Source organism: Takifugu rubripes, chromosome 22 (genome assembly GCF_901000725.2).
Source record: "Takifugu rubripes chromosome 22, fTakRub1.2, whole genome shotgun sequence".
Lineage (NCBI taxonomy): Eukaryota > Metazoa > Chordata > Actinopteri > Tetraodontiformes > Tetraodontidae > Takifugu > Takifugu rubripes.
The window spans coordinates 5,079,041-5,181,729 of NC_042306.1; the positions used below are offsets into that span (position 1 = coordinate 5,079,041).

At 41.9% G+C, this 102,689-nt stretch overlaps 5 protein-coding genes across 8 annotated transcripts in view; 2 read left to right on the forward strand and 3 right to left on the reverse strand.

The window, feature by feature from the left end:
- LOC101077892 (chemokine XC receptor 1-like) overlaps positions 1-1,201 on the forward strand; it is a 1,807-nt gene extending 606 nt beyond the window's left edge. Inside the window, exon 2 of the mRNA XM_029831441.1 lies at positions 1-1,201. This exon is cut by the window's left edge and continues 305 nt beyond it. Coding sequence (XP_029687301.1) covers positions 1-779 — 779 coding nt within the window. The 3' untranslated portion in view covers positions 780-1,201.
- A 293-nt stretch (positions 1,202-1,494) lies between these two features.
- LOC101077667 (chemokine XC receptor 1-like) lies at positions 1,495-3,602 on the forward strand. The gene has a single exon (XM_011616293.2). It carries the CDS (start codon positions 1,580-1,582, stop codon positions 2,573-2,575), a length of 996 nt encoding a protein of 331 aa, XP_011614595.1. The 5' UTR covers positions 1,495-1,579; the 3' UTR covers positions 2,576-3,602.
- Positions 3,603-12,970: 9,368 nt separating this feature from the next.
- neurod6b (neuronal differentiation 6b) lies at positions 12,971-16,003 on the reverse strand. The gene is made up of 2 exons (XM_029831604.1): positions 15,674-16,003; positions 12,971-15,473 (listed from the first exon to the last, which is right to left on the reverse strand). Exon 2 carries the CDS (start codon positions 15,466-15,468, stop codon positions 14,467-14,469), a length of 1,002 nt encoding a protein of 333 aa, XP_029687464.1. The 5' UTR covers positions 15,469-15,473; positions 15,674-16,003; the 3' UTR covers positions 12,971-14,466.
- Positions 16,004-34,626: 18,623 nt separating this feature from the next.
- pde1cb (phosphodiesterase 1C, calmodulin-dependent b) lies at positions 34,627-94,775 on the reverse strand. Of its 4 annotated transcripts, none has more exons than XM_029831378.1 (18): positions 94,213-94,775; positions 82,659-82,709; positions 82,125-82,290; positions 51,946-52,059; positions 50,690-50,872; positions 49,451-49,517; positions 49,245-49,361; positions 48,576-48,716; positions 47,102-47,202; positions 44,665-44,793; positions 44,289-44,390; positions 41,889-42,009; positions 40,923-41,004; positions 40,393-40,513; positions 39,251-39,426; positions 38,224-38,457; positions 38,017-38,079; positions 34,627-37,428 (listed from the first exon to the last, which is right to left on the reverse strand). In XM_029831378.1, the coding sequence occupies exons 1-18, from the start codon at positions 94,472-94,474 to the stop codon at positions 37,412-37,414; spliced, it is 2,247 nt and encodes a 748-aa protein (XP_029687238.1). In that variant the 5' UTR covers positions 94,475-94,775; the 3' UTR covers positions 34,627-37,411. The 4 variants fall into 4 exon arrangements, with proteins under 4 accessions (XP_029687238.1, XP_029687237.1, XP_029687239.1 ...); XM_029831377.1 differs by having other exon boundaries at positions 34,627-37,431; positions 94,213-94,773; XM_029831379.1 differs by lacking the exon at positions 94,213-94,775 and adding an exon at positions 86,703-87,064 and having other exon boundaries at positions 34,627-37,431.
- Positions 94,776-95,530: 755 nt separating this feature from the next.
- LOC101071240 (vimentin A2) lies at positions 95,531-100,660 on the reverse strand. Its single transcript, XM_003975449.3, has 9 exons — positions 100,063-100,660; positions 99,736-99,796; positions 97,876-97,971; positions 97,544-97,708; positions 96,823-96,948; positions 96,459-96,679; positions 96,331-96,374; positions 96,161-96,246; positions 95,531-96,054 (listed from the first exon to the last, which is right to left on the reverse strand). Exons 1-9 carry the CDS (start codon positions 100,578-100,580, stop codon positions 96,013-96,015), a joined length of 1,359 nt encoding a protein of 452 aa, XP_003975498.1. The 5' UTR covers positions 100,581-100,660; the 3' UTR covers positions 95,531-96,012.
- Positions 100,661-102,689: the final 2,029 nt, after the last annotated feature.

Genomic DNA, 102,689 nt, shown 5'->3' on the forward strand with positions numbered 1-102,689 from the left:
CACTCTGGATTCACTCCCACATGAATGAGTGGACTTTAGGGGAGCCTGCATGTAAAATGGTCATGTTTGTCTTCTTCGTCGGCTATTACAGCAGCAGCATCCTTCTCGTCCTCATGACGGCTCACCGTTACATTGCCGTCATGAGACCTCTGTCCAGCATCATGTCCAACAAAGGCTTCTGCAGTGCCCTGGCATCACCAGTCATCTGGGTAGTGAGTCTGATCTTCGCAGTGCCGGCTTTAATCTTCACCAGCGTGCTGCAAAACAACCGCTGTGTAACTGTCCGCTCCATCTGGAACCTATTTGGAATCTACCAGCAAAACTTCTTCTTTTTTCTGAATTCAGTGGTGTTCCTTTTTTGCTATCCTCAGATCATATGCAGGCTGTTGCGTCCCACCGCCCAGAGAAGAAAGAGCAAAACTCTGAAGCTGATTTTCATTCTCATGGTGGTTTTCTTAGTGACCTGGGCGCCGTACAACATAGTCATATTCCTAAAGTCATTCCAGTTTTACCCAAATTCACACGATGCGTCCACGCTCCAAGAAAAATGCAACTTCACAAAACGTCTGGAGTACGCCTTTTACATCAGCCGACTCTTTGCCTTCTCACAGTGCTGTCTCAATCCTGTGTTCTACGTGTTTGTGGGGGTTAAATTCAAAAAGCACTTGAAGAAAATGTTGAAAAGCTGGGGCCGCAAAAGCTCCAGCAACAGCTTACAGGGCAGACACAGCCGACTCACAGTCACCTCAGTAACAAGTGGTGAGGAATCCACAGTGTGAATTATCTCGAGTTTTTCCATGCATGTTACAGAGGGATACATGCATTCAGATCTATTGTTACACTGAACCCTGATCTCAATACTTTTCTGACTATTATTTTTCAAAATTTAGGATTTGGGTCATGCCAGTATTCCTGGTTGCAGATATGATATTTGTAAATGTATTTTTTGTCTGATGCTATTGCAGATGGAAACACCGCTTCTCCGTAGTTGTTAGTATTAGATCATGTTCTGCCTGCAGACTGAATCCCATTGGATCATGATTTAATGCCAAAGCTACTATTTATTTTCTGAATTATTATAGAAATGTATTGGGAAAAAATCTAGTGCTGGTTTTAAAAATTAGATGTTTTTTTTTTGTTTGTTTGTTTTTTTCGTGTATGTCTCCTTCAAATGCATAAATTAAATTAAATCTTGAATCAAGTTGTAATTTTTTTCCCCAGCTATGCTCTATTAAAAACTACTGTATCATGTGTTGTGCATGTATACACAATCAACACTCTGGATGATTTATTTGTGATGCCATCAGTTTGATTGGTTTAATATAACTATATTTTATTCTTATCCTTTTGGGTAACAAGTTCTCACTAAAAAGAGCAAGTCTGTACTTAGTAACAGTAATAAACAAAAACAAAAGTAATGGGAAGTTCATTTTAGAGTGACTCATTATGAAGCAAAAAGAGGAAGTTTAGTTGTTAAAAGAGACACTTCGAGAAGGAACGCCTTTCAATGCCGTTAGTGTGGTTAAAGGATTAAGTGCCATCTCTCTCTCTCTCCTACAAGAAGACTCCTGATAACACCATGAGTGTTGAGGATACAGACTTTAACAATGATTTGGCCATTCTTTGTGACATATCAGACTTGGAATCCATCACTGGCGCCATCTTCATCCTGATCTTCGTGTTCAGTGTCACAGGCAACCTCCTCGTCCTTGCCATTCTTCTGTTTGGTGAGAAGCTCAAAAATATCACCAGTCTGTTTATCCTGAACCTGGCCTGCTCTGACCTGGTCTTCACCCTCACCCTCCCATTCTGGGCCTACTATCAGCTGCACCACTGGGTGTTTGGTGAATATGCATGCAAACTCCTGACTGCCGCCTACATTGTTGGCGTGAACAGCAGTGTCATTTTGCTGACCGCCCTCACCGTGGACCGGTTCGTCACGGTGGTGCTGCAGTGGCCGAACGACCCTTCGAGGAGGAAAAGGTTTGCGGTGGTCTCCTGCACGGCTGCTTGGCTCATCAGTGCTGCAGCATCCGTGAACGATGCTATAACTGTCAAGGTGGAAACTCAGTGGAACAACTTGTCCTCATGCGAAGACACCTCTCCGGAATCTCATGTCAACCTAGGCTATTACCTCCATGTTTCGCTGCTCTTCTTCCTCCCTTTCACCATCATCGTGTTCTGCTACTCTTTCATCCTCAAGACTGTCCTGCAGGCTTCCAAAAGGAGAACCTACTGCACCGTGGTAATGATTTTATGTATTGTTGCAGCCTTCTTCATCTGCTGGGGTCCGTACAACATTTTGCTCATCGTCAAAATTTTTTATAAACCCCAAAGCTGTTACGCAGAGGATACACTGTACGTCGCCTACTCTGTCTGCCGTATCATTGCATACTCGCACTGCTGTATGAATCCGCTGCTGTATATGATTCCAAAGACATCCAGAAAACACATTTGGAGCATTTTGTGCTGCAGGAATTCAAAGAAGAAGGAGAGAGATAATGTTGCTGGACAGAGCACCACTACCATGCACAATGCAGCATTCACAGTCCAAAACTCTACTGTGTTTTTGTGAGATATTCAGTGTTTTGTGTGTTTGTTTGTTTTAAATACATCAGTCAAGCTTCATCAGTCTTATAAATGAAGTTAATCTAAAAATACAACAAAAGGGGAACCGAGTAAAGCTTTTCATGTTTGGAGAAGTTTTACTGCAGAAGAGGTTCTATCAACAGAGAAAGTGGAAGGAGAAACCAAGCTTCAAGTAAAACTAAAAATTCTGTTTTGATATCAAGCCTTTAAAAAAAAAAAAAAGAATCACCTCATTTCCACAGCAGAAGACAAGACAATAACATGATACAAGTGTTTTACAATTTTTTTTGTTTTTCCACTTACTATTTCTAATCAAATTAAATATTGTATTTTAAATTATGGCATCAACTTGTGCACACAAATACGACAAATTCTGCTGAAGGATTTTGTTCTTATGGGCTGCAAAAAGGCTCTTTAAGGCAAAAGAAATAGTGCTCTTTACACATTTTTTGCTCTTGCTTCTTTTGAACCTTTTAATTCTGTCAATGTACTTGAATGGTTGAGTAGTGCGACCCCAATGGCTCCACGGGGGGCCCCAGAGAAGAGAGTACAGGGACCGCTCAGCAGGCCACTGTAACAGCACTCGTATCTGTCTCTGGGGGTAGATTAAGCTTAATTAACTAAACCATCCAGCACGCTTGGATGAATGAGTACAAGTCAAGGGCAGAGCAGTCGCAGGCGTGCTCACACATTCTCTGGCAGCCACTACAGAAGATTTGGTTTGCAATTAGGTGATTTGCTGTGTTTGAAAACACCAAATGATGACCAAAATGATGATCCTTAATTTGATGCAGCCAAAATTAATAATCAATAATGCTGAATTAAAAGTCAAATTCTGTGGCTTTTCTTTTCTTTTTCTGTTTCGGGCCATGTAGGCAACCCTCACCTCGGTCTTGCATACACGTCAAGACAGAAACAATTACATTTGCCTCCTTGGACAAGCTCAGCTGATGAGAAGTGTGCTCAAAATATGCTTTTTGTAAATTAAACAATACGAGACAAGACTGTTTTAACGACATAAACCATTAAAAAAGAAGTACAAAACATTACTTTGCTGCTCTTCTCTCCCCCTCCCCTCCCCTCCTTTCCCTTTCCTTCATTTCCTTCCCCAGATCATTTTCTTAGCAAATGATGTTGTTGTTCCAGTCTGTTTTTAGCCACAAGCTACACAGCTGTTGCTGTTTTCTTGTGTCGTCTCTGTTACTAGCCCTCCCTGGCCTTGGCATTCACGCCCTGCTCCTCTTTTCTCCGGGGCAACACTGCCTCCTCTTTCACTTCGGCATCTCCCCCTTTAATTTCAGTTATCTATAACAATAATTATTCCGGCCATATGTGAATTTAATTGATGTTTTTTTTTCCTTTCTTTTTTTTGCCCAATGCACGCATGCATGTGTATGTGTGTGTGTGTGTGTGTGTGTGTGGGGGGGGGGGGGGGGGGGGGGGGGGGGGGGGGGTTGGTACTAATAAAGTCTTGTTATATGTTAATGTGGACTGTCAGCGTGTCAGCATCGTCATCATGACCAACTGTTTTAGTGAGCAAATACAGATGACTTAATCCTGGAACATCAAATACTGGCGTGGGTGACATTTTGCTAATGCAGCTCATCCTGATTAAATATGTCATGGGAATAAAATGTAAAAAAAATAAAATAAAATGATTAGATACATGGTTTAACACACAATCATAGTTGACATGGATCTATACATGGACGTTGAGGTGCACTTTGACCTTCATTTCACCACTAGAGAGCACACTAGCGCACTAGTTCACCATCACTGAGCCACATCACCTTTTTCCTCTCTATATGCGTAAATAAATCACTGCACTATTCTAAGCACATTCAAAAGTTTTCTCTTGTTATATAGTTATATTCTTTTGATGTACACTCGTCCCACATCATCACCATTATCTTTATATTTTAGGTTCACCCTCCTCCTTCACCTGCTGTTGTCAGATAGAGAAGAACGGAGATTAACTATCACGGCTTAATTAAAAAATCAAACATCTGGATATTCAGACTGGGCCTGCTGTAGAAATGCGGCCGCCTCTTATAAGAGTGGCCATTTGTTGTATCAAGCAGCGCGTCCTGATGTTTTTCTTGCTACATTTTCCCCCCATCTGTCCGATATGAAGTGTATTTTTAACTACTTAGATTCACTTTTCATATCAGATTTAAGGTTCTTTAAGTGGAGAAGAACCTATGTGCAGCATCTAGACTTGGAAATTGCCCGAAAAAGTTACCTGGTTGGGGGGGAAATGTGTGTTTTTATTCAAATATTTTTTCATGCAAAGGTTTAGGCCTCCCTGACAACTTGGTTTTTTAATTTGTCATACCCTAACAATGCCTCTCAGGGTGAAAAAGCACAAGTGTCTCATCCTGCTGTGAAAAAAGATCCTTTCTTGGATGGTCCTGTTCAGAACTGGACCCCCAGACCTAGCTGGCACCGTCTACCCAACACTCCACCCGCTGAGCTAATATCCTACAGACACCTCTTTTTGGCTTAGCCCTCTGTATCCTCAGGCAGCACCAGCTGCCGTCTACCTCCGATCGCACCCCACGCCCTGGATGTGTTGTCCTCTACCTGCTTCATTCCTTCTCCTCCTCCTCCTCTTCCTCCTCATTTCTAGGTGTTCTATCACCCCCATTGTGGCCTCAACTTTCCTAAAGGTGAACAGAAGTGATCCTCAATAGCACGGTGCATGACTAATGGTGGAAACATGTTAAAATCATCGTAGAAATGTCCTTGGGAAGACAAATGAATTTTCAGCAGAATAATTAACTTAATTAACAAATTTGCATGCATATTCATCAGGGCCATTGAAGTCTTTCCAGCTCAGCTTGATGAACGTTGCTGTGTAATAACCAGCTCATTTACATTCTGCCATCCAGCGCCATTTGTGTGGATTACAGAGAAAAGGCAATGTGTGTGTGCGCGCGTGTGCGCGTGTCATGGAGGAGTGTGCTGTATCGATTTGACACACCGTGTTATTGAATTTATACCCTTACACCTTATATGCACACTGATTCCGAGGAAGATTTCATGCATGCCCACATTGGTGCACACATATTTCGCAGGCGACTGTGCCTTACCCCCGTTTCTCCCCTTCTTCCCCGTTCCTTTTCCCTCCCCAAACCCCTTCCCTCTGGTGGGCAGTTCTTGGCACTGATCCTGAGTCGTAAACTCTCGCGGCTCGCCAGACTGTGCAGTGTTAAAAACGTGAGGCCCTCCGCGCAGCCTCCCCATATCTGCAGGGCAATCTTTAAAGTCAGCAAGGTGTGACGGCGCAGACTGGCAGCTTGGCAGCCATGCCCGAGGACACCAACACTCTGTCAGCCGTGAACGGGTACCGTCGCATGCACTCGCCTAACTAATACGCTCGCCGTACATGTGCCTTTCTCATGCCTCATCTGTGCCAGTCAAAGACAAAGGAATTCATTATTTATATATAAAAAATCATATGGTGTTGTTTTGTGATTTAACAGGATAGAGTTAATTGGGAATTTCACACATGCTAAGGTAACTAAGGGCGAGATGATCCAAATGAATTAGAATAGGTTAATTACACTCTTTTGCTGCATGTGACCTTGATGCGGCTGCACAGGGAAAAGGTGTTTTATTTGGATCAAATTTCTCAGAAAACTACACTGTCAACAAAACGAGAGAATGGTAACTTTTCAATAATGCTTTTACAAAGGAAAAGTGGAAAAATATGCCCTATGATTGTCACACATCTCACCAACATATCAATTTTATTTAGTTAAAAAAAAAAGAAAAAAATGCCCAGAAATCGCATTTGCGCCTTTACTATAAGCCGGCAGTGTCCTGCGATCTTGCAGGAGCAATTATCACATTCGTTCATTACATTTTTTAAAAGCTGCATCACCTGACATGTAAGAAAAAAAGTTGTGATATGCCACGTACCTAACTCCCTTTGCCTCTGTGATACTTTCTCCTACGCGTTTCGCTGCCAACATATGTTTGACACTTGAAGCTGCTATCATAGCTGGAAGTGTGAAAGAGAATAGTTGCAGTAATATGCTGTTCTTGAGTGTTGTGATGGGGGAAGATGATTTTCAGACACAGACCTGGCGTTTTTTCCAAGGCTTGTGTGTGTTTGACTGTAAACATAAGTGAAAATTGTGATTGAAAGTCACAATTGAAATTGAAAATTGAAATATATATATATAAAATCTTTTTCAGCCTCTTTACTGTGTTTCTGACGCTTCCACTGAAACGGGACAAATACAAACCCACGACTGAACTATACAACTGAACTTCAAAACAGGGCTCATCTAAACCAAAATGTGTCACGCCGATGGGGGAACATTTACAGAACCACAGCCACGATTTTATGATTCATAAGAAATATTCACTCTTGGAACATGAAAGCAGTTGATGGAAACAGCCAGATCCCCCACTGAAGACCCGTGTTGTTGTTTCTCTTCATGTTTGTTCCTACATCTGATCTCTGACTGCGCCTCTCGTACAGCCAGAGATATGGATGATAAAGGCGATCTGGCATTTATATATAGAAGAGAAATGTGGCTATAACACAAGCGTAAGGGCGTGTTTTTTTTGGCACGAGCAGAGTCTATCAGAAAACTAACTTGTATCTCCTTTGTGTCCCTTCTGAGGCAGAGGGGCCCGCGTTTGACGCCGGTGCTGTTTGATGGTGCAATTGATGAGAAAGTTCTGAAGAAAGTCCCAAAGCCTCAGAGGAATTTGATTACCTCCATCCATTATCTGCACAGTGAGCAATCGTGAGGCTCGCCATCTGTCATCCGTTTCATTTGCATCGTCAACACCTGCCCTGCCTGTTTATGCCTTCACGTTTTTTAGAAGCTGTCTATTATGGCGAGAGGGTGGTGGTTTGGGAGGAGGGTGACTTTTCCTTCTAAATGCATTAATTCCACAAGTTCAAAGAACATATTGAGTGGCAACCACTGGGTTGATGTCTAATAGCATTTGGAAACACACCTTTTACTGCAGCAGGTTGGAGGAAAAAAATTCAAGCACTATACTAAGGTAAACACACTTTTACTAGATAGGTAGGTAGGTAGGTAGGTAGGTAGGTAGGTAGGTAGGTAGGTAGGTAGGTAGATAGATAGATAGATAGATAGATAGATAGATAGATAGATAGATAGATAGATAGATAGATAGATAGATAGATAGATAGATAGATAGATAGATTATTACAAGAACACTGTGCTGCATACATTCACTCTCCTCCCTCCCTCCATCCTCCCCCATCCATCCACCCCATCTCCCATATCCCCAGGTGGTGCCGACGGCTGCGGGGCCCATTAGCGTCAGAATTCTTGCCTCCAGCAGGCCATGCGTGTCCCGAGTGACACATTTTTGGACCTACACCAAGAATCCAACCCTCACCAGACAGCTCACTTTCCCTAGTGTGTGTGTGTTTGCGTGTGTGTGTGTGTGTTTGCGTGTGTGTGTGTGTGTGTGTGTGCGTGTGCGTGCATGCATGCGTGTGTGTGTCAGGGAGAGAGGGGTCTTGTGAACGCAGCATGGGTCCCACAGCAAATGCTTGAAAGGCAGTATGGGACAGATTGGTGATGGCACAGAATTGCCCAGAATAATAAAAAGAAACACAAAGATATTTTACATAAAAAGATCATACGTCAACGGGACGACGCTCCTGCCAGTTGGGACATTTGTTACAGTCATAACCTCCCACAAAAATCCTCCTGTCATGTCTCAGTGCTGCGTAAATTGTGGAAAAGTCTCCCCGCGCGCGATAAATTAATTGGATTTTGCTGATGCGTGTTGTTGTTCCTTGATAATCTTTGCCAGCTGAGGCTTGTGTACCCAATTTCCTCGCCCGCTCGTGGAAAAACTACTTCAAACTGAGACTTTCAGATTGAGCTCCAGCGTTCCTTGCGCGCAAGGTGTCGCTCCAGTTTACCTGATCTGAATATATACCCGTATTTGAGGGTCAGTGAAAAGTCTTATCAGTGGTGATTATGATCCAATACGTTATGAGTTAAGAAAGAGCAGCAAATCTCACTACAGCTATTATGAATGGATTCTTTCTTCATACTAATAGATAGTTAATTATGAACCTAATGACTCCTCACAAAGCGCTATATAATTAGTCTAGATGAGCCGAGAAAGTTCCTACTTGTTCTTACATGTTTAATGTTGGCGATCTCTCATTTCAAAATGGGAATGCTGGGCGAGGGTGGTAAAACATTAGTGTCAGCGCTGCGGCAGAGAGATCTATCCATGGATCCATGCATCAGTGTGGCCTGTGTGTAATAATAAGAAGAACAGGATGGATTGGAATCTATTAACTACATGCTGTTTTCCTTCTAATTTTATAAAGATACAAAATGAAGTGCTGAAATGAATCTTGTCTCGAGGGTGTGACAAAAATATGGACATAAACAAATGAGTCACATAGTAGAAGCGGAGCAGAGAGCACCACACGGTGTTCATCGGTGAAACCCTTCAAATAGAAAAACTCTGCTGGCCATTATATTGTGAAAGAAATGGTTGTTTTTTTATCTGAAGCTTTTTAGTTTCTCATATCCTTGAGTGCTTCTTTGATGTATATGACCATCTTCACAAAACCATATGGTGTTTTGTAACGTACCCTGACAAACAACATGTCTGATGTGAGTAGTGTGATTCAACTGTTGTTGAGAAGGAACCTACATGGTGGAGCTCAAGAGTCTAACTCCTGGATCCAACCCTGACAGATACAATTAGGTATGGCTATTTTAGCAAATGTTGTACTGACCATTAACATCTGATAAACAAGCTGAGGTCCACCTGTAGGTGAGAGGCAGTGATGAAGTAGAGCTAAATCAAGCCAGATTAAGATCCTAGACGTATAACTTCTGCGAACTGGACTGCATCATCCCTTACAGGGTCATGGGGAGGGTGCTAGAGCCTATCCCAGCTGCATAAGGTAGAGTATGCCCCTGAATGAGTCGCCATCTCATCCAGGGCCCAATGTGAACATTTAGGTGTTCGCTACCCTGCCCGAAATGAGGCTCAAACAAGTAATTGACCATAAATCTAATTTTGATCGGGTACACCTTAATCTGGCGGGATTTACATCATTATGAGTCTTATTACATTCTGATAATTAGCACATTGCCATATTGACTCACATTGAAAGCGCTTGTGGCGATATGACAAGTGTCAGCCCATAAGACCAACTAAATCAGGCTGAAATGGTGTGGAACCCGGTCCAATGATGGTCTTGATTCAGCAAGATATTCCCTTCGGCCAACTGGTATCCCTGGAATACCACTTTCCTGAGTGAAAACAGTTGTCTCCCTGGTAGGAGGGAAATCTATCTATCTATCTATCTGTCCGTCCATCCATCCATCCATCCATCCATCCATCCATCCATCCATCCATCCATCCATCCATCCATCCATCCATCCATCCATCCATCCATCCATCCATCCATCCATCCATCCATCCATCCATCCATCCATCCATCCATCCATCTATCTATCTATCTATCTATCTATCTATCTATCTATCTATCTATCTATCTATCTATCTATCTATCTATCTATCTATCTATCTATCTATCTATCTATCTATCTATCTATGCAGTACCATACCTACCAGATGCTCTTGTTTGCAGTCAAAATAATCTCAACCTCTTCACCCAGTAGCACGTGTTTGTGAATGTGCCCTGAAATAGGGTGTTGCTGGGGTGTCAGCAGATCGCACCCCTGTATCCTTCCTCACCTGACCCAAAACCCACCCCCCGCACACGCTTCCCGTCACACGCACTCAGAATACCCATAGTCAAAGGGCACAAACCACAAAGGTGATGTAGCGACAGATGCTCCCGTCACATACTTAGCATATCTCCACCTCCAGAATAGTTCATCTGCAGGAGGCAGTCTGTTCTCTTTCGGCGCCACTATTCATCACTCGTTATTTCCAACTCCCAGGTGGGGGGGATCTTTCACCGCAAAACCGCAACCAATATTTTTCCAATCTCACCAAATATTGTAATTAATACCTCTCCTCTCTCCTTCAGGGCCGATGTATCCCCCTCACCCACCCCACTCCCGCCCCAACCCTTTGGTGCCAAGTTCACCAATAGAGAGAAAGTACTTCCTGTGAGAGGCCAGGCTGGCTGCCAGCAGGACTGATCCACCAATCTGACATGTTAATGAGATCCTGGCCCAGGGTACCAGGGTGTCAGTCCTCCTCTGCAGCAGCATCAGCCCTGGCCTGACCAGCATACACACAGAAATAAATATATATGTACCATATATATGCGTGCACAAATGAATCAGAGCCACACACAGGCGGTTTGAGATGGGGGGGGGGGGGGGGGGGGGGGGGGGGGGGTTCAGCTCCTTAAATCTGTCTAATTAAAACACAAATCCCTGCACTCCCCTCACCCACCAACCAAATCCTCTTTTCCCACATACACACACCATCACACCCCCACCCTGCCCCAGCCCCTCTGCCACCACCCTTGATTCCGCAGGAGAAATGATTATTAGGAATTTAATGGGGGAACGTTTCCCATCCCACACCATCTGGGGCCTGGGAATGGCGCAAAAACCCAGGATGCCTGCCGACGTGTTGGAGAGTGCCATTTTCATTTTTCTTGACTCCGGGTTTTCAGACAGGAAAAGGCTCCTAATTACAATAAATTAGCATATTAGAAAATAATACAATACACTTTCCAGAGGTGTAGATCTGGGAAACTTTTCGCTCAACTTGCATGAGGGTCGCTGGCATTCTGCAACTTGTCCCTATAGAAGCGTCGTGTTTGTTTTGTGCTAATTATGACACCTCGGCTCATTGCAAATTCACCTCTATACGATATATATCCCCCATTTCTGTCCTTCACCTCCCACACAGAGCTGGTCCATATGCTTCCTCTGTCTCCCTGCGTCTTCCACAGTCCCCTACCCTGCCAAACCCCCTAACCACCACAACCACCACCCCCTTCCCTCCGCACAGTGTAATGAGCTGCAGGGATGCAGGGGTACATGTACCAGATTGACCTGGTGCTAAACTGTGGCACGCCACCCATGCTGACCCTACGGGAGTTAAATAATGCCACTCCACCACCCCTCTCACAACCACCCCCCATCCCACACACACGCACACACATACTCTCCTCGACTTGCCTCTCATGAACACACACATGTACAGACTCCAAGCTGAAGTCAGCGAAGGAGATAAATGAGGCCTGGTGGTGAAGGGCAGTGGAGCTAAAGAGGTGATTTTTAGGGTCTCATGGGGATCTCTGGTAACCAGGTTTGGAGTGTTTCTAAGAGGAGGAGGAGGAGAGAGGGAGTAAGGGTAGAAAACTAATTTGTGATTTGTATTATTTTCAACACTGAGCTTTTTAAAATAAATAAATAAATAAATAAATTCTGCTCACCCACCGAATGTCCCACATCATTTTGACCTGCTAAAAATGATATATTTCTACCTTAAAAGACTGCTGGATCAAAATACACCAGAAGCCAGGGCATAAATGTCTCAAAAACAATACATTTTTAAAAACTTTTTAAATGTCCGGGTTTTTTTTTTTCATAAGCGGGCTTATTTAAGGTTTGTGCCAGTCACCTATTCTCCTCTTCATATATCATTTTGATAAACAGAAAATTTTAGAATTTATTTTTTCGTTGTTTGACCATTGCAAAGAGATCACTTTTACTTTTTGATGTTAAAAGCAACGCGAGTAACTAACGCCTGGTTGTGCTGCGGAAACTATGGGATTCAATTAAAACAATATATTCTAAGGTCGACCTTTAGGATAAAGTGTGTTTGCAGCTAAGCCTCAGGTCTAACAAAATAATATTTAGGGGACTTTCATAGAATTATAGATTTCAAAAGCAATAAAATAAATATTTTCATCGATGATAAACATAATTACTTTCCCTTTTCTCTTTTGATCGCGCGATTCTTCTTTTAAACTCCGTTTTAGAGGACCAATTCTAAAGTTGCCAGAATGTCAAATCAATTTTATTTTCGTTTCTTTGGAGCGCGACCAGCTTCTGCAGGCGCTGCGTCCCTGCGGGTCTTTCTCCCCAAACTGGGAGGACTGGGATCAGATGCGCATTCGGCTGCCATCCAACACCTTGTGGGCATTTTTGTCACAAATCAGCCCTGTGAGTGATTGGATTGACGTCCGCGATCGTAAGCCAGAAAAAAAGAGCCATATGTAGAGTTTCAGCTCGATCACATTATATAAAGATTCGCGCTTAGCACTTTAACTGATAAAAAAAAGAAAAAAGGATTTTAAAAACGTGAAAGTTGAGTTGATTCTGATACGCCTCGGCTGCTTTTCCAATCCAAACCTCAAAGAAGGAGTCCATGTCTGACATTAAAATATAATAATGAATGAACAACGTTACGAACTTGTAATTTATTTGTGTGTATTTTTTGTGCATTTTATTTTTCTGACAGTCAGTATTGTCAAATTGGTCATCTTCGTGCTGGCCATCATTTTCACATGAAAGCTGAGAATCTGTGCGACAACGTAAAAGCCTCGAACAGCATCTTTGTTTTATAACGACAAAACACATCACAAAAACATGAACACGTGACTTCACCAAGAGTTCGATCCATAATTTCTGGTCTGTGTGAGAGAGGGGTGTGTGGAGGGGGGTGGGGGGTGAGACCATGGTGGTAAAAACAAAACAAAAATGAAGTATATTCCAATGTTCGATCATCATTTTGGACAACTTACACAAGCAACAGAATCGATGAGCGCAGCCACCAACATTGGAGCGTCGCAGCCGCTATTCAGCGGGAACAGACGAGTGTAGAAAGTACACAGCGCTGTTCCCAAACTTCTGTTGCATATGTATGGTCAGCATCTCTGTTTTTAAGGCAGGTTTTCGTTCACTTCACACAGAGCGAGTCCGTCTCCCCTCGACCCTCAGCTGCATATACAAGGCAACATAAACCGACTTTAGCAGTTTGAAAATTCATATAAAATGCTGTTGGATTTTACAATAGGTGTACAATATAATATCCACATTCCAGTTGACAGACTTCTTAAATTAGCTTAAATAAATAAATAAATACGATCATCATTTACATACACCTGATCACATCGATTTACTCCAAACACCAAGTGCATCTACTCTGCCTCTGCGCATTTAGGACCGAATTAGACCACTCGTCCCCCAGATATAACACATGCACGCTTCAGCTGTGATCGTGTGATTTAGATATTAGATTATCCGAAACGGCCCGCTGAATGTGTCATTTAATAAATAAAGATTGCATTCGGCTGTCTTGCATAGATCGATTGACCTTTATTGCTGACAATTTCGAGATCTGTCCCTGCCAATACCTTCCTGCAACAGGGTTCCTTTCTTCTTTATTTAGCTGATTTTTATTATTTTTATGCGAAATCATGAGACGAATGTGTTGTAGCCCTGATTAATTAAAGACGTCCAATTACTTGTCCGTTCTGGGTTATCCATATCATGGCGGACATCCGCTGTTCTGCCTCTGAAATTGTAAACAGTCGGTGAGATTTGTTTTTAGAATTATGGAGACAAATGAGCTGCACTAAATCTGAGGCTAAATCTAACTTTTCGTCACATAAATTCGAACATCGGTCGTCTTTCTTTTACTGCATATCACCGATTTAAATTCAGCGGGACAAGAATTGAGCAAAAATGGAAATACTTAATCAGTTTCGCAGAATTTTAACTGTCAAAGAAACATAAATAAATAAGACTTGACATTAAACACATAATAAATCAGCGATTTTTTGTTTTTGTTTTTTTTGCAGCGCATCAGCGTATCTGCTGTCCATTTTGTTCTCCTGTCAACCTCTGCAAGAACAAATTGCCTCTTTTCTAAACTTGTTAAACTAGTTAAACTTTGTACAGGTGATTAATTGTGGAATGCGCCGTTAACCTCCCCTTGCGGTTGGAAGGACTGGCCGCGGACGTGCAGATCATAAGGGAAACGGGCCTCTGGGGAGACTCTGTACATGGAGTTGTGCGCAAGAGCCGTGCGCCCCGGCGCGCCACAGTAACGCATGTTGTAGTGACCACTTTTGGAGTACTCTGGATCATCGTGTTTTAAGGAAAAAATTCCGTTAAAGTTCATTGGGGGGCTCAGCTGGCCGTCAAAATGAGGGCTCCCGCCCTCCGGGGATGGGTTCTCGTAGTAGGGCTCGTACACGCCGCCGTAGCTGTAGTGCCTGAATGACTTGGCGCCGCTGTCCAAACCGCTCCCGCTGTGACCTGGGGGTGTGTTCATGTCTGAGCCAGGGTACGAGTATATGGCTTCGTAGGGCGATCGGCCAGAGAACATGACCTCTCCGTTGTGATCTGTGAGGAAATTTCTGGCGTTCAGCTGCAAACACCCGGCCACCAAATTGGTTGTTGGCTGCGATAATCCTTTGCACAAAGTCTGGACGAAGGTTAGCAGGTCCGGTCTTTTCCCCGCGCTCAAAGTCTCTGTGAGGGCCCAGATGTAATTTTTAGCCAGTCTTAGAGTTTCGATCTTGGATAGTTTTTGAGTTTTTGAGTAGCACGGCACAACTTTTCGGAGGCTCTCCAGCGCTGCGTTCAACCCGTGCATCCGGTTCCGCTCCCGGGCGTTGGCTTCCTGGCGCCGGACCCTGGATCTGTCCATCGGCTCCCTGGCGTGCTTCTTTTTCCGGGGCCCTCTTTTCTTTGGAAGGCCGTCGTCGTCGGGATCGTCCTCCCTGTCGTCCTCATCCCTGTCGGAGATGTCATCGTCGGCCTCCCGCATGGCTGAGTGCGACCTGTCCGGGTTGTGCTGTCGCTCCTGCTCCAGGCTCTCGGGCAAGCTGTCGCGGGAATAGCTGGCACCAAACCGCGCCTCGCACATCGCATGAGATTCCTCGAATGGCAATGTCAACATCTCTCCTGTGGAAACAAAGAAGAATTTATGGGAACGGAGCCCCACCAGCACCTTGCGTTCAGTTAATTGCCTTGTGAACGGGTCGTTCCCAGAGGAAGAGGAGCAAATTGTTATGCAGGGGCGGCGACACAGTTTTTGCAAAACCAAACTCAGTTACAAAATAATCATTAAACATAAACCCAAAATCAGACGCGGGGATACTCACCTCCTGTCAGAATGCAGTGCGCATTTTCTCAAGTATCTTCTCTGAATCTGCAGCTTCTTCTGTTCTGTGTCCCGCTCTCTTCTTCTTCTTCTCTCTTTCTCTCTCTCTCCACACACACGCTCCCTTCTCCCTCTCTTTGAGGAATGACACTCATGCCAGTAGCGGGTACCGATGCCATCTGCCGCTGACGTCTTGTGGCAGCCGGGACCACGTGTTCGGCGTCCCACGGGACCTCCGCGCCGCACCGATCATCTGGCAGCTCCTGTAATGGGCACCAGGAGGCCCGCGTTTACCGTCAGAAACACTGAGCAGAGAGGGATAATAACTAATATCCGCCTTTCCTGTTGTAAGAGAGACAAATGAAGGTGTTTCATGTCAGAGAAGCGAGTGTCGTGCGGGACAACCGCAACAGGTTAAACGGCGTCACGTGCGACTCAGGAATTAAAGGGACATTTCACTAGAATATTAAAAGCCTTAACAACGCTCACCACCATCAAAATAACGACTTGTCTTATTTGTTCTTTGCGTTTCATTCAAATAAGGCTCAAGTTGTAGCCTACAATGATCAGCACATGAGGAGGGTTACTGTAGTGACCTTTTACTTTCTGGATTTGGACTGACACAAGCGAGGCGCTCTTGGCTTGCGTCACGACCCTCACAGACGAGGCAAATGCTTGAGAAGCAGGAGCTCGAACTGCATATTTTTTATGCTTCATGAATTCAATCCAATCCTTCATTCCCGTCTCGTCATGAAAATTCATTGTAATTACGCGTAAATGCGCATCCACTCTAATTTTGAAAAAGCCACGATCTTCTAAGCCCATCATTGGGTTGCGCATCATCAAACATTTATTTATTTCGTTGACAGTAGTTAACATCTAAGTATGCGCGGAAAACAGAAATGGAACTTTTATCACATCTTGTGCGAAGAAAAATTGTGTTTTGTTCGTTTGTTAACGGAGTCAATGAGGAACACCAAAACCACTGAGTATGTTCGATCGGGATGATGATGAGAATGATGAAGAACTCTCAGAGTCAGGTTTAAGGATGTCAGATTTAAAAACAAGCGAAAAGGCACTGTTCAACGCTGTCCTCGATTATTTGGTTTTAAGAGAAAATCACAGCATCCACACAACAAACTGGGTTTGTTGAGTGACATAATGTTGGAAAGTCTGCAAAGGAATTCCAGCAGGCCTCTCACGTGCAGTGTGTGTGTGTGTGTGTGTGTGTGTGTGTGTGTGTGTGTGTGTGTGTGCGTGCGTGTGTAAATACCAGAGGAGTGTGTTTTGTGTTGGTACCTCAGGACCGCGGACATTAAGTACACCCTGTGGAAATGGCCCAGTGGCACACTGCCAGCTCCACAGTGGGGCACAGCTGGCACTCGATATGGCTATATGCACTCCTCAGTTATGTGGAACGCGCGCACACTCACACACACGCACACACACGGGTCTCACACACAGACACTTGCCTGCGAATGACCTTGTTGCAAGGAGAATCAATTAAAGAGATTTATCAATCTGTCTTTATTGGCTATTGTGGAAAACATCGATCAGCGACAATGAAAAGGTGAGTCGTCCCCGGGTCTGACTGAGCCGGCGTGGACCCTCCGAGGTGCGTGAGAGACGGTCACATGCGGGGGGTGGGGGGTGAGAGTGTGCGTGAGACATGGCCCTTAAAAAGCGGGTGACACAGCATCCAAAACCGCACTCATAGATCCATTCTAAATAATAATGATGATAATAATGGATGATATACTGCCGCTTCATCACTGATGTCCTCAGCTGGACTGCCGATCGTTCTGGTCCAGCGCGCGCGCGCACACACGCACACACACACGAGCATCCGATGAGTCAAACTCCCAATCTCAGTCTAATCAGTTGACTGCACTAATTGCAAATGCAAATATGCAAATTTATATTAATTAATTACTCCACTAATTAGTTCTCTTGTCTTTTCAGGTAATAAATCACGGTGTGGTTGGGCGAGGAAGAAAAAGGGACGCAGGCAGAGACGCTGCGGCGATCTTTTGTCTGCGGGAAAACCTGGTTTCAGAATTTTTTTACACACTTTTTCCGACCAACTTTCTTTGCACTCTCTCTCTGTCTCTCTCTGTCTCTCTCTCTCCACCCACTCAGTTTGAAGCTGGTTAATTATTTCAACTGGTATTTCATGTGTGGCGCATCAAGGGTGGAAGCATTTTAATTTGAGAGGTAAAACAAATAGCAAAGGATGGCAAATCAGTATGTCTCGCTGACAGCTCTTGCCTGTCATTTCTTTTAATTATCACATTATCAGTTTTTATAGGCGCGGCGCCGGATGCCGAGCTGCAAATGAAGGCGCACGATCGCACGCTGAGCTGCGAGCGTTTCTCAATTGCTGTCAGCAGTTAACGGGTGTGCGTGTGTGCGTGATGGGGAGGTTCGAGGGCGCATGAGCCCGTCTGAAGAGTTCCTATCTGCAGGTCATTTCATTTAGCGACACGGACGGATTTATTCTTAATGAGCTCCCGACTGATAATGGCCACTGTTTGGTTGGTAACGGTCGGTGCGCGTAACTGGAGCCAGACCCAGTGAAAAGTGTTTCACTTTGAAATAAAACGTGTTTGATTTGAAGGTCAAAAAAATCCTGACCTGGCTTTCAGAAACCTAAAAATAAAAATTGTTTCAGAAATAGAAATAAGCAGATTATTTGGTGGGTGAAGCCTGTCCAGAGTCACGTGATTCAAAAGCGGTTTTGAGCCCAAAGACAGAGAGCTCAAATGATTATTACAATTATTATAATTATTTCATAAAAGAGATCCCCTGTGACGTACTAAAACTGGATGTACAGTGCAATATGAACATTCACGACGTATAAGCTTTATTTCATCCTGTTTTATCATCAATATGTTTAAGGAGGCTTGAGGCTTTACGACTGTAAAACATGTAGGTGGAATATTGGAGACTTGTAAGTAAATATTTTGTAGATATTTTATATAAAAGAGGGACAGGAAGTTCAATATAACTAGATAAATCTGTTGAAATCTAATTAAAGCTTGACAAAAATGACATCTGAGCTTAATAAGTCCTAAAAGACGGATCAACAAAAGTTGGGGGAAAGCTGTTTTTTGTGTTTTTATTCTATTCCTGGGATTTCACACTCAACACATGATTCTGATGAGGCGTGTTTGACAGGTCGGCGGTGATACTTTTACTCTATTGCGTTTCCAAACACTCCATCCTGGATGGATATGAAGCGCATCCATGGATGCAGGTGAGGGTTGAGGATTGTGGGACTGATTACCGGGGGCCAGGTCCAGGACTGGTGTCCTCCAGCTGTGCTGTTCTACCCAATTAGAAGCTCCATATGCTGCATCACTCAGCTGCTGAGTGGCCGCACCTCCCACCCACACAGGTGTGTGTATGCATGTGTGTGCTCCACACTGTTGCTATTGTCTACACGCTAACAACACAAACAACCAGAATGATTTTTTTTTTTTTAAGTTTTCCTCAAAATACACTAATCACTTTAATTTAGACCCAGAGTTGCAGCCCCCCCCCCCCCCCCCCCACTCCCCCTAAACCAGCTCATTTACACCCAGATTTGAGTGTCACTGCTCCTTTGACTGGAAGCACGCAGGTATCTAGGTGGGTGGCACACCACCGCTAATAGCAATAAAATATGTGCCTATGAATAATGGATATGTTTTTGAAGATGTATAATGTAAAGATGTTGGTCCCGTTCTCACTCAGGGACGGGATGCAGACGTTGCTGGAGGCTCCTTTTTTCAAAGCACAATCTGTTCTCACACGTTCAAAGTGACTGTGACAATCTGCTGCGCTTCACTGTTACACTTCTATATTCAGAAAGGGATAAGACAAATAAATGTGTCAGATATTATGTTTCATTAACTGTTGCATCTTTAGTATAGGAGGAACTCCAGACTGACAGCACTATACAGCATGTGCATCAACAGCTGGGCCAATAGAACTGTAATGTATATTGGAATTACATAGGTTATTCCATTGTAGTGAATAAAAACATACATTTGGTGATTCGTTTTTTCTTTGACGTGTTCATTTTTAAGATCATCTCCCTTGTTTTAACCCCCCCCCCCCTTCCTCTGTGCTGGGAGCCATGTTGATTGACAGGGCAGCGATGTCGTCTTTCTCACCTAATCGACACTTTGGGTGTTGATATGATGTATGTCTTCCTCTGCTGTCATCAGCTGTCCTCCGCTTTCTGTCGCCTCGCTGTTTCTGAACCAGCTCCTGGGGGCGTCTGTTTACAACCAAGAGAGGTTCAATTCTCGGGTGTCTGGGAATGTCCCGCTTCTGGAGCATCGTTATGCTGTAAATGATCTGAAATGCACTTGTTCTGTTGCAACAACTGACTAGTCTGTTCGGTCTGGGGGAACAAATAGTGTTGTTTTTTTTGTGGGGGTAAAAAAGACAATCAAGACACATTAGCTCGCTAAATATGAGGACCCATCAACTACAAGGGTTGCAGCTTAGTTACAGCCTTGGCCTCGTCTGCTATTAACGATTGTTGCATATTAATTAGACTTGACTTTTCCTCCTGTATCCAGCGTGTATGCTAACAGATGCTAATAGCGTTCCAGATAGACCTGACACTGTCAATGACATTTTTATTTTTATGTAATGAATTGTGTCTGTCGAGAGCCATTAATGACACATGAATCCCTTTTACCAGAACATTTTCTATGGAGACCCTGATGAGACTCCATTTCTTTGTGGAATGAAAGAACAACTGCGTTTGCACTGATCGGCACAACACATTCTGGGCCGTGTTTACCATAGAGCATAATTTTTTCAATGTCTGGTGAAAAATGAAGCACTGACTTCATTCCCACCGCCGTCGCCACCGTTAAACGCAGCGGTGACATCGCTGGAAGTATCTCAACATGACACCATGCCATCTGTGTTTAACCGGTTTTAGTAGGAGCTAGCAACATGGTGCTGCGCTAAACTGGTTTGAAGATGACTTAAAGAGAAAGTGATGCATGACCAAAATAAAAAGCTGCTGTTATCCACAGAGTCGGATGTGACGTGTTCCACTTGAGGAGAACAAAATTATCTGGAGTCTTTTTAAGCCCAGACTTCCACAACGTGCCTTGACTTTCCTGAAATAGCACCAAGTGATACTAAAAGAACTTTTTTTCGCAAATGAATGCCGCCAGACTTTTCCAAGCTTGTGGTTTTAGCCCATAGCTAAACTTTGGAAAAGCTAGCAGCTAAAGCCTGACTGGAACTTGAAATGAGCTACCCGCTTTTATTGGTTGTTGTCTTTGAACCCTCAAAAGTCCAAAAAATAAAAATCACCAACTTTGAACGTCCAGCTTGTAGTTGCTGCTTAATTACTTCGAGTGATTTACCCCCCCCCCCCCAAACAACTAAACCAAAAAGTTTGCTTATTAAACACAATAAGCGAAAACAGCCTGGAAGGATGTGTGCAGCTAATGTATTAGCTCACAAACAAACATGACGTAAACAGGGTCTGCTGTGCCCCGGCTGCCCACCTGAGGGGCCTACAGTTGGCAGCCACTTCTCCTCACCTGACAGGGATCCAGAGAGGAAGCACTCGGCCGTCAGTAGAAATAGCGCCTTCCTCTTTATTTGCATGGAGGTGGGGGAGGTGGGCGGGGGTGTCGCCCCCCCGAGTTAAGCCGAGGGAATCTTGGCTCTTTAAGAGTTGGGCCAATTCCCAGACTCCACTCGCCGTACGTGTCAGAGGGGTCTTTGATTCTGGGCTCCCCATCAGTCGCTCAGAGGAGCTCTGCACTCCCTCCAGCCCCCAGATGAACTTTCATGCCTGTTAACCAGTCAGACGCGTTGTGCCGGCTTCACAGAGAACACGTCAGGCGTTTGTGGTGGGGTTAAAGGTCAGATTCCCACAAGGCCACGCCGGCATGGCAGCATCATCAAAAGTATTTCAAGACTTCAGAGCTGGAGAACAGAAATCAGACGACAGAGACAATCATATCGTTTCAAATGTGTGACATGATTTTTCTTACTTCGTTTTTGTTTTGCGCTGCATCAAAGTCCCTTGTATAATGACTACATGCCTCTATAAAACTAAATCACAGATTTAGAAAGACATTCTAGAGTAATTCTAATGAGAAGTGAGAGTTGACTGTGAACACTCAACATGACCACCAGAGACTGGTGGAGGGAGCATTTCACTAATCTGTACTCAGTTGGCTCAAATAACTAACTTGAAGACACGTGTTATACTATAACTGGTGATATAGGACAAAAAATCACCATCGCTAACCGGGCTAGCTTGCTATCTCATACAACACCCAATGTGAGTTTCTTAAACAACCCTAGTCAATTAACATCTGTCTGAATTTTTTACTGCAAGAAAACCAATAGATGTTTGGATCGGGGCGACTCCATGTTTGCACGTGTGCACGCGCACGTGCAAACATCACACTGGTGTTGCTGTTTGCCTCCTGATGAAAGAGAGGCAATCCTATTAGCAGGCCCAGACACAGAGTTCCCAGAGTTCCCACCCGTGGCTGGATGGTTGTATCACGCAGAGGCAGAGTCAGGGAGCCGAGAAAGAGGAGAGACAGATGAGCGGATGCCTTCACACCCACCTCCGTGTCCTCCTCCACCCCTCCTGCTTCTCCTCCCACTCCTCCTCCAACGGGTAGTACTGGAGTTGGGCCCAGGAACTGGGACAGGAGGTGGGGAGGAGCACAAATGCCACACGTGCGCATAAATACATGGCCAAACAGCATCTGTGTGTGTATGTGTGTGTGTTGGGGGGGGGGGGGGGGGGCATACACTCCTCATTTATGGTTTAATACACATCTTCAACATACACACAGAAAAACTGTTAATTAGCAGTTTGGTTGAATTACCTTCTGCATTACCCACATTTATCCATCCTCCATCCACCCTTTTTCCTTAAGTTTACACCGATTTGCATATTGAACTTGTATGCAGATTGACTTATAATGACCAAAAGCAAAAGCTCTATAAATCAGCAGTCAGGCAAAACCACAACAAATCTTAGTTTGCAACCTCACTTAATTCCTGACTTGTGTGTGAGTGTGTGTGTGTGTGTGTGTGCGTGTGTGTGTGCGTGTGTGTGTGTGTGTGTGTGTTAGGGAGAAGGTGGTGAGGGGAAGCATTAAACTCTCTTTACAATGGTGTTGATAGCTCGTGGTTACATGCAGACCCCATTCTCCTGCCTGGCATTGGCTCTTTTATGGCGCAGGAGCTAATACAAGATTTCTGTTCTAGTGCAAACACAGTGGCCATGGGCACCAAGGAACAGCTGCCGTATAATTGAATTAACATTCGCCTTCTGCTCCAGCACTCAGCCCCGCTCCGAGAACTCGTACAAGTCCCTCCACCAGCTCCATCAATGTGGCCATGAATATGCATGCCGCCGGTGATAAATATGCATTCTGTGTCTAATGTTTGTGGAGCTGCATATATGGTGGATAAACAGCTATACGTTAACTGTGCTGTCGTTGCGTAAATCAGGTCTGTTGATCATTTTTACTGCCCTGGGCCCTCAAAGGTGGTGCTGATGCTGCATCAGACTGAGGTGAGGTGTAATGGAAACATCTTGTGGGCTCTGGACGGCAAACACTCGTCTTTTTTCTAGTTTGTGTGGGGATGTAGGTTGCATGTTAAACTACTTTGTTCCTTTCTTCGTTGAGTATTTACATTTTTTTCCTCTGTTGTGTGAATGCTAACCAGGTTCCTCCCGGAGCATACACAAGCAAGCACATCAGGTTGACACTCTTTTTCTTGGGTGTTCTTCCTGTGTCGGACCGGCGAGGTTTCTATAGTACATGACTGCCCTCTGTTGGTAAAAACAAATATAGCATAACACTAATCTTGGTGGTATTTTCCCTGTACATTGTTCTTCTCCTTCAGTAGAAGTAGAGATGGAATAAACCCATCAGCCCTTCGTATCTGACCTGCTGTCATCCTTAACCTACATTTCCCCAAACTCCAGTTCTTGAAGTGATTCACCAAGTGTCGCCCTCTACAGGACACTGAGAGACTGACACCTTCCCCTCCGCCAGAGCTCGCAGCATCACCCATGCATTGTTGCTCCCCTCATGCTCACTGGCAGAGAAAACGATGAGGAGGACAAACTGATGACAAGAGTGGCTGGGATGGAGAGGACATGTCAAAGACTACCATAAAAAAAAAAATTAGAGGTGGTCAACTTGTGGTCCCCAGAGTCTCGTAGAATGGGATGGTAGAATGCTGTGGAACCATCTCCCTGTCCAGGTACGGGAGGCTGACTCCATCTCTACTTTTAAAATTAGGCTTAAAACCTACCTCTTTGAAAAAGCTTATTGTCATTAATTCTGTCGTCCAGTTACTATCACAGACAAATTCTCATACTTATGGGGTTGGTCTAATCATTAGGTTAACATCATTATGCTGCTATAGGCTGAGGCTGCCGGGGTCCAGACACATGATCACCTGACAGGCCTCCTCTCCTCTCCTCTCCTCTCCTCTCCTCTCCTCTCCTCTCCTCTCCTCTCCTCTCCTCTCCTCTCCTCTCCTCTCCTCTCCTCTCCTCTCCTCTCCTCTCCTCTCCTCTCCTCTCCTGCTATATAAATAAAAATTGATTGATTGATTGATTAAATTTTGTTTTCCATTCTCAACATTTGTTATACACTGTTGAACTAAGCCATAGAGCTGATATGAAGCCACTGACTTAGATTTAGTTTTGCGTCTGTGGATTAGATTTTCTTAGGCTGTAGAAATGTGTCATTTATATCTTGTTTGAAGATGTAGCGTTAAATTGATTGAGAGAGAATGAAAAATAGGTCCAGTCTACTGCAACCTAACCCTATTTCAGGTTTACAGTAAAGCCCTGGATTGGTTCCAGTATGTCCGCAATCCTGCAGCCAGATTGACCCACAATAAACTCTGGCAGCAAATCACCTCACCCCTCATCAACCTTCACTGGCACCAGTCAAGTCCACCATCTCCTTCAGACTCCTATCATCTTTCTGCATCATCCCATGGCCTTTCCTACTTGTAACCATTTAACCTATAAAGTGACCTTGGAAGGTGTTATTTAAGTTCACTCCTGCTCTCCATCCATCACACCCGGCTCCAAACTTTGGGAGACAGAGCTTTTGTGTCTTGGCCCTGACCCTCTGGAACTGTCTCCACCCCCCACTGGCCGAATCTGGACATGTTTAAGAGACATCAGGAACATCATCTTTTCACATCAGCCCACAACCTCTCCCATATTATAACCGATTAACTTATAAAGTGACCTTGCTATGTGACTTAAAGTTGTGATTATGTAATAATGCACAACTTCAGGATTGGCGAGAGGTGGTAATCACTCAGAACCTCAAGGAAACAGTGAGCACACATACATGATTCATGATATTCATGTAAGTTTAAAAGCAAAATTTATTTATAAAAATTCAAAAGACAATAAAAAGAACAACACCAATATCAAGAGTGGACTGATTGAGGTCCATTAATTGTCCATGTCCATTGTAATGCCCTGCTCTATTGTATTGCCCTGCTCTCTGGTCTTCCCAAAAAGACCATCTCTAACCTACAATTATTACAAAACTCAGCTGCACGGGTGCTGACGAGGACCAGAGGGTGGGAGCACATCACACCGGTTTTAGAATCGCTGCATTGGCTACCCGTGCGCTTCAGGATCGATTTTAAGGTTCTTTAATTAGTTTTTAAATGTCTTAATGGTCTTGGCCCGACTTATTTATCCGACCTGCTTTTATTCTATCAACCCTCGCGGACTCTGAAGTCCTCCGGCACCGGCCTTTTAACCATTCCACGAGTAAGCTCTAAAACGCACGGGGAAGCAGCCTTCAGTTATTATGGTCCCCGATTGTGGAACAGCCTGCCGGAGAACCTCAGGGCAGAGACTGTTGAGATTTTTAAAAAGAGGCTCAAGACACACCTTTTTAATCAGGCCTTTAATTGATTTTCTGATTTTTTTTAATTTATTTTATGTTCTCATGCTTTTTTATGTCTTATCCTTATTTTACTTGATACTTTTACTGTTTACAGTTTACAGTTCTTAGTTTCTCAGTTTTTTTCTCAGCTGGGAGATGTTTCTGGTCTACTGCTGGGGGTGCTGTCCCGTTGTTGACTCTGGCCTGGGTGGTTAGGGGGCTCTGTGCCTTGGTGTGGAGCCTCCGGTCTGTCCGGGTCGGGGTGGTCTTTGTGGCAGTACCACCTGTGGTCACGGACCGTGACCTCCATCTGCCTGGTGGGCCTCCATAGGTGGCGTCTCCTTCACCTCAGGTCTTGGTGCCCAGCCATGTCTCAGCTTGTCTCAGCTTGTTTGTGTGTGTGGGTGTGTGTGTGTAAGTGTGTGTATGCATGTGTGTGTGTGTATCTGTGTGTGTGTCCTTTTTCTTGATTCTCTTGTTTCTCTTTGTTGTTTTTATCCTTTGTGAGGCACTTTGTGCTACCCAGTGTATGAAAAGTGCCATATAAATAAAGATTGAATTGAATGTGAGCATCCAGCTGGCAGGGAGCTGAATGTGGTGAGATGAGTGTTATGTTAGCATGGTAGCCCTGAGCTAACAGGCCTCATACTCTGAGGTCTGAGCTGTGTCTCAGCACAACTCCAGGAGGAAGCAGAATCCTTTTTTCCAAAGTCTGCAGAACAAACATGAACCCTGTCTTTGGACAAAACAGTTTTCATGGCTGCAGTAAAAATGAATTATTTTGAGCTGTATACCACTATCACTATAGTAGCATCATATAACACTTGTTTACAATATAATGATAAACATCCAATAATTCCGCAAATATTCTCAAAATTGGGCGTTAAATATAACTATAAAGTTAATGTTGAGGTTAAAAAAAAACCTCGGCTATATTGTGTGGCTGCATGTGTGCGTTGATATTTGGGGGTTGTAAGTCATGAGTTTTAATCATTTCCTTTGTAGAATTGTAATATTTTTATAATGAGAATCGTGTTGTGTTGCATTTTTCATTTTCATTTTGATAATGATCATTTACAGCTAATGAAAACCATAAAAAAAGAAGAATGGCACACTGAAATCAGCTAATTGATTCCAATTGAATGTATTTGCCATCAGTCATTTGCATTCAGTCAAAAGGATTTAAATGATTACATATGTATATTTTTATTTCAGTTTTTCCAGTCATTGAAAGGTTCTGCCTGTCACCTGGTGCAAATAATATTTACCAGGATGCTACAGGGCCAGAAGTTGATGCAGAAATATTCAGCGGCATTGTTGGACAAAGCATGTTCCAGGCAGTTTTTCCTGATGATGGATGAGATAGCATCCAGGTATATTCAAGTATTCTGCTGTCACAGCTGCGGGCAATCATGCCCGTGAGCCGCCTCGCCCCGCACACCTGTTGTACATCAGGACTCTAATGAGCGCTCATCTTAAACCCCGGAGGCACACCTGCTCCCTGCCAGATCGTTATTCGTTCCCGATGACTTTCCAGCGTATTCCTGTTTGTCTGCCTGCCTGCCCGGTTCCGACCTTGCCTGTTCCTGACCCTTCTGTTTTGCCTGCTCCCCTGTAAACTCTGTCTGCCTTCTGCCCGATCTCGACCTTGCCTGTCCCCGACTATTCTGTTCTGCTCGCTCCCCGGTGAATCCTGTCTGTTGTCTGTGTCTGACAAACTCCTGTGTCGCATTTGGGTGCCTGACATTCTGCATTATATTTAGTTCCAGCATTGTGTTCAAGAATTCTCCAACTTGTCTTCTGTTTCTCATATTTGTGACTCGAGTTGCAGCGGAAGTTCTTCCACTCTGATCATGGCTGTTAAGAGGCTACGGGTTGTGGATGATGCACTAGCTGGTCAAAACGAGGCTTAATTCTTTTTTCAGTTTCAGCAAAGATCGTCCAAGGTTTATATTCAGTTCATTTTCTTTAATTTGTTTCTAGTTGGCTTATTGATGCTTTCATAAGAAGCAAGTCTGAACAACCGTAATGTGACAGATGCCACAGAGGCACAAAGTTTACACACTGGCAGCTGATATAATTGCTCTTGCATGAATGTAGTTGCCCAATACAACATATCTCAGTTAAGTGCTGTGAGAGAAGAGGATGCAGATAAAGGGGGGAGATGGAGGAGGATTAGTTGTGGCGAGCCCTGAAGGAAAAGGCCAAAAACAAGCTCCAGCATGCCAAAAACGGAGAGAAGATTGGTAAGTATGGAATTCTCTGTTCCAAATGTCTTTATTTGTAATAACTTGTCTAATTTCCTAAAGGTGGACCAACACTCTCCTGTTTGGAGATAAGACATCCTCCATGCTGCTTCAGAAGTGGGAAGTTGTCCTCAAAACAAATATAGAAGAGCCACAATGGATCGCTTCAAGCCCAGAGGTGTGATGCTTGGTGCAGTCAGCAGAATGTACCCCAGGAAGTGACAGTAGTGATGCAACAATGGCGTTTACTTGATTGATTTATGACAACTGACTTAGATTCGTATAGACTTTTGTTTTCATGAAACACCTTTTAAGGATTCTTAGTTTATTCAGTTGCATTTTCCTAAGTCTAATCCTAAACCCAATTTGTTGGTACAGCTCTTTTAATCAGTTTTCAACAAGTGAGAGGCTTGTAATCTTGTAGAGGTAATTATATTGGGGTATATCATGATAAATCTTTCTAAACCACGGAATCAGTGTTGAAATGGTTCAGCGTTTCAGAACATTTGATACACTTGATCATAGCGACATCTGCTGGCCAACCTTAAACATAGCCTGTACCTGGAATAATGGGTTGGGGACAGTAATAACCTAACAAAAGTCAAGGTTTCAAGAAGCAATAAGGTGTTATGTTTAACCATAAATGTTCTTTATGCTTCTTGAAATGTTTTGCTGTTTTCCTTTTAAAGAAATTGATGTACTTGGGTTTTAACGAGGTTGTACTTTTGTATAATACTGTAGACAACAGTAATATGCTTTCGTAAGATTAATAGAAATACAAAATACAGTATTTGGAAAATGCTTTCTTTTTCAAGCTTTGAATTAAATTTGAGGTAATTTTTCCCTCACTTCCATCTTCCACAGTGTTGTTAGCATTAGTCTTATCAGACTGTTAAATCACTGGTGCATTTAAAAGGTCAGCCATCCTGTTTTAACTATATGGACATATTAACCAAAACCATTTTATGTGTTCAACCAATGCTAGCATTTTTCTTTGTATATCATTACTAAATGGTAAATCTTATTGGGGGTTTTTGAACTCCATCAATGTATCTGTTGCTTTTGGTAATTACTACATCTGGCTAAGAGGGTTATATTTTATTGACAAATTCTGTAATCAAGATGCAAAACAGAACCTCTTCCGCTCTTGATGACAATTTCTTTGACACTAAATATATTTTGCTGTGCACCATCTTGCCAGTGTCCATAGTAAAACCCCTCACGACCAAGGCAAGACAGTGCAACAGTGTTTTATTTGACAATAGGAAGCCCTGCAGCACCCTCGACACCTTCCAGCACACATAACACAATGAGTTATGAGACAGTATGTAGAAGTAAAACTATTTTTATTTGCTACATTTCACTGTTATTACAATTGCAATGAAACAAGTGCTTTTGTATAAAATGAAAGCCATTAGCTTTGATCTTGTCTTTGACTGACATGTTATAGCCTTTAGTTCATCAAATGGTAAAAATAGCTGACCGTATCAATGATTTTGATGTATTGACTATAAAAAAAAAAAGACTTCTATTGAAATGTTGTTCGAAAGAGATATTCCAAAGATTGCCAAATTATTTAAAGAGATGGACAGAGGAAATGGTCTGAACCAGGAAGAGTTTTGTGGCATATTTAAAAAAATTTATGGAGATGCCGTAAGTGATGAAGAACTCATTGCCCTCCATATGAAAATCGATCCCGACTGTACTTCAACTGTAAACCTCTGTAGACTCATGGATTACCTCGTAGACAACATTGTTGCAAAGGAAGCAATGGAGTACAGGAAACAACCATTCCCAAAGCCTTTCCAATTTGTACCTACGGGTTGTCTGCAGCCAATAGTGCGGGTTTTGTTTATATCGAGGCAAGCTGACTTATTGTCCGATTACTCACGTTCTTATTCGAAGAAGCTCAAGTCTTACCAGTCCAGTCACTACATCACCATCACCAGTGTGGGCTTGTTCACCATCTGGACGGATGCCTTTGAAAAGAAAAAGACGACAAATTTAAAGCTGAACAAAGAATTGTTAAAGTCCAAGAACAGACTTTTCACTGACATGGTCTATATGAGAGAAATCAATCAGCTGGCGATGACGACATCCGGAGGAGACCTGTTATTCTACGATTACAGTAAGGATCTTCTCCTCAAGCACTGTTTCGTAAATAACAACGTCATCACCTCAATGAATTATTGGTCTGACGGATCTAAGGCAGTGTTTTTCACTGGTGACGTGTTCGGATATGTGACTGTCTTTATCTCCTACAACATCAAAGAAAATGGCCTTTTCTGCAGCGCCGCGTACATTCAAAATCGAAACATCCCAGAGTTTTCTACCATCGACGTTTCCGTCCTGTTGAAAAATCCATCGGAAAACTTTATGTGCTACAAGTTCATGAATTATTCGGGAAACAGTTGCAGGCACGTCCTGTACTGTGCGCCGATTGAGACGTTTGCCATCTGCAGCAGATCGTCGAAGATTCTGCTGCTCGCCGCTTTGTCCAAGTCACCAGACCAGCCCGCCTCTACCACCACCCTTAAGAGCGACAAGTTCTCCACGTTTTTCAAGAGTGTGGATTACTCCGTCTTGAGCGAGCGCCTGTTGACCGGCAGCGACGATGGCACCATCAGAGTGTGGATTCCTCACAAAACAACATGTGAAGAGATACTGAAAGGACACGGCAGTGCGATCACGCACATTAAGACCCACCCGCGGGTCAGGAGATTCGTCAGCTTATCAGAAGACGGGATCATTTACGTGTGGTCGGAATATACTTGGATGTGTTTGCAGAGTTTGCCAGTTCAGTACATGAATTTGGCCCCCATCTCCAGCATGTGTTATAACATCTTCAACAATGAGCTGGTAGTGGCTAATTCCAACATTGCAAAATGTTTGGGAAGAGGAACAGAGGCTTATGAAAGTGCCTCTACCTCCCATGACAGCCTCCTGTGTGGCCTTCTTTACCACAGCACTTATAAACAAGTGGTCTCTGCTTGCATAAATGGAACTGTGGCAGTGTGGGCGATCACAACTGGAGAACTTGTTATGGAGTTCAAGGTTACGCTAGATCACTTCAGGAGGCTGACGGCCATAGCCTTCGATGGTCCACAACGGAGACTTATCACTGCAGACAGGAAATTACGCCTGTGGAATTTTAACAACGGTGCACAGCTTAAAGTGCTGTCCGTTGCTATCCCGAACGAGGTGACCAGTATTGTCTGCGTAAGAAATCGAGTGTTTGTGTCTCAGATGGACTCCAACATCATATATAACCTGGATATTAATGGTGATGACAACATATTTTTGGAAAACCCCTATGCAAATGGGATCTCTTCCATTAACATACACAACAACAAACTTGCAACAGCCTTGACCAATGGAGAAATCATTGTCTGGAATATTGAGACATCCAAGGCCGTCTTTTCGCTCAATCCCAACACCAGTCCTCGGATACACATGATATACAATTCACACGAAGAAAAGATGAGGTCGGTGTCGGTATCAGAGGGTGTGGAGGGTGAAGGAAATGACGGAAGTTGTTATTCTAAAGGTTTACAGAGCACTAAAGGAAATATCAGAACGATTATCCTTTTTCTGAAAACCAGGGAGGTCAACGTGAACACAGCGACGCTGCTGATTTCTGCAGGGGGCCACCTCTATGCCTGTTCTGTTATCAGGCAGGGTGGCTTGTTAGGGCGGTTTAAAGCAGTTAATAACGAAGGTGCAGTAATCACCACCATGACAACTGACGCAAATGAGCAGATGTTGCTGACTGGAGATGATACCGGAATGATATATATGTGGAACATTCAGACATTTGGATTTAGGACCGCAGAAGACAAAGGGCCATTTGAGAAGATTGATGGTTGTTATGTCTCATTGCATCAACCCGACCTTCTGAGGTCCTGGCAGTGTCATCTCTTTGGGATCGTGAACGTTCAGTGTGACCCCGTTTGCAAATATATAATCACCACAGGGTTTGACTGTAATGTCCAGGTGTGGAGAAACAACGGCAACCCTTTAGGCATCTTGGGAAAAAATCAATGGGAAGATGAAAAAGCTCAAACGCAGATGGCTAAATCTTCATCCGGCAGATCACAGATACAGAATTTTCGGACAAAGGCAGTCAAGCCAAAAGCAAAAGCCCCCGTCCATCCATCCAGCTTCTACCCATTACCCGGGGTTGGGCTGCGGGGAAAGAAGCCTAAAGAGCGAAGCCCAGACATCCCTCCAATCCTTACCCCTGACCCAAATGCAGACCTGTCGAAAACAAGTGATGGGCAATTGGCTACAGACAAGAGGACTGGAAGATACAGCTCCTATGACATGCAGTCACCAATTTCTGACCTCCAAGAGTCTTCTCACAAAACAGAGCAGTTGAGTCCAGCTAGCGTGGGCAGCGCCATTGAACCACGTCTACCACAGAGGAATGAAGCGCAGCCACCGCTACCTCAGACCGCACCAATGAAAGGAAATGACAACCTTAATCAAATCTCTCTACAAAGGTGAAGTTTCTTCAAACCTCCTAAGACTTCTACCAAATGGGGCGGGACGTCCCGTGACCATAAACCAGCTCAGACCAAGAGTTAATGTGGCCTCCTGTCCAGAGGGATCAAACCAACTGAATTCAAGACCGCATTTGGCCCTGTTTCCAAAGAACATAAACCAACTGGGTCAAAGAGCAAATTTGGCCCCGTTTCCAAAGACAACACACCAACTGAGACCAAGACCACAGATGTCCCTGTTCTGAACTTTAGTGAGATGCAGTCTGAATGGTAGAAATCCTTTCACCTAATGTGGGGGGAATAAGGGATGTTACACGTCTACTAATCTTCTTAGTGCCAATGCACAAGACCAAGATTCTGGGTAACAGCCCTGGCAAGAAACACAAGGTCCTGATATTTTCAGCTCAGAGAAAAATAAACACTAAAAAATGATTAAAATGAGGACAAATATCTTTAAAAATCTTCTTTTTTGCAGATTGATAATCTGGTAATAACTCTCGAGTATTATGCAGATTATTGATTTAAAAGTCATTTAAAAATAATTGTTTTTATGTAATTATCATGAACCTGTCTGTTGAGGTCATTTTGCATTTGAGCTAAAGGCCTCAGTGGAGGAAAAATTAAACATGTTATTGAAGGAAATATTGTGATTTGAATTTATTGACCTTAGGAAAAATGAGATAAAAGATGAGATAAAACAACAAAAAAGACATGGGTTCCAAAAAAAATTTCCTAGGGTGCTTCAACACCTATAACTCTACAGGATAAGGGCAGATGTTCTTCCTTGGCTCTACATAGAGGGAACAAAAACCCTGTTAAGGATGGAAAGTCTGTATATTATTTGTGAAAGAAAGCAGATTCCTATTGGTCGTGGTCGGTGGATATGTGCAGTATGATTAAAGAATTATAGCTGTCAGCATGTCTTTAGCATAAAATAATTACTATTGTGTAGTAAATAATTACTAATTAGAGAGAGAGAGAGAGAGAGAGAGAGAGAGAGAGAGAGAGAGAGAGAGAGAGAGAGAGCAAAGCTGTAAATGCTTTTCGGATTTTGCAAAAGCCATTTCGGATACAGAAGATGATGTATGTAAGTACATTGCTAAATACATGCTAGCATGCATGTTTTAAGCTAGAGTACCAGTATGTTTTACCATGCCGCACCCTATTATCCGGTGCGCCTTATGTATGTGTTAAATGCAGAAATAGCACCCGTAACTGAGACTGTACCTTTTAATACGGTGCGCCTTAAGGTCGCAAAAATATGGTACCTTCTGAATGACTCATTATAACCAAGAATTGTGTGCATCCCCAGATGATCATCACAGATACAGTTGGGTCCATAGATAGCCCATCCCTAAGTAATTCAGTCACAATTGGGTTGGATCCTCGAGGAGCCCTGAACCACTGCTTTCTGGAAGAACACTAGAAGACCTACATTTGGCCAATGGGGGTGTCTCCAAAAGTTTGGCCAGACATGAGACTGAAAAGGGCTGGGGTGATTTGCTGCCAGGGTCCAGGGCTCAGTTGCAGAAAGGAGGTTGCAAGGGCCTGGATGAATCTACATGTCAGGCTCAAATCTTGTTTTCATTTTTCAGACTTAAGTACATTCCGGAGCAAAATTTTCAAATTTTCCATCCTTTTTAAAGAAATTCAAAGCTGCTAAAGCTCCACACTAGACTGAATCGACAAAACCAACTCCAGCTTATTAGGGGGCTTATTAAAGTCTTACAAAAATTAATCATTGTGATATTAGCAGGTAAAACAGAACACATGAGATTTTATGGCTCTCTAAGTCCTTATTAGTGCACCAGTCACACCTCATTAATGACAAAGATAAAGAAGTAGTAAAATGTGTCTCTGTTGATCACATGAACAGTTGGTTTTGTTTCTCTGACCTCTATCTGTCCCTCCACACTTCATCATGTCAATTTCTGTTTTTATTCAAGCTACAGGTAGGGGGAAAAATGTATACTTGATGATGATGGCAAAATCGTTTGTACAGTTTAATTTTGATGAACGCAATTTTGTAAAAGTGAGGATTTGACAGCAACAATAATGTCTATAAGTGTCTCATCCATCCACCATGGTCCTCCCCAATCCCATTGCCGCCAGTCCTCTATTAGACAGTGGATTGTTGTCTCTTACCGCAGATTGGTGAAGATCAAGAGTCAAATTCTCTGAAAATGATCAGCACTGTGACAGACAGACAGACAGACAGATCAGTGTTTTGCCTCTGCATCTGTGTTACAGTGTAAATAAAGACAGACACACATGATCTGAGCCCTTTGAGTCCAGATTTATTGATACAGCTGTGCAGTCATAGAGCATGGTGGTGCACGTGGCCGCTTGGCCGGCATGAGACAGAGACACACCTCCACAAACATGCCTACAGATGTACACACACACACACACACGCGCGCACACACACCCACGCACTCACACACACACACACACACACACACACACACACACACACACACGCACACACAAGCACTCTCACACACACACATGCACGCACACATACTTTCAGTCCTCTAATTTTCAGGACATAGCTGAGGTGAAATCGCTGGGTGTATACCACTGTTAGCCTGTTTGTTTACACAAAAACAAAATTCATACGTTGATGTAATAGAGAAAGAATATTTGTTTTCATTGTTTTGGGGTGAGATTGATTTAGTCAGATATGCATTACACAAACACGCACACACTCACACACGCATGCATGCATGCACAGTCACTCAAACATTCAAAAAAGCAGGACAGAAGGTGAGAACACACACATGCGCGCACACACACTTTACATGCAGCTAACCTCGTACCTCAGTCATTGCAGGTCATGATACAGAGATTCTGACTAAACAAGGAAACAAAGCAACATTAAGTGACGGATATTATGTTCCATAGTTACTGTTACCAAACACCATGATTCGAAGTCTTCACATGTCATAAATACAGCTATTTTTCTGATTATGAATGGTATAAATCCTGGTAAATATTACATACATATAGTTGGCTATCACTGCTGCAAGTCAGACAGAAATGACAAACTGGGACTGTACACGTTTGGTCTCTTGGCACAGAAAATGTTGCCTCTGTTATGACTGTTACATATCGACGTTACTTTTTTTTCTGAACAACTTGAATTTTTCTGACCTCAGAGCTGTCGGAATAAGTCTTTTCAAACAGCCACAAAAGAAACAAATCCAGAGGAAAGTTCAAAAACTAACATGTGGTGACAAATTAGAAACACAGGTACAATAAAAAACAAAACTGAAAATGTAAAAAAAACACAACAGTTTCTAAATGAAAAACACTCCTGCGATCTTAGACAAGCTGTGTAACCTTCGGAAGTGTGAAACATGGGAGGAAGCGAAAGACAGATTTATTCAGCTGCAGGTGAATCAGAACGGTCATGTGACACCACAGAAGGACTTTTACAGGTGAGGAAAGTCAAACAGGAGGAACATATATAGGCACACAAGTGACCAGCTAGCACACTGACCACTGACTGTCTTCTTTTAGGTAGAAAGTAGCATGTGTAGCTTATGTGACCATCTGCTTCATATCATAGAAAAGGAGTGTGCACTTAAAGCGTGGAGGCTAAAAAACCTACTTCATATCATTTATGTGTTGATGTATATATTTTTTCCCTCATTTATGTTTTTGTATGTGTATCAGTATATATAAAATAAATTATATGCCAAAATAATGAATCGCCTGTAAATAAGTAAGAAATAAAACAACACATTTCGGAAAACATTATGCAAATACTGCTAAATGCTTTTCCCTCCCTTTTGATTACACAAGAAAAATGTAGTGACAGCTGTTCAATATGTTAGAGGCGCGGGAAAAAGCTACGATTGCATCTCCGTCACAGCATGTTACAAGCCTTAGAAACATTCACAGCCAGGAAGCAGACACAGGCTGAAGCGCGCCCCAAGTCGACCGACTGTAAACACAGCAACAGCCTCGGAGACAAAGTCGCTGGGACACAAACACACAAATTAAAATAACCCCGTGTATCAGATTTTTCTCCAACTCAGCGACATGTTGACTTGGTACAGCTCGGACACAGAGGAGAAGGCATCAGTAAGTTGTTTGACAGTGAACAGCAAGGATATTAGACATGTTTAGTGCAGCGACGTATAGGCAGGACAAAAAAAGGAATGAAACAATGTGGAATCACAGGATTTCTACTGAACTCGGGTCCCCACGAACAGAAACAGTCAATATATACAGAACATTAAAGAGGAGAAAGACACACAAAAAGAAATGTGGCTGTGAGGATCACATTTACAATTACATTAAGTTTAAACATATTGACGGGAAACAAAATGAGCCACAAATGTCAGTAAAAATAAAAAAAAGTGTTTTTACAAGATTCACATAAGAATTTCACAGGAGAGCAGGAAGGTTTACTACATATAGTAGATTTATCCTTGCAGGTGAGAGTGGAGCTGTAGACCTGTTAGTTCTACTCTTGTGTGATGTACATGAAGCTGTGTGACCTATACTCCATACGCATGACTTCAGACAAATCTCTGATCATAAACAATGTTTATCAGTGGACTAAATCTAATTTAAAGACCTCAAACTAAATCTAAAAGTCAGGGTTTGGAAAGTGGCTACATGTCATCTCTGTGGCTGAGATCGACAGTTCTATCACAGCAAAGGACGGGATTGGCAAAGAAAATGTAGCCAAAACTCAGCGAAAATAACATTTTCAGTGGTAGTCTTTCAAGTTTCCTCATAGTCCCTGCTACTGTGGTCTTCAGTTCATCTTCTTCATCGTTTACTCTGCCAGTGAGCAGGAAGTGAGGAATAATGCACATGGGTAAAGCTGCAAGCTCTGCATAAAAGAGCGTGAGAGTAGAAAAATGGTGAAAAAAGGAAAAGCTGCTGATCACTGAGGGAGAAGAGGACAGGAAGGTGTCAGGCTCTCGGTGTCCAATAGGGGGCGACACAGTCTCGTGAACAGCCGTCCCTCGGAGTTTTGGTGTGCAGTTTAGGGAAATGTGGGTTCAGGATGAAAGCAGCACGTCAGACATGAAGGACTGTTGGGTTATTCCATCTCTACTTCTACTGTGAGGAAAACAAGTGAAATTGTATTTAACAGAATATTCCTTAATGCATTATTTCATCAAATGATCCAGACATTTAAAAGCAATACAATGCAATACAATAGAGCCACAGACAACTTTTAAAAGCCTTCATCAAATCCCCAGGCTGAAGAAAAGTGAAGATTAAAATGGATGTGTGAGCTGCAATATCTGTCCGCACCAAAAGGGGGCAGTCGTCATTGGTGAGGTTTGGATTTGTGGTGGTCCTTTGCTTTCTCACAAAGGTGATAAGACAGAGAGAGGGAAAGAGAGAGAGAGAGAGAGAGAGAGCAGACTCAGACTCACTCTATCAGTGCGTATTGATAAGTGGTTTATGCATTGCCGGTCAGAGCTACTCGACATTCAGAGGACAGGCTAATTGTTGGACCTGGAAAAGGTCAAACGGGAAAAGGTCAACTCCAAACTAAAAAGGAGGACATCATCATCTCTTATCACTGAATAAGACATACTGTCCATCCATCACTCTGTTTTCTATTAAATGCCATTTCTTAATCATCCCCCCACCCCTTTTTTTTGGTCAATACTTCCAGACAAAAAATAAACTCACCATCTACATCTTTGCTCTCGTTTTCTTCAGCCTCTGGAGAGTCAGCCTCTTCAGACAGTTCTCCTGGAAAGTGGCAATAGTTGCATGATTTGTTGCAGCTGCATCTGGCGGCATGTATCTAATGTTTAAGTCTGCCTTACAAGCCTGGAGACAGGACACGAGTCCTTATGGTCCCAGCAGTCTTTAAGGCCACACAGACTGACGTACCATTCTGCAGTGGAGGGTTTTTGTGACTGGACTCTGCGGGCTGCGCTCCCTGCTCCATCTTCCCCGTGTTAGCCTCCTGTGGACTGCTGCTCGCTTCCGATTTAGGCTCCTCTTCCTCCACTTTGTCCTGCTTTGGTTCAGAGTGTTCCAATTTGTTGGGGGCTTCCTGGGGGTCCATGGCCTCATCCTGCTGCGTTTGTTCCTCTGCTTCCCTTTTAGCTCTTTCCTCCGCCTCTGAGGTCACAGGAAGAGTGCACACGGGTTAGCGTATATGTGCGAAACCTTTACGTAACATCACTTGACCTTTTATGCCATGAGGAGGTAACAAAAAACTACAAGCTTGTACGTATTTTATAATTACAGGAGGACAAACAGCACTGTTGCCAGGAAAAACACTTAAGAAAGGAATGATGGTAAAATGATGATAACACCTGTAAAAAGCAGAATAATGATAACACCTGTAAAATCTCAGGAAAGGAATCAGCACATGTAATATATGGTAGCTCATTTTCACTGTCAATACAAAAGCCATATATAGGTGCATTAACAAGGATAATTTGTTAGTTTTTTAAAAATGTTGTGATTTGAAATATATACTGTACCAATTCTACAGGAAATGCTGAATATTAAACATTTACTTTGATTCTTAAAAAATGATTAATTACTTATGCTAAATGCTTTGAAAATCTATTAAAAAACAACAAAAATAGGAATAGGTTTCATTTGTTTACTCACAACTGACTCATATAATGGGTGCCTAAATAAAATTAGTCAAAATTTATTATATCAATAAACACTGGAACTAAGAAAAACGTGCACACAGTCACACATGTAAGACATAAAATCCCCGACAAATACAGGTCAGTGAAAATCCCTCGCTGTATAAGCAGTTAAGAGCATGGCAGATGTTAAGAGCATGTAAGCCAATTTTCCCCATTCTGGTGAATTTGTTTGAAAAATCAGTTTTACCAGAACATTAATGTTTCCAAAATCCTGAAATCGCTCCTTCTGATAGTATATACTGTACCTTTGCAAGCCTGCGCTTTCCACCTCTCCCTGTTCTGATAAACCTCTTCATTCCACATGGCCTTAAAGTTCTTGATGTCCACGGTCAACAGGGAGCCGGGCCCTGACGAGCTGCTGTCGGAGCCCACGCTCTTTACACTCTGCCTCTTGGCCTCCTCTGAGGAAATACTGTTCAGACTGCACATGGGAGAACACAGGAGATTTTAGATAAACAACACTTCCGCTGCCTCGCAAGCTGCTCTGTTCGGGTGCACACACATACTTGCTCTGGGCAAAAGCCGGATAAAACCCAGACAACCAGTCTTATTTATTCATATTTGTATTATGTATTTCACCATAAATTAACATATGCCCGGGCATGACCTCTGCTTTACCACCATCGATGAAGACAGCCGACAAAACAATATATCCTTAGAAGAGAGGGAACAGGGCGAGATAACCAGAGGCAGTGAGAAGAAACAGAAACATTGTCAAAGTCGAAGGAGTCCATAAATGTGGCAACGCTATCTCAGGCTTTCCACTTGGTTAGCTTTTACTGGAGGCCTGCTGAGTGATGCTAATCACTGCTTCAGTACGGGCTGATAATGACATGAAGGTGCTGTTGAAGACTCCACGACACAGCGCTTCTAAAAAAGGAATGATGTCACAACAAATAACAGAGCCAAATCATATTCAGATGGGTGCTGGCACGTTTTAGGCCAGTGACCACAACTCTTTAACCAATTAATTAGGCCAGTGGAGACAAAATCACATAGTATTTTATCTTGAAGGCTTTTTTTTTGGATACCGTTCCAACATCAAGCAAGCTTGACTAGCACCTCCAAAATATTAATTTCAAGCTTGGTAGCACTGCCTGATGAAAGGTGGAGACATTTCCACAGGCAAAAATTGATTACTCACGGAACGCTCGTCCGCGGCTCTCCTTGCATCCATTAGCAATGCTGGGATTGCAAAAGACCAGCCCAGCCCGTGTTTAATCATGCCACTGAACGAATGGTTACTCAGAGGTGTAGAGGGGAAACAGCCTTTCTCCATGATTCAAATGCACTCATTTTCACCTCAGCCCATATGTTTAGTCACGCTACTCTCCATTGCATAATCGCTTATGAGCCTCTTTATTCCCAAAGAGCGTTTCTTTCTCACCTTGAGCGTCTAAAGCCGGCAAATCCCGAATGGGAGGCCTCGTCGATGAGTGGTGTGACGATCCGCTCCATCATGTCAGTCAGCACAGTGAAGGTTGGGACCACGATGAAATCTATGAACCCTGTAAACAAGGTTAAAGGAGATCTTACAGTTCATACACAATCTGTTAGGATTTGAAACAGTATTCCTGCGCAGTCCACAACAAGTTTAGGATGAATTTAATCCAATTTAAAGAAATATAACCTAAGAAGTGCCATTCTATTCCTCCTATTTTTTCCTTCTACAGATTAAAAAATAGCTGTTTGTGAGAAACTAACAGTACAAGGTTAAAGTTCTGTCTGGTTTACTACAGAACATTAACATTTTGTGATTTAACAGTTTAACAAGTATGTAGATATAGGAAATGGAAACCTACAAAGTGCTATAAGGAGCACATAACAAGCCTGATATGCTGTGGATACAGAACCTTTTCTGCTGGAGACCTGAACTATCATCCAGGTAGTAAATAAAAGGACAAAGGAGCTGCTCACCGATCTGGGACTGTGCCACCATTGTGGACTTGCGGTCGCACAGTGGAGAGAATGGGAGGCCGAGATCTGCCTCTTTGTCCCCCTGGAAATACCAGCACCTGTCTCAGTTAAGATTGGTGATTGTTTTGGGTTGGACAGAAATATACCTCAACCATCAGTCTCTCTCTCTCTCTCACAGACACACACACACACACGCGCACGCGCGCACGCTTTTGATGGCTCTTGGACCACCAGACTGTTTCATTTTCTCTACAGATTGAGCACAAAAAGATGAGATGTCGTGTCATGAGGCAAAATGTTCTCTGGAGAAGTTATTTCCTCACAATTCTCACAAAGAGAAAAAAGCCTTGAGAGATCAGGGAAAATAACAAATAACTTAAATTCAGTATAATTTAGATTAATGATGAAGATGGCGTGGAGCCGGTTGAACATCCGTCCTTCTTGTTGACTAACTCATTTATTATTGATAGGCAAACACAGAGGTAATGTGCTACAGTACTACTGGCACTTTATCGTGGCATCATTAATACAATGACAGGAGAGCTTTGTGCCTGCAATTAAACATTATGCGAATGTGGCCGCAGATTTCCCTAATGTAAACTGCAATGGGAGCAGAGCTACAACATTAAAACCATTATTCACTCACCGCTAAACAGAGACCAAGTGTAACCAACATATATAAACACGCTGGGACTGAACTGGAAATATAATTTGTTGACAAGCAGCAGAAAAAGTAATTCTACCCCAAAGTGAGGAGGAAATGAGCATCAATCTAGATACCAAACTACCTTTTCTTCTTCTTTTTATTCTGTGCAGTATATACGTGTTGCATGGGACTTAATTAGCTGTGTTTTGCAGCTCTACATGACCTGGTGACAAAGCTGCATTTTCTCACATCTGTATTCGTGGCAGCTCCATGTTTAACCCGGCCAGCTGCTTTTTTACCTGCCAGGTTCATCGTCTCACCTGTCTGAAGAACTCCTCCAACAGGGAGGTGGTCCAGTGGTGGTGGAGGTCCCAGTTTTTGGCCGGGTGGCTGATGTCGGCTGTGTGCAGCAGCAGCGACAGGGCTTTGGGTTTGTCAATGCTGTGAAAGGGAAGATATGAACACTTTTAAACGCTGATGCTTTTCGAAACCTTTTCCTGGGCACATGTTTATTTTTTCTCCTTATAAGAAATGGAAACCTAAATAGACTTTTCTAGGATAAATACAACTGCATAAGATAGAACATCTGCTCGCTCTTGGCAAAACAAAAGAAAATATCTCAAGAATACAACTCAGATACGCTGCAACAAGAGTGTTGAAAAAATAGTTTTCCAGAAAAAAAAGGAACATTTTCAGATGAGAGCAAAGTCCTCATCGAGTAAACGGAAAACATGTGGCCCAGCTGTGTCCAAGGGTTGTCTAAGTGAGGTCCATCACAAGGAATCTTTTTTACCTACATATACCAGTTCCTGTATAACTATACAGGAAAACAGTTTGATGAAGAACAAGCAAAATTGTATCTTTCCCTTCTAAAATCAAATAAACTCTGACATACTTTCTGTTGGATAGTGCTTGTGGAACTGCCTGAAAATGAACCCCAGACACATGTCAGCAGGGCTCATTGATGTGATTTTAATAGATTTCTGACAACAATGAAGCTCCATGTCACAGAGGACAGCGCTTATTGAATTACTGGAATTCATTACTGTTTTTCTTTGTCATTCCATGGGACCTGTTGATAATGAGGTGTCCTTTTGCTGCTGGGAGGCAATTGATCCTTTAAACAGATGCTGATGCGCATGGGCCCATATGCAAAACCGAAAACAGCATTTCCGTAAAATGTCTCCATTATTCGAATCGGTTTGCTGCACAGTGGCAGACTGTAAAGGTCCTCACCTCATTACACATCAGTGGCATCTGCAATATCATTGATAACCATATCAAAATATCATGTTTAATAGTGTGAACCATGAATGGACACGTTGACACACACCACAAGGTTAAACAGAGGTGAGGAAGACTGGCTCAAATTTCCACTCTGTCCATTTAAATCTGATTGGCTTCTAAAGTGCACTTTAAGCAGGCCTGCAGCGCAGTGGTTTGAAATGACTTCACATTAAAGTCTATTCAGCATTACAGCACTCGTACACTAGCATCTTTCTCCCATGTGACTGTGTGTAAATACCCCGACGCTGCAGCCTGATCGTTACTCACATAGGACGCTCATTGATCAGATCATGTGTTCTCAAAAGTGCTGCTCATGCCCTTATGGCAATGTCGTGTTTGGGGCTTTAACATAGTGAGAAGAACAGCCTGAAGGTCAACGTATCTCTTGAAGCCTTGTACTCTGCTCTGCAGCCCCATCAGCAGTGATGACTCATCACGTTATATGATGATTTGCTTGATAGCTTTTTTTATGATCCGCCCGCTAACGTGGCTCTGAGCTTGCATAGAGAGCTTCGGCTGATGCTCACTGCAGAGGCACGAGCTGGTGGCAGCGTGGTGTGTTAGATTTGAGGAAAACATTGCAAATGTGTTATGTTTCCATTTATATCACTGTTTACTTAAAATAAAATGGCATTTGTAAATTGAGAGTAATAGACCTTTTCCATGGCAACAACAATTGCACCTTCCCAGGTAAAACTGAGTGATTTAATAACATTTCTAGGCTTCTTTTCCAGGCAGACACTCAGCTGAACTCAGTTCCCCAGCAGGAATTGCACCTTAATTAGTATCATTAGGGAAAGCCTGTGATTACCCTACAATTTATTGCAAAAATGGCTGCTGTGAAAAGGTCAGTCCCTGAAAGAAACTACAAGAGCAAAAAGCAAAGCTGCACACACAAAAGATGTGGGAATCATCTGATTTTGAAAACTACTTTATAGACTCTCAACATAGATGGGATTTCTGAGGTGGTGTCCTGTTAAATAGATTTACTAATAAGCAATTATCTGACCAATCATTTGTTTTCTATTTTTGTTATTTACAGATCTGCCATTTCAAAATCCAATGAAATGCACTTAACATTACTGTTATCTTGAAAAACATATATGGTCTTCCTACAGGGTCATTTTCACAGCTGCAGCCTATATTGCATCTGCAAGCCTCCCAAGAAAGTTTAGGGTGCTAAATCTTGAGTTTTTGGATCATAACTCTACTGCATATTTAAGCACTGACCCAGCTGTCTTGTGTTTGTGCCTGGGGGTTTGGATTAATACCCTTCTGTATTTCACGACCCTGTGATGCATGATATTTGAATTTGTTCGGAAGCAGACTGCAAAATTCTCATAACTTTGTCCATCCGTGGTATAAAAAGCTGCAACGAGTTATCCCTAAATAGAACAGAGCCTTTATGGTGAGAGAACAGAGGTGAAACTGACCCCTCTGGTTGTTGGAGAAAGTTCTTCATGGCCTTCACCTGTTGGAAGTGGCACGACATATCTGTGGCCAACACCATCTCTACCACCAGAGCCCTCAGCTCCCTGGAAGGGGAATAAGACACGAGGAGAAATTAACAGCCATGTGCTTTAAAGGAAATATCACATCTTCATCATGTTTAGATGACAGACTTCATAATCAAAGTTGATTTAACTTTTCCTCGAGAATGAGAGATGATTTCCTGCCCGACCTGCACGCAGAGGTCACGTCTCTCTTGATCCATTACATATCTAAGTTTTGTTCCCCATCTCTGTCACACAGCTCTCTCCAGCTGTCTGTCTCTTTCTCTGGCTGCCTGTGCGTGTCAGTCACACTGACCTCCAGTCATCTTTGGAGAGGTTGTAGAGGATGTTCATTTCATCGTCGTCCTGCAGAAGGCGGTACGCAGCACTGACGTGGTGGCTCTCCAACACTGAGCGGTCATTGTACAGGATGGCTGTGTCTGATCTGTCCGAGAGAGGAGCAAAAATCTCACACAGCTCAGATAAACAGGACGTTTGTTGTGATCACGAGTATCTTGACTTCACCTGTAATCATGATTTACAAAGTCAAGCTTTATTTAATGGCACCTGGGAAACCAGAAAGACAAGGGACTGAAATAAATAATTATTGTGGACTTATGAATGTGTTTAAAACTGTCAAAAAAACAAACAACCTAATACGGTATCAAATGCAATCCTGATGTTAAAAATTATGACATTAGAATTCTATATCACAGTCTATTGACCACCTTTGTATATTGGTTGGATGAAGACCGAGCTGTAGCACAACCATGGCAGAAGTAAAGTTAGTAAAACCTTTATTGTTGACATTGGAAATACAACAGGCAGGTAAAAAAAAACAAAAAAAAACAACCAACTGGAGTAAACAATTAAGTTCCACAGATGCATAATCCTGGGATAAACAGTCTCAAGGGGGGAACCAGGCAGATGGTAACCAGGCAGAGTGCAATAAGAGACATGGCCAGACAGAAGGCAAAGAAAGTTCCCGGGGATGGTAAACAGCAGCAAGGACTGGTCCGAGAAGCCTTATTGCCCAACATGCCATGGACCATGGAATTTTCCCTGTCAGAGGGGCTCGGCAAAGAGGTGCAGTTTGTTGGATGAGCAGGCACCTCAGCAGGGTGGTTAGGATGTCTTCCTTCAAGGTAGGCAATCGAGACATGACCCAGTACGTCTCCTCTGACCCATTTCCCTCTAGCCCTGTCCAGCCCTGACAGAGTCGGCTAGATCACCATCAATGAGGAGAGGAGGTAGAGCTGCAGGGACCAGAGGGCTTTCATGGACTAGCTGAACCTTGGACACTTGAAAGGTTTGGACAGATGCGTTTGGATCTAGGCAGCTTGAGCCTTGCTGCCACAGGATCAATGATCGTTTGGATTATGAATGGGCCAGTTTCTGGGCTTTTACATAAAAAGGAACATCTCAGGCAGAGCCACAACTTCTGACCAACCTCCAAGGAAGAAGCTGGAGCATGACTATGGTTGGGAGAGGTGGTGTAGCAGTCCACTGAATGAAGGAAACCCGAGCCCAGATTTACCAATCCAGTGAATAAAGGCCCATCACAGAGCTGGTTGGGGTATTGTGGGCATACTCCTCCACCCATTGCAGCTGTAGTGACCAGGAAGAAGAATTCTGTGACAAAATAACTGTTTCCATCTTCTGTTTCTTACATTCAGTCTGACGGACTGTGGTGAAAACTTGAGGTGAGCTGAGCAGCCTCATTAGCTGAAGTGAGCTTGAGCGGGAGCCATCTTGCTAAAATGGTTGACAACAGACAGGATTACAATGTTGCCCCTAGAAGGAAGGATACCGGTAGTAAAGTCCAAGGAGATGTGGGACCATTGGTGACGAGCAACTGTAAGAAGCTGAAGAAGGCCTGATTGGGCTCGGCAAGATAACTTGTGTTGACAACAGACAGGGCAGGCCATGACAAGTCATGAGGGACCTCTTCCAAGGTGGCCCACTGCTGTCAGTGGGCCACCTTGATTCCCATGCCAGTAACCTTTCATAGTTCACTGGCGAGGACTCGATTGAAGCTGAGGTCTGTTTCTCCCCCTAAACGGGCCCTTCCTGTCAGTTGATTAATAGCAAAGGCGACTTTCTCAACCTCAGAGGCCAAAGTGTGTGGTTGGGGACCAAGGAGATGGGAGTTAGATGTTACTGGGACTTGGATGGAGCGGGCAGGGTCGGTAACATGAAATCAGTCTGAAAGGAATACTAAAAAGTCAGATAAAAGTGGCCACAAACTTTCAGGCAGGGAATGTGTGTAGAGCTGAGGTTTGCGAGTTGGAAGGATGGTTGGGGAAAGAGTGACAGGTGTAACAGATTGTCCTAAATGTGGTGCAGCAGGCTGTGACATTTTGAGCAGCTCTCTTGTCCATCTTTACACAATACAGTCAATAGTTTATAATAATTACTGAAACATATTTGAAGATTTCCATCTTGGTAATATATTTCTTGAAGTAAAGCACATACCTGAATTACATTTCTGTAAAGCCCTCCTAATTTTGTGGGGTGAGACCAAACAATGTCATGCACTAACGAACAAAAAAAACCAGCATTTCACAGTGATTAGTTTAAAAAAACAAAAAAAAACCTAAATGTAACTTTAGTGCTGTTGGATGTGGAGCTCATCCTGACTCATCCTGTGATTAGTGCACAGCACGAGATCCCGGTGTCAGTGTAGAGCCATTTTGCTGTAAATGAATTCCCCAACCGGATGAGTCATGTCACTTTTTTTTATGATCCATTACCTTGTCTGAATGTGGAAGTTGTTTGTGGTCCCAGTGTGCTCGTAGTCGTGCACTGCCGCTGCAAAGATCATGGCGAAGATCTCAAGCTCAGTCAACCAGTGCTGGAGGCAAAGGAAGAAGAATCAGGAGAACAAGGGGTGGTGAAGTGTGGTGGCGTGGATGAAGGGGAGAGGGGGGTTAATAAGAGATGTATACAGAAGTATGAACAGCGTTGAGGGGAAGTGACAGGATAGAAAAGACAGAGAGGGAGGTTGGAAGGGCAAGTAATGAACAAAAGAAGAAAGAATGGACAGAAATTAAAGAAGAGAAATGAGAAGCCAGGGAACAGAAATGGGAAAAGAGAAGGGAGGGAACGGTCCATCACATCATAAAGATGTAAAAGAGAAGAGTTGCGCACAAAGAGTCACAGAGAGGAATACATTACAGTCAGGGATGAGATGAGACAAATGGGAAGGAGAAGATAGATGAAAGGTCAGTAAAACAGAAATGAAACTTTCGATAAGACGGGCTCCACTGACAATCACATTTTGAACTGTCAGATTGTGAAGCATATTATCCCAGATGCATCTATCTATCTATCTATCTATCTATCTATCTATCTATCTATCTATCTATCTATCTATCTATCTATCTATCTATCTATCTATCTATCTATCTATCTATCTATCCTAATGAATTTATGAGCTCTCGGTGTGTGTGTGTGTGCTTGTGTGTATCATTACAGGCCCTCCTTGTGTTGTTAATGGAGTGGTGCTAGTGGGTTGAGTTGGAGCAAGATGGCCGCACCCTGAATGTAGTTACTCATGGGGTCTTACTTCATGAATGACCTGCTGATTGTCGATTTAATGTAGTCTGAAGGGTCTGTGAAATGACAGATGCTGCTCTCCTGCTCTCCCAGGAGCCTTTGCTTCTAGCCGTCATGCGGTTTACTCTGTGAGGCGCTGCCTAAACAAACACACGGCGTCGACAGCTGTCGGAGCCGACTTATTAGGGTGATTAAATAAAAATGGTAGGAGTGAGGGCAGTCGGCCCGGCTGGCTGGTTTGGGGGCTGAACCTAGCAAGACTGGTCATTTTTTCCCCCCCTGTGGAATGAATGCCCTAAAGTCTCTCCAGTGGAAAGGCCTAAAATATAGGCCATCTGATGGAAAATAACAGTGGCAGAAAAATTCTGAAGAGAATAAATGAAGTAAGGCTCCGGCGAGAATTCAATGGCTGAAATGTAATTATGAACAAGTTTTTCCTTATAAAAATGTGTGCTGATGTTCTCGAAGCCTGCCCCGAGCAAAGCCTTTTTCCATGAAAGGATTACTCTTGTTTATAAAGAGGAAAAAACATTGAAAAGGAAATCAGAATACTGTTGGGATCAGGCGAAGCTTTCCGACTTTGAGCCAAACAGTGTGTGACAGCGTGTCTGGATTGTGTGATTTTTTTTTTTTAACAGATAGGTATACAGTACAGTTCAGTCTACTCACCACCATCCCAGTCTTGAGTAACAAGTAGTGCACGGTCTGTGTGACGTCGGCAGCATGGATCAGATTATGATAGGGGTTTTTGTGTTTGCTGTATCCAACTTCCAGTGCCTCAACAAATGACACCAGGGAGGAAATCGGGATCTGAGATCAAAAACAGCAACAGAAACTCAAATGCAAGCTAAATAAAATGAAAAAAATAAACTATGAAGACACATTTATTTATTTATTTATATTTAAAGATATCTGGGTGAATAGTAAATGCCTGCAGAGTCCTTGGGGGATCTAAAACTGATGTAATAAACCCAAAAATTGGGAATCCTACAGGGAACGGCATGCTGAGATCACATATTCATATCAACTTCATTTCATTGGCTCTTACATGCTGCTACTTTGAGTGTCCTCGACTACAAGAAGGAAGGAAATGAGCTCTGGCATCAGATCCTATGAAGTGTGTCCACCCACCCTCATATTATGGTACTTGTTGAAATATAACATCACAATTTACTTCTAAGAGTCATAAGGTGGAGTGTCCTCAATTCCATCGAGGGAAGCCCCAGTGAGGGGAAACGTGAAGGTTATTGTGGTTTATCCTGAATAATTCTGGGTTTTCTTTGTTTACATGGCACAGATCACGCCCAGGAAACCCCAGGCACATCTTTGTGGTTTTACCTTGAACCGGCTGATGAGGTCGTATCTTGTGAGCAACTCGTAGAATATGAACTTAAGGGCGTGGTCTCCGCTGGCCTCATTAAGAGCAAACACGTCGAAGGACCACTTGTCGACGTTCTGCATGTGTGTGGGGGAGAACATGAATGACATGCAAATAAGGTTCTTACTTCATGTCTGTTCTTCTGCAAGGAAGCATATGTTAATACCTTAAGCACAGATATGACAGAAGGCGGGTAGCTGAGTCCGACCATATTGGAGGTGCGACGGTACATCCTGTTTGGGAGAGATAAAGACATTGCATTTCCTAATTACGCCTTAAACAACAGCCTGGAAGTTTCCCCAGGACTTATTAGAAACCTTCAGAATGGCACACGTCAGTTTGAAAATGCAGCAGCTGCAAGTCTGTATCCACCCCCCTCCCATGCATGTAAAAGGTTTAAAGCTTTGTTGGAATATTCTCATTTAATCACCCCATGCAGCTGGAAAGCTGGGAATTTAGTGCACAATTGCTCTGGAACAGACAAGTCCAACAATTACCGATTCCAGTCAGAGAATATAATGCTTGCAGTTTTTAACTCTCTTTCCTGACTGACAGCTTCACCATTTTGATTTGCATCTTGCCCTTGCCGATCACTGGTGGGGATATCTGAAATCAGGATTCCCTCAACAGAGAGAGAGAAAAAAACAGATTAAGTAAGATTAAGGCTTACATGTTTGAAGCTTACTGATCTGAACGAATGCATGTTGCATGTTAGCGCGTGATAAAGCGCAGCCTTGGGGAGGGGTCCATGTGTAACCCTGAGTGATTGCACTTCGGCAGCTCGCCGAGGCTGTTATGATATACGACTGACACACAGGTGAAGTCATTGCAGGAGGCACGTGTATTTCTACAAGAGTGATTGGCCTGTACTACCTCGCTAAATAAAATAGAGACATTTAGAGTTTTTAGTTGCGTTATTCTCTTACCAGTCATCTATCCCATACACAGTGGGAGGAAAATATCAATTATAAATTTACTCCAGGCTGTACTTTAAAAGTGTACTTAATTAAATCATTTTATGATTTTTTTTTATTCTTTCACTGCACTAATTTGTCAGTATGATTTTTAGAATTAAGGGTTTATGTGAAGGAGAACTGCTTTACCGTCCATTATGGTAACTATTGCATTAACATGGTCCTTCAGAGGACACATTTGAGTAAAAAGGCTTAAGTTTGGCCTTGCTTAACGGACAAATAATGTCGCAATTCTACAATCACATAGTCCTTCTGCAAGGCCAAACAAAACATGTTGATAGCTTTGAGTGTCTCCTGGTGAAGGGTGACCAGTGATTGGTAACACTTTCTTGGAGGGAAGACAAAAGGTGGCAGATGATATCAATTATTTAATGCTGATGAACTGGTGCTATATGCATGTGTCTTCGTGCTGGGGGATTGCACACGATCACCTTTCCACAAATATGCCGGCCTGAACAGCGTGGACGATGCTGCGGAAGCGAGGTTTCTCTTCGTTGCGTCGCAGCATCAGGCCCATCTGGCGGGTGAAGGTGGAGGCCAGCCAGTCTCGCACCTCTGAAGGCACCGACTCTGACTGGATGTCGCTAAGCTCATCCTCTGTGTCCACCAGACGCCTGGAACGTTGAGAGAATGTGGTAAGTAACACAACAGAAGCAAATGTGTGGAGTTTAAAATTGTCAAATATTTATTGTGGATTTGTGAGGGATCAAAAGCAAATCCCAGAACAGTCCATCAAATAATATCCCTTCTTACGTAACATCAAAACATCTCTGGCCTCTTAAACAGCATGTTGGAGGCGTACTCAAATCCAATTCTGGGTCATAATTCTCCACAGCTACCCTGCTTTGTTGACAGGGGATCAAGAGCAAAGCCTGTTGGTCTCCACCAGCTGAACTGAATACACATTCTTACGGCAAAGAGAAAGATTCACATCATGGTCATAATCAGGAAGCTATGTAGAGTCTGTGCGGGATAGTTTATCACCCCGCATCCTGGACTGGTCAAACCAATGCTGGTCCTAATCTGGTGGGGAGGGGAGGGGCTCTAAATGATGAGAGATTTATATAATTTCATAAGCCTCAGGCATATCTCAGATTCTGGACCTGTGCTTGCCCAATCACATACTTTCATGTACACAATGTAGTCTGGTTTCTGACTTCAACAAAACTCAAACACTATGGTTAATTAAAAACAATGGAATATTTAAACTAGCCTGAGTAAGTTGCATTTAAGAAATCATAACCAGCAAAGAAGAACAGAAAAGAAACACATCCAGTTTCCCTGTTTTGCCATGTGGAGCTGCAGTGATTTGTGATCAGATTCATCCAGTGGATCTGTAGTAATACCACTTTCTGCAGCCTCTTTTTTGTATATTGCTTGTAAATCCTAAACAGAATAAAACACAGGGAAGTAAAATCTTTAATATTATACATATATATGGATATATACAGTATATATATATATACATCCCTCACACTTTACTGGTTACTTTCTGATTTGGTAAAGTAAGTATTTGTCCAAATAACTGAGCCAATGTTGGAAGGACCACAGTTCGGTTTGATTGCCCCTCTAATAATAGTCATTTACATTACAAAGTGTCCCCTTTGTCAGTGTTGTGTTGTTGATCTCAAGGAATTCTCCATTTTCCTGCGGTAGTTAGCTTGTAAGAAGGCTTCCGATCTCTTACCGCGTCTCCTCGATGTAAACAGATTCCAGCACCGATGCTGCATACTCCAGGTTCTTCTTCAGGTCATTGAGGGAAGCCTCTCCTCTCTCCAGCTGCTTTACCAGACATCTTAATCTAAAACAGGGATTCAACAGCCATTCAGTAAATAGAATTACTCCCTGGCCCTTTTGACATGGTAAATTAATTGCGATTCTTATTGAATTAATCTGTCCATGTCTTTTTCCTTTACTACACATTTTTTCTGGAGAGATTTTTTACTCTATTCCATAAAAAATAAAATGATCCCATTGTTTTGTGTCACTGTGTGCCAAAAGGAAAACTTAATGCAGTGTCATAATTTAGCAACCAGAACACCGAATCTACTCATTAAAAAAACTGGGGGGGGGGGGGGAACAACATTTCATCACAAAGACATAAGACACAACCTGTTCTGATCCAACTCACCAATTAATGAAGTTTAATGAGACCTTTCAGTTTCAGACAGTGATGTGGTTTCTAGTGCTCCATTTATAGTTGTTTAAAATGATCTCCTGGAGGTCCACAATGGTTTGGATTACACAGAATTTCACAGTACACCTACATCTGATGAATGTTGTTTTCATTTTTTTCATTACAGGGTGAGAAATGGAGTCTGTGTGTTTAGAATTTTGATGCTTGACTATGAATTTATGGTGCCCAAATTGATGATGATATAACTCTGGCTGTAGTTTATAATGACAGGCCTATCTATATACATTATGGACACACTAATGTTGATTCTACAGAAGTTCCTATTATATTATAACAAATTTAAGGTGGCATCTGACCATGGGAAGTGAATAGACTTCACTGCTATTATGTGAAATGATGAAACTATTTCTAAGAGTATTCTATAAATTATGTTGCACAAAATTTAATATCACGAGATTGAAGTCCACGTTTGCTATTCAACAACATGCATGGAGACCGAGATGGCCAACATTCTTTGGTCTTGCATACATTTTTCTGCAGTCAAGGGCACACAGCAGTCAAATATGTTGCTGAATAACTAAACAGAGAGGTGACACGCACATTCATTGATTGCATTCACTGACACCCATTTTACATAAAAGCTTCAAAAAAATATAGGGAAAATATACTATACAAACTGTGCTCTTCATAATGAGGTGACATACTTCACTTTATTTCTGTTTAAAATTTGCTATTTCTTTGGACTAAGGTAAACTGAAATTAATATACTACTACTACTACTATTACATGCTAATCAGGTTTGAACAAACAAGTGTGTAGATTTGATTAACTGCATCATCTTCAGGCGGTCTCCTTGCCAACAGCATGTAACGACAGCCAATGAGACGCACCGGATCAAACATTACAGCGAGCTGAGCAGAGAAAGAAGAGAATCCAACTACTGCTTTTTAAATATAATGTACAGGTTTATTCATTTTAAAAGTTAGGCTATACGTAATTAATGTTTATTTGTAATTATTGTAATTATTATGTTTCATTTTCATGCCAAAAATATCTTAAAAGATTATTAATGATAATGACTGAATGAATGTGGTGGATTTATTTGATTTCCATGACCAAATTTCCGCCAACCAGATGTTCACAACTATGAAAGTCATTTTTCATTAAGTCAATTGTCAACAATCTGCTGCAAAAGCCATAATTTCCATGTTTCTGCCCAACATTGCTTAAAAAGAAGCCTTGAGCAACAAAGAAAGTGGCTCTGGCGAAGTTTCTGACCGTCATCGATCGTTGTTAAAGCAAAAGATCAACAAAGTTATGAAACCATATTTTCCAGATGTCGTACATTTCTGTTCAAATCTCTATTGATGGGCCTCCCCCCGCACCCCCCACACACACAAAAATATGAATTTCCTCTCCTAAATGCACGCAGACAACCTCAAGCCTGTAAACCAGGAAACCTTCGACTATGACAACTGCTTCTCATGCAGAAAATCTCTGCCGAGCTATTTCAAGGCGGTAAATGGATGCCGAGTACGCTGCACTTGTGATTTGGACGCACTAATGATGGTTATTAAGAACAGCTGTGTGCCAGCGAGCGATCATTCTTTTATGGAAGAGCTGAAAAATATCCAACCTCCTTCACGAGTTCCCCTTGTCAGACTATAATTCAGGAGATAATCTTGGACATCGTTCCAATGGCCAGTAACTTTGTTGTGGCTTCGCTAAATCGCCGCGACCGCAATGCGAGTATTTTGGAAAACGGCAACGTATTTGCTGCTATTTGAATGAAAATAGAAAACAAAGAGGCGCCAAAGTGAATCAGCATATCTGTCAACCGGGCGCGAACTGGATCATTTCACTTGCTGCAACTGTCAAGGGAGGCAACATGCTGAGTCAAGCCCAAAGCGACTGGGAAATTCACTTTAGATTAGAGGAAATGCTCGTAGGCCAGATGAGCAACAGTGTGCAATTTGCTTCAGCTGAACATTTAGTAGTGATGCAGTTGAGTTAGTTCACTCCCTTATTTCCACCAGCAGCCGCTCCCTCTGTATTGCTCAATCTTTCATTATATCAGTAAAAGTTTCACAGTAACATGAAATCCCAGTACTGTTGCCTGATGATCTTTACAATATACTACATTTAATCATATATTATTTGTGTAGGAATTATCTTTGTTATTCATATGCAGTAATAATATTATACTAACATACACTATATAATATTTATATATTAGGCTAAAATAATATAGGTTTATACACCATACAAGTTTGGAAGTCTAATCTACTGTGAGTCATACAGAATGCCATTAAATTCCTATGGAATTCCTATGGAATTTAATGGCATTTGTAATGAATGTTGCTGAAAGAGAATATAATACAGAAGGCACAAGCCAAATTTGAAGCAGCGTGAGCACACCAATTGACACACGTGGCCTGACACCTTCCAATAACCTTTCTAAAAAAAAAAAGATCAATGATATACACCAATTCTATCGGTGACGTGAGGTCGCATTTGGTTGGTATTTTCTCTGCCGAATCTCCGCTCTAACATGTGATTTTGGACAATAATGTTGTCTAGTGTTTTGGCACAGCACAGTTATCTGCAGAAATTCCCCTTAGAGCTTATTTCTGCAGGCAGCTATAGAGGAGATGGCTCCCAGAGGCTCCCAGACTGGAATTCAGCTCTTTGAGATGTGCTTCTCGCATGTCCCAATGTTATACCCTGCATGACATCTTAATACATTGTGGACAGGTGCAGCCGCATTGGGTCAGCTGACCTTCAAGGGCTCTAATACTAAATCAGAATGTGTTGATCAGCTACCATGAATGGGGGAAAAATGCTGCAATGCAACAATAAAAGCTAGAAAGAAAAAAAAGATGCACTGATCAGTAATGATTTCATTGAATTTTGTGTGGGAGTGTTTGCTTACAGACGAACCTTATTACAAAGAAGGAAAGAAGTATCATTGAGATTAGAAACCACAAATCAGTGAGAAAAAAAAAGAAATAGATGATCTGCAGAGCAGCTGTAAGATTCTAGATCAGCCGCCATAACAGTCACGTTAACATCCTAATACTACTGCAAAGCTCAGAATATGTATTTTAATCCCATGACTGTCATGTAAAAAAAAAAAAATCCAGTCTTAATATTTCAAATTGTTTCATGAAAGTGTTTTTTTCCCCCAGTGGCACCCATCCTTATATTTGGTCAGAGACAAAGCGGGACAAAGACACGAGCCTCCAGCTGTCTGCGGCTCTATGTGAAGATGAGGGATTTATTTTCTTTCCCTCGTAGGGCTGAGCAGAGAGCACAGATAGGAGATTAAGAGATGAATTTCAGGTTGAAAGCTATTCTCAGTGCCTCTAGCATTTTGGCCCCAGCTGACCTTTTCAAAGAGAAGAATTAGATGATAAATTAAAGAACAGAAGTGTCAAAACAACTGTGGTGTACAGATGTCAGTTCCTCAACAGCTGCTGTGATAACCACTTCAAAATATATGTGATGTGTAAAATGTTGATCACGGCAACATCGTATCTCTTTAATGTATGCAATGTTTGATGTAACATGGGAAAAAACAATCTGCATTGTCCATTTTTGCCTTGCAACAGTTAATGTCCATTTGCTACTCAGGACAAAGCAGGCGAGGCTGATTGAGCTCAGAGGAATCACAGCCCAACCAGCATGCAAAATCTGATCACTGCTCGTGTTCCGATGCCACTCCAGCCTGGAAGGTATATAATCAATGGTGTAGGGTCAATGTAATCACCCAGAAAGATTAATGTGTTTTCACGGAATAGCCAGGTTGAGCTGATAAGAGGTACGAAGCCTGTAGCAACATGATGACTCATTTAAGCCGTACATTCTGCAGCCTCTATCGTCATCTAGGGCTGCAGAGGAAAAGAGGCTTGTGCTGGGACATCCACACGTTCATTTCACGTTGCACCAACCTCTACCAAAATAATCGCCAAAATAATCAAAAGCCACTCTATTAAAGTTAATAAATCCTTAGTACCTGCAGAAAATAGACATAGCTTTTGTGTTCTATTACAAATGCTACACTTACCAAAGGTTCTATCTGTAGAGTTTCCACCTTTTTTCAGGGGTCCACATTTTTCTTTACAGAAACAGTTTATTTAAAAAATAAAAAAAAATAAAATCATAGTTCGCAGTCTGCCTTTTATAATGGTACAAATACATCACTACATCTTCAAATACATCAGTGCAAGAAGGTAATTGAACCCAGGGGAAGCTGGGAAATATCTAATAATTGCAGTTTTAAAAATCTCATTTGTTTCACTGCTAAGTTTTTTAATTTAGAAAAACGCCGCGTGTAATTGTGTTGTAAATCTTGTCCGATCTACAGCAGCAACTGGGGAGAGGTTCATTTCAGTTAACTGGAGTTTGTAGTGTAAAGGAAAATTGATCTGCACGAAGGTACTTCTCCAGGCTGACATCGTTTCTGGCTGTAGAAATATCTCTCAGTCAATAAGGCTTCAGGTGCATCGGCAGGCTGGTTGGAGATAACCAACGAATTCATAGAAACATCCACTTCAGCAAAATCACTCCTTATTCTGGGTGAGTTTAAACCTCATGTCAAGCCCCTGAAGTATTCAAAGTGCAGCCACAGTGGATGTAACATGCGATCCTCGAACAGTATTCGCTACAGCATCACAGAAGTTTTATATCTTTTCAAAACAAAGCCTTTACTGTGGGTGGTTACAAGTGACAGATGTGACGGGGGATCAGCAGTTGGCTCAATGCAGCCCACTCATATCAAAATCTGCCATTTACATCCATTTTTTGAATAACAATTAAAAAACACAAACAATATTTTGTGTCAAAATCTGCCCATATTGAGAAGGAAAGAACACAAAGAACAACCAAAATATACAGAAAATGGTCAAACATCATTTACCTCTCATTATTGCTTTAAATGAGTCACTCACTATGGGTATCTAACTTCATGACAGATTAAACAACTTAATAACAGTTAATGTATTTATTTCTGATTTATTAGCTATTAAATGAAACAGTGGCTTCAAGTCCAGAGGCTTGGTTTTGCAAAATATTTTCCTAACATGCTTCAGGACCGCTGGATATTTGGCTGAGGTAGCAGCAAAATGGCCAATTAACTTTTGGGTTATGACTGGAGATTGGGTTTGTTAGATAGAAACCTGTGATGGCGTTCAGCTTCATGTCAGGCTAAAGATTATGTCTTACAGAGAAACGTAGCCTCACTTATCTCCCGATACGGCCATGGCCACACAAGGATGCTCATGAACATGTACATTGCGGCATCAGCAAGTTTCAGTCTGTACAAAGTGGCTGGATGGGAGGCAATGGGCCATTTGGCACCAGTAAGCGCTGGTGTTTGATTTGCACGCAGCAAAGTCATCAATTTAAAAGGTTAAGCATTTATTTTCTATTTCATCCCGCTTGAGCATGAAACTGCCAGACTACCTATGAAATAAAGCTCCATACCAATACATTTTTGCTAGAACCCACAGACTGTATTTTAAGAGCAATTTTCAATATCCACAAGAGTTACATAAAATCTTTTATTAGTATTACTTTTTGTAACAGCAAAAACCTATTACAAAATATTAAGGTGCTACAATATTATTTTATCTACAACAATGAGCTTGGGGATTGGAAAGTATTGTAAAAGCAGAATTCTAAATGCATAAATAATAAATGTCATTCGATTTTGAGTATCTGCTGATACTGAGTCCTGATGCGACACTTTGGCAATGCAACAAAAAGAAAAAGTAAAACACCTCCAAGTTTCCTCTTGAGGGTTTTTAAAAATGATCATTATTGAAACAACGAACAGATCAATACATCACTATTGAGTCCTACTTACAGCACCACCTAATGGTGACAGGAAGTTACTGGCTTTAAGGAGTACACCTGAAATTACGTTGTTAAACTGTACATAGATCGAAAGTGGTGAAGCATTCGGTACTATTGGATTATAGCAGACATTTACCACGTTTCACTTAATAATTCCAAACATTTGATGACATTTGATTTGCTCTTCTGATCTTGCCCTATATATTCATTGACAATGAATATGCACCATAGAGCCTTAATGACACAAGTCAACTTTATATTTTTATGCTTCGACTCTCTGGAAAAGGTAATGTTGCAGTCATGAGACATCAGTGATCTCCATCTTTTCCACCTGATTCTGATTGTTTGAAACTCTCGTGATCGAGGACATTCCAATTTATCACCGTCCCAAATAGCTGCAGTGTGGAAGATGCTAAGTATGTTAGCAAAGTCGCATATAAGCAACAGAAATGATGTGATTTGTGATAAAATTCTGAAGTATCTGAAACAAAGCCTATAATTCAGCCCGGAACAAAATTAGACTACAGGAGGGTCAATGCCTTGTAAAACCACCAGGAACATATTTTATTAGACAGTTTAAGTGTATCAGAAAGTCTCTGTAAAACCTCATTCTAAGCCCTTATAAAACCGACCTGACAAGGGCAGAGATGAATAATTTACTTTTCAAACAAAGGGTGTCATCTCTACTTAGTCAGACTTGCTTTTCACTGATAACGTGTTCCCCAAGCAGAGAACCACAAAGGTAGAACCCTATAATTCATGTCCTCCACACTCATTGCATGTTCTTCCTGGGACAGTTTCAACCATAAAAGGACTCTATGTACTTTTTTCTTCAGAGTTTATGTTTCCTGATTTTATGGGTGGTTAAAATGCCTGCAGTCCCCTCTTTTACCTTGGTTTATATCCCAACTATATTTTCAGCACCCCAATTGTGTCCCCAGCAACAGAAGAAGGCTGCCAAGGCTGATCTATCATTTGAGCTTCTTGGCATTCATGTAAAGGCAGCCAGATGCTTTTTGTGTGTGTTTCATGAAAAGCATATCCCTTGTTCCCTTGGTTGAGCTGGTATAAACCAAAGCCAGCATCCCAGTCAGTCCTGTCATACCCACTGGGCATAATTTACCTTATTTGATGTCCTATTTACTTGTAGGCTTTTGCTGAATGACCAATTATATTCATCCAAAATTGAATTGTGGATTAAAAGGCTGCGATGATAGCAATACTAAACGAAACCAGTAGGTGGCCTAATCTAAAGTATATGAGCCAAAAATAAAGATGATTTATTCTATGTTTTTATGATAGATGCTCTTTCAATCTATTTAATGTGGATGTATACCAGTCCAAACATACATGAAATGTAAACAGGCATGACCATTTATTGTGGTCACAGATGATGGTGAAAGAAAAGCAGGTCTGAATAAAACCTGAGTTCAAGGCTACATAGACGCCAATGTCTAATGCATCACATAATTAGGGTTTTAATGGACTAACTAATGATGGTAATTGTCTCCCTTTCATCCGAGGCTTTCTTGGCATTATGGGGGGAAGGGTTTTAATGACTTTGATACTGAAGGGATGAGCCAGTATCTAAACAGGAAATGGGGGAAGCCCAGATAATGACATTAAGATAGTTACCTTGTGTATTACAATATCATTGCTGAGTAGAGCTGATGAAGACCCATTTCTTAATTAATTAAAAGCAAACGCTAAAGGCTTTCAAATTATAATCACAGACACAGATAAAAGATCACTCTGATCCAGAACCGATAGCGATACACACAGATAACAGTGACTGTGGAGGACCCTGATGGAAACATGGGACAGTGCCAGGCCAGATAAGTGTCCACCTGGAGTTACCATCAGCCAGATGTTTCTGCCAGGTCATTTGGGTAGAGCATTAAGCTGAATATGAAAAGAAAAGAGAGAACAACAGTCCCAGGCACACTGTGCTGCTTGCAGCACAGCTGTTCTGGCTTTTTTTCCCCCTGCACTGCCATGGCAACGCAACATGTAAGTGTGAAAAAATTTTCACGGGCAGTGGTCAAAATGCTTCTGAATTAATGTGATATTTTTTTCCTTAGGATGTTTTTTTGTTGTTGTTGGCAGTGAATTATCTAAAGAGAGACAAAGCACCTACAAGCAAGTGTTTTGTCACCACCTCATTCTGCTTTGCAAAATATGTACATGGAATCGTCCACTTGTTCTCGAACTATTCAACAACGAGGCCCCTCAGGCTGTCGTTAACTGCTGTTGGTATCCAAACTCTCTTATTTGGCCTCATGCACTTAACAATAGGTAACACACTTGGTCCTTCTTTTGGCCACATTTGTATTTTATACACTCTCGAAAAAACACTTTCTGATTGCAGATTTTTGTTTATTAATGTCATTTGCTGCTCCCACTGGACATCACTAGGGGCCAAAACACTTACAGTAAATGGTGATTACTAGATATAGTCTTACACAACAAGAATTATAATGTGTTAACAAGAATGTGGATTGGACAGCTTTGTTTGGAAAAATGAATATATCAATGGATGCAGAGAGTCTTTGTAGAATTTCTTTTTAAATAGCAATTATTTAATTTTTTTTAAATGTGGCTTTTTCCACAATATTACTGCTTTGACTTTTGCTTTTAAACTGATTTACTAGTTAAAGAAAGTTCATCGGCAATTTGGTTTATTCTACACAAATAAGTTAGAGTTTTAAATACTTGACAAAACGCTTGTGACACAGGAAGATTGCTGAGTTCATTTCCCAATTTGATGAACGTTTGGATTAAATTGGGTTTATCAGCCACTACGGTTGTCTTTTTCTCTGTCATACTTTGTTAGCAAAAGCAATCGAGTAAGGCCGGTCTATCAAACATCCCCAGTGCAGTCGCACAGTCTCTGTTAAAATGCAAACACTGTTATTTTGAATTACAGAAACCTCGGTGTGCAATCAGTATTTAGATGCTTCACATAAATGAACCCAACTGCAATAATATACACCATGGAGCTGGAGCTCTTTGAATGCTAACAAGGGGGAATTCTAAACATACACAGATGGAATATTTTCAGCTCTCCACTGAGATTCCATCTTTTTTTTTTTTTTACAACATATGTGTCAGTATGAACTCCAATTGCATTGATGTAACACCATTAACAAAGCCATATCGAAGTCCCCACTTCAGCGAATAAATACTAGCATTTGGTAGCTTAGGATGGCACTGAAGTCAATATTGTAATCACCCTGTGCTTATGAGCTGAAATTATAGGAGAAATCGCACTACATTCTTGCCAACAACTTCTGGTAGCACCTTCCTCTTATAGGTTTACCATTATAAGATAATGTTTGGCTTAATTACATTTGAGTGGACAAGCACAAAAATAAAAAAATACAGGAAAAAACCTGTGTAAATTGCATCTATTTGTGGAACATAGTGCCAGTCAGTAGACTTAACCTTATTTTATTTTTCCAGTGCTCACCCCATGTCAGAGCTTCAAAACAATGTTATCACTGCCATCAGTTCTTTTCCAAAAATCTTATAATGTAGAAAAAGATTTTTGAGTGTTCATAATTACCATGTTGGATGTGTTGCAATGCCTAGTTTGACAGGCTGTTGAAGTATTCATTCACACTAATACTTGAATATATATGCACCTTTTACAGCCCCTCGCAACTGAAAACACGATTACAGTTGTAAAGATCTTTAAGTATTATGTCGTCACCTGCTGCCAGAGCCTGTTCATTAATGCTGCTCCTTGGCTTACAGTAAACTGTGAGGAACATTAGGCAGCTGCCCAAGGTCAAATGGATGTAATGACATAAATGTTAATTGCAGCGTTGCTTCAAAAAGACTATTCAGACTTGGTAAACCCTAAAATAACTAAGGTAATTCGTTTTGCAATTGCATAAGTGGCCTTCTTAAGGATCGAAAAATAACACACAGCCCAGAACAACCTGTTGGTTAAGCCAGGTGGTGTTATTTAAAGAACTCATGTTACTAATTACTAATGGAAGTTTTAACTATGTGTAGTTTTGTATTGTAAGGGTAGCTTTTAAAAAAAGTAGCAGAACAGCCTTAAATACTAAATTCCAGCTATTGGGTGTTTGCGCAATAACATAACACTGGAATAAAGTGTCAGACGGGTAGAGGAAGCAAGCTGGACCAGTGAAACAAAATATTCACTGCCATTCATCTGCCAAATCAAGTGTTCAGTAATCCTCTCAGCTAATAAAACACATGAAAACACATGAACATTCTGCTTGGTTTACAACTGAACCTCTAAACTATGTCATCTATTTCCTCTCTTCACATGCAGACATCGAAACACTCCTGCTTCTCTCCATATTGTCAGCAAGAAAAAGCCAATTTATAAATGCTGTCTATTGTACATAAAAATATTAAGGAATGAATAAGCCATTACTATAACATGACATAAACAGTTTAATGCCTGCATGTAATTAAACAGCAACAAAATCACTATGCTAGAGAGGATATAAACAGCAGTAAACTCTGAACTGAACTGACCCAACACATGCGGCCGGGCAACGGCCTCTGCAGGCATTAATGTTGGACTAATGTGCTCTTCCTTTTACTAGAGGGACTATTATATGAGAACATGTTATTTTGGCTTGAAAGGTTCTTGAAAGGTTTCTCCAGAGACATTTGGATCCATCTGGCTGTACATATGTCATCGATCTGCTAAATGTGTATTTCATGCTAGCTCAACAGTGTAAACAGATGTCCTACTTTACAGTTGGGATGCAATTTATGTGTTTTTGTCCTCTGTCCCACATATGAAAACAGTCAGCTACTAGCTATTGCAATAGACTCAAGCATGGGAGCATTTATTAGTTCTGATTTTCATTTTCTTCAGAACAGTTCAGATGTTCCAAAATACAAGTGCTGCTGCATAATTGTTGCGATTCACAAAAATATGAGGACAAAAGATTTAAGTAATCTTTGGTTACCAGAGGAGGGTGGACTCTGGGATTGTTGGAGCCAGAAGGACACTATCCCAACAAATTACTATAGTTTCATCAATAAATGAAATGTCATTGGAATATTGCCCCATCGCAAAACTATATTAAGCTATATAGAAACAGCTTTGGCATTGTACAGCCACTGATTCCAGAGTTAACAAGATAACTAATTCATTGCAATATTCATGTAGGTTTTACATGACCTTCCAATGATTTGACATCACAGAGGCATAGTTGGATGCACATCCATTCTTTAAACCTAAAACCTTTCATGTAGTTTATTTACATGAAAACTAATGAAAAGCAAGTGTGTTCATGTGAGTGTGCATGTTGACTTTGATGTGATAAACTTAGAGGGAGGGTTCAGTTACGCGATTGAATACCCTGCCTCACACCTTGGGGGATTTCAAAAGGGCACAACACATCAACCATACCTTCCCTAAGTATTTTGTTAATTAACTTTTTTTTAGGATGGTTTATCAGGCACACAACTGCAAAGTCTTCCCAGAAAACCAAAGCCATAAATAATTTTCAGCAATTAATCTCAACTTATCTAAAGCTAACAAAAACAAATAGAGACTTATTTTTTGTGTGCTTTTAAAGGTAATAAAAGTATTCTCTCCGCCCCCTACACACCCAGCCTGGCAACTTCTATCTTTGTGAGGACTTCTATAGGCCTAACCCTAAGCCCAACTAACCCTTATCCTCACCCTGACCTAAACCCAATTCGAACATCAACCTTAGAACCATGTACGAACCCTTAAACAGTCCTTTGAAGTTGTGAGGACCAGTCAAAATGTCCTCACCTGACAAAAATATCCTCCTTGGATGGGATGCAGACTTCAGTACTCAGTGTGTAAGTGCAAGTAATAGAGCACACACACATACACAGAGGACATAGGAAGGTCAGTGAATTAACTGAAAACACTGAGATAAAAGCACATTAAGTGAGGTGTTTGACTCAGAACCAGAGCGTTAACATAATAACAGTGCATAATGCTCTGAGCCAGAGATTGCTTCAGCGGTAATCCACATGTACTGATACGTCTATTATGATTGCCTCAGTGTTACTTTGACAATGGCAGCAGGTGTACTGACACACAAGCTGAGACTGAATCCCAAACATGGTGTCCCACGCCTCCCTAAGCTAATTTGATGGTGGAAAGATATGCTCAGTGTTGACCACTGAGAGATAATCAGCCCAAAGAGGAGGATGGCAAAGGAGGAATGAAGAAAGGGAGGTGGCACGATAACACTGTGTCCTTGTCCCTTTTATCCACATACAGCCACACAAATCAATCAATAAAAGCTGAAAAGTGGTGCAGTGTGGTGAGAGAGGTCACCGGGAGTCTGCCCTTCAGCCCCTGGACGAACAAGGACATCTGATTGTGCTCTCAGTGGAAAAAGGGGATTGTTTATCACTTAGAATGACTGAATAAATCTGATATCTGTATTTGCTGACTATTTTTTCAGATATATTGCTACTGCTTCTGCTTTCCTTCATTCCTCCCACCTCTAAAGTTCACATTCTCATGAACAAAGCTGCTCTTATAGATCATTTATCAGTGTTTTTACTGGTGAACTACATTGCTGCTTTTACTGTACAGCTGTTTTGGAGAATGTTCCCTTCATTATCTTTACATGGAGCCGAGCCAGAGTCTCCCGGCGGCAGCCGGACATTTTGTTGAAGGGTTTCATTCATCTCTTTGGGTTTGCAGAGCTCTTTCTCCAGTCTGAATCATGTAGGCAGTAAAATACACAAATGGTTTGAACTGAACAAGATAAACACTTTCTTTGTAAGGACGGTGGCTGATAAAACGCACAAATCCAAATTGTCATCACAACGCTGATTTAACGTCCAAACACACACATGCACCCTCACGCCTGCACATGCATCACATGCGTCGAGTAAGTGGCAAACATGTTTCACAGATTGTCGAGTCCAAAAAGTCATTCGCTGTTTCTGTAACAGCTTCAGCAACTGCCAAGCACACATCACTGCTCAGCCACTTATCACCCAAAAGATGATGAAAGGAGAGGAGAAAGGAAATCATTTTATTAGAATGACACAGCAGAAGTTACTTATAAAGGTTGATTCATCTGACTAATGTTAATCTTCCCCTGGTTCAGTGCCTTGCAACTGAATTCTGTTGTTTGCCGACTATATTTGCAGGTTAAAGAGAAGAAAAAAAAGGCAACTTGCAATTTCTGGTGAGAAGCTCCAGTCAGATGGGGAGAGCAGGTACACAAACAGCAACTATCTGAAAGATGCCTGAAAATGATGCATTTTAGATTCCATATGAGAAAGACTGTGGGCTACAGGAGATATTTGAATACACAATGTGAGGCTCCTGCAACTCCTATAGGGATCAAAATGACTGAACTGGCAGGGGATGAATGTGGTGCGGTGATAGATAGCTGGGTGGAAAGAAAAACGCAGAGATGACTGCCGGGCATGGCACGTAAGTGCACACACTGAGCATACAGCACAATGGATGTATTTTCACACAGTATGACCAATATATATATATTTTTTTCTCTCGCCCTTTAAAGTAAACAATGTGCTGCCAAAAATAGTCACGGATTCACGATCTATCTCGGCATCTACCTGCCTATGGGGTTAAGATGACACGGCGGTTGGAGGAAGGGTTAACACGAACAACCAGTTTAAGGAGATAAGCTACACCATAAATCTGCAATATTATCTGCTGCAGGCAACAGAGAGGAAACGCCTGGCGAGCTTTAAGAAAGCCGTGGCTTTCAGGGCATCATCACAATTTAGGATAAGAGTCTATTGTTTAGGTTTTGTAATCAATCAGAATAACAATACACTCCGCTCAATAATGTCCTCCAGAGAAAAACAAAGAAGAGGCAAATAATTGTGGAAGCCCTTTACTGCATAATGGAAATAAAGCGCTTGAGCACGGAACACCACTGTTAAGTTATTCTATTTTTTGAAAACAAACGTACGCTGGACTTCTTTTGTTTTGGACTGGGTGCAGCTTTTGAGTGGTATCAGTTAGTGACTGCGAAATCCTTTACAGGTCAGCGCAGTGTAAACAGTGTCATTAGCAGGATGTAGCAATTTTGTTTCCTGATTCTTCATCATTTCTTTTGTTGTTTCTTTAATTGGAGGACATTGCATTACAATATACTACTCTGCATTACCATTGCAACAAATGCATCATCGTCAATAAAAAGCTAAATGATGTGGTGACTGAAAAATGGCAAAAACCATGAAAAAAGTGATAAAGCCTTGGATAATGGCGGCTAACTGGTTGTTCTTGAAAGGTAGCTGGGAGATTTGCTCCCAGATTACTGACATTACCCAAAGAGTTCAATTTTACCATGTGACTCTCAGCCTCCTCCTCACTGCACTTGTGCCCCCAGTGCACACACACACACACACACACACACACACACACACACACACACACACACAAACAGATTTAATGTGGTGGTTTCTATCATTCTCTGTTCTCTCCATTACTTTTATGTGCATGTTGCATAAAACAGGTTCTATGATCTGAATCCCATCCCCAAGAGTCCTTCATGTGTTTTTGAAACGCAAATTCCCACAAACGTACACGCACTACACGGTTGGTGCCTGGGCAAAGAGGTTTCTGCTGCATTCGCTGCTCTGTTCAGGCTCTTGTCAGATAGTACACAACCTGCACGCAAAACCTGCTTTTACTTTGATGGCACGTAATTATGGTGAGCGTTAGATGATCGGTAACACTCAGATGATCAATGACATTTCGTAAACAGCCTGCGAAAAAGACCTTCTCATTGGCACATTTGGAAGCTCATGATTGCGCATCGATTGGTCTAAGATGTATCGAGCATTGTTGTTCAGCTGCAGTTTAGTGTGTCAGGTGTCTGGGCCAAGTAGCTTTGAATTTAGCATCTACTGAAACACATTTCTGTGCAGGCAAACATTCTTTACCGACAACAATGGTTTATATTTAAATAGCACCCATATAGTAACCTAACAATGTTAAATATAGTGATGAGGTGACAAAAGGGAGGGTGATTCAAGAGCAAAAGTCACAACAGGCTATCTGAGGAAAGCAGATAACTTTTTTCATTTAAACATTTCAAAATTAGTGCGGACGTCAACATTTCAGAGATTAGGGGCTGTGAGACAGAAAGCTCCTTCTTTCAAACATTCCGAGTGAGAGAGCAGAGAGCAGGACCAGGGGTTCCAGGATGAAGTGTATGGTAAAAGGTCAGAGAGAGACTTCGGACAAGGGCACAGAGGAATTTGTAGGTCAGCAGGAGGATTATAGAGGTAATGCAAGATTTGACTGGGAGCCAGTATAGGAGGAAATAAGGGCCAGTTCTGGGGTAGTGCCTGTCTGGAGGATTAGTGAAAACCCCAGACAAAATTTTGTAACAGTTGTCCAAGTGGGAGGTTATAAAAGTAGGAATGTGACAGGAGGTGGGTTTTGTGATGGATTTTGGGCAGATGTACTAACCGGTTGATGGTTAAGAACCTAGAACTATAATAGAGCGGCACCAGTAATGTTAAAGCTGTGACATAGACTGGTGCAGGAGGTCAAAAGCTGCAGAGAGTACCATAAGAATGAATAATGTGATGCGACCAGAGTCAGCAGCAGAGAGCGTGTCCTGATTTTCATAAGGGCAGTCCCTGTAATCTAGTGTCTCGTACAGCCCATAATTAGACCTATACTGTTGGAGACATCTGCTTTTTCTGGGAGGTGTGAGAAGGGAGACCTGGGCCAGACAAAGGTAAGTAGATTTGATAGCTCAGACAGGGAGGCGGAGACTTTAAAGGGGTGGCAGACAAGGAGAAACTGATATATTTAAAGGACCCAGACTATGGTGAAACAGAGCTCTGTGACCAAAAAATCCTCTTCTAGCAGCTAGTCCTTCACTGCAGCCCGAAACACAAGGGGGATGGAGGAAATTTTGCAGCAAATACTGAGCTGTGTGGCTGGAAGGTGGTGGAGAAGTGGGAATAAAGTCATTGTTCAGCCAGTGTGCAGCCTGATCTCAGATAACCAGGGCGGTTTGTTCGGATGTTCTTGATAAGGTTCAGTTGGTGTGAGAAAGACAAATGTAATGCAGTTGTGTTTCTACACTCAAGACCAGCATGTTGTTTGTTGTACATATTCATATCTTTTACAGTGATTCCCAAATCACCAAACTGCTGCCTGCACTCCAGGCAAACAGTGTTTCCAAACAGTTAATAGCGCTAGCATTAACCTAATTATATACAGCCCATCAATTCAGCCAGGGATAGTTGTCATTACTTTTGACAAAATAAAAACTTCCAGTATAGAATCAATCAACTTGCCTCTTTTTCTTCTGTTCAAAATCTACCAGCATGAGTCAGAATTTACTAAAAAAAAAAAAGACAAGAAAATGCGCTGCTATTATCATGCTAAACGACATACTGCATGGGCTGAATGGAAATGGGAAATTTGACAGGCACAGCGACAGTAACCAGGGCTGCTTAGAAAATTGTGGGAAGAGAAGAGCTGAGAGAAACAGTGACCATATAATTTAAATAAGACAATACCCCCCCCAAAAAAGGAACAGAACTGTCGCTGAGCTGCTGACCTTCCTTCACAGCCTTTCTTCCATCTCTCTTAACTCCTATTTCAAACAAACACATACGTCCCTCTATTCCTCCCTGTGAAGAGGGCTACCACTCGTTGCATCTGCATGTGTAAGGGTTGTGTCAGTAATGACAATGTCCCAGCGTTCCTCTCTGCCAATTAGCCAGGCCGTAATTACACCGACACATATGGAGCTGTCAATCAGGCGGCTCCTCCACACAGGAACTCAACCACCCAGCAGAGAGAGTGAGAGAGTCGACATCGAAATGAAGCCTGGGAGAGAAGGAGAGTTTCCAACTGCCAGCTCCAAACGACCGCTTGCTGTGACAATAAGTAGCATGAGGAGAGTTTCGTTCAATTATTCTAACTGTGAAGCGATCCCACAGTTCACAGAATGCCATGGAACCAGCGAAGAGTGGAGCTCCTGCGACCTTCTTGTTTTTGAACTGTGGAGCAGTTCAATTCTCTTTCCCCTTTTATGGAGGTGATGCATTTTTTGGGGGGGTTTGTCAATATTATAAATAACAAGTCAATGGTTTACCACAAATTATGTACAAGGGCTTCTAACACATGAAAAAGGAGATTGGACGGGTTGCATGTGTCACCTTGCCGTGTTTTTAAACCAGCACATTCTCTGGGACCATTGTTCCTTTTACTGACGCAAAATAATATCTTAGAGTCGTGACGCGCACCTTTATTATGATGAACTAAGCCGCTTTATTTTCTCACACATCCCGCCGCTGTAAATACACAATCCACTTTGAGTTTAAAATAAATTATAATAAAATGGGAAAAAGAAACACCATTCTGACCAATGGGCTATTCATCTATTTGAGTAATGCCACAGAAGCTACAGTGACAAGCTGTTCTATTGAATTATTTAGTGGTTCGGCAGTTTCAAACTCTGGGTCTGAGCCACCCTGAGGGGGCAACATAAAGGCTGCTCCAAGCTCCGACGAGATTGTCAAATTTTTAATATGAACTAAAATGAAAGCTCGCTGGTGTGGAGTGATCAAAAGATCCTTTAGTTCTGCTTTAGTTCTTGGTTCTATTGTCCTGAGTGTAATGAACTAAATACCGACTGCATGCTTTAAATCAATATCAAGTCATCAATACCAAATGACATTATTGTAAATGACATTTACATTAATGCTTGTCCAGGGGCATTAATTAATTCCTGCTTCCACGCCTGTAAATAATTTATTTAGTTCAACGTTATTAGAGGGCCCAATTTCCCCTGAGCGCCACTGACAGGCTCAAATTCTTGAAAGTTCTCTGATAAAGAAGTGAACCTGGATTCTGCTCAAACTGTCTGTCAGGTTACGGACCAGAGAGAGACAAGGTGCGTTTGAGAATTAAGGGATATATTAATCACAGAAAACCAGGGTAATAAGTGAATTTATTCAGATTGCACTTTGTGAAACCAGTAAACAAACTCTGCAGGTGTGAGTAGATTTAATGTGAAGTTCGCAGAGATGGTAAGAAGATGGGAAGAGGAGAAGGAAGAAGTTGCAGGTCCTACCTCTGGGATGTCTTCTTATATTTGCGCCTGCGAAAAAAGAGCAAACGCAAGAGAAGTGAGATTATCATAATACTGCCATTTCTGACATTTTGCAGACACTTTTATTAAAATGACAAGACACTGAAGAAAATCCAAGAGCAAGTGCCGATTCCGTTTCTTTCCTCAGGAACTAGCAGTTGTGATTGTATTATAAGACATTTTAAGATTGTGTGTGCAAAACCCTTCATTTACTACTTTGCTTGGAGGCTTTTGGGTTATTTATTTTCTTCTGGCTAACTTCTGTAAGTTATATTTCATGATTCGGAAAATCAATTCTTGTTTTACCTTTGTGACCATTTTCAACTTGAAAATCTGCTAAATCTAGCTCAAGTACACATCTGAAACAAACGTCTCAGAATTTAGAGATACAATAAATACTTTTGCCTAAAAATAACAACAAACAAAAATGATAAATACCTCCTCCTCCCCCCAGATCACATGTGAATTCATAGATTTCCTTGATTTATCTCTTTTGGGAGGGGGCAGTGCCAGAGTAGTTTTCTGTCATATTTTATTTATTGGAGTTCACACTGTAAATCAATGTAAATACAATTACTTATCCTAGTGAGGCAAGTGCGCCCCCCCCCCCACACACACACACACAAACACAAACACAAACACACAAGGGGTGCGAGTGAGCTCTCCACCCTATGACATTCCATCTACTTTACAATTTCTACTGCCCCACACAAACACACACACACACACACACGCTAGGAGCCTACACAATCACATTAAAACACATTAAAATACACCTACTACTATCACTTACTTATAGCATTTGGCATAAACACACCCACATCTCTGAATATAGATAGATAACAGCAATTCACTCCAAAAGCTAAAACACACACACACACACACACAAACACACAGACACACACATGCACGCACACACATACACACACAAAGCCACTTAGGACACTCATGAACCCACTATCATTAAACTAGATGTGCATTTAAATTCAAGTCATGCAGAATTCACAGCACTTAGCTTGATTTGTTTCTCACGCGATTCCTGTATTAATCTTTCCTCAAGCTCAGCCTTAAAAGTGCAAGCAAAGGAAGTTGGTCTCCATGCAGATACATCAAAAAATTCCTTCGTGAGTATATTTAGGGCCATAAAAGAAAATGAAAGTGGTGACAAAAACGTATACTATTTTCATTTGTTCTGGGTAAAAGGTAAAATAAGAAAGGGGTATCTCTTTGGCTTTCTACATTCAGCTGAAGAATGTCCTCCTTTTTGCCCTTCCCTGCCACCAGTGAACCTGTTTTACATCCAAATGCATGTCAACATCATGGAGACGCCTCTAATCAGGAGGGAACATCCTCAGCATAATGAGAATGTGGGCTGAAAGAGGTCATGGAAATTCCAAGAAATAACGTGATTATAGAGATTAAAGCCTGGTTGTAAAGAAAAATGTCACCGTAAAGGTTTAGTGGGTTTTAAACATGTAATTTTCTTTTAAAAGCTCTTAGTTTAATTCATTTAGTGTCTTGCAAATTCGATCCAGCCAAAGAGTGTTCGCAGCACCACCTTGATCCTCCTTCGGCCAATTCTAAGTTGCCATTCCCTTGAGAAGGCTCTCTGCAATGAACTGTTGATCAAGTGATTAAATAAATCATTGATTTACATTGATTGGCAGATGACAGATTAGTTCTTTTACAGGGATCTAATTTATCAATGGAATGCTCCACAAACAACACACACTGCCGATGCCTTCATCAGTGTTTATTACAGGTTTGAGACGTCGCTGGATGGTTAAGCCCATACATAAAATGTCCCAAGCAAATTCTCTCTCTGTCATCTGTGGATGATTGGTGTCCTCTGTGGAGTACTCTTTGATAGAAATCCAGCACACACACAAACACACACCCATGCACGCACACACATGCACACATCATACAGCTGCCAAACAAATCTCAGAGGATAAGCTGGCCACACACACAGTAAATGTCACCAAGCTGCCACAAGAACTCACCAACGCACAGCCAATCTATATCGTCCGCATGCGTGACCAACCCTTCTAAGCGACGCAGATGCACACATGCATATACTGCAAATCCCTCCCCATTAAACAAAAAACAGACAGTGTACGAAGTGACAACATCTGTGGGGGCTGCCTGTCAGTTGAAGCTTCCTCTCTTCAGGCTGAGGCTCTTTGTGAGATTAAAGGCTAATGTGATCTCTGACACGCAACAGGAGCCCTCAGAACATCCAGCAGTCTGCAGTGAAGCAGTATAAAAACAAAGAGGCCTTTTTTTGTTCTATAAATATCAGGAATAAAGATGCTTATGCTCAGAATCATTCATTATGTTGGCCAAAGGAGAGCGGCAATGAAGGACTCAGAAGAAAATGAATGCGTCAGAGGGAGAGAGTGGGGAGGGTCTGCGTCTTTCGCTTTGCCACGGCGATATAATGATGTGGAGACAACAAAAATAATGTGAGTGATGGGAGATTGACAGTTTCCGCCAGTCAGCTATTCACATTAGCTGCAGGACAGCGGAAAACTGCTTTTCATTCAGACTTCCAGCAGCAACATTAAAGATTGATTATGTAAATGCAACACAGTGGGCCCTTCCTTCCGAGTGTGAGGGCTGGGGTTTAAAAATGTATCATACCTGCCTCAACTTATTCACTCGTGCCGGGCTTTCTTCTCAAGACAAAAGGTCAGGAAGGTGTTGATTGGATGGAGGAATGAGTGAGGGAAAAGTAATCTTGAATTATTAACGGTGAAAATAAATCCAAGAAATGAGGCTTTCTGGGAAGGCTTTTGTATTATTTAAGAGCGATATTATGCGTGAATGTGATGTGATATCTGCGGTTTCAAGATTGTAAGACAAAATGTGCATCGTCATTAAATTCACTGCTAGCATCCTCTTTCTACAGGGACAACAGGTGCTTATTGGACATCAGTTGCTGTTGCCTTGAGCAATTGTGATGCACTAAAATAAAGGCTCTGCAACTGATACGCAGCTGTTTGGGTAATTGCTCAGGTTTTGCTGTAATATTTTCTTTATATTCTGTCTCTTATTCACAAACTGACAGATTGACACCCTCAATAAATAAACCGTGATGTAACACAAACTCTTCACTGTATTCTCTTTTTAAAAATCTAAAGCAAAGCTATTGCAAATACATTATTACAACTGATTTGGCATGTACACACTACACACTACACACTACACACACACACATACACACACACACACACACACACACACACACAAACACACGCTTGTTGAAATCAGTAAAAATAAAATATACTCACAGTCCACGGAGCCTGAGCCAAATCTTTTCGATCTGTTCCGGCTGAAGGTACTTCAGGGCCGTGCTTTCAAACTCCTCAATCTCTTTGGTGGGAGACTCCATGTCGGTAGCTCAAAAGTGTTCTGGATGTGCCAACAGCAGACCCCCCCCCCCCCCAAATAAAAATAACCCAAAACTTTTTTCCTGTGAGCGACGAGAAGGTGGCGAGCCAAGAGACGCTTGCGTTTTGGTGGAACTCACAACGTGGCCAAGGCTTCTTCATTCACAAGTGCGACGGGCTGGTTCTCATCTTTCCTGTTCCTCAATTGTCGATATGAGAGAGTGACTAAAACTCAGGATCACTCCGCACAAGCAGCTCAACTCTAGCACTATGTCTCTCTCCCTCGCTCTCTCTCTTCCCCCCTCTTTCTCTTGCCGTTCACTTCTCTCCTGTGTGAGCACAGGGGTCCTGGAGCCTTGCCATGCTCTCCCAGCAACGACGGGATGCAGACGGCAGGGCAGCTCAATCCAGGATTAACGTTCACTGCTGAGCTCTCTGCACATGAGGGGGGGAGGAGAAACACCAGCAGTGAACGAGAGGGAGGAGTCTGGCTGATAATGAGTGGCGGTGTTCCATTCCACCCGCTGGAGAAACAGAGGAAATCTGAAGGGACTGGAGAGGAAACAGACCTTCGGGGTGACGTTGAGGAGGCGTGCAACTCTGGCCATTTGCAAAAATAATGGAAATGATAACATATAACAGGCATTTCCCAATGTGACCTTTGCACCACAGATATCTCCAGATCACCATTCAGAGTGAGTATATTAGTGTCTCTTGATGTCTTCTACTTCTGACAATTTGACCTTCCCCATACTATTAAATATGCATATGCTGACCGAAACAACAGCATAGTCTGGGCATTCCTATTCCATCACTCCCTCAATGACAGTGTACAGAGAGGTGAGTTCAAAACGCTCGTGCATCATGACCTCGAGCACTAATGTGACCAATTCAAATACACAAGTGTGTCGGGAAAACCGACCGTGCATCTGAATAAAAAAAATGGTTATTGTGTCTAGGAATGGACTAAAATAGATACATGTGTGCTAAATAGACAGGTGGACAGAAGATCGAATGAGGACCTGTAAACAAAGGAACCTAAGCATGTATACATTAAATGGTTTCCCAAACATTAAGTTGTAAAAGCTTAATCAGTGGCTGCTCTGCTTCAGTAAAGTGTATGCAACCTGTTCCATTTGTCCAAATTTGCTGTTTTTCCCATTTTCTTCAAGTTCAGAACTTGCAATGATGAGTCAGCTCACAGGAGCTCCTCCCATTCTCTTAGGTCTTTCAATTACTTGATGCAGGATGTGGGGATAATGCTAGGGCACCACCTCAAAGAGTCTTGGGCTTTCATCTACCGAGATGGGTCCGGTGTTGGAGGGAGGAGAGAGGTCTGCTTGAGTGCCATGAAGCCTGCTGATGTTTTCTTCAAAGGCACACTTATCTGTGTCTCTTTCTTCCTCTGTCTTTGGTTTTTGGTCCTTTTCCTGGTGGCTTGTGTTGGAGGCGCTGTTCCAAATATCATTTTCTTCCCTTTTTGAGGAGCTATAAAAGCTGAAAGAAGAGCGCGAGTCGCGGACACGGTTGGTAGGTCAACCTGAGGGAAAGTCCCAACAGCAATTTCACATTTCAGCACTTGCTGTTCACAGGATTTCACCCTTGGGACCTGCTGTATTGCTTTGCCTTGTTGTGTTAGTGCCGGACAGAGCAAGGTTGAACTTTCTCGAGCAAGCTGCAGCCAAAAAAAACCACGGAAGGATATAGCATTTCTACATAAACTGTGTTGGACTGATATATTATTCACAAAGGTGAAAAAAAGATAATTTCTTAGAGGTTTTTTACGGCACTGTTGGCCCTAAATACCATTGATAGCGTGAATGGAATAGAATATAAAAAATACAAAAATTCTCATTTGACAGGGCTCAACCCACCTCCCCTGCTAATTAAGTATAGTTAACGTTTTCATCTTAATACTACTTATATGTCCACGTACTTGCACTTATATGTACCGGTACTTTTGTTAAGGGATTTCTTTTTTTCAAACTTTTGTTTATTTAATGTCAGGGCAATTAAAATCTCGCCCACAGACAGCATAAGAAGTCAACTGGGGATGGAACACACAACTTTCTTGCTGTGAGGCAACAGTGCTAAAAACTTTGCCACTGTGCTGCTGTGCTAATAAAAAATGTAACCTGATCACAGTCCAAAATCAGTTTACAATGCAAATAAAACACGATGCTTATATATGAGCAGTATGACTATCTGAAATAACACAGATATCAGGATTATAATGGTTGTAGCAGCTCAGAGATGCTATCAGCATACTATTCATACCATCATGAAACTATGTTGATATGTTGAATACATTTCTAGCTCTTCTGGCCTTCTTAATTATACCATCACACATCATGCACAGCTGCCTGCTCTGGAACTCAACGCAGGCACTGACCGTACAGGAAATCAGGAAAAACAATGTTTCCATAATTATGGTGAACACCCATCAATCTGTGGTGGACCTATGCTACGCTAACATTGCTAGGATGGCTGAGCTAGCTTGAATTTTATTCACCTCTGCACATGCACTAGCCTCCACCCCACTCCCTCAACCATCCCGTCGGTGTTTGGCTGACAGGTGGTTTGTTATGTTTTGGTTCAACGCCTGTCCCACTAGTGTTTTTTAGACATTTACAATGTCTCCAGGGGTCTTCAGGGGGCACGCAGCTAGCAGATCAATTGAAGACATCGCCGATTTGAAACAAAAATGAAATCGCGCCGAAACCATGCAAGATCACGCTCTGCACCTTTAAAATTCAACGTTGTTGAGAGAGATGTGCCCTCGGCTTCCTCAATATATCAGAGAATCCTTTAATGATGAACCGATGATTGAAACACCTTCTCTGATGGACAGAACAGTGGCAATGAAGGACAGTATGTGATGCGACAGGACATTTTTTCCTTTCAAAGATTCAGAAAATATGAAAGACCTGAAAAACAGAAAGACCTGAAAATCACGCCGGTCTATACCTAATAATTATAAATGATAGTCCATTATAGATTAGAATAACATCAAATGCTAGGAAAAAGCCTCATAAATCTTCTTCATAAAAATTAATTAACAGTGCTGCCATGAAAAAGGAAAGTACACTCTTCTGTGGTATTGTCGTCACTGTGCAAGCCCATTCGAAGCTCACACATTGAAACAGCCATAACAGTCTCTGCCATTTGGAGGTACATGAAAAATTCAAATCTCATTTAAATTTGCAGCCAAGTCGATAAGGATATCTATGCATCAAAATAGCAATAGCCCTCGCAGTAATGACCACATTTTAGTGAAGCTCATCCATCACGGAGTAAGATTTTCCATCTATATTTCATTCATCATTTGTATTGCTTAGATGGAAAGGTGGTTGGGAGGAAGTGGAGAGAAATACACAAGCCAAACCTTTGCTCTTCAGTGATATTATAGTCAACATATTTTTTTTTTTTTTGCATTACTGTTTTTTCATATAAATCCTGTGTATTTGGTAGAACTTGTACAAACAGCCATAATGTATGATGTATATAAAAGGTATTTATATTTGGGAGCCACCATAATGTGAGGCTTATTATGCTTTGACCAGCAAAACTGGACTGAAAAGACTGCGGCCCTGAGGTGTTCCATGTAGGATTATACTTTTTCTCGCAACAGAGAGCACATTTGTTAGACAAGGTCAAGTTGGAATATGAAAGTGAAAGAGAAATATGAGGAGCCGGACTGAAAACCCAATATTAAATTTTCATCAGCAAAAATTGGATTTTTTAAAAGAGGATGCACCTTTTGTGAGGGTCTGCTGCATGCACCAATGCTCCAGCCTTCCTTTATAATGTAACATAGGCAGACGAGTATGCCTCACAAATTCATCCCAAACCAGCACTAAACATAGAACGTAAACAATAGGAAAGTATGCATTATGCAATATGTGGCCATAAGGCCTTAAAAGGTCTTTATTATTATTGAGGGTGGGGGGATGGGGGGTACTACAAAGATAGAGCAGAATAGCCAGTCGGAGCTTTCCAGAATTGGTTTTGTGAATTTTGATTCAAGCTTTGTGTGTGTTTCTGTTAAAAAATGGTGTGTGAGCAACATACCTTCGATGTCTTTATATTAGATTCTGTTATTCAGATATTCTATGCAAAACAGAGTCCATGAAGTGACGGTGGTTAGTAGTTTTAGCTGTTTTAACATGCAATCACACAAGCTTTAATGTATGTGAGTTTTGAATGGTAAAATGTCATTTGGATAAACCTCTGAGTCAAAATAAAGCATAAAGAGTGAATGCATGTGTGTTTTTATGAGCGAGTACTGATACTATAAATTATTATAATCAGAAAGCCTAATTAATCTCGGTAGACAGGAGAGGATCACAGCTGTCAGATCATTTTTACCAGATAATCTGCTGACACGTGAAGCCATTGTGGTTTCAGAAACACCGATTAATCAACTACGATAAGAATATGGATACAAATATGTTGCTTCATAACAAAATTTGCCCGATAATTAATTTTTCTTTTTCCTGCTTCACTAGGATGCAGATTCATTTAATAAATGAGATGCCAGAAACTGGTTGGACAACATTTTGATCTGATTTACATTAATTGTCTCACACTCCAATGAATTAATGATATGACTAATGTACAGCAAAACCTAATGAGAAGCATTAGGTTACACACACACACACCCTGATTGAAGGTGGGTTTAAACCTTCACTGAATATAATATCAGCATAAACTTCTTAATTTAAAATTAAAACTGTCCTAAAAGTGGGTGCCCGTGTTTCTAGACTAAATTGGCTTATAGCCCTGAGAGTCCAGTTACAGCCTAAAGTAAGAATGGATAATGTAAACGAAGAGCTTAAAGCAGCTTAATGGTGTAAATACAGAACACTGGCAGCTACCTTCATGGAGATGGGCTGAGCCTATATATGCTTGAAAATTCCAGTTATCAATGTTGAATATCAATATGTAGCACATAAATATCTGCATTTTCACTTTCACCATACAGTCAAGTTACATTTGGCTAAACGGTAATGCATAACTGTGCTTCGCATCATCAAAATGTGATTACATCATCTTCAAAAGCATCTAAAAGCTGCTGACTGGATAATAATGTCAGCGTGACGTCCGTAAATCCTGTTATAAACTGTGTTTGTAGTGAATTAGGAGCACCAGTAAACCAATGTGTGATGGATGATTGGTGATGCTGGGCACACAAGTTCACCTCATGGTCAAGGCTGACCCATCGAGCTGCGAATGACAACACCATCACACTAAATGCTGTGCTGACACAAAACCTCCCTTGCTTCCCAGCCCCTAACTGTTGCCAGGCTATTATGTATTAATGTGACAAAGACATATAAAAAACTCAGAAAGATGGAACGGTTAGCGTAAAAGGTGATCTGTGTGCAAATCATGGTGTATTTAAGTATGGGTGACGTGAACACTGTTATTGAGTCAGGTCGATGGTGCTGAGGAGGGGCACACTCAACAAGACAAAATAAACCTTTGAGGATTAGCTTTTCACTTTTTTGGATTACTGGTGTATACATTTAGAGTTGTAGAGATATAGGATATATATTTTGGTCTAAACTGTCTTTAATCCTATCTTTTAAAGCACCAACAAAACAAGAAGAAAAGTCCAATCCACAACTTTGGCTACCTGTAGAGAAGAGCCCTGACGCAGCACTTTAGCATCCAAAAAAATGGGTAATGCCACAGTTATTTTGATGGAAAGCTCCTGTAACTGCTGGTGAGCCTCCGGTTACGCTGTCCACTGGAGCTTCATTAGCCAGCCAGTGAGGCAGCTGATGGAGGTGTAAGATGACTGCAGGTGTAAGTGGGCGAGCGTCATGCTCTCACACTGCAGAAGAGAAGGCTGCTTTAATCAGCTGTAAAGTTCACAATCACACACAGAGACTAATTAAGGAGCAGAGGATTTGTGGAGCTGATCGGAAGAGACCTGACTTGTGTGTCTGGGTAGAATTCAATGTTAAAAGTCAGGAAAGAATTAAGTTCCAGGATTAATAACCAAACTGATCTATATGGGAATAAATGTTGAATTCAATTCATGCAAAGCATCAGTTAGAAATGTGTGGTAATATCACAATGTTGACTGAATTTCAAAAATAGTGGCAAACACAAACAAGACAATATAATCATATATACTGTACAAAACTGAATGGTGTTTAAAAATGTTTTAGCGATAATGGTTTATGTTACTTTTATCCCTTTAATTTTACTGTAATTCAGTATTTTTCCACTTTTACTAATTCTAGTCACATGGCAATAGCTTTAATAATGTTAAAATAGATGGTCGCTGTCTGTGGCTTTTAAAATCTTTTGGTACTGAGCTCACTAATTTGAATGGTGGCCATGTTTTCCCATAAACACCCATAAACTACTGGGCAGCTAGTTTGTGTAGATCTTATAAAAGGAAAATATAACTCAATGACCTCAATAATTGTTGTGTTAAACTCCACTAAAGGGAGAAGCAACCCTCAGAGATATGATTATCAACATGAATAGGAAACAAAATTAATGAAAAAGGTAGCATGTTTGCATTAAAATCCCACAGGCTTGCTAAAACATTGTTGTTTTCTGTACATTACATTAAACACATTAGTAGCCAATAGCAACCACTGCCATCCTCTGGCTGTTGCTGTGAAGGATTTAGCAGTAAAAATGTGGCGTGCCAACATCCATTCAATAGATAAAAAGTGCTTTAAACTGCATATGGAATCCCTAGAGAGAAGAGTCAACAGCGTGACACCAGCCGCACAGAACAACCAGCGTGCACTTGTGAATTAATGGCTACACGTGGGGCTCAAAGCTCGGTATGCCCCAAACCGCAGCTGTATGGATAAAAAGCACAAAGTTCTGATGCTGGGATGCTTACAGCAACAATGCTCTGCAGATCTCAGCCCACTTTTAACTTCATTCTACCCCTGTTTCTCTCAGCCAGTATCTTTGAGTCCGTCAACCCGTCCTACCTGGAACAAATCACTCGAACCCACTCTGCTGTCCAATAAAATCTAATGATGCTCACCTGGTGAGTAATGCTCACCCGTGTCTTTTAGTGACACTGCTTACATCATTTTATGGATTACCTACAGGCTGCTGCTCCTTTAATCACCTTGTACCATAATCTTTGACATTTGACATGCAGTCGTAGATCCCAGTGTCTCCCCATAGCCCAAACCCCTATTAACCGTCATTGACGACCATTCCGCCCCGAGCTTGGCGAGATGATGGCTTGTGTTGGTGTGTAATAAAAACATATGCCACACAGTAGCATCAGAGATAAACAGCAACAGACATTAAGATGTGACTGGAAAATGTTTTTGGCCACAAAAACAGCATGTTTTGCAGTCTGTTATTTGTCATTGCTAAACTTGATTCTTTTTTATAAGTGATTGCCTCCATGGACATATAAATACTTTTCCTCTGTGGTGAGTGTTTAGTTGTCCTGCACCGGCTCCATTCCTTTAGAATCTTGACTGTAGCCTTTAAAGAAGAAACAGGCTGTGTCCAGTCAAGTGGAAAATCACTTTCTCCTTGTCACCATCCTACTCTCTGGGGCTTGTTTTCTGTGGGAGGATTATAGCAGCGAGCAACAGCACATTAATTTCAGGATCCACACACGTCCAACTCACGCACAGAATAGAGAGACGAAAGAGGGAGTGCAAGAACAATCAACAAGCTCCACGTTGTCACGACTCTGCTATAACTGCAGCCTCTATGGGAGGCTCACCGCTTGGTCTTGTGTCTGTTTTGCATGCGTCCAAAAGCTTGTTGCCATTTACCATCGGAGCACCATCCTGCTCCAAAACGAGTACTCCTGCCACCTGTGGCATTTCTAACTGTCTTCAGAGTCATCAAGGTTAATTGGTCTCAAGCAGTAAAAGATGCTCAATATTCTTAAAGTGACAACAAATTATGTTAATGGCAGTTTGAAGTCCTTGTTATCAAGATGGAATCAATCAGGCCCACATCCCTTGAGGTCACGAGCCATACATAGCAATTAACAATGGGCATGCGTGTGTGTGTGTGTATGTGTGTGCGTGTGTGTGTGTGTGTGTGTGTGTGTGTGTGTGTGTGTGTGTGTGTGTGTGATGAGTCAGACAGAAGCTTCACAGGAAGCAAGCAGGGACTCTACTCAAAACTCAATTAATCTGACATTAATCAGCTGTATGAAGCTAAATGGATACAAACTGCAGAACAATGTCAGATGGTCTGTGTTTTACCTCATTTCCTCCGCACATACTAAATGAAATATCGATCCAATTTAACTTATGTTAGCGTAAAATCAGGGCTTGAAAAGCTCTGGGGATACCCTGATGGTTTTACTCCATTATAGAAAACAGAACTAGATTTTTTAAAATGCTGAAGCAACCTGCCACAAGCAAACCTGATGGCTGTTTTCTCTGTGGCATCTGGTTCATCTGTTAGAGGGAAATCTTCAGCCAGGATCTCTTCAAGGCTTCGTGGGTCATTCAGCAGGGGCTTCTGCTCTTTGCCTTTGATCCCCATCCCTGCGGTGATGGCATTCCACAAAGCACTCTGGGACTTGGAACCTAAAGGGATAATAAATAAATAAATAAATAAATAAACGCAGTCCAATGATGCCTTGTGCTTTGATTGATTTGACAGTAAGGACTGAAAGAGCCCTGATAAAGCTCCACACTAGATAGTTCTATGGTACTCGCTGAAAGAAAAACACAATGCTCCCACCGTGTGGGCTCAATGCGTCATTGCTTGTTTGTCTTAAATAAGACATTTTTGTTCCTCATCCTGGACTTGCAGAACATTCAGTGTTATGCAAGTTAGAGATGTTACCAGAAAGGTAATGTGTGTTCTACAAATTTGTAGAACATACTGATAACAACACAGCTGATGATCATGACAATAATTTATTTATTTAATATAGTACTTCAATACTTACGTGCAAAACTGGCTTGTGGTCTTGTAGAACCTTCAACATCTTCATTGGCCACTGATGGAAGAACAATAGAAACAAATGAAATAAAGGCACTGATGTGAATGTAATGACACAATAAATTAGTTCTGATACTTATATTGAGATGATATTGATATAGATATATGATAATGAGAGAATAAAACAAACACATATCCAGTATAAAGGTATTACAGTAATATTTCCACAACAACGAAAGAATTTCTTCCTCTGGAAATGTACTTAGAGTTGCAGCAGTTTGGTATCATTAAAAAGGTATTAAATCCCTCTCCCTAGCCACCATCTTTGAAGATTCTCTGACGCTGAACCTCACCCTAACCCTCAGTAGAAGTAAACCCAGCTCTGAGATCAACATCTTTCAAAGCTTAAATTATCCACCTGTGGTGTTAAGGCTTATCCTGAATGGTAGGTCATAGCCTACAGCATGCTTGAAGGTATATATAAATGTAGTTAATTTAATATTTTATCATTACTGTTAATAATAGTATCTAAAATGCTGTGTTAAACTGAAGATGCTGAATGATAAAGGACATTTTCCTGTAATATTGGCAGTAGGAAAATAAAGACGTATGGGTTCATATCTGTCAAGTCCTTCCAAACAACATTTTGTGATTGGGTATAATAAATACTTCATTTATAAGGGGTTTATAATGATAATCGGATTTTCTTGTGCATCCATGTAAAATATATGATGTCATTAGTCCGCTTTGATAAACAGACAAGATTAGATATCCCCAGGGTGGGTGGACAACAGGATTCATGTTGTTTATACATGTGGAATTGTAATATGTCTGTGTAAATTCTCAGTCATCCAGGTCATTGTATCCAAGGTAGTTTTCTCTGTCAACTGGACTGGGTTTCTTCTCTTGAAGACGTTTCGCCTTCTATCCAGAAGGCTTCTTCAGTTCTGAAATCGCTGGGGAGAGAGCTTGAGAATATATAGCCCCTGGACCATTTGCATGCTAATGATCTGGGTGGTCACCTGAGAGTCGTTAGCAGGGTCGTTGGTCGGGTCGTTGACCTAGTTTCTGTTGAGATGTCTGGTTCGAAAGGGGGGTCAAGGAAGCTATCCATGTTAAATTGGAGAAACCATCCTTAAACAGGGGTGGTGGCCTGAGGCACTTCCTATCACCCACATACAATGCAGTCCTCCACTCCTTCCAACAGCAAAACAAACATTCACACCATTCCAAGAGACCCAGTGACTCATCACCATGTGACCCAGCAGACAAAGGGGAGACATCTCAACAGAAACTAGGTCAACGACCCGACCAACGACCCTGCTAACGACTCTCAGGTGACCACCCAGATCATTAGCATGCAAATGGTCCAGGGGCTATATATTCTCAAGCTCTCTCCCCAGCGATTTCAGAACTGAAGAAGCCTTCTGGATAGAAGGCGAAACGTCTTCAAGAGAAGAAACCCAGTCCAGTTGACAGAGAAAACTACCTTGGGTGGAATTGTAATGTTTTTCCTTCTGTGTGGGGCTGATAAGAATTTCCAATACTTACTATTCTACGCACTGCTATAAGTAATATTGTCTATGATTAGAAATGGTCGCTCTACCAGATACATCCATCTGTTTTCCAGGATGACTGGGTGAAAGGCAGGAATACAGCCTGCACAGATCACCAGTTTATTACAGGATGCACACCATTCACTTGCTTCTAGCGGTGATTTAGAGTCACTCGTGGTTTCAGACTGTGTGGGTGGAAACTGGAGTACCTGGACCAAAACCAACACAGACACAGGAAGAACATGCAAACAGCACATAAAAATGACCTAAGCCTGAAGCCGCTGCACTAACACAGTTCACACTAACAAGACGACATGACATTTCCTGTAAAATTCACTTAACTAGGCTATAAAGTGTCACAATTATGATCCGTGTATATTAAATGTAGCAGAAAAGTGCTTGCTGACCCTAACTGAGCTTTAAGGATGCTGCATTTGAAATACACCTCATGCACCTTCCAATCAAATACTTTCATTTTCTTTTTTTTTCTTTATGCTACAGCTTGTGTTATAGGCTCTAAATGAAATTTTTCTACTTCAAGACCAAATACCTCTTTACTACCAAAAAAGAGCCTCTTAATATATACAAACATCCAATTCAAGTATAGTTTAGGATAACCACACCCTCTGATTATTGGACAGATGAATACAAACCACTGCATACAGATGACCAGTTGCTGCTGTTGGATTCAAATTCAACATATTGAGACAATCTCTTCTGTCCACTATCCATGAATAAGTGTGTACACCATCTCTTCACTACAACACTTTTTACTTGATCCCAAAATTTTTCTGGAGAACGGTGCAGATGACCCAGAGCAGGCGAACAGTGAGTCGACCTCATAACAGTGAACAGGCTTCTTTTATGCTTCCTGATTTTTCTCTAGTTTATATTCTGATAATGTCCTTGTTTCTGCCAGTAGTAGGAAGAGGATCTTGCAATGGGTAAACAAATTCAGCCTAGAATAAAACACCCAAACTACACACAATGGAGATGGTATTCACTTCAAGGATGAGAAACGGATGAAATCCACTCAGCATTCCAAGCTAAGTTGTCAAGATAATGTGGTCCGCAAATGAAGCAACTCAGCAAAGTTGATGAATTGGATGAAATCCAAACTGCCCTTCAGGAAGCTTAGGGTTTAACAGAGCCAGGGACATGCAGGGGCCAGTCAGGCAATGAGGTACAAGTGCTTAGGAGTCACGCTTCAGGGGAGGTGATTGGCAGAATGTGCGGCCTAAATCCGGGGCCCAGTAAGCGATTGATTGTGACTCTGGTAGGTTGCCGTGGCAACTGACATGCGTGAGGACAGTATGAGTGAGATCCAGCCACATATGGATTTCAGAGGTAACAGGACTTGACCATTTAAGTGGAAAACGCAACACCTATTTTGTGCAGATAAAAACATTTTCCAATACTTTTGCGTGAAGTATCTGGATATACTCATATCAGCCATACAAACAAGAATGAACAAAACCAACTAGGCTGCAGGCTGCAGAATTTAGCCATTTGACAGCTAATTACCGCTGTTTGACGCTGCACACTTTTGCCATTAGATGAAATGTTATTAAACACTGCTACTATTCATATATTCTAAAGCACGTCCTTCACACACATCTTCAACCAGCAGCACGACGAGTCAATATATGCAGCACAATTTCGAGGTAGCGATCCAAGGTTAGCGCCACTAGAACACAAAACAAATGTGAAACACTTTGTCTCCACAGACTTGTAGCGTTTAAATGTCCTGAACTGTGCAGGAAACTACCATCGAAGACGATAGGATTTTTTTTTTGACAAATAACTAATGGTCAGTTTTAGCCACAAGTCAAAATGTTCCCAAGGACGGATGGTCCACCCGAGAGGATGACAGGAATAGTTTTTCTTTTCACCGTGAAAAGCTTGTGAACATTGCAGTACCTCAGCCCGTCAGTATTAGGCTTTATAACATTTACATTTTCTTCAGAGAGCACTGAGGTCAAAGTTTGTATTTCACAGTAGATTCACTTTCATTTCACTCATATATTTGCTGTGTGCTCCAAAAAGCCTACATATAAAGCCTTTATAAGACACAGATCTGCACCCTCCCACGCTGATCATCATCGCTGCCCATTCAGAACAACAATCCAGTTCTTGTGTCTCTTTTCCTGCAATTGTCAAAAACTTTTTCAAAGTATTGCATGAAACTGTTAACTCTGCCTTTGTGAAAACAGTCTAATCCAATTCTGGATGATGTCACCGGCATCTGAAGTCCCATTGTTTCCATAGTTGCACTGCGAAGCAGAGCTTCAACTTCAGCAGAACGGGCTAATGTGGCGGCCCAGGAAAAGACAGAAACGTGTTTACCGATGTCAGCGCAGTCGCTGAAACGCCTCACTGCTCAGCCTCCCGCTCCCTCTCGTCCTTGTGTGCTCGGCACATTTCCGTGCATCCACTTGGCGGGTGAACACACACAAAGCCTCTTTTCTTGCTCTGATTACCCTGCAAACACCTACCGATGGTGATGTTGAAGCCATCAATGCTGAAGGTGGCACTCCGACCCTTCCTGAAACGATGCTTCTTGGAGTTGGCTTCCATCGCTCGGCAGCCGTCCAGTTCACGCTCACACCTTTTGCTGTGTTTCACTGCTTGTTGTCAGTCACCGTGTGTTGTTCCTACTCTGTTTGGGCGCCTCTCTTCCAGGAAGAGGAGAAAAAAAGAAAAGAAAAAAAGATGCAGATCTCGGACTTTGCTTGATGCTGGAGGACCGTCACTTGCTATTTCCTGTTCTAGACGTGGAGCTGGAGAATTTATTTTACGACATGGTTTAGTCTCTGCTGCTCATTTTTCCTCTTTCTCTCTTCGTTTCTCACACCTCAACAAGCTCATTTCAGATAGCTTATGGCTCTTGATTTGTTTTTCTTCTCTGGTTTTTCTCTCTACCCCTCCCTTTCCCTCTCTCTCCACTCTCCACATCGCTCTTCCCCAAGAGGTGCAGGAGGTGTGTGAGGTGGGTGGCAGTGGTGGTGGTGGTGGTGGTGGAGGTGGAGATGGAGAGGAGAGGAGAGGAGAGGAGAGGAGAGGAGAGGAGAGGAGAGGAGAGGGGAGGAGAGGAGAGGAGAGGAGAGGAGAGGAGAGGAGAGGAGAGGAGAGGAGAGGAGAGGAGAGGACATCTCCAGAGATCTCTGAATGTGACTCGTTCTCTTGTCAGGAATTTGTGACAAAAGCAGCCGAGGCTCAAAGTTTGAGCGTCTTTTTGTTCGGTTTGGCTCTCAGGCGATTTATTATGCGAAAATCCACTTTGGCACCTTGACTTGATACACATTTGCATTGAAAAGAATTTTTCTTAAGCTGCTCAATTGGCTTTTATGTTTAATGGGTTTTCTGCAGAAACGCACGTTCCACCATCTTTTGACAAGAACATGAATTTGACTGAACTGCAAATTAAAATGAAGGGGAGACAGCGGCTTTGGCTCATTATCTTCCTCGCTGGTCTCTGCTTATTTAAACAACCTTATCTTTACTAAATAGAGCTCTCCTCACCTTTGCACATTAACACATCTACAGACAGAGGATAAAACGCTCTTGTTATTAGTACCGCCTGACATTTAGTGAGGAAATTTCTCATATTCTCGTTGAATGTTTATGCCCTTCACGAAGGCTTGCTCTCCCATTTTAGATGTGCGTATAACGGTCATTTCACTTTGTTGCTGATGTACAAAGTGCTCATGCCAAACACTGGTTCTGTCTGTATTTTTACAGCCCGCTGCTCACTGTTATAGTATGACTCAGAAGGAAAACAATCGACTTTGCACTGTGTTATTATCTCAAAATTAAAATGACCACCTGCATGTGTGTTTTTTTCATCACTGTACCCTCAAAGGCTTCTTGTTCAACAGTGATTAGTTATTGTAAAAGCAAATATAACGCAGATAAGAACATAAAAAGTCAAACATGTATTGTTGCATGATGTTGCCTGCAGGGTAAAAAATTGAGTACAAATATCACAACACATACTGTATACAGTATATGATTATAAACTAATCTATGTGAGCCACTCAGTGTATTTACAGTGGATGCGTTACACACTTGTTGGGTAATTACACTCCATCTCATTCTGTTTGGCTAACTACAGTAAGAGCTCTTTATCCTCTCCCTCTCCTGACAACCTGTCTCCCCAGTCTCCAATTTGCACTGTATGAAATAGGTTGTGAGGAGACTAATTTTGCAACATACTCACACGCGCCTGCCTGTTTCAGGGTAGCTTTCAAAGCTTTCTAATGATGGAGCTGTGAGAGGTGCGGCTCCTATTGACCTAAATGTTGCACGGCGTGTCACCAGTATCACTGGCATAAAGTGGCTTTGTAGAAATATAGTTTGTCCTCACTGAAAACCACTAATTACCTGGTCAACTAGACTATGTACGTTTGCATGAGATAACAGTGTCAGTGTCATCAAGACTGAAGCTGGCACACATCACCATGGCAACATTATCTTTAATATGACAGATAAGACACAAGATTATAACACTGTCACACCACCACGTCAGGAGAATGCCGCCTGAGCCCTCAGTTTGGATGAAATGTGAAAATGGAATGCTCTTCCTACAGAATCCTCTGGTGTTTCGGGCACCAGTATCACTAGTTGCACTTTTGGACCTGTTTCATTCACAGACAGACAACCGTTCATACTCACATTCATACCCAAGGCCAGTTTAGGGTCACCAATTCACCTGTCCACCAAATGCATGCCTTTGGAAACTGGGTGGACACCTGAGTACCGAGAGAATACCCCCACCCACAGGGATAGAATGTGCAAACTTGACACTAAAGCCCCTGACCCCCAGGGGATTCAAACCCAGAACAACAGTGCTAAGCACTGGACTACCATATACTGTAGTTTAGGGGGGGGGTTTTGCTGCCCAAATGTGAGGAAATGTGATGTAAATAAAAATGTCCATGCTCCAGTTATGGTTAGGCTTTAGTTTAAATAAGTGGTCTCAAATATGCATCTTTTATTAGAGACATGCTGCTAAAAGTCTAGATGCCTTTTTTCAGGTTTCTATGAGGGTGAAGTACCTGTGCTTGTCTTTAAAGTGTGCAGCAGGAGAGTCAAACCTGTAACTATTACACTATTCACAGAACATTACATAATGCACTTAACTACAGGAGTGTGCCTCTGCTTTGATTTTCACGTGGGTTTGGAACAGCACACTGTGTGCTACAACTTTATACAGCATATTACCTTCACACCATACCTGTTCCCACAAAAGTTCTCCAAAAGCCTCCGTAGAAATGGTGGAGGCGTCTGTAGGTTGTTGTTTTGTTTGCTTTCTTTTTCAGGTTCATCTGTAAAACTTTTTTTTTTAATGAAGCGCCAGACAACTCCGTGTTTGAAACCTCTGATTTGAGCTCCTTTTCTGTGCTGCGGCAAATTATTGCAGCCAGCTGTGCATGCACTAACAATTTATCAAGTGCTCAACCATGTAGATATTAGACTAATAAAGTCAATGTTCACCTAGGTTATCAGGCAGTCTGACACTTGCTCTGAATTGTTGTTCAGTATGAAGAATGCTGCTGAATCAACGGGTTCTGGCACCCCCTTGTGGGTTGCAACATGCCCAAATTTCACATGAATGTAGCTGACATTTATCTGAGAAAAAAGTTTTTTTATATCGATCACACTAATGTGCTCCAAGTCCAACTCAAGATGATTAATACATGTCATTGTATATACACACGGGCCTGCAAGTCAGTTGCAGGGCTCTGCATGTACCTCTGAGAGGCTGGGATTCATTTAATTGAAAATTAAATGTTTAAAAGCAGAGATATCTGAAAATTGGGAGTTCCGGTGCTGAAAATCAGACAAAACAAATCAAATGCACACACATACGAGATAAGAGCACAACCCCAGTTCTGTCTGCACAATTTTATTGGAGGCTCATGTTAATGATTCATAAGGTAACGCCCCAGTAATATGGGGTGGCCAGAAAATTGCTCACAACACTCCAGATCACTGTCACTTTTAACTCACAAATTAAGGGCAGACTTTAAGCGATGCCTAGAGACATTCCTCACATCCAACACTACAAAAGCAGCACAAAAGCTATTTCTAGGCACTATTACATAAGTCAAAATAATGTCACGATATTAAATGAACAAGCCCATTTCCTCTGGGCATCAATCACTAATAAATCCCTTTAGTACTGGTTTAGTATTCTGGCATTTAATAATTTATTAATTTAACAAAATGAACTGCCCAAAGGGGGATGATTATACAGTCAGACACCAAAGTGCTTGAACCCACTTCAATAACAGCGTGAAAACACTCAAAAAATGTGTTTAATACATATTTTAACACAATAATCTCATTAAATATGATGAAATAATACCCTCATAATATATCCTATCCTTAGTAGAAAACTGTAAGATTAGAAGATAACCTTTTTTGATTTAAATATCATGACTTCCTAATTAATTCCTGAGAATTCTTCATCTTGTGTTTCCACAATGATGCCCATTAATAAGGTTAATGCTGTTATTAGAGCCGGGCTGGATTTCAAAAGGAAAAGGCTGCTCTAAAAGGGTCGATCTATGCCCATACGTTTGCTGAGTGAGGGTCAATACGTAAGCACATCACCATCACTAAGAAACAGGGGAACCTTTCAGACATAGTATACATTACACTGAAGATGAAAAGGGTGAATAATGAAAATATCATTTCATTACTCATTAGCAGAGTGCAATTTCCATAACAACTCCATCTATAGGGAAGCTGTTTTACTTATTTTTCAGCATCGCTCTGTGCAAATGTCTCCACTGTTTTTGTCTCTCTTTTATTTGCTGTTTCCTAAAAGAGGAACTTGCATCGGTTTTCTGGATTACTGGCACAAAAACGCACCTGCTCGCTTTTGCTGTGTCCGGCGACTAATCCTCAACGTTTGATCTGGCCATCAAACACCAGAACAGGCCATCACCAGTGGACATTAATCAGTAGGGCAGATAAAGGGTATGTGAAGGCTGCACTGTGGGATTAAAAATCCAATCAAAATCCAATAAATCTTCATAGATAAATGACATGTGGTCACAAATACCTAGCATTCATGCTGGTTTTTGAACCCTGACTTTCCACTCTTGCGCTTTTCTCTAATTCCTTTAACTGTGACAATATCCTGTATTTCTGTGGGGAGTGGGAGGTTTTTTTTTATTGTGTAATCTATCCCAAAAGCACCAAATGACAGCACTGAAGACAACAACTGTGTAGTCAAACAGAAAAACAGCTCATTAGAGGTCTCCCACAGACCGTGCGGCAGCGCACACTTTGTCGGTCCCTACACCGCTGTCTCCACAGTGACACTGTCATGTAATTAAGAGACACTGGGTGCGCAGAGCATTAGTTTTCCCCTGCTAAATACTCATTAGAGGTACCTTTAAGGGTAATGTACGCCTCTGTTGGAAACCTGAAGGGAATGAGCTGACAAAACAAAGAGTTACACGACGTGTCATATGAACCCTGCTGCCTCAAGGCACTGCAGGAAATGAAGGGGAGGAAAAATAATCTCGAGCTGTCAAGCTAATGCTATTTGCACCGATAATCATTTATCTGCTGAAGAAAACAGTCAACATTTCAAATCTGTGAGCACGTGAAAGGATTTAAGGTTCGGTGTTTTTTTTTTAGTTTCACATCAGTAATGGAAAAATATTAAAGTTAACTGCTGCGTAGCTCTTAAACCAGACCATGATCCAAGAAACTGTCTAGAAAAGGTCAAAGAAGATCTTCCATGATAAGACACACAGCTTTAATCAACGAACACAGATCACTCCCATGTGGCGAGGAATGATAGCATAGGTCACAAAGGAACATGGAGGAAGTCTAAACACCCAATAAAGTCTACGCAAATTAAAAAAACCAAATGGTTCCACGTACTAAAAAGCACCAGAGCTACACTCATAAAATCCAACAGCAGAGGCTGGTCTGCTTAAAGACTCTGAATAAAACTCCAAACGGAGCTCATGCTGAAGTTACGACAAGCACTTGTTTCTTCTATACTCGCTAGTGTACGTTCAAAATAAATATTTCAAAACAAAAGATGCATAAGATGTTATCCCCCTGCATCTGTTTTTATATTGGTATTTTGGGGGATTTTTTTCAAAATCATTTAATACCTACACAGAAGTGATTGCAAACGATTCAAAATCAGTTACAAATAATATAATCGTCATTAAGACCATCACCTGATATTTAACACCTCACCAAGGAGATGCAACATCATGCTGATATTACGACCTTCTGGCACTGTTATAAACCTAGAATGGCCCTGGAGTCTTCCAGCCCATTTAGCCATTATTCGCAACAGGACTTCCAGAGGAGTTTTAGGTTAAAAATAAAACTGAGGTCATATTTTCCTTGACCTTTGCTGCAACCTTTTGCTTGGTCTCTGCAGGTAATTAAAAAAAAGCTGACGTGTACATTAAGAAACGGATGGACGATTTTAGTAGATTTTCCCAGGTTGTTGTAACACATATTTTAAATGACCTTGAAATGAGCCAAATGGGAATACAATACACAGCTCTAACAATAGAAATATGAATGTGCCGAAATGAAAAATAGCATCTTTTATTCTGTATTTCAGTAACAGGCCATCAAGTGTGTGTGTGTGTGTGTGTGTGTGTCTTATCCAGGGTGTGTTGCTGCCTCTCAACCAGTGCCTGCTGGGACAGACTCCAGCAGCCCCATGACCTTAACTGTGAACAAGCAGTACTTATGTGAGAACAACACCAGATTCATCTGCATCTGATCTGTGTGCTCATTATAAACACTCTGTATATACTTTTGCACATGAATAAATCTTCAGAAATATGTAAGGGCAATATGTAAATAATATAATCCTTGCACTCACAACATAAAGATACTCCAATTAATACTAGTAAGACAAAGCTGTGCTGTGAAGGAGTGACTGATGTTGATTATCAAAAAATAAGGTGACCATGAGGTGACGCAACTTTTGTGGCTCAAAAGGAGAAACACCCAAACACACACTCAGGTGAAAGTCAGGTAAGAAGCTCCACTGTGCACGTGGATATCACTGGGGAGGAGGAGGAAACTCAACGGGAGTCTACACAGCCATTCGGTCATGGAAACGCCCCAGCACAGATGATATTTTAGGAGTCAGCCAGGGAGGAGTGTCTCCCACTGGGACAGGTAAAAGGGGAGGCAGATGTAGAGGTTGTGACGATGGTGAGAGTTGAAAATAAACAGGATGAACTAAAGGAAATACTGAGTAACACTGTGGCAAATGTGTGAAGATAAAAATTAAACAGGCCACACTTGTCGCAAAAGCGCAATAGCTGATAAAAAAAAAGATGTTAAAACAAGCCACATAGTAAAGATGGACTGCAATCTGAAATATTAACAGTGGTAAAAATGAAGTTGGCAGGGTTGCACATTGTTTTTCACATTATAGCATAAAAGGTTATTCATAGCCGTGATCTGGATGATGGATACGCTCAAATAAATTATCAAAATTCTGGATTATGGATCCTTTTATGGACAGTTTTGTGTGAGCTGACAAGAATATTTTCAAAAGTTGCCTGTGTGGTTCGTCCTTCTGCAGAGCAACACAGGGATTTGGTTACAATTTATACCCAGTGTTTCTGGTACCAATTATCTGCATTTTTTTTAACTAAATGTGGACCAGTGCACACGTTTGTAGGGTGCACCACAAACATCAAACAGATGCTTTGACAGTAGAGAAATGTTGCATTGAGGCTCGTCTTCAAAGAGCTCGGCATTCATCAAGCGAATGCATTTTAGTTCCTGGAGTGTTTTCACGGTGTTCTTCTGAAGTGAACGTTAGCTCTTACATTTCAGATAAATTACAGATAAGCAGAATAAAAGGCTTGACTGCATGTGAGTTCATCATAAACACAACCAGTTTGACGCTGCAACAGTTGTGATGATAACTATGACCACTTTTACACGGACAGCAACAACATGTTTTCAAACAGACAGAATAGTTGGAATTACCGCTTTGTTGGCCCTCGGAAGTCTTTTTCTTCGAACTTTGCCTGCCTCCGCCGCTGTCCGGCCGGCTCAGCACCTCGGAGAGCGACGCGCGGGAGCTCTGCCGCCCGGTCTGACTCGACGCGTTGAACCGCGCACTCTTCTTCTTGGCTCGGTCCGATTCCGGAGCCGAGCGGGTCCTGTCCGACTCATTGTTCTCCGGCTCCGAACCCACTTTAACCAGTGCGTTTCTTGTCCTCGTTAAAGCAGAAGTCACCGAGCCCATCACCGAAGGAAAAGAGCGCTTCAGTCGATGAACGTCGCTCTCATCTTACTCACAACCACCTGTTGAAACTTGACTCCAGGTTTCCGTCCAAAGTTGCTGGTCGAATCCAACTAAACAAGCGTTGGATGTCCCAAAATCACGCCGTCGTGCACACGCCTGTCAAATCACTTCGCTCATTTTCAACGACGGCTGTCGACGGAAATCATGACAGAGGCGAAAAAACGTGTCTCGACTTGGTGTTTCCCTAGACAGACACGTCACATGGAGAATGTTGCTCTGTCGACGACCATCTCCCGGGGCCGAGCAGCACCAACGCACGACGGCAATTTCCCCGGAATCCCACAATATAATTCACGCATCCAGGAAGCAAAACAGCACCCATTGAAATGCACCTGTGGGACGTCGAAGTCGCGTTTTTTACGTGCGTGTCGCTAATTATCGTGAGATCTGTCCGCCGGATTTGGGAATGAATATGTGAAAGTGGGTGGAAGCGCGAGTAAATAGTAAATAAGCGCTCGTTGGATTCATTAATCGCCGACAAGTGGCAATAAAAGTCGGCAGGCTGTGTGTCAATGAGGATTTCCACGAACATGATGCGTTTTGAAGAACCATGTAGGCTCTAAAAGACGTGGATCTTTCAACTATTACAATAATCCTAATTTTGGATGATAATATTTACATATGCAGATGGAGGCAGGACTTGTGGCATAGGTGGTTGCATAGTGGGCTGGAGGGGGCGCTTCCTTCCGTAAATAAATGAAACGACTGTTTAAAACTGCATTTTAAAAGGGAACAAATGGAGGAAAAATATGGACACAAAGGGAGACGTTTCTAGGCAGGGATCAGGTGATGATGCCATAGCTGCCTCTGCCGCAAGGAAGTCCGGGAGAGTTCAGTTTAAAATCTGTTTTTTAAATGTTATCTATATATGTTTTTTTTCTTTATGTCATTTTATGTTATTTTAGTGTTCGTTCCACTTGCCATGTGTTCTGTAAACATTTATTAATGTCACATGACTATGCCTGACTACAGAAAAAAAGATTGTCTGGAGCTGGCTGTGGTTTTTAAATTGTTTAATTTTTATTTCAGTAGTCTCTCCTTTTCAGAGCTAATGCATCTCATGCTGCTTTATTTTTGAGAAAATGGTGAACTGCATGTGTAAGTTACATTTTTAAGTTTATTGCTGCGCACAGGCAAGTGAGTCAACTCTGGCGGACATAGATTATATTGTGATGCACAGAGGTTATATTGAAAATGGTACAAGTTCACAGGAAAAAAGGTCAGCTATGTAGAAGAGTTATGCGCTTGTCTACCTCTATCATTGCCTCTAAACAAATGTGACAAAAGGTAATACTTTCAGCAGAAAATAAGCAGAATCATCAGAGTCATCTACGGTGCTGGCTGGATCTTCACACCAATAAAGGCACTTTAAGAAGCTGTGTCCTCATTGCTATGCTTGTTTCCTCTGTAGTCCAAGTGAAGTGTGTTTCTATTTATTGCTTTAGTTCAGGTGTTTTGGCAAAGGAAACAGACAAACATTACTCCATGTCATCGTGGTTCTGGGTCGACTCGTTGATCACCTGAACAAGCAAAGGACAGAGACGGGCTAATGAGTTCTGCGTCCAAGGTCAAAAGGCCGTCAGAAGACTACTTGATTGATTAAAAATCACTTGAAGTGGATTCTACCTGGCCATCTCTTGTCTCAATGGTCTTGATGAGAACCTTCTTAGTTGTTGTGGTTTCAATGTGAGGTTTGGACTCAAGCATTGTCTCTAAGAAAGAAAAAAAGGGTATGTTGTGTTACAATTTCACAACAAACACCAGCTGCTATATCAGTGGACTGAATGTAGTCCTACCTCTAAGATTTAGAGAAGCAAAGCTTGGCAGTGGAGTGCTGATGCTGAAAATAAAATTGGGGAAAAAATGACATTTCATAGATCATTACATGCACCTTTGTGAAAGCATACACACTGTGATCATTTACCGGCTCTCTTCTCCTTCCAGCAGCTTCCTGTAGGTGGCGATTTCAATGTCCAAGGCCATCTTTACATTTAAGAGGTCCTGGTACTCTCGGAGGTGGCGCGCCATCTCATCCTTCATGCTGTGAATGTCTTCTTCCAGCTGCCTGACAGTGTCCTGGTAGCCGCCATTCTCCAGTGAAAAGTTTTCCTCCATCTCTCTCATCTGACGCTCCAGGGACTCATTCTGAGAGCAGACAGCAGGGCACAACATAAAGCATGTAGCATGAGATCTGCAGCATGAGACAATGGTCTAAGACCTTGACCTGCACTGGCTTGTAGCACTGATGTCCTTCCCCCTACAGCATGAGGCAAAAATGGCATACTCACAGTCCCTTTAAGGGCGTCTACCTCACAGGTGAGCGCCTGAACCTGCCGTCTGTAGTCATTGGCCTCTTGCTTTGCCACCCGTAGAGCATCATTGTTCCTGGCTGCAGCTTCGGTCAGGTCAGCAAACTTGAATGTCACAGGGAGAAAAAAACAACTCAGCAGTGAGGACTGGTGAATTTTTCATGTGGGGGGAGCACTTGATGTTTTTTTTAGAGCTAGATGGAGACTGCCTGGAGTTTTTAAAAAAAACACTGTTGAGCTGAGCTGCAGACAACAAACAACAATAATTACAATTCTCTATTTATACACGTGAATCAATCAGGAATTAATTCTTATTTTCAATGCCCTGTGGTCCGACTTAAACTGTAATTTTTTAAATTATATGGGCAAAGGTTTGAAAAAAATAAGTCATGTCAAGAGCTTGATTTTCATGCAAACTACACATTTAAATCAATGTGTCCAGACTATATTATAGACTTTGCTTGTTTCTATGTGCCAAGTCATTAAGAATCCAATTTGATTCATTAAAGAGCTCTGGTCATCCTGGAACTGCTTAAGATTTGAATAATTGAAAAAGTTTGGTGAAATTATAACCAGCAAATAAATGCATTTTTTATGATTTAAGTTCATTATGTTTCTTCTTGTAGTTGTTTTTTGTGTTACAGTTAAGATATTACAGTCTATTCTGAGCTAAAGCTCAGTGTGATTGTTGAAAATTTACCTTGGACTTGTACCATTCCTCAGACTCCTGGATGTTTTTGGAGGCCAGGTTCTCGTACTGCAGGCGGACGTCCCTCAGAGCAGCCGTCAGGTCAGGTTTAGCCATCTCCATGTCCACCTGAACATGCTGCTGCTGGTGCACCTGGTTTTGCAACTCCAGCATTTCCTGCATGACAAACATTTATACTTTCTGCTTCATTGGCAATTTTGTGGAAACCCCATTGTGACAAATTCTTCTTGATATACATGCGCTCGTCTTTTAAGAGACAATTCAAACTATCTGTGGGGACATTTTATAGCAGAAATGGGCATATTCCAAATGGGGAACCCTACCTCATCATGCAGCTTCTTGAGGAAGTTTATTTCCTCATGAAGTGATTCCACCTTCCTCTCCAGGTCAAGTCTGGCAAGCGCAGCGTTGTCCACATCCTGTAGGGTCACAATATCTTTCTAATCCGCTGACACAAGGTGACTTAAATTATGCATTCGCTGACATTATAATTTCTCTTGCTGACTAAAATGCGCTATTGTGCAGGTTAGCAAGGTCTCAGGCGCATGCATCCAATAAGAGTTAATGAAAGACACATGACAAGTGTCAGGGAGATTTAAAGGTGTCTTCCAGCGTCACATGTTGCATTTATGCATCACCTTCAGATCACAATTCTTAGTTACTCTCACCTGGAACAGATGCAAAATATAAAAATAGCCAGTAGTGTTTTAAGTACAAGTTTCAAAGTACAAATTCCTTTAGCCAGTATTTAATCAATATCTTCTATTATTGATAATATAATAATATAAATCATTTCGATTCCCTTCCAGCTACCGCATCCTAGCAGCCTGAGGTCGAAACTCTACAGTAATCTCTGTGAAAAAGAAACATCTAATCATCAATAATTCTATTCTTCCACGCATGGCTGGCTGAGAATATGGTTAATTCAAATGAGATTAATTAAAATACCGGTGTCAAAGCACTGCTAACATGGTCCTAATTCTTTTTTTCTTTTTTAATATTAATTGCCGTTACTCCTCTGAGAGCTCTTAGAATGGCTGTTAACAACTGGCTGTTGTAGTATTTATCGCATCCTCGTAGAGTGAAACCGAATTAAACCTGAAGCACAATTAAAAGACATTCGTGCAGGATTCTTTACTGGATTAGATTACGGCTTATATGAGTCTCTCTTACACACACACATGAACACACATACAGTAGCACCACAAGTTTGTGCTTTGTCAGGCTGTTGGCAAGTTGTTGACTGAGGTATCAGCAAATGAAGCAGCTTTGCCTCAACTGCTCTAATGCCACAAACAAAGTGACCTATTCAGGAGGGTTTTTCTGAACAGGCCTGAGGCTGGAAGAGTGACTGTCTGCCTGACTGGCTGAGATCAGCCCGTAGGACCTGCATTTTTTGTCTCCATGCCATCGCAGTCACCCACTGTGGCATCCTCACTGCCATTGAAACAGTACGCTCATGAATATGTGGCATTTAGTGCATATCCTGAAAGCCTGATATTCACTACGCATTTACATGCATGATTTTGGTTTATTTCATGGAACAAGCCAAAAACGAACCCCCTACACTCAGCCCACCGGATCACATGGTGGCTTGTCTTCTCGCTCTGATAACCACATTGGGTCTGACTGTTATTGCGTGTGTGTCCAGCTTATTCAGTGTGACCAGCAGGACATAAAAAGATCTCCTCACTGCAGGCCTGATTTAACTCAACAGCCACAAATTGACCCGGGCACAGTGTTAGGGTCACTTCAGCTCTACAGCTACTTCATATCCTGCCAAAAATCTCCTGTTGTGTCATCAGGAGAGAATATTTCTCTCTGCAGTAATAATCTGACAGAGACAAAATGGATGATTAAACCAGATAACTAGTTAAAATGAGACTCAGGGTCATTATTATAATGGCTTTAAGTTTTAATGTTAGAGGGTTGTTGTTTTATATAGTATTGATATTTATCTAATTGCCAATGATATCTTTAAGGTTTTGATTTATTCATTTATGCAAAAAAAAGTTTGCCGCTTAGCAGAAAAACAAAAACAAGGAAAAGTACTATGGCCTGAGTGCACGGTTATTCCAAATCAGGGTGTGCTGTGTGCCTAAAAATGATGGTAACTGGATAGTCACTGTAAAAAATAGAACCAAAGTGAGACAATGCATTATGCATTTGGATTAAATATGTACCTGTCTGAAACTCTGCATGTTGTTCTCAGCCTCCTCCCGCTGGGCTATCTCATCCTGCAATCTGCAAAGACAGACAAAAAAGAAAATGGTATTTGATTTTGACAGACAGACTAAATGGGTAGACATACTCTTCAAGAAGGGCAGAAACTTTGTCACCACACGTCAAACTCATTTTTTTGCCAATCTGCGCCATTTAAAAAAAAAAAATTACGCAGCGTCTTATGGTGGATACACATTTAAGGATAAAGGTTAAGAATATGCATACAGTGTCTTATAGAGTCACACAAAACATTTATTAAACTATTTTAAAGGGTCCACGCCTCCTACTTCTCTCTCAGCCTCTCGATGTCGTCCACCAGGTTGTCCCGGTGAACGTCCACCCGTGCCTTCTCGTTGGTCAGTTGGTCTACCTGACGCCTCAGGTCTCGCATCTCATCCTCGTACAGATCTCCGACCCGGGAGGTGCCTTTGCCCCGCAGTTGCTCCAGCTCCGCCAGCAGGATCTTGTTCTGCTGCTCCAAGAATCGCACCTTTTCAATGTAGCTGGCGAATCGGTCGTTGAGCGACTGCATCTGTGCCTTCTCGTTGGTGCGGTTCGTGATGAACTCGGTGTTTATGGCGTCGGACAGGGAAAAGTCCAGTTTCTCGGAGGCCATGGCAGCGGTGCTCCGGAGCCTTTGGGTCTTCACTGCATAGACGGTCGGAGCGGAGGAGAGGCTGTAAGAGACCCGAGAAGAGCGCAATGGGCTGGAGAACTGGCGGCTGGAGTAGTTGGTCCGGGACACGAGCCTGTCTCCCCCAAACATCCTCTGGTAAGAAGAATGTGGATTTGATCTATGCGTCATTTTGCCTGAAACGCGGTGGAGCAGGGAGAAAACTCTTACGGGATGTGAGTTCGCGTCTTTGGAGGCGTTTTCGAAAGCGTTCTGCATTTATAGGATCCCCTTTATGCAAATACATCGTCGGCGCCTGAAGTGACGTATAATCAGCCAATCAGAGAACAGAACACGAGAAAGCTGTTTTTGCAGGTTCCAAACGTAAATAACGGAAGATATATGTGTTTGTCTATACAGCAAAGTCAAAATGGATAGTACTCCTCAGCCAATTGAGAGAACAAGCACTGGGCATTCTTATATGTTATGGTGGTTTTCTGATGTTCTGTAAAGCGCCCTGGGATTTATGATGCTGATGCACTGATTGGTATTTGTTAACTTGAAGATTTAAAATGCTGGCGATGTTCCTTTTCACGAATTGAATACTAAAGACTTCATTTATGAGGTGAAAAGCTCCTTGTGGTCTTTAAAGGTTCTGAAGGTCTTGGATACATGGATACATGGTGGAAAATTTCAGTATGGTGGCTGAGGAACAAGGCTAAAGGCATGTAGACACTGATGGTGTTTCATGTTCAAGTGGAGGAGTTCAGCAAGTATTATTTAAGACTAGGCTTATTTATGAAGATCAGGTGCCTGGGAGAGAATCTTCACAGATACCTTCTGTATCTGACAAACAGGTTTGATGCTTGTGTCAATTACTCCAGAATCCAGTGAATCCTTTTATCATCCTTTGCACAACAAAATGGCATCTGGCAGATCTGGTCACGATTAAAAATGCACGCATTGGACACCACGCACGTCAGCTGATTGTTGACGGTCAAAACGCAGTCATCATTTTTATGTCACATGGTGATATTCAGGACTGTTTTGTTAATTAAGATTAAGATGTGCTTTATTCATCCCCGTAGGGAAATTGAACTGAAAGATAAACCAAAGTTAAAATTGCTTCTTGTTTCAAAAGTTATCGGAATGAAATGCATCAGTCTTCAGACTAACATCATCACAGTGGACAGTGTTGCATGTGTAATAACTTCCAAGGAAAGTTATTACATAATTCTGAAGTAAAGTATGTTTGTAGTACTGCTTCGTGTTTCAGTATTAACTCTCATTTATTTTCTGGAACCACCAACTTTACCTAATTATGTGTCTATCCCAGTATTTTCTGGGTGAGAGGCAGGAGTACAACCTTGACAGGTCTCCATTCCATCACAGAACACCCCCCCCCCCCACACACACACACACACACACACACACACGCACACACTCACACACACACACACACCAGACACTCACTCCATTGATCAGATATGCATGTTTAATGTGTCAGAAATTGAACTGGATCCATCTTGCTTTGTCTGAGCCACCTTAAACATCAGTCATGATGACTTTACCTATTTTCAGGAAGGTAATTAGTCTGCATAATCCCATGAACGCTGCGGCATTGCAGTGTTCCGGAATGTCGCAAACAACAGGAAATATTGACCTAAACTCAGAAAATAAGTTGAAATGCAGGCGTGGTCCTCATGCACTGGTGCTGGAGGGCCCAAATATCAGCCCCAGTTTGAGTAAACAGAGGAACCCCAAGCTGGCACTGGAAATTCACATGATCAACACTCACTCTGAGGCGGGGGGGCACTAAAATTCCTGCTCCCAGGCCCATTATGAGGCAGCACAGCCAGTGTTGGCCGCAGAGTCAGACAGAGGAGGCCCGAATTGTCAGGGACAGAGCAGGGATTGTGTATTGCTGATCTGTCACCTAACTGGAGCAACAGAATGCAGACAGTGGGCCATAATTATTGTTTGAAGCCAGTGTTTTGCCAGAGCCATAGTTCAACCCAAATAGCTCCCATTCTTGGCCAATGGTGGAATTTATGGTTTTGTCCTTCATATTTTTGTGGGTGAGGCTCCTGGTCCTCTCTGAAGTGACATGACTGTGAAGGAGCTAATTAAAAATGACCTCAGTGTGGGTTTAGAATAAGAATAAAATCAGATGTAATCTTAAATAAACTCAGTCAGGCAGTGGCAGATGAAGTTAAATCAGGTATAACTTATTTCTGGGCTTCATTGCTATAGGACTGCAGGGGAGCTAAAAGACCGTCTTTGTTTTGCCTCTCATGATAG

Coding starts and splice junctions, on each gene's coding strand:
- LOC101077667 (XM_011616293.2), top strand. CDS start 1,580: ATGAGTGTTGAGGATACAGACTTTAACAATGATTTGGCCATTCTTTGT.
- neurod6b (XM_029831604.1), bottom strand. CDS start 15,468: ATGTTGACATTGCCATTCGAGGAATCTCATGCGATGTGCGAGGCGCGG.
- pde1cb (XM_029831377.1), bottom strand. CDS start 94,474: ATGGGCTCGGTGACTTCTGCTTTAACGAGGACAAGAAACGCACTGGTT. Junction 49,362..49,450: donor CTGTCATATCTGTGCTTAAG/GTATTAACATAT, acceptor ACACACATGCAG/AACGTCGACAAGTGGTCCTT. Junction 42,010..44,288: donor TTTCTCCAACAACCAGAGGG/GTCAGTTTCACC, acceptor TCCCTTTCACAG/CATTGACAAACCCAAAGCCC.
- LOC101071240 (XM_003975449.3), bottom strand. CDS start 100,580: ATGACGCATAGATCAAATCCACATTCTTCTTACCAGAGGATGTTTGGG. Junction 96,949..97,543: donor AGGAATGGTACAAGTCCAAG/GTAAATTTTCAA, acceptor GTGACATTCAAG/TTTGCTGACCTGACCGAAGC. Junction 96,680..96,822: donor TAGACGCCCTTAAAGGGACT/GTGAGTATGCCA, acceptor GTCTGCTCTCAG/AATGAGTCCCTGGAGCGTCA.